General features: G+C 32.6%; 10 protein-coding genes, 3 long non-coding RNA genes and 2 pseudogenes across 18 annotated transcripts; 8 read left to right on the top strand and 7 right to left on the bottom strand.

The window, feature by feature from the left end:
• Positions 1-4,573: 4,573 nt before the first annotated feature.
• On the top strand, positions 4,574-7,141 carry LOC105137699 (laccase-13). Its single transcript, XM_011043531.1, has 6 exons — positions 4,574-4,819; positions 4,916-5,067; positions 5,184-5,428; positions 5,516-5,644; positions 5,757-6,710; positions 6,819-7,141. The coding sequence occupies exons 1-6, from the start codon at positions 4,595-4,597 to the stop codon at positions 6,947-6,949; spliced, it is 1,836 nt and encodes a 611-aa protein (XP_011041833.1). The 5' UTR covers positions 4,574-4,594; the 3' UTR covers positions 6,950-7,141.
• A 3,791-nt stretch (positions 7,142-10,932) lies between these two features.
• On the top strand, positions 10,933-12,136 carry LOC105137700 (uncharacterized). The gene is made up of 2 exons (XR_844635.1): positions 10,933-11,196; positions 11,281-12,136. It is a non-coding gene; the product is annotated as an uncharacterized LOC105137700 (long non-coding RNA).
• A 16,577-nt stretch (positions 12,137-28,713) lies between these two features.
• Positions 28,714-29,473, top strand: LOC105137695 (wound-responsive protein GWIN3-like; annotated as a pseudogene).
• Positions 29,474-36,278: 6,805 nt separating this feature from the next.
• Positions 36,279-37,086, top strand: LOC105137696 (wound-responsive protein GWIN3-like). Its single transcript, XM_011043529.1, has one exon. The coding sequence runs from the start codon at positions 36,347-36,349 to the stop codon at positions 36,956-36,958; it is 612 nt and encodes a 203-aa protein (XP_011041831.1). The 5' UTR covers positions 36,279-36,346; the 3' UTR covers positions 36,959-37,086.
• Positions 37,087-40,512: 3,426 nt separating this feature from the next.
• On the top strand, positions 40,513-41,386 carry LOC105137697 (wound-responsive protein GWIN3-like). The gene has a single exon (XM_011043530.1). It carries the CDS (start codon positions 40,588-40,590, stop codon positions 41,209-41,211), a length of 624 nt encoding a protein of 207 aa, XP_011041832.1. The 5' UTR covers positions 40,513-40,587; the 3' UTR covers positions 41,212-41,386.
• A 4,243-nt stretch (positions 41,387-45,629) lies between these two features.
• LOC105137719 (60S ribosomal protein L8 pseudogene) lies at positions 45,630-46,107 on the top strand (annotated as a pseudogene).
• Positions 46,108-55,065: 8,958 nt separating this feature from the next.
• On the top strand, positions 55,066-57,763 carry LOC105137694 (xyloglucan endotransglucosylase/hydrolase protein 9-like). Its single transcript, XM_011043528.1, has 4 exons — positions 55,066-55,313; positions 55,619-55,719; positions 56,193-56,386; positions 57,117-57,763. Exons 1-4 carry the CDS (start codon positions 55,148-55,150, stop codon positions 57,544-57,546), a joined length of 891 nt encoding a protein of 296 aa, XP_011041830.1. The 5' UTR covers positions 55,066-55,147; the 3' UTR covers positions 57,547-57,763.
• A 14,961-nt stretch (positions 57,764-72,724) lies between these two features.
• Positions 72,725-74,914, bottom strand: LOC105137693 (uncharacterized). Its single transcript, XM_011043527.1, has 2 exons — positions 74,042-74,914; positions 72,725-73,263 (listed from the first exon to the last, which is right to left on the bottom strand). Exon 1 carries the CDS (start codon positions 74,744-74,746, stop codon positions 74,051-74,053), a length of 696 nt encoding a protein of 231 aa, XP_011041829.1. The 5' UTR covers positions 74,747-74,914; the 3' UTR covers positions 72,725-73,263; positions 74,042-74,050.
• An 848-nt stretch (positions 74,915-75,762) lies between these two features.
• On the bottom strand, positions 75,763-78,295 carry LOC105137692 (uncharacterized). Its single transcript, XR_844633.1, has 2 exons — positions 78,064-78,295; positions 75,763-76,306 (listed from the first exon to the last, which is right to left on the bottom strand). It is a non-coding gene; the product is annotated as an uncharacterized LOC105137692 (long non-coding RNA).
• A 291-nt stretch (positions 78,296-78,586) lies between these two features.
• LOC105137691 (uncharacterized) lies at positions 78,587-103,316 on the top strand. Its single transcript, XR_844632.1, has 3 exons — positions 78,587-79,019; positions 95,145-95,153; positions 103,306-103,316. It is a non-coding gene; the product is annotated as an uncharacterized LOC105137691 (long non-coding RNA).
• Positions 84,383-85,660, bottom strand: LOC105137690 (short-chain dehydrogenase reductase 2a-like). The gene is made up of 2 exons (XM_011043526.1): positions 85,515-85,660; positions 84,383-85,322 (listed from the first exon to the last, which is right to left on the bottom strand). Exons 1-2 carry the CDS (start codon positions 85,607-85,609, stop codon positions 84,488-84,490), a joined length of 930 nt encoding a protein of 309 aa, XP_011041828.1. The 5' UTR covers positions 85,610-85,660; the 3' UTR covers positions 84,383-84,487.
• Positions 103,317-110,596: 7,280 nt separating the features above from the next.
• Positions 110,597-122,282, bottom strand: LOC105137689 (HEAT/U-box domain-containing protein). 2 transcript variants are annotated; one of them, XM_011043524.1, is made up of 16 exons: positions 122,088-122,282; positions 121,877-121,982; positions 121,438-121,500; positions 121,235-121,312; positions 121,040-121,131; positions 120,691-120,793; positions 119,301-119,456; positions 118,093-118,751; positions 117,456-117,948; positions 116,717-117,246; positions 115,677-116,415; positions 114,150-114,855; positions 112,573-113,603; positions 111,851-112,309; positions 111,513-111,743; positions 110,597-111,189 (listed from the first exon to the last, which is right to left on the bottom strand). In XM_011043524.1, the coding sequence occupies exons 1-16, from the start codon at positions 122,147-122,149 to the stop codon at positions 110,962-110,964; spliced, it is 5,736 nt and encodes a 1,911-aa protein (XP_011041826.1). In that variant the 5' UTR covers positions 122,150-122,282; the 3' UTR covers positions 110,597-110,961. The 2 variants fall into 2 exon arrangements, with proteins under 2 accessions (XP_011041826.1, XP_011041827.1); XM_011043525.1 differs by lacking the exons at positions 119,301-119,456; positions 120,691-120,793; positions 121,040-121,131; ... (2 more) ...; positions 121,877-121,982; positions 122,088-122,282 and having other exon boundaries at positions 118,093-118,462; positions 118,546-118,637.
• A 1,154-nt stretch (positions 122,283-123,436) lies between these two features.
• LOC105137688 (LURP-one-like protein (DUF567)) lies at positions 123,437-126,131 on the bottom strand. Of its 2 annotated transcripts, none has more exons than XM_011043523.1 (3): positions 125,648-126,131; positions 124,356-124,505; positions 123,437-123,682 (listed from the first exon to the last, which is right to left on the bottom strand). In XM_011043523.1, exons 1-3 carry the CDS (start codon positions 125,864-125,866, stop codon positions 123,554-123,556), a joined length of 498 nt encoding a protein of 165 aa, XP_011041825.1. In that variant the 5' UTR covers positions 125,867-126,131; the 3' UTR covers positions 123,437-123,553. The 2 variants fall into 2 exon arrangements, with proteins under 2 accessions (XP_011041825.1, XP_011041824.1); XM_011043522.1 differs by having other exon boundaries at positions 124,293-124,505; positions 125,648-126,123.
• Positions 126,132-127,377: 1,246 nt separating this feature from the next.
• LOC105137687 (taxadien-5-alpha-ol O-acetyltransferase-like) lies at positions 127,378-129,008 on the bottom strand. Its single transcript, XM_011043521.1, has one exon. The coding sequence runs from the start codon at positions 128,970-128,972 to the stop codon at positions 127,521-127,523; it is 1,452 nt and encodes a 483-aa protein (XP_011041823.1). The 5' UTR covers positions 128,973-129,008; the 3' UTR covers positions 127,378-127,520.
• A 5,139-nt stretch (positions 129,009-134,147) lies between these two features.
• Positions 134,148-139,279, bottom strand: RDM4 (RNA-directed DNA methylation 4). 4 transcript variants are annotated; one of them, XM_011043517.1, is made up of 10 exons: positions 139,105-139,279; positions 138,926-139,012; positions 136,586-136,677; positions 136,381-136,434; positions 136,240-136,281; positions 135,443-135,591; positions 135,211-135,356; positions 135,006-135,090; positions 134,853-134,926; positions 134,148-134,759 (listed from the first exon to the last, which is right to left on the bottom strand). In XM_011043517.1, exons 1-10 carry the CDS (start codon positions 139,205-139,207, stop codon positions 134,524-134,526), a joined length of 1,068 nt encoding a protein of 355 aa, XP_011041819.1. In that variant the 5' UTR covers positions 139,208-139,279; the 3' UTR covers positions 134,148-134,523. The 4 variants fall into 4 exon arrangements, with proteins under 4 accessions (XP_011041819.1, XP_011041820.1, XP_011041821.1 ...); XM_011043518.1 differs by having other exon boundaries at positions 135,006-135,084; XM_011043519.1 differs by having other exon boundaries at positions 135,238-135,356.
• Positions 139,280-143,990: the final 4,711 nt, after the last annotated feature.

Genomic DNA, 143,990 nt, shown 5'->3' with positions numbered 1-143,990 from the left:
GCTTGAATTGCTTATCTGAATCAAACGACTTGTCATTCAATGTAGCGGATCATGGGTCTTCGGCCCAGGGATGAATTTTGGGTTTTGAACTTTTGAACAATACAAAGCCCAGGCTAGCCTGGTTTAGAGTCATCATAATCCCAGTTTAACCTATTCCCAATCCCATTCCCGCTCTCGTACCCAAACACTCCAATTCTTCTCCAACCCAAACAGTAACCAATTCTCCTCCACCCAAAACAGTACCCAAGAAGCCAGCCACTTCCATGGAGAAGAGGGACCGAAACTTTTGTTTTTGTATTTTAAAAAGAATTTTTTTAAAATAAATATTTTTTTTATATTTTCATATTATTTTAATATATTGATATTAAAAATTTTATTTTAATATATTTTTAAATAAAAAATATATTAAAAAACAATAATAACCACTCTCCTAGATATTATAAAAGAGAGGAGGGAGGGGGGAGAGAGATATTTCAAGATATGTTTTCATTCATGTCTTCAATTTTTTTAGTATTTTTTATTATTTTTACATGATAATACAAAAAAAATTAAAAATAATAAAAAATTATTTTAATATATTTCTAAATGAATTAAAAAAAAAACAAACTCAATATTATTTTAATACACTTTCAAGTAAAATATTCTCTAAATTGTTTTTTTATCATACTTAAATTTGTTCACATTATAATATTAATTACTTTTTTAAATATTTTTAGTTTTTAGATATATGAAAATAACATTTATGGAGATTTTGATTTTTGCAAATTGGATATGTATTTTGATTCTTGTATATCAACTACATCAGCGTTTGTGAAAAAATTACAAGCAGACACCAGTAATGAATTATTAGGTGCCCTTACCTGGCAATTCTTGAAACTGAGAGGAGGAAGAGTTTACATTGAAAGGGCAATGGTGATGATATTGTGGAGTCTCTAATGCAATATTTTCTCAAGTATGTTACTGTCTTTTTTTCCCCTGATTTTTTTTTTAATAATTTTGGATATTTGGATTAACTTACATGTATCTTAATTAATTTTTTAAAATTTTAAAATTAACAATCACATAAACTTCAAGTAGCTTTAAAGAATGTGATATTTAAACTAATAAATTTTAAAAAATAAATTTAAAATTTAACTAATTAAGCTATATGAAGTTCCTCTTAGAGTGTGTTTGGTGTTATAGTAGATGTTGTGGTTGTGATTTTGAAAAAAATTATTTTATAAAAAGTATTTTTAGTTAAGGTTAGTTTGAAAAAATAGGTGTTTGGTAAAAACTGTGGTTGAAATTGAGGTTGAAGAAAAAGTAGTTTAATGTGTTTAATTAAGAATGTTTTTGAAATTGAAGTTATAAAATAATTTTTAAAAATATATATTAATATTGATGATTTTAAATTTAACTATTGTAGAATTAATTACTCCTATTATATCATGAAATAAATAATACTTTATATAAAATATTTTTTTATTTCATTAAATTATTTATAATTCCATTACGTACAAAATTCAAGTGTAATTTATTTATAGAATTATAGTTTTTATAATTTTTTGAGCATGTAATAAAATTAGATAAAATATTATCAGGTATAAAATTAATATTACAGTGTGAGTGAATTTTATTTACTCTATACTAGTTTTTCAAGAAAAAAATATTGTTCACATCACAATACAATTAAATTTAATTTACTCTAAACTAGTTTTTTTAAAATATTAATAAAATTAACACTTAAAAAAATATTAATAAAATTAAATTAACGCTTAAAAAAACCTGTATGAACAGTGCAAGTGAATTGCACTATTCACATGCAAGTGAATTGCACTATTCACATGAACAATATATCAATATACATTGTTAATGTTAATTACATTGTTCATTGCACCATGGAAGTAACATGAACAGTGCATGAAAAGCAATATTTATTTGCTTTTTATTAATTGTATTTCAACCATAAAATTTACATGGAATCTATATGCAGTAAATTAATTTTTTTCTTTATCAAATGTTTATAAACTATATTTTAATTAAAACGTAGCCATAACTGTTTAAACAAACACCCTCTTAATTTTTATTAAACTAGCAATTAAGTGTTATTTGGGCACAATGTCAGTAAACATCCAAAAGATTTTTGTTTCTGCGTTTGGTGAATAATGGATATGGATTTGTGACTAGATGAGCTATTTTTTTTCCCTCGCAACTATTAGTCAGTAATTTGTATGCTCTAAAGAAATTCCCAGTTCTTACAAAATGGATCACATACTCCTTTATGTTCGTGGGTTTTTGTTATAAGAATTATAGGCAAAATCATGGGATGTGTTGGTGAAGCTTTTTGTTTAAAAAACAAAAAATCCATTAACGAACGTTTGGTCAGTTAGCAAGCATCACTTCGGCTGTTGATGCATTTCCGCAAGTCTTGACTCCAGAAAAGAAGACGCAATTTCTGGCAAATTTAATGAAATTTTGGACTCGCTGCTGCAAAAAATTACATTATTTTATATTTAATTTTTATTAAATAAAATTAAAATAATAAAATTTAAACTTTTAATTATATAATTAATAGAACTATAATAGTATATTAACAAATCATATTAACTTAAAAGTTTAAACTAAAACTTAGACTCTAAACTTGAGTTGAATTAGTACTTTGACACGATATTAGAATTTTATTTAATCATTTCACAAATGATCATGAGTTTAAATTTTACTATTTTTATTTTATTTAATAGAAATTAATTACAAGATTATATAAACTCATGTAAATTTCAAGTTTAAAGAGTTTTTACTTTAAAGAACATGTTAGAGAGTAATAAAAAATTATTTTTACGATCTTATTTAATAACTTAAATTTCGAGGTTGATATATTTTTTTTATGTAATATAAATAATTTTTTTTAAAAAAATTATTTTTAACATTAGTATATTAAAAATATTTAAAAGTAATTTTAAATAAAAAATTAAAAATTTAACCAATTTCTATTTAGACCGTAACTCTAAATAAACCCTAAAACTTGATTGAGTGTTACTTGAATTTAGAAAAATTTTGAAATATGTTTTGTTGTTTTTTTTAAGAAAGAAAACCTTGAAGCAATGTTTTGGGGTCTTAATAACTTTGATCGAGTTGAATAGTCTCACTCTCATCCATGAATTAAACGCAAAATCTCAAGAAATCCATTCTTATCATCATTCATATTGTTTGACCATCTTTCCTCTTCTCTTGTCTACATTGTGTTTAGGATGTAAAATATAATGAGTCAAAAGACCTCCATTGAAGATGATGGAGCTCACGAGTCGTGACTCAAGACTCAACGTTGTCTTCTTCCTTGAATTATAATTAACATTGACAAGCCCATGGACTGTGGAGTGATAACAGAAAACACACATCATTACTTCTCCTCGTTCAACCAAACCCTAACCAAAATCCAACCTCACCCTAACTGTCATTAGGTCCTCTAAATTTCAAAATCTAATCAACAAATATCAACACTAGACGTTGAACTTGAGAGTGAAAAATTTGATCTTCTATTTCACTTACTTGCAGGAAAAATGATCAGTCAACTTGGGGTGATAATGGTTGAGCTAACAATTCATCTTCTCTAATCACTCTAATCATGAATAAACTAAAATGTATATGTTATTTTAATTTACTATTGTTTGATCTTAAAGTAAATTAAAAAAATTTACATGAATTAATCTACTTAACCTGTAATTTAAATTTTACATCAAGTTAAATTTTAGATGAAATTTAATAATTATAATTACTAATCTAATTTTTTAATTATTTATCTACTTGGATGTGTTTGTTTACACGGTTATACCACATTTTTTTAAATAAATTTATTTTGCTTTAAATTAGTTTGTTTTAGTATTTTTAAATTGTTTTAATATGTTAGTATCAAAAATAAATTTTAATTATAAAAATATTATTTTAATATATTTTTAAATAAAAAATAATTATTATCATGATATAAAATATGATAATATCCTGTCTATAATCGATGCACAGGGTTCTTACAAAAATAATTCTAGGAATAAGACTCATAAAATTAGCATTACTTTTTCCAGTAATTGAAAGCAGAGAAGAGAGGCAATTTTATCATTTCTTCATAGAGAGGACTTGGATTTAAGCTTTATTCATATTGCATCAAGAAACAAATCAAGTAAAAAATCAATAATCGATGAAAGAACAATGTGATCACACTATCTTTGACCAATCAACGAGTTAAAACTAATCTTAATACGCGTAAATTAATTCAAAAGTATCATATAATCACTAATAAAAACAAGAAAAAGAAGGATTCAAATTCTAATCATTTGCATAATATATATATATATATATATATAGTGAAACAAGTTAATCCACCACTAAGCTAAAAAATAATCAAGATATTGAGGATTTAAGAGAGGTCTCCAAAATACCATGGAATAAGAGGTGCACCTGCCCAGCAGCAAGATCATATGATTGGTGCCTCAGTCCTTTCAGTGCAGACTCTTCATTTGGTTAATCAAAAGATTGACGGGGCAAGTGGGTGCACCAAATCTCCTTTATGGTTAGACTAAACTGCCCTAAAACTTCTGAGAAAGAACGAAAGAAAGAGAGGTCCATGTCTTGTCCTTTCCCGCTTTATCCTACTAGTATAAATAGATGGTCTTCCTGGGCTATATCAAACACATTCAAGATTTCTTACACAACCAAGGCTAAGAAAGCAATGGAGACTCATAACTTGACTGTAAAGCAATTATATTGTTGCCTCCTCCTTGGGATTTTTGTAATCACCAGTTTCCAAGCATCTTTCTCTGAAGCAGAAACTCACTACCATGAGTTTGTTGTACGTGTTGTCTTCATTACTATCTTCGTTCTGTTGTGTGTGTGAGAATGAAGCATAGAAGTAACTTCTTTTTCTTTTTTGTGTGGATTGAATCAGATTCAAGCTAAGCCAGTGAGGAGGCTGTGCAGAACTCATAATACAATTACAGTTAATGGACTATTTCCAGGGCCAACACTGGAAGTGCGGGACGGTGATACTCTTGTGATCAAGGCAATAAATAATGCCAGATACAATGTTACCCTCCACTGGTAATTATCAAACATGTTGTATGAGCGTAAAATAATCAAGAAGAGAAAAGAGAGAATTGCATGCACATACATGCATGTTTCAACTCATGTTCAATTGTTGTGTCTGAATTTATCAGGCATGGAGTCCGACAGCTGCGAAATCCATGGGCAGATGGACCTGATCGCGTGACACAATGCCCTATCCAACCAGGAAGGAGTTATACCTACCGGTTCACAATCGAAAATCAAGAGGGGACTTTGTGGTGGCATGCTCATAGCAGCTGGCTTAGAGCCACTGTTTATGGTGCTCTAATCATTCATCCTAAATTGGGTTCCCCATATTCATTCCCAATGCCCAGGAGAGAAATTCCCATTCTTCTTGGTGACCAATTTCTCATTTTCAATTCAAAGTCTTCCAACCATTAGATGGTTGCGTAACTGACAAACTGATTATGTTGTTGAGTAACAGGGGAGTGGTGGGACAGGAACCCCATGGATGTCTTGAGGCTGGCAGATTTCACAGGTGCAGCACCAAATGTGTCTGATGCTTATACCATCAATGGCCAACCCGGCGACCTCTACAGATGCTCCAAGCAAGGTTTGCCAGTTATTCTTGTTTTTGCTTTAGCACTTATTCAGCTCAATGGCAAACTAAACTTTCACAAACCGTTGACCATGATATCACACCTGTTGTGGTTTTGACATTGTAGAAACTGTGAGATTTCCTGTGGATCCTGGCGAGACAATCCTCCTAAGGGTCATAAATTCTGGCCTGAACCAAGAACTCTTCTTTGCAGTGGCCAACCATATATTGACAGTAGTTGCTGTTGATGCTGACTGCACCAAGCCTTTCGCAACCTCATTCATCATGATAGCTCCTGGTCAGACAACCGATGTCCTTCTCACTGCTGATCAAACACCAGGTCACTATTACATGGCAGCTCATGCCTATAACTCAGCCAATGCACCTTTTGACAATACAACTACAACTGCAATCCTTGAATACAAATCTGCTCCTTGCAATGCCAACAAAGGGAAGTCCTCAACACCTATCTTCCCACAACTGCCAGGCTTTAATGACACAAGCAGTGCAATTGCCTTCACTTCCAGTCTAAGGAGCCCTTCCAAGGTTAATGTCCCTCTTCAGATTGATGAAAACCTGTTTTTCACAGTGGGGTTAGGACTCATCAACTGCACCAATCCTAATAGCCCCCGCTGCCAAGGTCCAAATGGAACTCGTTTCGCCGCTAGCATAAATAATGTGTCTTTTGTACTCCCAACAAGAAACTCCTTAATGCAGGCCTACTACCAAGGCCAACCTGGAGTCTTTACGACAGATTTTCCACCAGTTCCCCCTGTAAAATTCGATTACACTGGCAACGTCAGCCGAGGACTATGGCAGCCTGTTAAAGCAACTAAACTTTACAAATTGAAATTTGGTGCAAAGGTACAAATAGTCTTCCAGGATACCAGTATAGTCACGGTTGAGGACCACCCAATGCATCTCCATGGACACCATTTCGCGGTTGTAGGGTCAGGCTTTGGTAACTTCAACCCTCAAACAGATCCAGCAAAGTTCAATCTCATTGACCCACCATATAGGAATACCATTGGAAACCCTCCTGGTGGATGGGTAGCCATCCGGCTTGTGGCTGATAATCCAGGTAATACAAGGACATCATGCATAAACATTTAATATATTTAGTTTGGTTTCAATATAGAACAGATTCACAGATATGATACCTCAGATTGACTCACCTGGTCTGAAACAGGGATTTGGTTGCTGCACTGTCACCTAGATTCACATCTCAATTGGGGTCTGGCTATGGCTTTCTTGGTTGAGAATGGAGGTGGCGAGTTGCAGTCAGTACAGCCCCCCCCACTTGACCTGCCTCAGTGCTAAAGATCACCAACATCGGCTCAACACCAATGGAATCTAGTCTTCTCAGTTGATGATGTATTTACAGTTTCCCGCGTCAATCATTAGATATAAATGTCTTTGTTCGCCCGAATCCAGAGATTCATGGATTCTGTAAGATTTTAGAGAAGAAATTAGAAAAGAATAAGGGAAAAGAGCCTTTACAAGAACTAATTATTTTCTCCTCTGTTACGTTCTTGTTAAATTACAGAGCATCGTATCATTCATATACAGATCAATATTACAAATTATTTTGTTCTATTCCCAACAAAAGGCATTCAACTAAGTAAGGGAAAAAAGAACAAAGCAATAATAATAAATAATTCATTCTGTTGTATTTACAAATTATTCCGTTAAAGGTTTTTGCTGCTAGCTAAATGACATGTTGCTGACGTGATGTCTAATAAATTCAAGCTTGCTAACTACATAGAATCTTAAAAAAGATTAAATAATCGAGGCAGGTAAAAGCATGTCATATACACAGCAAACATCTCCACACCTTCAATTTGTCAAAGGACATCTCTTGAATTTTGAAAATATGCAAAGCAGCGAACCAGAGGCTGATCTAACGGACGGTAAAAAGGACTTGTCTTCTTCTATTGTATTTGGATTCGAGTTTTAGTGTACATGTCTATCATTTCCGCGGTGTTTTACATGTCTATTGAGTTTGCAGGGTATTTAGTGGACCGTGGGGATTAGTCATGGTACGCGCAAGCTGACTGAACACCCTACATAAATAAATAAATAAAAAAAGAAAAAGCAAAACAAGGCATATAAATGGCAGACGCAGCAAGTCGTTTTCAAAACAGGAAAAAAAGAGAGGAATGGAATGAGTGAGAGTCTAATACCACCATCGTCATCATCAAGGGAAGCCTCATCATCAACAACAACTTCTACTGTTTCCATCCCTGTATAATCATTCTCCAACGCTTCAAGTCTAGTAATTGCTGCCTTTAAAAAATCAGAACTATCTTCTTGAAATCAACCAAAAAATAAAAAGCTTCAATTTTTCCAATAATAATAATAATAATAAAAAAGAAACAAAGCCCATCTACTTTTGTAGTTCTGAATCAATCAAACATTAATAATGTTGTTAACCATTTTTAAGTTCCCCACAAAAAATAAATTCGGAAGGAATAAAAAAAATAGGAGTGAGAAAAGGATGTTGAAACTCTCATAAAATGGCTAAAAATTGGTTGAGGAGGTTTAAAAATACAAGAATTGAAATCTGATATTATAAGAGCCTTGTTGACAAAGAAAATTCAAGTTGAGAAAAAAAAATCTAAAATCAAATGTTTATAAACTCAATTAAATTTTATCTAAGATTTAATTGAATTTTTAGAGGGTTTGATTGCAAGGAAAATAGATTTTTATGTCAATTTAGGCTTTTATTGAATGAAATTAAAGTTCTGGGATCCAATTATAATTTTAAAGAATTGATTTGGTCAAATCAGGGGCTTAATTGCATAGTTATTAAAGTTTGATGGCCAATTAAAGACTTAATTAAAACAATCTGAAACCAAAATATCCAATTACAACTTTTACGGTGGGGGCTTGATTACAAAATAGTAAAAACATCCGAGGACCATCATTTTGAAATTGAAACGGCGCCGTTGCATTAAGAATTACTGCACATTGCTCATTGTCTTCAAGCAACTGTTTTTGCAGTAAAAAGGGAATCGGTGGAGCTGCAATCAAGGGCATGTCTCGCGGCTTATTTCCTCAACACCATAATGCACGCCGACCGTTACCATATGCTTGCCATAACGCATGCATCCTCTGGCTATAAAAGCCAGAGGAGGGACCAAGCAGAGGAAGGGGGAGAGAGAGAACGATAGAAGGAAAAGAGAGAACAAAGGGAGAAAGGAGAGGGAAAACCAGAGGGGATTGACAGAGGAGAAAAAAGGAGGGGAGAGAGTCGCACCAGCATTGCCAACGCCATCTTCAGCTCATCATCTTCTTCGTCCAGCAGCCACTGCCATTCTCCATCACAACCGCACTAGCACTGCACAACGAAAAGGAGGAGAGGAGAGAAAAAACAACGAGACAGTGAGGGGACGACAGAGAGAGGAGAGCAGAACAGAGGAGGAAAGACGAGAGCAGAACAGAGGAAAAAAAGAAAGAGGAAAGGGGAGAAGAAGGCAGTCTAAAACAAGAAAATACAAAAGAAATAGCACACCACGTATTATCGTCATCATTTTTTCACTGTCTCTAAACAGCATCAACAGAAGGAAGCAATATATATATATAAACAGAGACCAAACCAGTGAGCCAAAGTTTTAGCACTCTTATTTTCGTTGGTCTCAGTTACAAGGTAAGCTTCTCTCACTTTGCATTTTGATTACAGCATGCAGTTTTGTTTTTATTGTTATTGTTTACTGTTCAAGTGGATTATAATGCACTTGAACAGTAATTGTTGCTGTTTACTGTTCAAGTGAATTATAATTAATTCACTTTGGACAGCAAAAAGGAGATTGCATGCGTGATTTCTTGCCAAGCCGGGTCACTGGTTTGGGCCAGTGACCCGGTCAGGCTTGCTAGGTCCAGCCCCACAACATGGGCCGGGCTGGGCCTAACCTGAAAAAAATTATTAAAAAAAATAAAAAATCATATTGTATTTTTATATAACAAAGAAAAATTTAAAAATATGTATCAACATGTATTATGACTTTAATAACCAGTTTATTAAAGTGACGAGAACTAGGTAAATATTTCAAAAATTCTAAAACAAATTATGTTTTCTTTTAATATCTGAGGTTACGACCTTATATGTAAGACGTATTCCGGATATTAAATTATTTTATTGACGTCAAAATTACCCGAATAGATAAGGATTTCCTTACTAATGAGGACTTTTCTTAAACCATAAACGGACTAACAACTAGAAAACACGACAAAACCTTATATTTTACCAAATAATAAAACAATACAGCTTACTTTAGGTAGGATGTATTTGAGGTGCTAATACTTTCCATTTACACAACTAGTCTCCGTATCCGATCTCTGAGACCAGTTAAGGTTCCTAGTGATTAAAATAGTAGGTGGCGACTCCTATTCCATTTTCACACTAATAAAAAACAAGAATTCTTTGTCTCTTCACATTTGTTACATTTATGATTTTGAGGGTGAATATTTTTGTCATGACGCCACACACGTGCGACAAATAAAAAAGTGGTTTAATAAAAAATATTGTAGTTGTTTCTATGGTTATGGTTTTAAAAAAAGGAATGGAATGAGTGAGAGTTTAAATTGTTTGGTATTGTGGCTGTTTTTGTAATTGTGGCTTAAAAAAAGAGTTTAATAAAAAGTATTTTTTATAAGGTTCATTTTAAAATTTGATATGTTTAGTTAAAATTATAGTTAAAATTATAATTAAAAAATAATTTATTGTGTTTGGTTAACATAGTTTAATGGTAAAAATAACTAAAAAAAATGTACATCTATATTTATATACAGAGCCTTGTACTATCCGGGCTTTACTTGCCTGCATTTCTTTTTTGGCATGGCTCCTACAGCTTCGATGCACCTACTTCCCTACCATAACAAGTCTTCATCTCCACCATCTTAGTGCATAATTATATAATTGCTAGCTAGTGAAGGTGAATTAAAAATGCTTTTTAATTAATGGATTAATAGAAAGTTTTCAAATTTTTTGTTGTGTTAATTTTTAGATTCTGGAAATGAAAAATTAGGTAGCAGCACTTTCCAAGAGACACAAGAATGTAGAGGAACTAGCCTTTTTTTCTCGTAGTTGTCAAACTTGATTTGGAGACTAATTTCAAAAGTCAAATTTCAACTGATCTTGTTCTTGCACATCTTCAATACTTCACCATAATCACGTACTACTCTCTATTGAAAAGATTAAAACAAATAAAAGCGACAGAAAATGAAGAAATTATATTCTCTGTATACTTAATGTTTTACAGTGTGTGTGTGTGCGTGTGTGTGTATGCGCGCGCGCATTCAATCTTAAAAATAAGATAAGTGCAATTATTTGAATTTTACACTATAATAAATTATCTTTATTCATCTTCTTCTGATCTTCCTCTGATCTTTCTCCTATGCTTGATTCTATTCCTGATTTTGTTGAGGTTATTATGTTATTCAATACTTTAACACCCTCCCTCAAATTATGAGGAAAAAGACAGACACACAGTTTGTCTCTGAGAAAGTTAAATTGATTTGCAGCATGGCTTTTTGTAAAGACATCGGTAATTTAGTCTTGTATGGAGGTATGCTGACTTTGAATATCATGATTAACCATCTTCTCTTTGACAAAATAGTCAATTTCAATGTGTTTCGTGCGTGAATAAAAGACAGGATTAGAAGCTAATATAATAACACTGACATTGTCACACCATAACCTTGAAGTAGTAGACAATGTGATATGTAATTCTTGAAGAAGCATGCGAAGCTAGTACAATTCAGCAATTGTATAAGCCATGTTTCTATATTCAGCTTCTGTGCTAGATCGAGAGACAACATTCTGCTTTTTGCTGCACCAAGAGATAAGATTAGAGCCAAGAAACACACCATAACCAGTGGTGCTCCGCCTAACATCAGGATTGCCTGCCCATTTAGAGTCACAGTAAGCATGCATTGCCATTATTCCTAGAGTGTAAAGAAGACCAAATTCGACAGTACCTTTGAGATAGCGTAAGACACGTTTAACAGCTATCCAGTGAAGTTCACGCGGAGAGTGCATAAACTGACATAATTGGTTTACTGAGTAGGAAATATCTGGTCTTATGATTGTGCAGTATTAAGGAGCCCCCACTACTCGTCGATATTCAGTTGGATTCTCTAACAGGTCACCAACAGTATATGAGAGTTTGGAGCTAGAAGATGATGGACAATGAAGAGGCTTTGCACCAAGCATATAGGTACTGTTGAGCAAGTCAGTGATATACTTTGTTTGTCGCAAATGTAAACCAACTGGGTTCCTAATTACTGCAACACCGAGAAAGAAGTTTAATTCACCCAAGTCTTTAATTGGAAACACATTCTATAGTTGATCAATAAAATAATAAACTGCTTGATTATTGGAACCTGTGATTATTATATCATCAACGTAGACTAACACAAAAACACGTAAAGTGTCAGAATTGTGTATAAACAATGAATAGTCCATTTTGGATTCTAAAAAACCAAAGTCAATCAACTGTTGTGAGAGACATTTGAACCAAGCTTGAGTAGCTTGTTTGAGGCCATGAATAGACTTGTGTAGATAACATATATGATCAGGAAAGGTGTGATCTTTATAACCTTTTGGTTGTTTCATGTATATGACTTCATTGAGAATACCATGTAGAAAGGCATTGGAAACATCCAATTGTCGAATATTTCATTTTAAACAAGACTGCAAGAGAGAGAATTAATCTGATGGTAGTAGGCTTTACTACTGGTGAAAAAGTATCAAAGTAATTAATACCAGGAATTTGTTCAAACCCCTTACCTACAAGTCTTGCTTTGTAGCGATCAATGCTGCTATCAGGATTTTTCTTTAGATTATACACCCATTTATTCTTGACAACATGTGTATGTGAAGGTCTAGGACAGAGAGACCATGTGTTATTTGCCAGTAACGCATCAAATTCACATATCATTGCTGCTTTCCAATATGGATTGGATACTGTTTTTGTGAAACATGTAGTTTCAAATTCAATGACTATAATGGATAAGACTCGTAGAGGATGTCAGGTAGAATAAAAGGTTTTAAAACCAGGGAACTCTTTAGGCTTAAGACTTCATGTTTGGGATATGGTAACCATCTGTCTAGGCAATACAGGGGACATTGCAGGAGAGGAACCAGGATCGGTTAACGACCCATGATTTAGGGAAGAAGGCAGTACTGGGGATATGGCAAAACAGAAACTAGTATCAGATAATGACTCATGATTTGTGGAAGAAGGTATAGGAATTGAAGTTGCAATTGCAGAAGGTTGCAAGGGTGGACTTTCAGTGTAAAGAGGATTATCGATAGTAGAAGAGTTTGTAATTATAACAGGTGGAGTAAAATTGAAATGTTGTGTATGAGAAATTAAAGGAACTATATTGGAAGAAAGAGTAGTGCCTGAAGACTGGTTGCTCGCAGGAGTGGTAGAAGAGTGACTTTTATCCAAGTAAGGGAAAGCGTCTTCATTAAAAGCAACATGCCTGGAAATAAACACCCTACCTATAGCAAAATCTAAACACCAAGAACCTTTTTGTTGACTTGAATTCCTTAAGAAAATACATTGCTTGCTTCTAAAAGCTAACTTATGGTTTTCATATGGTCTGAGATAAGGATAGCATGCACAACCAAATATACGCAGGTCAGAGTAGCGAGGCATAGTTTTGTGGAGTACAAAGTAAGGTGTTATATTATTAAGGACTTTGGTTGGTAAACGATTGATCAGGTATACTGAAGTGAAGAAGGCATCTACCCAATAACAGTTTGGAAGGCAGGCTTGTGCTTATACGGTCAATCCCATTTCTTGAATATGTCGATGTTTACATTCAACAATCCCATTTTGTGGGGATGTATAGGGACATGTCAAGCGATGAAATATTCCATGTTCAGCTAAAAACATTTAAAACTCTGTTGACAAGTATTCTCTACCGTTATCATATTGTAGTTATTGAATTGTACAGAAGAATAGATTTTCAAGAACTTTATATTGTTGAAATATGGAAAAGACATTACTTTTGAAACGCATAGAATACATCTATGTAAAATGACTAAAATCATCAATCAGTAAAATGTAATATCGACATCCCCCTACTGAAATAACAGGAGATATCCAGACATCAGTGTGAATCAAGGCTAAAGGTCTAGCCGATTGTCTTTGAGAATCACTAAAAGGTAGCTTTTTAGCTTTCCCTAACTGGCAGGAAGAGCAAACACTTGGTTTGCTAGGTGAATCTTTTATTGGGAGGAAAGAAGATAAATAATTTAGAGTGGAGTTGGAAGGATGACCTGGGCATTTATGCCATTGATCCCTAGTGGTTTTTGTCCTTAATTTAGAAGTAAAATAATGAAATTGCTTGTTGCCATTCTTATTCCTATTGATTGGATAAAGGCCATTCTCAACCAGCCCTTGGAGCAGCAGTCGTCTAGTTTTGTTTTCTTTGACAAAAAAAGTAGTTCCAGTAAGTATGAAGTAACAATTATTGTCTAGGCAGAATTGATTAATAGACAATAGATTTGATACAGCTTGAGGACAATATAAGAAATTATTCAAACAAAAGGAATTAAGTGATGTATTTAACAAGGAGGAACTAGTGTTGTGAATCATCAAACCTGAACCATTCCCGACTTGAACAGTATCCATACCATTATAAGGTTGTAGAGTTGTTAAATATGCTGCATTAGCAGTAATGTGAGCGTTAGCCCCACTATCAACATACCAAGTATGTTGCTCAAAAGTATTATTGGCTTCAGCAGCCATTGTTGCCAATTCAGAAGGAGGTCGTCTGCCTTGAAAAGAAAAATTAAACCGCTGAAAACAATCCAATGCAGCATGACCATATTTATCACAGATTTGACATTGTGGTCTGTCATATGAAGGAACACAATTACTATGAGGTTGAATTTTGGAAGTGCCTCAAGATTGTGGTAATGCAAGATTTGACTGGAATTTGGCAGGAATAATTGCAGGTTTTCTTTTTGGATAATGAGATGTTTTTGCAGCAAAGGCAAAACTATGAGTTTAGATTGTAGTGGAAGCTTCAAGTAATGTTTCAAAACTCAGAAGTTCAGATTGAAAATCATCCGAAAACAGATCCTTATCTCTACAAGTAAAATTATAGGACATGATAAAGGGTGTAAAGTTGGGATGAAGTCCTCCAATTAAGAATATAATGAAGTCTTGATCATCTACAGGTTTGCTAGTAGCAACAAGTTGGTCAGCCAACTGTTTAGCATCTTCAAGAAATGCAGAACATAGTTGATTGTCTTAAATAAGAGTCTGAAGTTGTCTCTTAAAAAGAGTAATGCGGGATGCGGGATCTTGAGGTAGATGATAAGAGAGCCCCAAACTTGTTTGGAAGTCTTTAAATTAAAGACAGTAGAAACAACCTTCTTAGAAGTGGAAGCTAGTAGCCAGCTGAGAACACAATTATCCTTTTTGAACGAAATTGCGTAGGCTAGATTAGAAGAATTATTTGGAAGAGTTCTGGTTGGTGGCTCTTCAAAACCATCAATCATACCATTGAGATCATGACTACGAAGAAAAACTTGAAATTGAACACTTCATGGCAGGTAATTATGTCCTTCAAATCTTTGGCTGACTGGTTGTGAATTGGATTGAATCTTTTGGGGTGAAGAGAACAGGGGAAGGGTTGTGGAATCAGATGAAGTCATGGTTGAGAATAGAGAAAGAGTGGATTTTGTGTTTAATGTGCGGAAGCAGGTGTTAACCTATTTTTACTCTGATACTATGAAAAGATTAAAACAAGTAAAAGCTGACAGAAGATGAAGAAATTATATTCGCTGCATACTTAATGTTTTACAGTGTGTGTGTATGCATACAATCTTGAAAATAAGATAAGTGCAAGTATTTGAATTTTAAACTATAACAGATTATCTTTATTCATTTTCTTCTGATCTTCCACTGATCTTTCTCCCGTGCTTCATTCTGTTCCTGATTTTGTTGAGGTTGTTATGCTATTCAATACTCTAACATCCATGTCTTAAAAACTCTCCCTTTAATCTCTCCTGATGAAACCCCAAAAAACCTGCTTCAATGGAAACCAAAACACTTCTTTTGCCTCGCTGACAGTGCTCTTTCTCATCTCTTTCTACATCTCTTTTACTCCTACGGACAACTGCCTTATCAATTGTGGTTCAAACACCAACACCTCTTTTATTCCTACAGATAGCAGAATTTTTGGAGCTGATTCCACTTCACAAGGTTCAATCTTTTCCTCGAAAGGCCAGTCCATTTCACCCAAGAAGCGCTTGAACGCAGCTTGTGCTAGGATGGCTTTATGGATTATACTTTAATCAAACAGAGGAAGGGAACAGAGCTGTTAGCTGTTTTTGTTTACAAGAAAAAAATGTCGGTGAGAGAAGAGCATGGAGTGAAAAGCAGGTGTGAATAACTTTTCACAAACTGAGATCCAACCTCAGTTTTGAGTGAGTTCCATGTCCAATAGAAATGTGATTTAAGATTATCAAATAACTCAGTCTTGCTTTTATTATCAATTGCAGCTACCGCCACAGCCACAGTGCCAAACCGGCAACACCATCGTCGTCATCAAGAGAAGCCTCATCATCAACAACAGCTTCTATTGTTTCCATCCCTGTATAATCATTCTCCAACGCTTCAAGTCTAGTAATTGCTGCCTTCAAAAAATTAGAACTATCTTCTTGGAATCAACCGAACAATAAAAAGCTTCAATTTTTCCAATAATAATAATAAAAAAAAAAACAAAGCCCCATCTACTTTTGTAGTTCTGAATCAACCAAACATTAATAATGCTATTACCTTGGATTCCCAAAAAAAATACAAAAATACAAAAATATACATATCAAAAAAATAAATTTGAAAAGAATAAAAAAATAGGAGTGAGAAAAGGATGTTGAAACTCCCATAAAATGACTAGAAATTGATTGAGGAAGTTTAGAAATACAATAATTAAAATTTGATATTATAAGAGCCCTGATGATAAAGAAAATTCAAGTTGAGAAAAAAAGTCTAAAATCAGATATTTATGAACTCAATTAAATTTTATCTAAGGTTTAATTGAATTTATGAAGAGTTTGATTGCAAGAAAAATAGATTTTTATGTCAATTTAGGCTTTTATTGAATAAAATTAAAGTTCTAGAATCCAATTATAATTTAAAAGAATTGATTTGGCCAAATCAAGGACTTAACTGTATAATTATTAAAGTTTGATGACAATTAAAAACTTAATTGAAAAAACTATCTTGAAACTTTTAACAAATTTCTTTTAAATTTAGGCATAAGCTTTTGACAAATTTCTTTTTTAGTTCAGATAGTTTTACAATTATATAGATTAGTCTAAAATGTTATTTTATTCTCATTCAATTCCTAACTTTAAGGAGAAAAAAGAGAAACTAGCCATATTATAGCAAATGAAAGAGGAAGTGGACGGACAACAGGTTTTTGGCTATGAAACTCGTTGATCTTCGTATTATTCAGTTTATTCTATAAGAAAAAATTCATTAAAATATTTAGATTTTTATTTTGTTTAAAAATAAATCAGAGTTGAAATTATTATTTTTTCTAGCTAAATTTTTTAGATCATTTTAAGGATTTTTGAGTTAATTAATATGTTGTAAGAGATTCTAGAAATGTTTATTGAATGTTTATAAATTAAAATGAATTAAAAATATATTTTATAGACAAAAAAAGTATCCCTAGATTTTTTTTTCTTTCTTTTTTTAACTGTGTCCACCCATCTTGAAACTTTTTCATGAGTTGAGCTTTGTTTTTGTTTTATTATTAATTTTTTAAATTTATTTAAAATATATTTAGGCTATTATTTTTTTAGAAATACTTTAAAAATTTTAGTTAGTTTTTGAATAAGATTAATGTTGTCCTTTTTTTTATCAAATTTTTTTATAGCTTTTTATATTTAATTTTAAAAAGACTATTTAATGCATTTTTATGAGTGTTTATTTTTATGACATGATATTAAATAAAAATAATTTAAAAAATAAAATGATTGAACCATGTCAAACTTATCTAATATATTATTATTTTAATATTTTAAAAAATTAAACTGATTTTAGTTTTTTTAAAAAAACTTTTTCTCATTGCTCAAAGATATCTTAATAGCACATGTATATTTTTTTTCCGATCTACATTCAATTATTGTTTCCATAATTAAAATCTATCGGTGGTATCTTCTACCAACCACATCTTTTGTTATTGGATAGGCCTCTCATCGCAACATTGCCACATGAACTAGAAGACAAATTTCGTGACTTCGAAATTCAAGAGGGAGATGAGACAATTTAGAGTAGGATATATGCAGCTAAATTAACAAGTATATTTTCGGATTATATTAATTATTTATATCGACTTGAAAAGGTTACCATAATTATTTTAAAAGATGAGAAGTATTTTTGCAATGAGTTTAGCCATAACCTTTCATAATAAGCTTCAATGGTTTTATTATTATTAGTTTTAATTAAGATTATTTATGGAGTCGGCATGGAAAAACTATTAGCTTCAAAAACTTCATGTTTTAATTAAGTTTTTGAGGATTTAGAATGGGAAAGAGCTCGGGAGGCTTTCTCATTGCCCTTTGTATTTGTGTCCGAATATAAGGTAAACAGGGGGTGGAAGCCTTCCAGGTCTTGGATTATTAGTGGTATAATTGAGTATTGTTGAAGAGCGGGGTTATATTATTTTTTAAAGTATTTTTTATTAAGAAATATATTAAAATTAATTCAAAATATATTAATTTAAAGTAAAAAATAATTTTTTAAAAATATTTGCAAACCATAAAAATAAATAGCGACTTCAAAAATTTAGCCAAGAGCATGTGGGCGGAGGTCTCTTCTGTTGAGCCACGTCGTTTTAGAATCATAAAGAGGCTGAGGCTATTAAAGAAAAACTTTAAAAGCATCTCTAACGAAACTGCTAAATGAAAAGCTAAAAATAAAAATAAAAATATTTTAATTTTTTATTTGTTTTTCATATTTAAGAGGAAATTCAAAAAAAATACTAAAATATTTTTTTTAATTATAAATTTTATTTTTATATATTTCTTAAAAGAGTTAAAACTAACAAAAAAATAAACTAATTAAATATAGCTATGTAGAAAAAAAATTATATTAAAATTATTAAAAAAAATAGAAGATTTATTTATTTCACTCTAATAGAATTAGATTTTTAAATAGCTTTTATCTATTAAAATATATAGGATAAAAAATATATTTATATTATTTAAAATATTATTTTATTAATTTAATTTTTTAAAATGGCATCTCTCATTCGAGGTGCTCTGAGGATTGGATTCGTACTTTTGGATAAGCAACTGACAGAGGCAAAATTGCTTATTAATGATGTGGACCACGTGGCTGAAACAAGAGCAGTTTCAGATATGGCTGCCCCAGATGCGGATCAATTCATATTTTTTAGTCGGTCGATATCAAGTTAATTTTCTTTTTGTTTTTATTAAAATTCAGTCTAATCTAAGCGTCTGAGTTACTGAAATCACTAGTCTGCATATTAGCAGGTTTTAAATCAATAGTTTCAGAATGATAATTAGTAGCTCTGGAATTATAATTATAATATAATGATCGACTATATTTTAAATTTAAAAATCTTTTTATTATTAAAAGGTTTGTTTCACAATACCATATTATGTGAAATGATAATGATGATAAAGATGTAAAATTTAGAATGAAGGGGGCCAGGACATTAAACCAATCTCTTACATCATGTGAAACGAGGATAAAGACTTCGGCTCTAAAAAAGATTTAAAATTAAGGATGAAGAATAGTTAAGAACAAGACTACATTTTTCCTGGATACCACATCTTGTCTTGGTTGCGTGAACGAGACTATTTTTATTTATTTATTTATATTAGGTAGCGTACAACTTTAGACTACCTATGCAACCTATTTTGAAGAGCCACCCATGCGTTTAATTGATCGGATATTGTAACTTATTAAGCACGAGCGGAACACTCAAGCGGAATGAATCGAGCAAGCGGTCCGAGAGACCGGAGCTCCAATCCTCAAAGTAAGGATAAGTAAAAAAATTAAAAAGTTAATTAAATTAAAAAAATAAAAAATAATAACTGAAAAAACTAAATCATAAAAAAAAACTAATTAAACATATTAAAATTTAAAAAACTAACCGATTCAGTTCAATTTCAGTTTTATAAATCTAAAACTAAAAAACTAAGTCTAACCGAACAAAAACTGAATCAAACCATCACAAGGTTTAATAAACTAAAGGTCGAGTGCTTGTGGCTTTATGCGATGACAGACCCATGAGTTGGGCTTTGTTTTTGTTAGGCTATACGTGCCGGGTTTTTACAGCTTTTATTAATTTTTTAAATTAATTTAAAATACATTTAGGCTATTTTTTTTAGAAATAATATGAGATTTATGTTGTTTTTTTTATCAAAATTTTTTTACAGTTTTTTATATTTGATGGATTTTTTATTATAAATATCTATTTTTATTACATGATACTAAATAAAAGATAATTTTAAAAAGTAAAATGGTTGAAATAGACTGTATTTATCTAATATATTATTATTTTAATATTTTAAAAAATTAAATTGAGTTTATTTTTGAAAAAAGAAATCTTTCTCATTGCTCAAAAATATATTAATAGCACATGCATCTTGTTTTCTTCGTACCTTCATTCAATTATTGTTTCCATAACTAAAATCTATCGGTGGTGTCTTCTACCGACCACATCTTTTGGTATTGGATAGGTCTCTCATCACAGCATTGACACATGGACTAGAAGACAAATTTCCTGACTTGAAATCCAAGAGGGAGATGATAACAAGTATATTTTCCTAATATATTAATTATTAATATCGACTTGAAAAGGTTACAATAATTATTTTAAAAGATGAGAAGTATTTTTACAATGAGTTTAGCCATAACCTTTCATAATAAGCTTCAATGGTTTTATTATTATTAGTTTTAATTAAGATTATTTATGAAAAAACTATTTGTGTGGATTTTGTTCAGTTCAGTCTGTGCATGATATATCTCGAGCAGTCAAGATTGTCAGATACACGATTTAAATAAACAAAACACGTGACGAACATATAGCCACCCACACTATAGGACAAAACAAGTGGTCCATGCATGGGACAATAATTTATAGTTTTTGTCTAACAGGTTGTCCATGTAATTATTTATACAGGACAAACTCATTGAAAAATTAATTCACATCATGTTTAGAAATACAGTTTAATTTTTAATTTAAAATTATTTTTTATTTTTATATTATTTTGATATATTAATATTAAAAAATATTTGTTTAATATATTTTTAAATAAAAAATACTTTAAACCATACATACATATATATATATACCTTAATTAAGAACATCACAACTATGAAAATATGAAACAAATTGAAGGATACAATGAATAAGAAAGACAAAACGAGAACAACAGGATAACACCAATTTTTAAGAACAAAAATTAGATTGCCCACAAAAGTAAACCTACAACCAGCCAAACCTATTTGTGGGAACCCGTGAAATATATTTATTTTCAAATATGAATCCATTTTAAGAACAAAAATCACAATTTATGTAAAAAATCATGCTGTTTTATTCCTAAAACATATGGAAAAAATTGTAAATCCCATTAATCATCTATATGTTTAAGGGTCGGATTTCATAACCTAATATAAGCATGAGAAAAACACTTTTATGGGATAAATCAAGTAAGCATGTGGTCTAAGAGAAAAGAGTGTAAAGATATCAATGATCAGAATCATGCCACATGACAAATGATTATAGGTTGAGGTAGTATACTGTTAAACAATTAAAGTTGTTAATACTGTTAAGTAGTTAGAGATAATTAGAAAAGTTGTTAAACATTAAAAAAAGAAGATGGTTTATGTCTGTAGCATCTATTATACATCTTTAATAGTATAAAATGTGTTAATGAAAAACAGTGAATATATTCATCTTTTTCCTTCAACTCAACTGCTTTCTCTACCTTCTTCATTTCTCTCCTTAAATCTCTAGAATTCTTTCATTCAATTCTGTTATCTTTATATGGTATTAGAGCAGTATTCCTAATCCCCTGCTTATGCACATCATGCTCTGCCTCTGTTTCTTCTCTCATCAATAAACAACTCTTTCCAGTTATTTCTTTGTTTCTACATTCCAAAAACAAAAATGGTGACATCTTTCAAACTTCAGATTGTCCAATCTCTTATAACTTCTTTACTTTCTATAGTTGCTATTGTTGTGAGAATTAAGCTTGATGATACCAATTACCTCACATAGCACTTTCAGATGAAAAAGCTTCTTGAAAGTCATGGTATTTTAGGTTTTGTTGATGGTTAAAGGCAGTGTCCTAGCCGATTTAATGCAGACTCTGACCTTCAAGGAACTGAAACTAATGACTATCAAGTGTGGAAAATGCATAATCGAGCATTAATGTAGTTGCTCATTGCCACTCTTTCCTTTACTGCAATTTCTTATATTATTGGATGTGTCAATGCTCATAATATGTGGATTCAGCTGAAGGATCAATTCTCTACAGTCACCAAAGCATGTATTTTTCATATAAAAAGTGAGCTTCAGAATACTAAGAAGGGATCAGAACTAGTTTCTCATTATCTGTAAAAAATTAAAGATGCAAGAGATCATTTTTCTGCAGCAGGAGTTTCTTTTGAGGATGATGACATTATGATCTTGGCTCTCAATGGTCTACCTTCTAATTACAACACTTTTAGATGTATGATTAAAGGCAGAGATAATACATTGTCTCTTAAAGATTTTCGATCTCGGTTACTTGTTGAAGAAGCCACTCTTGAGCACACTCAGTCTATATCTCCCTTTGTTTCTGCAATGTTGGCTCAGAATTAGACATTTCAAGGCAAGGCTCTTGTTCTTGATGAAGGATCTTCTCCTTCTCATTCTCATCTTCAATCTTAGAGATACTCTTCAAACTCGAAGACTTTCCCATCTTCTCACCTTTCATCTGGATTTATTCGAGGTTTTAATAGTCATTATGGGGGTTTTCATGGTTCAACAGGTGGTTTTAATGGTCCTAATGCCATGTTTACCAACAGTGGCCTCTCAAACAATAAAATATCTTATTTTAAAAGATGTGGAAGAAGTCGTGGCCATTATGAATCTGGTCCACGCCCTTATCAAGTTTCTTCTTCTAGCCCTGGTATTTTTGGTCTTGGTATTGACATTCCCATCTGTCAAATTTGTAGAAAGAAAGGCCATGTAGTTGCTGATTGCTATCAACAATATAATCAATCACCTTTTTCTACCTCTTCAGTCCAATGTCAGATTTGTTGGAAATGTGGTCATTCTACTATCCAGTGCTATTACAAAGGCAATTTTTCCTATCAAGGTAGACCACTTTTCACTAATTTCAGTGAAATGCATGCAAATTTTCCTTCTTCTGCTTCTACTGAGTAATTTTGGATTGCTGATACTGGAGCAACCACTCATATCACTTCTAATTTAGCTGAACTCAACCTAGCCACTCCTTTCTAAGGATCAGATACTATTGCTACTGTAGATGGTTCAGGTTCAAGCATTTCTAATGTTGGTTCTTTTATTCTGGATGTTCCACAATGCTCATTCAAATTACCACAAGTTCTGCATTTGTCTAGGCTATTACAACACTTGCTATCAATTCATAAGTTATGTAAAGATAACAATTGCAGATTTATTTATGATGCTTTGGGTTTTTGCATTCAGGACAAGCTTGCAGGGAGGGTTCTTCTCTAGGGACTGTGTAGAGATGGTTTATATCCTATTTCTTTGTCCATCCTACACTCTTAACTATCACAATCCTTCTCCCTTTCAAAGAATCAATTTTGCTATCTTGGTCACCAAGTAAAAACAAGTCTCTAGCACAAGTGTTTCAGCTATCCTTAACAATCCTTCTCCCTTTCAAAGAATCAATTTTGCTATCTTGGTCACCAAGTAAAAACAAGTCTCTAGCACAAGTGTTTCAGCTATCCTTATAATAAAATCACTTTAGCCCTTTTACATCAATCTAAGATTTCTTTTACTTCAAACCATTCCAAATTCGTCTGTACTGCTTATTTAGAAGATAAATTTGCAAAGTTTCATTTCCCTTATCTTGCAATCAAGTCTGCAACACCTTTAAAAGTCATTCATAGTGATGTGTGGGGTCCTTCTCATACTATTTCTATTGATGGTTTTCGATATTATGTTAGCTTCATAGATGAATGCACTCGGTTCACTTGGATTTTTCCTATGAGAAATAAATGAGAGGTTTATTCCATCTTTGTTTTGTTTCATGCTTTCTTGGTCACTCAGTTTTCTGTCAATCTACATATTTTTCAAAATGATGGTAATTGTGAGTATCTCAATCATTCCTTCTAACAGTATCTCCTTACTAAAGGTATTATTCATCACATATCTTGTCCATACACCCCTGAACAAAATGGTCTTGCTGAGAGGAAGCATCGCGACATTCTAGAAATAGCAATCACTTTATTACAAACTGCCTATCTACCTGTTAAATTTTGGTTTCATACTTGTGCTATTTTCATCTATTTAATTAATTGGATGTCTTGTCTAATTTTTCAGCTCAAATCTCCTTATCTTTTACTATATGGTTCTATACATGTCCTCACTCATTTAAAGATCTTTGATTGTGCATATTTTCCTCTAATTAAGCCTTACAACACTTACAAACTTCTACCTGTATTTTTTTGGAATATACAGGTCAATACAATGAATACATCTATCATCAACACTTCGCCATAATCATGACCTGCTCTCCATGTCTTAAAAGCTCTCCCTTTAATCTCTCCTGATAAAACCCCAAAAAACCTGCTTCAATGGAAACCAAAACACTTCTTTTGCTCTTCCTGATAGTGCTCTCTCTCGTCTTTTTCTCCATCTCTTTTACTCCTACGAGCAACTACGTTATCAATTGTGGTTTAAACACCAACACCTCTTTTATTCCTACAAATAGCAGAATTTTTGGAGCTGATTCCACTTCACAAGGTTCAATCTTTTCCTCGAAAGGCCACTCCATTTCACCCAAGAAGATCTTGAACGCAGCTAGATTAAAATTAAAATGAATTAAAAATATAATTTATAGACAAAAAAAGAATCCCTAGATTTTTTCTTTCTTTTTTTTTTTTTTTAATTGTGTCCGACATCTTGAAACTTTTTAAAACAAAAGCCAAGTGTTTGGGGTTTTATGTGATGACAGGTCCATGAGTTGGGCTTTGTTTTTTGTTGGGCTATGTGTGCCAAGATTTTAAGGCTATTATTAATTTTTTAAATTAATTTAGAATATATTTAGGCTATTATTTGTTTAGAAATATCGTAAAAATTTTAGTTAGTTTTTAAATAAGATTAATGTTGTCCTTTCTTAATCAAAATTTTTTACAGCCTTTCATATTTGATTTTAAAAAAATTATTAAATGAGTTTTTTTATGAGTGTCTATTTTTATTACATGATACTAAATAAAAGATAATTTTAAAAAATAAAATGATTGAACCATGTCGGATTTACCTAATATGTTATTATTTTAATATTTTAAAAAATTAAGCTGAATTTTTTTTAAATCTTTCTCATTGCTCAAAGATATATTAATAGCACATGTATATATTTTTTCCGACCTACATTCAATTATTGTTTCCATAATTAAAATCTATCGGTGGTATATCTTTCGGCACTGGATAAGCCTCTCATCGCAACGTTGCCACATGGACTAGAAGACAGATTTCCTGACTTGAAATCCAAGAGGGAGATGAGACAATTTAGAGGAGGATATATGCAGCTAAATTAACAAGTATATTTTCCGATTATATTAATTATTAATATCGACTTACACTAATTATTTTAAAAGATGAGAAGTGTTTTTACAATGAGTTTAGCCATAACCTTTCATAATAAGCTTCAATGGTTTTATTATTATTAGTTTTAATTAAGATTATTTGTGTGGATTTTGTTCATTTCAGTCTGTGCATGATTTGTCTCTCGAGCAGCCAAGATTGTCAAATGCACGATTTAAATCAATAAGTTTAAAAGACACGTGACGAACATGTAGCCACCCATGCTTTAATCACTACACTATAGGACAAAACAAGTGGTCCTTGCATAGGAGAATAATTTATAGTTTTGTCTAACCGGTTGTACATGGAATTATTTATATAGGACAAACTCATTGAAAGATTAATTCACATCATGTTTAGAAATGTAGTTAAAATTATTTTTTAATTTAAAATTATTTTTATATTGTTTTGATATCTTGATTTTAAAATAATGTTTTAAAAATAAAAATATTATTTTAATATATTTTAAAATAAAAAACACAAAATTACATGGATCTCATTAATAAATATCGCAACTATAGAAATATGAAACGAATTGGCGGCATTCAATGAATAAGGAAGGCAAAACAAGAAGTACAGGACAACGCAAATTTCTAAAAACAAAAATTAGCATGCCAACAAAAGTATACCTGCAACAAGCCAAACCTATATTTGTGGTAACCATTCCTGCAGCATTTATCTGAAGCTGGTCTGGAATAAGGATTCCTTGGTGCTTCTGGCGGCACCACTCTTGCTGTCATCATTTGCGTTCTGCTACCACTTAGTCCTTTTGTAAAGTTGGACATGAGAGGTAGAGAAGTTGGTGGAAACTTCCTTTGTGTGCTTCTGTTTTTGTAGGCAAATTAAGGGCTTCTGTGAAGGAATAGATAGTGTGCATTGAAATTCATTCTTGTATATTTAAGTGCAATCCTCCAATGAATCTAGCGAGACTTGTTGTGCGTCTGTTTCCAATAAATTATTATAAAAAAATAATATGTGGAATTCCTTAACATATGCTTGAATTGTTTGGCCTTGTCTGCAATCCTGGTACTGCTTAAATAGTATATGCTCATAATTTGGTGGCAAATACATGTAATGTAATAATCATCTCATCTTTGACCAAGTATGAATCATCCTTTTTCTTTATCTTTTTTTTAGATTAACGTGGGTGTCCGGGCCAGCTTGCACGCACTACGACTAATCCCACATGCCTTGAAGTTAACGATCATGTAAGGCTCCAGTAGCCATCATAGGAGCAACCAAGGACTCGAACCTGAGACCACAGAGGGAGCAAACCCCATAGTCCCAAGTCGTTACCACTTGGCCACCACCTAGATGGTTCCTTTTTCTTTATCTTATTTGTATGAGTTGTAATTATTCCCACCAAACAGAGGCTTCTTCCATTAATCTATAGACAACTAGCTTCACTTTTTTATCTTCAGGGATTTACATGTAGTCAAAGAACCTATCCATTACTACTAATCAATTAAGAAACCTCTTAATCTAAAGTTGACCATTAAAGCTAGGTAGATTCATCTTTATTCAAAACGCTTGAGGTTCTTGCTCTCTCATATTGTGATTGCCCTATCAATTAAATTTTAACATGCGTTCAACATATTTTTCATCATCATTTGATTCTTCCTTGTAGGCTAGCTGCCTACGTGGAATTGATTGTGTTTATGAGCAGGGTCAATCATTTCCCTGTAATTCTCTCGATCCCTCACATCTTCATGCCCCTGATTATTTCCAATTGTTAATCTGGCAAGAGTTGCTTGTATTGCTTGCAAGGTTTGCTGGGTCTCATGCTGGAAAGTTCTAAATTCTACTTATGTGATCATTTTTTTTCATGGATTCCACTATTAAAGGCTTCTTTTTTATTTAGTGTGTTGGCTATCTGAACAATGATTAGACCTGTTTTGATACCAACTGACATAGCTGATAACTAACAAAAATAAAAAAAAAGATCACCATCTTTTTTTTATATGATTTTACTTGAATGCACGAGAAAAAATAACCATTCAAATCTACAAGTAACAAAGTAACATTTCTGAACAAAAATTCTTATTCAAAATCAAAGTATCCTTATCGATGGATGGTTGCTTGTATTTATAAAGCTGCCAACTAATCCTACTCAAGTAAGTACTTATGTAAGTAAATAGGAAAATAAAGGGGTAACAAGAAAATCCCTATAAAACAAGACTTGTTTCCTTAAATCACTTCCTAAACTAAAACAAAAATAATAAAGGCACACAAGGGCTCTAAATAAGAATTTATGTAAAAATAAGGAAAGTGCAGCTGGCTATCTTGCATTATTTGGTTGCAGCAAGCTATCCTGTATCACTATCTCGAGATAAAGATAAACTATTTCAATTCAATAACTTAAACTATTAGGTGAAGTTTTAAAATATGATTTATATTATTTTTTAAAATATCCTCTTAAGTAAAAGTTATTTGGGCTTAAAATTTAGACATATTCACACTATCCTGCACTTAATTTTTATCAAATAAATAGGGATGGTGAGAATCAAACTCGTAACTATTTAGTCATCAAGACTCTGATACCATATCAAAGAATAAATTCAATCCAATAACTTAAGTATAAATTCAACCCAATAACTTAAGTTGTTAAGTGAGATAACATGATATGATTTATATTATTCTCCAACACATCTTCTCAAGTAAAAGCTTTTTAGATTTAAAATTTACATATATCCACATTATTTTATACTATTAGTTGGAATAAGAGATACATGCTCTCTATATACTTTTTATTTTGAAATTACATAAATTTAGTTTAAAATAATCTCAGAAAAATTTTTATTTTTTATATTTTTATTTTTATCCCTCTAACCAGACATATTTCTCTCCAGGCTATCTTTATTAATTTCATCTTTCTTAAAAAACGTAACTAAACACTATCCTGTTTTTTTTTACTGTAATATATAGTAACTAACCCATGCCTTAGAAAACTAGAAATTAGGGACTAGATTTTTTTATGGAAAAAATTGTAAATCCCATCACTAATCATCTATACGTTTAAGGGGTCGGATTTGATAACCTAATATAAGCACGAGAAAAGTACTTATGTGGGATAAATCAAGTAAGCAAGTGGTCCAGGAGGCAAGAGCTCCAAAGTCCAAACCCGCACAAGTCTCTGTCAATAATTTGTAGTTTCGTCGAGCAAGTGGCACACGTTTAATTAATTGTAACAAATAATCCAAATCCTTTCTCCCTATAAATTCATGGTCTCTATTCAATCTTCGAACACATCAACAAGAAGACTCAATATTGGGATATAGCTATTACTTATCAGATTCAACAATGAAGATCAATAACTTTATAGTGCTCTCCTTTCTTCTCTTTGCCTTCACGGCAACTTCAATATTTCATCGTGCCGTTCATGCTGAAGCAGTGATCGATGTCTTCGGTGACGAGGTTAGTACTGGTGATCGTTATATCATCAGAGCCGCTTCGAATGACTTTGAGGTCACTGCGACTAGCCCTATCATATGCAATTCAGATGTGGTGTTTTCTCCAATGAGCCATGGACTCCCAGTAATATTTTCACCGGTTGTAGAATCCATCTGAATGTGGACTTTTTTGCACCTTCATGTAGGATGGCAGGCGTGTCAACCATGTGGAAGATTGAATTGAGACTAACAGCGCGAGGATTCGTTGTGACCACAGGAGGTGTTGCTGGACTGAATCGGTTTAAGATCACCAAGTATGAAGGTGGTAATAATTTGTATCAGCTTTCTTACTGTCCAATTTCCGAACCCATATGTGAATGCTCATGCGTCCCACTAGGCCAAGTTGTCAATCGCTTGGCTCCCAGTACCGTCCCTTTTCCTGTTGTGTTTGTACCATCCGATAGAGCTTCTAAAATCGAGTATAAAATGATATAAGAATGATATATATCAGTACTGCAATCCTGAATGAGGGAACTCAATTGCCTGATATGATCATGTGTTGGGCATCAATAACTCTTGAATAAATACGAAGCTCTTTCGCTTTGGCTTTTGCTTGGTTTTCACTAGAAAATCATTTGGTTGCTACAATCATGGTGTGATATCATCGATCTAAATGTTTTAATGGGTTTTTAGGCAATTGGGAGGTACGTGTAATATTCAAGAGCGGAACTAATAATAATAATTATTATAATTATGAAAAATAAAATTTACAACATGAATACTGTTTTTTTTTTTTAAAAAAAAGTAATACTTCTATCTTTTAACTAGACTATTTAATACGCATAGCACCATGACATTCAATCATTGAAGATTCCATTTCTTGCATTTTTTATTTGCTAGCTTGACGTTCAATCTTTCATAAAATAGCATCATGTCTACAATCCTCAGTTTCTAACTTCACTGTATCGAAAGGATCACGCCAAAGAATCTGTTGTCCTTTACCCTACGTGAGCAGCATGCTGTTGAATCCTCAGAATACCGCTTCTTTATAGCATAGGTTTCCCCAAGTTGATGCGACAAATTGCATTAGCAAGATCTGTAATGGGAACATCAGAACCTGGACTATCAATTTGTTGTTGATTTTGTGACAGGGGTGACCACTGAAGGTGCTTGAGGATTGTTGGTGGTATATCGAGAATTGTTGGAGAGTGGGGTTGTATTGTTTTTTAAAGTATTTTTTATTAAAATATATATTAAAATAATATTTTTTTTATTTTTAAAAATTTATTTTTGATATTAATATATTAAAATTATTTAAAAACACTAAAAATATATTAATTTAAAATAAAAAAATTAAAATTTTTAAAATATTTTTAAAACATAAAAGTAAATGGTGACTTTGAAAGGATCACGCCAAAGAATCTGTTGTCCTTTACACAACGTAAGCAGCATGCGGTTGAATCCTCAGATTAAAGAGGCTGAGGCTACTAAAGAAAAACTCCAGGAATGGATCCACATAGCATAGGTTTCCCCAAGTTGATCCGACAAATTGCATTAGCAAGATCTGTAATGGGAACATCAGAACCTGGACTATCAATTTGTTGTTGATTTTGTGACAGGGGTGACCACTGAAGGTGCTTGAGGATTGTTGGTGGTATATCGAGAATTGTTGGAGAGTGGGGTTGATCTAAGCGTCGAGTTACTGAAATCACTAGTCAGCGTATTAGCAGGTTTTAAATCAATAGTTTCAGAATAATAATTAGTAGCTCTGAAATTATAATTATAATGTAATGATACGGCTATATTTTAAATTTAAAAAACTTTTTATTATTAAAAGGTTTGTTTCAAGAATACAATACCATGTGAAATGATAATGATGACGAGGATGTAAAATTAAGAATGAAGGGAGCCAGAGCATCGAACCAATCTCTTACATCATGTGAAACGAGGATAAAGACTTTGGTTCTAAAAAAGATTTAAAATTAAGGTTGAAGTATGGTTAAGAACAAGACTACATTTTTCTTGGATACTACATCTTGTCTTGGTTACATGAACGAGACTATTTTTTTTTCTTTATTTATGTTAGGTAGCGTACAACTTTGGACTTCCTATGCAACCTATTTTGAAGAGCCACTTCTGCGTTTAATTGATCGGATATTATAACTTATTAAGCACGAGCGGAACACTTATGTGGAATGAATCGAGCAAGGGGTCCGAGAGGCCGGAGTTCCAAAACCGTGAGTAAAAAACTGATTAAATTAAAAAAATTAAAAAAATAAATGAAAAAAACTAACTCATAAAAAAATCAATAAAACAGATCAAAATTAAAAAATTATTAATTCACTTTTATTTTAATTTTATAAATTTTAAAATAAAAAATTAAACCAGACCAGATAAAAACCAAACCTAACTAAACTGACAAAAGTTTAATAAACCAAGGCCGAGTGCTATAGCTTTATGCGATGACAGACCTGTGACTTGGGATACAGCTATTATTAATTTTTTAAACTAATTTAGAAAACATTTAGGCCATTATTTTTTTAGAAATATCGTAAAAATTTTAGTTAGTTTTTGAATAAGATTAATGTCGTCTTTTTTTATCAAATTTTTTTACAACTTTTTATATTTGATTTTAAAAAAACTATTCAATAGATTTTTTATTATAAATATCTATTTTTATTATATGATATTAAATAAAAGATTTAAAAAACAAAATGATTAAACCACGTCGGATTAATTTAATATATTATTATTTTAATATTTTAAAAAATTAAATTAAGTTTATTTTTGAAAAAAAAAAACTTTCTCACTGCTCAAAATTATATGAATAGCACATGCATATTTTTTTTCCTACATACATTCAATTGTTGTTTCCATAATGAAAATCTATCGGTGGTATCTTCTACCAACGATATCTTTTGGTATTGGATAGGCATCCCATCACAGCATTGACACATGGACTAGAGGACAAATTTCGTGACTTGAAATCCAAGAGGGAGACGAGACAATTTAGAGTAGGATATATGCAGCTAAATCAACAAGTATATTTTCCTATTATATTAATTATTAATATCGACTTGAAAAGGTAACAGTAATTATTTTAAAAGATGAGAAGTATTTTTTACAATGAGTTTAGCCATAACCTTTCATAATAAGCTTCAATGGTTTTATTATTATTAGTTTTAATTAAGACTATTTATGGAGGCTGCATGGAAAAACTGTTTGTGTGGATTTTGTTCACTTCAGTCTGTGCATGATATGTGTTTATCAGAGCAGATTGTCAAATACACGATTTAAATCAATAAGTTTAAAAGACACGTGACGAACATGTAGCCACCCATGCTTTAATTACTACACTATAGGACAAAACAAGTGGTCCTTGCATAGGAGAATAATTTATAGTTTTGTCTAACCGGTTGTACATGGAATTATTTATATAGGACAAACTCATTGAAAGATCAATTCACGTCAGGTTTAGAAAAGTAATTAAAATTGTTTTTTTTTTTAATTTAGTTTTTTTAAATTATATTTTTTAAATTTTTTTAAATTTTTATATTGTTTTGGTAAGTTGATATTAAAAAAATTTTAAAAATAAAAATATTATTTTAATATATTTTTAAATAAAAATACTTTAAACCATGTACATGTAATTCAATCATGAACGCCGTAATTATAAAAATATAAAACAAATTAGAGGATTAAATGAAAAAGAATGAATAAGAAAAAGAAAACGAAAAGTACAGGACAACATAAATTTCTAGGAACAAAAATTAGCATGCCCGTGAAAGTAAACCTGCAATCAGCCAAACCTATATTTACCTGTAAAATACACTTGTTTTCAAATATTAATCTATTTTAAGAACACAAATTATAATTTTTGTAAATAATCATTCTGTTTTATCCCAAAAACATATGCTTTTTATCATAATCTTTTTACTACTTATCATTTAAACGGAATAAAATCATTAAAAGTGCAAGCTTAAAATGGAAAATAAATCATTATTTGTGAGTAATCAAAACCTTATTGTAATTATAAATGGATTGAAATAAAAAAATTATGTATGTGATGCATACTTTTTAGTAGCGTTTGGCTACTATTTAAGATAAAGATATTAAATAATTATATCAACTCAATAATATAAATTATTAGATGAGAGTTTAAAATATAACTTATATTATTTTTTAATATATCTCCTCAAGTGAAAGTTATTTGAACTTAAAACTTGAACAGACTTATATTATCATGCATTTAATTTTTATCAAATAAATACAAATAGTAAGATTTCAACTCATTATTGCTTAGTCATTAGAGCTCTGATATCATATCAAAGAATTAACTCAACCCAATAACTTAAGTTATTACGTAAAGTCTCAGGATATAATTTATATTATTCTCTAATATATCCCTTTAAGTGAAAATTTTTTAAATTTAAAATTTACAAAGATACAAATAACCTTTAAAATTTACAAAGATACAGATAACCTTATACTATTAGCTAGAATAAGAAGGAAATATTCTTTATATACCTTTTATTTTGAAATTACATAAATTTAGTTGAAAATATTTTAGAGAAAATTTTATTTTTTATATTTTTAAAACCAATATGTTTCTCTCCGCACTATCTATATTAATTTCTTCTTTCTTAAAAAAAGTAACCAAAAACTATTTTGTTTGTTTTTACTGTAATAGTAACTAAACCATGCCTTAAAAAACTAGAAATTAGAGACTAAATTTTTATGGAAAAATTATAAATGCCATCACTAATCATCTATGCGTTTAAGGGGTCGGATTTGATAACCTAATATGCACGAGAAAAGCACTTTTGTGGGATAAATCAAGCAAGCACGTGGTCCGAGAGGCGAGAGCTCCAAAGTCCAAACCTACACAAGTCTCTGCCATAGGAGAATAATTTGTAGTTTCGTCGAGCAAGTGGCACACGTTTAATTAATTGTAACAAATAATCCAAATTATTTTTATATAATATATTAAAATGACTTAAAACTATTAAAAATATATTAATTTAAAATAAAAAATAAAATTTTTAAAATATTTTTAAAACATAAAAATAATTAGTGACTTTAAAAACTTAGCCAAGAGCATGTCGTTTTAGAATCATAAAGAGGTCGAGGCTACTAAAATAAAAACTCCACGTCGAGTTACTGAAATTATTGATCAGCATATTAGCAAGTTTTAAATCAATAGTTTCAGAATAATAATAAGTAGCTCTGAAATTGTAATTATAATATAATAATACAACTATATTTTAAATTTAAAAAACATTTTATTATTAAAAGGTTTGTTTCAGATACAATAGCATGTGAAATTAAGAACGAAGGGAGCCAGAGGATCGAACCAATCTCTTACATCATGTGAAATGAGGATAAAGACTTTGGCTCTAAAAAATATTTAAAATTAAGGATGAAGAATAGTCAAGAACAAGACTCCATTTTTTTGAATAAAAAAAAGTAACCGTAGCCATATTTCAAATATACTCATCTTGTCTTAGTTACATGAACGAGACTATTTTTTTATTTTTTTATTTATGGTAGGTAGCGTTCAACTTTAGACTTCCGACGCAACCTATTTTTGAAGAGCCACCCCTGTGTTTAATTGATCGGATATCATAACTTATTAAGCACGAGCTGAACACTTCCGTGGAATGAATCGAGCAAGTGGTCCGAGAGCCCTGAACTGCAAATATGATAGAGTAAAAAAATTTAAAAACTGATTAAATTATAAAAGTTAAATTATAAAAAAACTCGTTAAATAAATTAAAATTTTAAAAAAATTATCTATTTAGATCAATATAAATTTTATAAGCTTAAAATTAAAAACATCAAACCAAATTAAAATTAAAAAAACCAAGTTAAATCAGATAAAAACCAAGCTAAATTAAAAAAAAAAAACCAAACCACCATAAGATTTAATAAATTAAGGTCAAGTGATTGGAGCTTTATATGATAGGCTCATGAGTTACATAATACTAAATAAAAAATAATTTTAAAAAATAAAATAATTGAAACAATTCGGTTTCATCTAATATCTAATATGTTGTTATTATTTTAATATTTTAAAAAATTAAATTAAGTTTATTTTTTTAAAAAAAATCTATCATTGCTCAAAATTATATTAATAGCACATGTATATTTTTTTTCCGACCTACATTCAATTATTTTTTCCATAATTAAGATTTATCAATGGTATCTTCTACCAACCACATTTTTGAGTACTGGATAGGCCTCTCATCAACATTGCCACATGAACTAGAGGACAAATTTCCTTTCTTGAAATCCAAGAGGGAGACGAGACAATTTAGAGTAGGATATATGCAACTAAATTAACAAGTATATTTATTATATTAATTATTAATATCGACTTGAAAAGGTTACAATAATTATTTTAAAAAATGAGAAGTATTTTGGCAGTGAGTTTAGCAATAACCTTTTTATAATAAGCTTTAATAGTTTTATTATTATTAATTTAAATTAAGATTATTTATGGAGTCGGCATGAAAAAAATATTTAGTAGTGTTTGGCTACTATCTTAAGATAAAAATATCAAATAATTATTTCAACTTAATAACTTAAATTATTAGATAAAATTTTAAGATACAATTTATATTTTTCTCTAACATATCTTCTTAAGTAAAAGCTATTTGAACTTAAAATTAGGATAGACTTACATTATCATGCACTTAATTTTTATCAAATAAATATAGATAGTAAGATTTCAACTCGTGATTGCTTGGTCATTAAGACTCTGATATGATATCAAAGAATCAATTCAATCCAATAATTTAAGTTGTTATATGAGATTCAATGATATGATTTATATTATTCTCTATACATCCCTTCAAGTGAAAGCTTTTTAGATTTAAAATTTATAAAGATCTAAATAACTTTGTACAATTTAATGGGATAGCAACGACATATTTTTTATATACCTTTTATTTTGAAATTACATAAATTTAGTTGAAAATAATCTAAAAAAAATTTTATTTTTTATTTTTTTGTTTTTATTTCTAAAACCAAAACGTTTCTCTCCACACTATCTTTATTAATTTCTTCTTTCTTAAAAAAGTAACCAAACACTATTCTGTTTTTTTTACTGTAATAGTAACTAGAAATTAGAGACTAAATTTTTATGGAAAAAATTGTAAATCCCATCACTAATCATCTATGCATTTAAGGGGTCGGATTTGATAACCTAATATAAGCACGAGAAAAACACTTTTGTGGGATAAATCAAGCAAGCACGTGGTCCGAGAGGCAAGAGCTCCAAAGTCCAAGCCTCCACAAGTTTCTGTCATTGGAGAATAATTTGTAGTTTCGTCGAGCAACTGGCACTCGCTTAATTAATTGTAACAAATAATCCAAATTCTCTCTCCCTATAAATTCATGGTCTCTATTCAATCTTCAAACACATCAACAACAAGACTCAATATTGGGATATAACTATTACCCACCAGATTCAACAATGAAGATCACTAACTTTCTAGTGCTCTCCTTTCTTCTCTTTGCCTTCACGGCAACTTCAATATTTCATCGTGCCGTTCATGCTGAAGCAGTGATCGATGTCTTCGGTGACGAGGTTAGTACTGGTGATCGTTATATCATCAGAGCCGCTTCGAATGACTTTGAGGTCACTGCGACTAGCCCTATCATATGCAATTCAGATGTGGTGTTTTCTCCAATGAGCAATGGACTCCCAGTAATATTTTCACCCGTTGTAGAATCCAACGACAGTGTCATCCATGAAGACAGTTATCTGAATGTGAACTTTGATGCAGCCACATGTAGGATGGCGGGCGTGTCAACCATGTGGAAGATTGAATTGAGACTAACAGCGCGAGGATTCGTTGTGACCACAGGAGGTGTTGCTGGACTGAATCGGTTTAAGATCACCAAGTATGAAGGTGGTAATAATTTGTATCAGCTTTCTTACTGTCCAATTTCCGAACCCATATGTGAATGCTCATGCGTCCCACTAGGCCAAGTTGTCAATCGCTTGGCTCCCAGTACCGTCCCTTTTCCTGTTGTGTTTGTACCATCCGATAGAGCTTCTAAAATCGAGTATAAAATGATGTAAGAATGATGTAGATCAGTGCTGCAATCCTGAATGAGGGAGCTCGATTGCCTGCTATGATCATGTGCTGGGCATCAATAACTCTAGAATAAATACGAAGCTCTATCGCTTCGGCTTTTGCTTGCTTTTCACTAGAAAACCATTTGGTTGCCACAATAATGGTGTGATATCATCGATCTAAATGTTTTAATAGGTTTTTAGGTAATGGGATGGAACGTGTAATATACAAGAGCGAGCGAATAATAATAATAATAAAAATAATTAATTTCAATTTAAAATCCTCAAAACCTTTTGATAGGAGAGGGGTCCAGGCTTTGAAAAAAAATTAAAAAAAATTGGAGTGGCTGCCGTTAATTTTTTTTTTCCTTAGATATGATAGATCAAATAATCAATTTATATCAATGTATCTACACAGGATTTAGGGTTCTGAAAGAACAATCATCTATAATCATGTGACTTGAATTATTGTATTTGTTAACTCTTAAAGTTATCTTGCTTATTAAACTCATATTGTGCTATTATCATGAATTTACTTTAATCCTTCAGCATGATTGATATGATCCTGTAATTATCCTTCATAGTGGGAAATCTTCATGGCCTCTCGGATTCCATCATTAAATTGGTTTTAGACACTAATTAATAATAAATTTATTTAGATTACATATATCTTGCATATCGAATTTTTGAATTGTCATCTTTCAAGCCCTCTCTATTCCATCATCGTATTTAGATTGAAATACAAGAATGTTAATTCCTTAACTTCATCTTTTCAAGAATTACATCATACATCAACATCAAATTTAAATTTTGATGATAAATTAAAATATGTATTAAGTTTTCTTTTAGCTTTATCACTTCTTTTTTCTCCTTTTCCTTTTCCCTATTCTTTCCCCCTCTTTCTCCTTTCCCTTCGCTCTCTTCTCTCTCCCTGAACATCTCCTGTACTCTCTTTAATTTCTTGTTCATAACAATTATCCCTTCTCTCTTCTTCTCTCTTTTTAAAATTAGATCTCTTGATTATGTAAAACATTTTATGTCTCATAGTCGGGACATTGCTGGAATTGAGGATTCCCTTTCAAAATCCTGTCATGAGAAGAAAAGGCCCGGGTGGTTGTGCCAAAAAGACGAAAATAAACTGGACCAAATTTAGGAAATTTAGGAAGCGTGGTTACTAGATCTATGGTTGGTCGCATGCCATAGTTATGGTTAGAACCTGTAGGAAATTCTTTAAGGTCAGCATGCCTAAACTGAGCTCCCTGATAGCCTTCAATGCACTCTTTTTTTTACCATTTTCCTATACGAGTTTACTTGGTGTTCTTATCTTGTCTGCAATCCTCAGTTTCTAACTTCACTATATCGAAAGGATCACGCCAAAGGATCTGTTGTCCTTTACACAACGTGAGCAGCATGCGGTTGAATCCTCAGAATACGGCTTCTTTATAGCATAGGTTTCCCCAAGTTGATGCGACAAATTGCATTGCCAAGATCAGTAATGGGAACATCAGAACCTGGACTATCAATTGGTTGTTGATTTAATGAAATTGCTTGAGGATTTAGAGTGGGAAAGCACTCGGAAGGCTTTCTCATTGCCCTTTGTATTTGGGTCCGAATATAATGTAAACTGGGGGTGGAAGCCTTTGAGGTCATTGGATTGCTGGTGGTATCATGCAGGGTTTAGAGAATATTTGGAGTGATATTGTGGTTTTTTATTGAGAAATATATTTAAAAAAAATTATTTTTTAAAATTATTTTTAATATTAGTGTATTAAAATAATTTAAAAATACTACAAATATATTAATTTAAAATAAAAATAAAAAATAAAAATTTTTAAATATAAAAACAATCATATGACATTAATAGCTTCTATTGAGCCACATCGTTTTAGAATCATAAAGAGGCTGAGGTTACTAAAGAAAAACTTAAGAATTGGATTCGTACTTTTGTATAAGCAGTTGACGGAGGCAAAAATTGCTCATAAGTGATATGGACCACGTGGCTGAAACAAGAGCAGTTTCAGATATGGCTGCCCAAGATGCGGATCAATTCATATTTTTTAGTTGGTTCATATCGAGTTAATTTTTTTTTGTTTTTATTAAAATTTAATCTAATCTAAGTGTCGAGTTACTGAAACCATTTGTCCCATATTAGCAGGTTTTAAATCAATAATTTTATAATAATAATTAGCAGCTTTGAAATCTTATCCAACAAAGCTCTGGAATTATAATTCTAATGTAATGATACGACTACATTTTAAATTTAAAAAACTTCATATTATTAGAAGGTTTGTTTCATAATACGATACCATGTGAAATGATAATAATGATAAAGATGTAAAATTAAGAATGAAGGGAGCCAGCGTATCGAACCAATCCCTTACATCATGTGAAATAAGGATGAAGACTTTAGCTCTAAAAAAGATTTAAAATTAAGGATGAAGAATTGTTAAGAACAAGGATACATTTTACTTGAGATGGTGTATTTGGTAATGTGTTTTAAAAATATTTTAAAAAAATTTAATTTTTTTAAATTAGTATATTTTTAAAAGAATTTAATTTTTTTGATATTTTTAAATTATTTTAATATATTTATCTGAAAAATAATTTTAAAAAAATAATTATAAGCATGCTCTAAACATACTCATCTAGTCATTTACACGAACGAGACTATTTTTTTTATTTATTTATGTTGGGTAGCCTCCAACTGTAGACTTCCTCCGCAACCTCTTTTGAAGAGCCAACCCCGCGTTTAATTGACCGGATATTATAACTTATTAAGCACGAGCGGAACACTTCTGTGGAATGAATCGAGCAAGTGGTCCGGAAGGCCGGAGCTCCAAACCTCCAAGACAACTCTTTGCCGTAGGCTGTCATTTGTCGTCTTGTAATTAGCAGCTCTTCCGACGCATCAGCTAGAAGACATAATAATATTGGGAAAACTAAGACACTGATCTCAGCAATGAAATCAATAAAAAAATTAGTGCAAGAAAAGAGGGATAGAGTTAAGACTCATTTTGTTTTATCCCAAAGCCATATGATATGCTTTTTTATCATATAAATCTAATGCAGAAATATTATCCATTAGCAGAGAGTGTTTTTACATTTATTTATCAATTAAATTAAATTAAATAATTAAAAGTGCAAGATTAAAATGAGAAAAAATATCATTATTTATGAATAATCAAAGCCTTATTTTAATTATAAATGGATTCAAATTGAAATAAAATGATTATTCATGCGATACACACTGGCTAATCGAGTTTTTATGGAAAAATTTATAATTTCCATCACTAATTAATCATCTCTGCGTTTAATTGATCGGATCTTGTAACCCAATAAGCAAGAGCAGAACACTTTGGTGGAATGAATCAAGAAAGCAAGTGGGACAAGTGGCTAATCGAGTTCTGCGCGCAAGAGGCGGCTTCAAACGTCCTAGACGACAACTTAATCAATACGAGTGGACCACTATAATTTATATTTTCGTGGAGCCTGAGGCACATTTTTTTAATTAATTGTAAAAAAATAATCGGAATGCCTTCACCCTATAAATCTATGCTCTCTGTTCATACTTTCAGCACATCAACAACGATAAACAATACTGAGATAATTAACTAATACTCGATCATATTTCAACAATGAAGATCACCAAGTTTCTAGTGCTCTCCTTTCTTCTCTTTGCCTTCACAGCAACTTCAATATTTCCTCATGCCGTTCATGCCGGAGATCCTGCAGCAGTGATCGATGTCTACGGTAATGAGGTGACAGCTGATGCTAGTTATTTCATCGGAGCCGCTTCGGATGATAATACAACCACCCTTGCGGTATCTGCGACTAGCCGGATCATATGCAATTCAGATGTTGTACTTTCCTCAATGAGCAATGGGCTCCCAGTAACATTTTCATCACCAGTTGGAGAATCCAACGACGGTGTCATCCGCGAAGACAGTTATCTGAATGTGAACTTTGATGCAGCCACATGTAGGGTGGCGGGCGTGTCAACCATGTGGAAGATGGAATTGAGGCCAACAATGCGAGGATTCGTTGTGACCACAGGAGGTGTTGATGGATTGAATCGGGTTAAGAGCACCAAGTATGAAGGGGGTACTAATTTGTATCAGCTTTCTTACTGTCCAATTTCCGATCCCATGTGCGAATGCTCATGCGCATGCGTCCCACTTGGCAACGTTGTCGATCGCTTGGCTCCCAGCACCATCCCTTTTCCTGTTGTGTTTGAACCAGTTGCAGATAAAAGCTCCTAAAATCGAGTATAAAATGATGCAAGAATGATATCGATCACTACTGCCATCCTGAATGAGGAAGCTCACTGTCATGAATTGGGCATAAATAAATTTTAAATAAATACGAAGCTTTTTAGCTTTAGCTTTCCCTTAATGTACTTGTTGTCTCCATTAATATAATACGTTTTTTTCTTTATCTTGTCACTTGAAAATCATCTGATTACTAGTTTACTACGATCATAGTTTGATATCATCTAAATGTTCAACCAAATGTTAATTAGGCTGTTTTTATTTATTTATTTTCATATTTTTAATGAATTTTTAGATATAATTAAGTATTAGTTAACCATATATTTAATATACAAGATCAGGAGTTGATAATAATAATAATAATAATAATGAAAAGAATTTTTTTTTTTATCAGGGTTTAAGTTTTATTATATATACTTGTTACCTCATGATGTTTTATATATTTATTAGGCTTATAAGATGTTTAATAGATCTGAAGATTAGTTGTGATGCATAAACCGATCTGAACATCTAATTTAAAATAATAATAATAATAAAAAAAAATATAAAATTTTTGCAAGCTTGTCAAAACCTGCCCGAGTATACAATGAAAGTGGTTTTGAAATAAAAAATAGGAGTTGGTACCCATCTTTTATTTCTTTTAGATGTGATTGGTAAATTGATTAATTTATATATTTTTTAAAAAATAATTAATTTATATTAATTTTAATAAATATCTGAGACTTATTAAAATTAACATATTTTGATCTCCACAAACCAAACTTTGGGGTTCGGGAATTTACTTTTGTTCGAGAAAGGTATTCGGTAAAAAAAAATGATGAACTATATTGTATTATTGTATTTGTCAACTCTTTATGTTGCTTCATAAACATTATCAAAAAATTAAAATAAAAAAATATATATGTCAGCAATTTTATCGATATGGTTTATTTATGAAAATTTCATAGTGATTTTAAAAGAATTAAAACCTGATCAATTCCTCTTCTTTCCCGATCATTTCTTCTTCTTCTTCTTTTCTTTACAATCACAACCACCCTCTCCCTCCCAAGCCCAACAGTCACCCTCCCCTACTCATAAATCTGGCATCAAGAGCACCTCTTCTCTAGTCATCGATCTCAGGTTTGATTCCTTCTTCTTCTTCATTTATATAAACTTTCCACATACAATGACAGATTGTCTTGCTGTGTTTTTATGGCCATGGAGTTACAATGAGAGCCTGTAAGTTGTTAATAAATGTTATTGTGTAGGGTCGTTGTGAATTATTTGCTATAAATAATTGAATTTGTATTTAATATCATCTTTTAATTTTTAAATTGTATTCATTGTACTTCTTTCTGTGCCGTATATTCAAGAAAAAAATAAATTATAGTTCAAGTCAAACAAAAACACCACCACTTTATTGGTATTGTACTTTTTTCAGTGCCATTAGCGGCGGTGATCATATCATAGTAGATAATTATGAAAAAGCACCTCATATATTAAATTCCTCGGGAACTATTGATAAGATCGTATGACCATCTTTCATCTTGAGAATTTTTCGAATTGGTCATCTTAAAGGACCCGTCGAATTCCATCATTAAATTGGTTTTAGACATTAATTATTAACTTAGTTACGATTTTTTTAGGTTCTTCATCACATTTAAAGGGGTAAATATCTCTTACCTCAAGAATCTTTTCCTGCTAATAACTATCATGTGATGGGCAAAAATAAATTATCCTAAAGAAATATCATCCTTGTGAAAAGATTATTTGCAGACGATTACAGGAACAGAACATACGGACTGCCCATATATCACAAGGTTAAAATCCATCAGGGTGGAGGGTGTAGGCCGATGAAAAGCATTGCGGGATAGTAATTACAGGATAGTAACTCGCGTGACAATAATAAAAATCAATAAAATATGTGTGCGGTAGCACGCAACAGTTAGCACAGCAGTGAGCTTGAACGAGGATTGTCCAAGACTTGACGAAACAGTACTGGAATGACACAATGGGGAATTCGACAGCAATGATGAGTTTGGCAGCATCAACAAATTCGGCAGCGTCGACAAAATTGACATCAGGGGCTGACGAAAACTTGGACAGCGGACATTCCAAGGCATGTGAGGCAATTACGTTGACAGCATGTGTGTTGGCAATGAACAGTTGGCTTGTAAGAGAACATGTCAATGCAGTTGCGGCAATTTTGAAAGTAGCTATTGACAGTTGTGGCAATTTCTTATGTGGGGAAGAAAGTGGTCAGAACATGGGATAATAGGTACTCCAGCTATGTAGGAAGTTAGAGGCAGTTTATACTTGTAACTTCCATTATCTTGTAATTAGATAAGCTGTAAAATATGTAGCATTTAGAATGTGAATGGACATAACACACAAGAAGGACTTTGTGTAATCTTTTAATTGAGTTAATGAAAAGGTTGAGACTTGTTAATAAAAAGATTGGGATTTGTTGCTGTAATCTGCTGTGTTGTACATTCTGTTCATATTTCTTTGTATTATTCCGCTTGCTTGTGATATTGAAAGAGTGTAGGGATTTTTTGAGTTTGTGGAATAAACTAGTCTTAGATAAAAAAACAAGTGAATATGTGAGGGAAAGATTGAGTCTAGCAGGATTAAACTGCTGCACGAGGTCTTTCTTTGAGAATAAAAAATTGAGCCCGTGACACAATATGTACACCTTGCTTGGCCATTGAACTAGGGAAGGAGTTTGCTAAATGGAAAATGACTTGATCAAATATTATAGGAATAGTTTGCAAGAAAATTACTAAAAACATACAAACTCGGTAACCTGTCAGGCTAAGACTCAGCTGCGCAACAGAAGCAATAAAAAGGAGACTAAGAAAAATCATCGAGCAGGTAAATAGTTTCAAACAAAATATGGCAATTAAAATGATGTTCTTTACCAAAAAATATGTCATTTAATGCTGGAAAAACTATGTTGAAATTGCGAATTGGATAGTGCCAATGCTCTCTAAGCACTCTGCTTTTTAGCCATGAGAGCAGCTGTTCCTTTGCTACGGCCAGTTTGCCTTAGCAGCAATTTGCCCAACCTTTTGGCCTGAAACCTTGTGACGACAAATAGTACTGGCATGCCCAATATTCTGGTGATTACCACCACCGTGAGGATGTTCAACAGTATTCATGGCAACACCACGAACCCTAGGCCAGTAGTTCCTCTTGATCTATATTTGTTATACGCATCTCCTGCCTTTATCAATGGCTTCCCAGCCCTGCCTCCACCTGCAACTTGACCAATCATTACTCGGCACTCCCTTGGCACAACCTTCCTAAACTCCAGAAGGTAGCTTGATCCTAGAAAGAACACCGTCAACTCATAATAATTGTCATAAAGCACTAGTGAAAAATCTATACAGTAAACGAATCCTCCAAGCAATCTAGAATTTATCGTTTTGCTTGCATACAAAAGAATTTAAACTTTAAATTAGATGTATAAGGTGATTTAATAAACTTTTTTATTGGGTGAAACTGAATTTATGCATGTGTGTAGAGACATAAACATAAATCATGTGTGTAATTATTAGATTCTCATTATAGTATTTTTAAATGTATTATAGTTAGTTTCATTTTGGAACCCGCGTTTCTGAAATCCTAGGAGGATCCGATTGTGTTCTTGTATACTTTGAGGATTCCGGTGGCCAAAATGTCCCGGAAATTGCATCCTAAATGGTTTGCGAACTACTAGTATTTGAAACTCTGTCTCAACGAAGCTCATAAATGCAAATCCTTGAGTCCAGCTCTAAAGCAGATGGACAAGATTTTCTGACCACCCCCGCAAGTGCTAACAAAAGCCATGTTATCACTGACTAGCTTTGGTGGGGATGGCATGGTTAGGGCCATATACTGGGCTTGGTAATACCTAAACAAAACAATAGGTTCAGGTGTATTGAATCTCTAGCCCGGAGTAATTGAGCCAGGCTTCTGATGGACAATCAGAGTTGGTTGATTCATGGTCTCTCTCTCTTTATTTTTTCCATTCGAATTTTAAATTCAATATCTAAGAAGAATAATTGATATACAAGTAATTCTGATATATCTTTGCCGACTCTGAACTGGGAAAAAAAGAGAAAATAAAATGATGTCGAAAAAAGAAAAACTATGTAGACGAAATAGGTTATGTTGCGAAGCCCAAACTAGGTTTGATGAGGATGCCCAACCCCAACTCCAATTGCTTAAAGGTGTTCTTGACAAGGAAGGCCTACTCTAGTTCAAGGCCAAGCCATTGCCCAATTATAGTTCCCTGGCCTCCAAGCAAAGTCAACCGAGTCTTTTACGTTGAGATCCTTCGCCTGCCGAACAATCATAAAACGTTTTCAAGGTTCTCTATGGCTAAAATCGTAATATCAATTCAATACCCTTGCTCCTCCTCCGGAAAAAGCCTAACAACCACTCCAATGGGTCGCGTCATCAGAGCTCAACGCAACGGTGCAGCCGGCTCTGTCTTCAAGGCCCATACTCACCACCGCAAAGGCCCTGCTCGCTTCCGCTTCCTCGATTTTGGTGAGCGAAACGGCTACCTTAGAGGAGTGGTAACTGACATAGTCCATGATCCCGGACGTTGTGCCCCTCTTGCAAGGGTCACGTTTAGACACCCTTCACGGTATACGCTTCAAAAGGAGCTATTTGTGGCTGCTGAAGGCATGTACTCAGGCCAGTATGTTTACTGTGGAAAGAAAGTAAATCTGATGGTTGGTAATGTCTTGCCTTTAAGATCAATACCTGAAGGAGCTGTTGTGTACAATGTGGAACATAAGAGGAGTGTTAGCTTGAGCTTCTGGTGATTATTGTGTTGTTATTGGCCATAATCCCGATGAGGGGAACTACAAGGTAAATATTTCTCTCTTTTCGTTGTCCCTTACAATGTTTTTATGAATATTAACTTTCTAAGAGCACAATACACGCACACATCCAGTAACGAGTTTATACTTTAATCCGTACCGCCCCAAGAAATATTTCAAGTTTTAGGCTGATACCAGAATTCCCTTGTCCTAGTATAAATTTTTTTAAAAAAAAAACTTAGTTAAATTTTTTTTTTTGTCAATGAAACATTAGGAGATGACAGCTAGAGGCCTAAATCCAATAAAAAATAAGCCATAAATGATCCATCTGTCAAGGCTCGGCTCACAAATTCAACAAGAACACCAAAACATAGACCCAAAGAGAAACACAAAACAAAAGGGTCCCACGGTTGGTGGTCTCTGAAGACTGAACTGCCAAGAAATCCAGGATTTCTGAAACTTTGACTGCTTTCACATTGAACACTTTGATTATAAAGGATCATAACAACATTAATTCTTGTCTTCAAAATCTCAAAATCAGACCAATAACCAGGTAACCACCTTTTACCTCCCTACAACTTCATTGTTTTTGTGTTAACAATCACGCTGATTATGTTTTTAGCTGGGCTTGGCTTATTTATCATGTTAAAAGAACTCATTGAATAATTTAGCAAAGAAAGCTACACAAACAATGGTGTTTGGTGTGATGCTCGGCATGATTATCGGATGCTTAAAGTTTCAAACTTGGTGCAAATTTATCATACATGTTTGGTCTAATATGTGCGTGATCTTGTTATACTGATGTGAATAAATTCTTTTTGATGAATGTGAAGAAAATGGAATGAATCCAACTTTCAATTAAGCTGAAAGCGGAGAATTTGAGGTTCATTTAGTTTCTTTGGCAGTAAATTTCATTTTTTTAGTACATGCAATAGGAAAGAAATCAAATTTATAATGTACAATGATGGCAGATGGGAAAGCTAGCTGTAGATAAACATGTCAAATACATTGTATCAGTTGAAAAGGAGAGTTTTTTTCCATTGAACATGAAGTACCTTTGTGTTTCCTTACTCGGTCTTTTGTCGACATTTTAACCGTGTGATTCGAGTTATTGAACCTGGCTCTTATGATTTTTTGGTTGACTGTGTAACTAAAGAGAAAGGATAGTTTTGAATCTGTGGCGTCGGAGCATCTACGGATGTTATTCCGCCAAATTAACTTTATCGCAGCAACCTTTCTTCTAGAGTTACGTTCCTATCTTAAATAGTTTTTTTAACAAATAACAGTTACTTTGTTTCTTTCCTTTAACTCTGATCATTAGAACTTGCATCAATATGTTTATGCAAACAAACTTTCTATTTTTCCCGAGATGCCATTCGTCGACCACTAATTGTGAGTTGAGACATCAGTTTGTATGAAATTTTAACTTGAAAAGATTGTTTGTAAACCATTTTCACTATGAGTTAGGATAGCATTTACTGTGGTCAGCTCATTCGTGCTCTTTGATTTCTATTAATGGTTAGGGTTTTGTTCATCTCAGGGAAATCGCATGCTAACTTGTGAATTTTTCTTCCTCTGTTGTTGTTGCAGGACTTTCACTTCTTGAATACCCGGGTTTGAAAGCCATCGACCCAGCTTATGCTTTGCCTGTTGATGTTGTACATAGGATTTTCTTTGGCAGATGATGAGTTGGCTGATTAAGCAACATAGCCAAAACACAGTCCAAGTTAAGACACTCGTTTATTCCTTTCACAGATTGAACACCATTGAAGATCCAAACAATTTGGCATGTTTGGAACTTCAATGGAAATTGTTTATCGTGCAATATTTTTGCAGGCTATACCTAACCAACACGGTAAGAAAATGTCAGGATTTTGTCTTGTATCCCTGATCAATTTATTGGAGCCATTGGAGCATGAATGATGAACAATATCGATTATATAAAGTGGGGCTGCTGGTTCTTGGAAGATGGTTTTGGTACAAGTTGCTGTCATTTGTTCTTTTGTTCCTCAAAACCCTTTTTTTTTTTTTTTGACAAAGTAATTAAGAGGTTGTTTGATATAGTTTCTGATTTTGTTTTGGTACAACTTTAAATTTTTCTGAAAGAACTTAAATGAAGCCAAGAGTGGAGTTCTAACTTAAATCTATCAGTCGAGTCAGGTTTATAACTATGTGGTTTAAGTGTTTGATCGAGAGTGTTATGATTACTTGGAGTTTTTCTTGAATAACATGGCCGTAAACCATTGGAATCTGCTACTCCTTGAGTTCTGTCATCCACGACAACAATTGGCTTCAAAATTTACGAGGAATAATAATTTAGAGGTCCAATGGAACTATTTTTGTCTTCTGTTTCAAAGATCAAAATTTTAAAATAGAAACGTAGATTTTGATAGATTTTAATGAGGTTGTCTCCAAAAAGGTAAAACCAACAATAGGTTTTCAAAAATCATAAATGATATAAATTAACAAAATTAAAGATGAAAATTATATAATATTTAAATTGTAATACTTACGGTATAAAAAACAGGAGAAAATCACTTTCAGCTAACAATAAAAATATATCTGTATTCCTTGGAAATTATTTTTTTAACTCTCTTGTTGTTGAATATATCTCTCATATAATTATAAATAATTACAAACTTGAGCACAGTAAAATCTTTCATTGACTACGCCATCATGTTATAGTTCTCTATCTAACTCTCAGCATATAAAAAAAAAAAAAGACTTGAAATCGTCAGATGAAAAGTAAAAGGAGCAAGAGCTTGAATAATTGATCGAATTGATATTGCTTTCAGAGATTAGGACAAGTGAGAGCCCAGTAAATGATCCTAAGCATCTTTATTAGCTAGTGAAACACATGCAGATGATAAGTGCCAGTTATATATATCAGCCCGTTCTTGATGAAAAAATCAGCAAAAATAATCCGAAAGCATAAACAGCAGAGCATCAATCTGAATCTGAGTAAAAGGCAACGAGAAATGCCAAATCCATAAATTGTTTCCAGGTTGTATCAGTACCCAATAAGAAAAAACAGGGTCGCAGTTACTTTGTCCGCAGGTAAGTGACCCTTGTAAGAGAAAGATATAAATGGTCATCAAATTCCACAGCTTGGAAACTGCAAAGGAGCTCACGTGTGTCTCATCAAAGCCATCACCTACTCCCACCACCATATTTTAAAAACAATTAATCATATGCCCAGCAGTTCACTTTGCCACGCAGCCATCAGATCACTGAGCTGTAGTGGAGATCCCCACTCAACCAGTGAATAGAAAAGGTGGTGATTTAAGTTAAATAAGACTTCGAGAACAATTCTTTCCACAAAATCAATGGCAAAATACATTCATCGATGGAATTATTTATTTACAGACAGGGGAAGTCCCCGATTGTGAAGCTTGAGAGAGAATATCAGAGGGGGGAGATGCCTGTGGTGGACAGGGCACGTATTCGTCAACAAGCGTGCACTCTACTACGTGCTGTCCGTAGTTATGCCTATGTAAGATTTCTGACACATTATTATTATTATTACTACTATAGATTAGCTAAGCCTATGGAACTAGATCCATTATTGTTTTTGGGATGCGATTGATCTTTTCTCTGTTTAGCTGGCTTTTACCGTCACTGGGAGGCCCCGTCTAGCCTCTACTAGAGGCCCCTGTTTTATTACCATCTTCGACAGGTAGCTTTCTCAAGCCATATCTTTGGATCCCCCCTGTTGATGGTGTGCTTTGAAGGGGCGATTGAAATAATATTTTAAAAAAAAATTAAAATTTTATTTATTTAAAATAAAAATTTTTATATTTTTTAATTATTTTAATGTATTAATATTAAAAATAATTTTTAAAAAATTTAAAAAATTATTTTAATATATTTCTAAAAAAAATTACTTTAAACTACCATAACTACCATAATTTTAAATAATAATCACATTGTCACCAAACTAACGACCGCGAAACACCCTTGAAATTTTATTGGGTGTACAAATTTCAGTTGTAGTTTTTTTTTAATGTTTTTTATTTAAAAATATTTTTTTATTTTTTAAAAATATTTTTAATATCAGTATATTAAAATAATAGTTTTAAGTTAAAAAAATTATTTTTAAAACTTTAAAACAATCAGACTTTTAGCTGTTGATAGTTATTATTTTCTCATAATTTTGATCTGTTTAATACATGGAGATTCGTTCGTGGTAAAACAAATTAATAGATCTCATTATTAAATCATACTGAGATTATAAGATTATATTTTATAGTCTTGGTTTTATAAAATATCGGTCGGTTGTTATAACTTGATGGGATTTTTTATGCTCGAATAAGGTATGGAGGTTAATGTTTTGAAATTTTCTTTATTTATTTAATATAAATTTTATTAGTCAAGTCAGTTTAGTTATTCTTGTAAAATAACTTTGTATATTATTAGCATTAAATTATTGATATTTGAAGTTATTAAATCAGAATTTTTTTCCCTTAGTTTAGTATTATCTAAAAGTTTATAAGACATTTTAAACGATATATCAATTTAAAAAAACATGTATATTTTCCATATAATAATAATAATAATAATAATAATGTGAGGGCAAATCCATTCATCGATCCATTGAAATATCGTTGTGAATATGATTAACTTGGTTGAACATAAAATCCGGTGCACTAAATATGAATAACTGCCAACAAAATAGTTAGCGGATCCTTAGAATTACTTGTAAAGGAAATTTGTGTCCAGCCTATGGTGGACCTATATTTTTTTAGAATCTAAAAAAACTTCTAGGTTATAGAACTTTTTAAAATTTTTTCAATAAATTTGATATGATTATTTAAATTTAAAAATTATTACTTGATTATTTGATTAAATATGTAATGACAGAAATTATAGTTGGATTAATTTTTTATTTTATTTTATAGTGCAAAATACAAAAACTTATTTAATATTAATTTAATATTGAATGATAAAATATAATTGAAAATTTTATATTAAATAATAATATTGAAAAAAATATAAACAAAAAAAATCAAAAATCCCCATCTAAATTTTTTATTTATATTTAGTTTATTTGTCTAATTTATAAATGGGATCATGAACTTTATTAAATAAATTTTATTTTATTATTTTATTTTATGATAAAAAATACATAAAAATTAATTTATCATCAATATAATAACAAAAAATAAAATTAAAAAAACTCAAAAAACAAATCTAATTTACTAGTTATTTAAACAATTACATTCGACTCTTAATTTATTTTTATTTTTTTGTTTTTAGTATAATATGATAAGATCGTCCCCAATCATGAACTTAAAGTAGATGATGAAATTTTTCCTTGGGGATGGATAAATAATTATATAAATAATTATGACAGTATTGTCGTGAAATATTATTTTTTTAGATTTTAATTTTTTAACATATTTAGATTATTTTGATAGATTAGTGTTAAAAATAAATTTCAAAAAATAAAAAAATTATTATTTTAATATATTTTTAAACAAAAATATTTTAAAATACAATTTCCATCACATTTTCAAAAAAAAAACTTAAAAAAAAAATTCAAAACCACACTAGTTTTTGATAAGTTCATAAATTCACCCGCTTGATTGCCAAGTTTAACCTAATCAATTTATATATTTTTTTTATTTTTATTTTTTGAAAACCAAGTAGGGCCAGGTCCTGGATGATCCCTTTTTATTTTCTCTTCATCAAGTCCTTGATCCATTGCAACAACAACCATTAATTCAAGAGACTTTTTGTATTTTAAGATATTTATTTATTTATTTTAAATTATTTTTTATAATCTTAAATTATTTTAATATACTAGTGAAAAAAATAGATTTTAAAAAAATAAAAAGATATTATTTTAATATTTTAAAAAGCAAATAGGAAACGTAATCCAAGCATCTCTGTTACAACAATGAACAGCTCCTCCTTCCTCGTCATATCTGCACAGGAGCTGTAGAAAATTCACAGGTTTAAACGTCACATAGTTATTAATTCACCTGCAAGGAACCTCCCACCTTCTCCTGTGCAATTTACAGCAGAAAAATTTAACAATGGCCCATGTCAATCAAGCACAGCACCAGTATGGTGCCCTAAAGCTGGCTATCTAGCTGCCATGTTGTAGCCCACAGGAATTTGAAAATGATAAGACTGTACTGCTCTTTGATATTTCAAAAGCAAAAAATATCCCATGCCATCTGGAAGAGTTTAATTGGGTTGTCAGGAAAGATGCTAACTCAGCAGAGTGACATGATTTTCCGGGTTAGTGGGGAAAATCATGACACTTGGATATTTCATTTCTATCCAGATTGGAAAAATAGATTTTGTTTCCATGTATGAAAGATTATCTAAAAATACTCTAATTTGTCTGATATATATATATATATATAGGTAACTTTTGTGTTAGAAATTAAGAAACGCAATGTCACTAAAAGGAAAGAAGCTTGTCAAGATTTAAGATATATCAATGGAGGATTTTTTAAAAATTAACATGGATATTCAAATTAGTTTATAGTAATTAAATTTATAAATTTTAAAATTAATAATTATATAAATTTTTAATTGTTTTAAAATTTATAAAACTTGAATTGATAATTTTTAAAAAATAAATTTAAAATTTAATTAGTTAAACTATATTTATTAAGATTAATGATAAAAATAAAAATAAACCATGATATTACACTCCACATTGAACCTTATTATATAGCATGAAAATTCTAAAAATATATATGGTAAGTATGATTAACATATTATTCCCATCTTAATCTTTGATTCAAGGTGACACAAGAAGACTACAATAATAAAAAAAAAAAAAAAATTGCGAAAAAAGTTGGTTATTGCAACATCTTACTCCCCTAAATTGCCCACCACCAAATTGCTGGACCCTCGCTTGCCCATTTATTGACACCAGCGTACATTTTTTACTTGCTCACGCCATTCACCCTCTGGAACTTTATTATAAAATAAAATAAATTCTCCTTGATCTGGCACACATCTCTATGAGCATAGGAAACTAGCATTTTTCTTTGGAGTTAAATTCCCACCCAAAACTTTAATTAAAACAATATATGGCATGGTATAATGGGCTTGTACTGTCCAGCTGGCTACAGCATATCACCAAAGCAAAACAAAAAACAAAGAAGATAAAGTGACATACTCCCCCATTCCCTCCTCACTCTCCCACCCTGCAAATTCAAGGAAATATCTCAATCAATTACTATGGTTTAATATGACTATCCAAATTAATGTGCATATATATGGAGAAATTGAATTATTAAAGTATTTAATTTATAAATATACTAGATAACGATTTCTTTTGTTGAATTAGATTCACCCTTTATTTATTACACTTAATTCTTGATATTGGAATGTACATTTGTTTATTTTAATTCTTATTAAAAATGCTACAAACAAGTAAAATGTATTTGGTTGTTGTTCTATAGTATTTTTTTAATCATTAAGCATGTTATAAAATAAGCACAATTCTCGCAACTATTCAATTAAATCTATGTCAGGCCAAACATATACTTGAAATGTATTTATTCAAAAAAAATTTATTTTATTTTTTAAAATGAATAAGTTTATATTAACTAATTTATATTTAAACAAGATTTACATTACTGATTTAATTATCAAAACTGTCGAAAAACATATTATCTAAACTATCCTTCAAACTATATTTTGATTGATAATATAAGAAGTGTAGCCATTTATTACTTAGACCGATCCTCGAAATTATATACATGAAAAATATCACATGTCATTTTTGCGAGACGAAATAGGATTATACTAAATACAATTTTCAAATTACGAAAAGCCAAGTTTCTAACCTAGTGATGACGTGTCACTCCGAGAAGGCGCGTAGGGTTTACTAACACGACCATGAGAGTGTTCTCACTTCTTGTCTGAAAGAACAGTCATCAAACGCAACGAGAGTAAAAGAGGGAACTTTTTATAACTCATTCCGGCAGTGACAACTGCAGAGGACAGTGAAACAGCTGTTCTGTGCCACGTTTCATGATTCCACTGGCTGATATCTGCAACTAATCCTTTTGCACAGCAGGCTTCCTCCATCACACAGTGCCCAGCTTTTATCCAGCTAAGCAAAGCAACCCCTGAACGGCTACATTTTAAACTTTTCAGATTTTTTGTGGGAATTTTTGTCACATTCTGCATCCGACGTGGCAAATGACATGGCTGGGTTGCCATTTGGTTCGGCCCGGTGAGCATCCGTCCCGACTAATTTAAAAAACCCAAGTTAAAACCACTACCTTGAACGTGCATGGTGCATTGTTAAATTATTCACTCTTATCGAATAATACTCATAAATATATATTAAAAAGATAATAATGTCTAAGATGATTACAAGGGCAGTTTTACTCAAAACTTAATCAAATTATTTTATATTGTGTTTGAGATTGCAAAGTAAATTATTTTTTAAATTAGTTTTGATTTAAAATTATATTTTGAGTTTTTTTATTTACATTAATGTATAATCCTTACTCAAAATATAAATAACAATTAATTAATTTTGGATGTGCTATTAAATTATTAAATATATTGAATAATATTAATGATAATTTATTTTTTTTAAAAAACTAATTCTAAATTAATTAATTTATTATTCAATTCAAGAAGATAAAAATTAAAATTAAACAAAATCAATTCAATTTGTTATTATTCTGGTGACATAAAATTTATTTAGTTAAAATAAAATATACTATTTTTTTTTAAATTATTATGAAATTTAAGAAAATTTAAAGTCAACTAAACTAAACTCATCTTAAATAAATAAAAATTATTTTTTTATTTACATTATTAAATTAATAAATTTTATTACACAATACACATAAAAATATATTAAAATCCTGAAACCGATTATAATATGATATCAAATAAATTACATCGCTTTTGGAGGAATAGAATTTGCGGACGTGGGATAATATTCTCTGACGTGGAAAATGGTATAGTAAAATTAAATGACTCATAGAAAAAATTAAATTAAGAGGGGTCTTAAAGAGGTAGCCAATAGAGAGTGTGTGGGGCTATAAAAAGGCTGTGTGTTGTGGTGATGAAGCATTGCAGAGTAGAAAGCTTCACTCTTCACTCTCTCTCTCTCTCTCTCTCTAGAGCTTTTTCCTCTCATTTCAATGGCTGTTTCAGTCTTTAAGATGTTGGGTTTCTTTGTTGGGTTTTTTCTAATTGTGGGTTTGGTCAGTTCAGCTAAGTTTGACGAGCTCTTTCAACCAAGCTGGGCTCTTGATCACTTTGCTTATGAAGGAGAGCTTCTCAGGCTCAAGCTTGATAATTATTCTGGTAAATAAACGTTTTTTTCCTCGCAAAGATTGAAACTTTATAGTTTCTATGCACAGAGTTTGAAACTTTAATATCCAGCAAGCTCCAATGCTGCGCCATCTTTGTGGTCTTCGTAAGGCCATTTCTTTATAAAGAAGGGAATGATTCTGGTCTAGAATGTCCCATTGGTTCTGTTACTGTACATTAGTTTTCTTCCAATGCTATCATGTCAATGAACACAATTTAGCCACAAATGTGTACGTGTGTTTGGTTTCTTTGAGTGATTGTCTTCTCGGCATTCACAGACTAATGGAATTCCTTTTCAGGCGCTGGATTTCAATCCAAAAGCAAGTATATGTTTGGAAAAGTAACAGTACACATCAAGCTTGTAGAGGGTGATTCTGCTGGAACTGTTACTGCTTTCTATGTGAGTATATTCAAGCAATTGTTACCCTTTATTTTATCCTCTTGAGATAGAATTAATTGTTGCGTAGCTGGATTACCCCATGACCATGACCGTGACCGTTGTTTTTCCCATTCAATACACTCAAGAAAATCTGAAATGCAGACAATTTAATCTAGGATTCATTTGCCTTCATTAGATGCACGTACCGAGTCCCTAGCAGAAGACCCGTTAATTTTATGTCTCCTGAATTTCCTGTTAGTCTACATTATCTTGCTTTTATTAGCTTAGTACCACCCCACCACCCCAGCGCACCCCCCGAAACAATAACTAATTACTCTCACTGGTTGAACTTTTACCTTAGTAAAAGTCAGAAGGTTTTAATTTTGGATGTTGATTGTAGTGCTTGTCAAACTGTAGTGTGCATTAGTTTTATTTAATTGTGTATTATAGTGTTGACATTGACATTGACAAGTTTTGATCTTTCGATGAAACAGATGTCATCTGAGGGTCCATATCACAACGAGTTTGATTTTGAGTTTCTTGGCAACACCACAGGAGAACCTTACTTGGTTCAAACCAATGTATATGTCAATGGTGTAGGTAACAAAGAACAGAGACTGAACCTTTGGTTTGACCCTACCAAGGATTTCCATTCTTACTCCTTCCTTTGGAACCAGCGCCATGTTGTGTAAGCCCCATCACTTTCTCACAAAAGATTGTTTCTTTTAGTCTGTGTACTATAATATATTTGTTTACTCCTCCCAGACATGCATAACTTGCCAAGATCTGCATAATTGCATGCATTACATGAACATTGGGATCTGTGAGTATTTGGGGCATGTTGCATATAATTTCACTGAAGAGTGGCATGCTAGGCAAAGACTGCTACCTTGTCACATAAAAAGTAGTATGAACAGTTCTGTAGCATCACGGTACTGTTCCTTGTTTCTCTTCAAGGGATACGGAAGGCCTCATCGTTGTTCTGTTCCATATGTCTGAGGTCATGCCCTTTGGCGCTTGAAAGTTATGCGTGGCTAGTGGATGTTACTGGTGTTTTCACACGACAAAATAGCACATAAAACCTAACCCCTAAAAGGGGGACCGAATCTTGGAATATATGTGCCAAAGGGTCAAATGGCGTTTTAATGGTTCTTGGCATGTAGTGGGTACCGTACATACAATACAATTGGTGCTCTTCTGTGATTTGAAGTTTAGCTCTTGTATGTTTCCTGATGGTGCTCATCTTGGCTTTATTGAAAATAAATCTGAGTTCATGGTTAACAAACCAATATTGTATAAGCAAACCTTAATTGGGAAAAAAAATTGGATTAATTATTTGTTAATCTAGCATTTGGACGATAACAAGTTACTGTGTTGACTATAAGCTAATTTTGTCCCTCGTATTGGTTTGTTTACAGGTTTCTAGTGGACGAGATCCCAATTAGATTGCATACCAATATGGAAAACAAAGGAATTCCTTTTCCAAAGGACCAAGCCATGGGTGTATACAGCTCAATATGGAATGCAGATGATTGGGCTACACAAGGTGGCCGTGTCAAGACTGATTGGAGTCATGCACCCTTTGTTGCTTCCTATAAAGGATTTGAAATCGATGCATGTGAGTGTCCAGTATCAGTAGCTGCAGCTGATAATGCTAAGAAATGTAGCAGCAGTGGTGAGAAAAGGTACTGGTGGGATGAACCTACGTTGTCTGAGCTCAATGCGCACCAGAGCCATCAGCTTTTGTGGGTTAAGGCTAACCACATGGTCTACGACTACTGCAGCGACACTGCTAGGTTCCCAGTCACTCCTCTAGAGTGCCTGCACCACAGCCACCGCCACCACTAGGACTGAAACAAGGGTTTATAGTCATGGAGGAAGGAGGGCTTGGGGTTTTTTTGGTACTGTTGTAAAAAGAAGGGGAAAACAAAGTCAGATAAACATGTCTTCCATGTTTGATATCTTGTTCATGTTGTCCTCTTTCAGGTTTTGTTTTGTAAGATAGTATTATTGAGTAATATGTGATTTGTTCTTTCTTTATTTCTATGGGAGCACCTTTTCCAAATGTGTTATAATGTGTTCGCAGAACCAGTCGCCATGCTGATGTAATTCGAATGGGGTCCTACTGGGAGACTCTTAACAATAGGGTGGGTACATTTATGCACTGGATGTCCCGCCATTGGAGCCATGGAAGTGAAAACTATGACTGGTGGATGTGGAAAAGAAAGACAAGTTTATGCAAGCAATGGGACTGAAGAGCCAGCTTGCGTACTGGTTTGAAAATAAACACGAGTAGAGATAGGCATTGGGGACCCTAAACCTCTATAGGGTCTAGGTTTTAAGTCAACGGATTCACTCGCCGGGCTAGGCCGAGTATTACAGCTAAGAAACAACCACCACCATCATAGTTTCAAAGAAGAGGGGAAAACTATGGGTTTGGAGGGGGGAGAGAGGGTGGGGGGTTCCATAGGGCTTTTGCGCAGACAAAAAGCACGAAAGTTTCAATTTCTGAATCAAATGTACTGATTGATGCTGTAAGTAAGAAATTAAGGAATAGCAAAAAACCAAAAAAGAGCACAGATGATGGGATGCTATCACACTGTACAACAGGTGAAATGGAAAGTATAGTATATTGTCTATTGTCAAAGGCACTTGATTTAGGCTAATTCATGCAAAAACACCTCATGAATTGGAGGTGGTTTTGACTAAGATTTTCTCATTTATTTATTTGTTATTTCAACTCTTTAAGTTATAAATGTTTTGATTGACTCCGTTTTCATCACTTTCTATCTATATTCTTTGTTAAATAACATGCAACTTATGTATGATTTCTTATAAAATTGGTCAAGAAAATAAAAATATTAAACATTATTTATAACAAGTTAAAAATTATCATCTAGAAAATCAACCCTTAATGGTTTTATAGCTTTTTATAATCTTTAATGTTTTTAATGCAAAACATGTGATTATGATGTTTAATGGTTAAACATGATAAAATTAAACAAAAAAATATTATATTTATTTAACAACACCACACCCTATGATTCAACAATTAAAATCATAATTATTGATCAATGTCATTATCACAAAATTAGATTAGTTTAACGAGTTAATTCAAGATATAATATGATCTAAGATTTATAAAATAAAATAGAAAAAAACTGACCTATGATTCAATTAAAAACTAGAGCTCATCTAACTTATCAGTTTATTTATTTTTTAATTTCTTTTCAGAACTAGGTGCTTGTTCAGTTTAGCGTACTGTTCTGCTACGAGGGAGACGCGCCATTGCCACCAAGAATTCTGATTCCAAATGAAATGTGAAAACCATGGTGTAATTGTTTAATTGCATTATTACAATCATGATGATCGGAGATGGATAAATACAATTTACCCATAAATTTCTTGGACCATATAAAGTTTTTTGGGGACACAATTCCTTGGAGTTTTGAGTTTTCCCTTCCACCATGGGATGGCCGACTGCTTTAAAAACTGTGCCTTTTCTCATGCCAGGGAATTTAAGGCACCAAGAGAGATGGGAATCGACTCCATAGAGTGCATCCAGGCCATCTTAAATGATGGTCGGCAAAAATAATAGTGTTCGGGAGAGCGGTCAATTTTAGGAATCAAATGATTCCACTCGAGGGGCCCTTCGGCATCCAAAGTAAGAAAGAGGTCAGAGAGAGAGAGAGTTTATTCTGGAGTAGATTAACCAGTGGCAAACACATCCAAGCAACAGGCTGTTCCATGGTACCACAAGTCCAGTCATTCACACAGAGGTCGTCTGCATCACATCGAAGCGTGCATGGCCATTGATGTATCTAAAGGAGTGAAGGACACTCATTATTCAGTATCATGCTGGGATAGTTCAGTGTATGGGGCTCATATTCAGGACTTGTACTCATCCTCTTCTTGTTTTCCACATATTTTTGGCTTTGGATAAATGAAGCTAGAACTTCGTGTAGAGATTGAGATGGATAATAATTAAGGTTTATCATGATTTGTTTTGCACAGAAGAAAGTTCTCAAGTTAATTCGAATTTAACGTTAAAGGTTTATAATTAGGTGATCAAAGTAAGAGAATAAAAACCACATATAGTAAGTTGAGGTAAGATATTAAGATAATATGTAAGATTAGACTTGTCAGACTTTGTTAAGCGTTAATGTTAATCATAAATTATTGAATAAAATGAATTTATATTGTTTTGGATATAAAAGTTTTAGAAATTCTCTTAAAATGATCGATTTATATCAATTTTTGAGTAGATAAATTACCAGGCATGAACAAGTTAAATAATTTTAATTTAAAAACTTCATTATTGATAAATTATAAATCTCCATGGATCTTAAACATTGACATCGATCATCTGGTACAGTTAGTCCTAAACAAAATCACTTCAATTTACTAGTTATTGGGTCTCAAACATTAATTATAGCATGGCTATCATATGAAAAGAATCAAGACACAACGATACAACCATAACTTTTTCGCACCTAATTATAGAATAAAGTCCAAAGTAAACAAGTGAAACATCAACATCTAGATAAGACGTTGGTAATTTATGTAATGAAGTCGAGCTAGCATGAAGTGAAGGAACTGGCCTAGATTGAAGGAATAAAGGCAAGGGACATGCACAATTTGGAGCCCACAGAGCAAACTAGCTAGAAGAGGATGTGAAACCCTTTGAAATGAGATATCAATTTGTGGAAAAATTTGTGGTGAGAGCTTTTGATGGGGTGCGTCTGTTTTGTACTCGCTTTTATGTCTGCGGTGTAAATAATATAACAAGGTACTTAGTGATTATAAAAACTATGTTTTATATAGTGAGATTTATTAAAAATTAAGTTTAAATACATTTTTTTGTAAAGGATTTTTGCATATTTTTTTAAATAAGTTTTGTAAAACACCATTTGTTTTTGGATTTAAATATTTTAAAAAAAAATTCATAATTTTTATTTTTTTAATTTCAAATTAATATATTTTTTAGTGTTTTAGATCATTTTAATATGTTGATATCAAAAATAATTTTTTAAAAATAAAAATATATTATTTTAATGTATTTTCAAGTAAAAATCATTTTGAAAAATAATTATAACCACATAACTATCAAACATTTTATACATGTTTTTTGCTGTATATAAACCTTAACTATAATTTTTACTAAATATATATTTAAATCCAACTAATTATATTTTTTAAAAATTTATTTTTAAAAAAATTATAACCACAAAAATTATCTAAAAAACAAACACACTCAAAGTTATTACTTCGTTTATAATGAAAGACAATCAAAACAAATGCTTTTAGCATAGTTTGTTTTGTCCCTAAAAATTGAAATCCCAAAATGTTATATATATTTGATGATATACATAAATGCAAATTAACATGTTTTTGAAGGTGCTTAGATGGATCTTTGAGTAGATTACTCCCTAAATCTATTTTGAAGAGAAATAGAAGATGATGAAAAAAAAATTAATTATAAAATTTACCAAACATGATAAAAATATTTTCATTTATACTGAATTTTTTTTTTATTTCTCTCTCTTATGTCTCTTTTCTTCTTGTATCATGTCTCCTCAAAGATTAAATATAAATAGTTACTTCTAACATACCATAAGATTTCTCAAGCATAGTCTACATGGCTTGAATGGTTTATTTTGCCTCTTTTTTTTCTCTTTTTTCTTTTTATTATTATAGAATTCCAACCTACTCAAAAACTTAATCTATCACATTTCCATACTTGTAAATATATATAATTATTGAATTTTGCGTAAGCTATTTACCTTTCCTTTGCATATTTGGAATGACTTAATTATTGACAAAGCTTATTAATCATGTAATCAAGGATCCATGGGGCTTCGACCCACTCCATGGTGCCTGTGGCAAATTGTAACACCTCGACAGCAAACTAATCAAAGCCCAACATAATCTTAGAACCTGGAATAGTTTCTTACACAACCCAGATGTAAGTCCAATTGTACTATGTTGTATATTACATACAAATGAAGGCCCGAAAGGGTAGTTCCTTGTTGGGTATATTTTTGAGCAAAGAGAGGTACACAAGATTGTATTTGATAATACTTTACATGAGAAGAGACAATACAGAAATCTGGGAATTTGTCTGGTCGAGAGAGTAATTATGATCTAGTTCATTGCTTATTAAAAATCGAAGGTGCTCTGGTGGGATCGTCAAAAGCAGAAAGAATTGCAATCAATTTGATATTAATTGATTGACAATGTTTCTTTGATTCCAATCAAGAGTCATTTAGGTTTAGTTTGTTTAGTGAAAAGTGTTTCTTCTAAAATATTTTTTAAATTTTTTTATGTTACTATTAAAAAACCTGATTAATTAAAAAATATTTTTTAGTAAAAAAATTGATTTAGTTTAGAAAAATATTTTTATTTTTATTTTGAACAGAATATACTTTTTATAAATTTTAAAAAATTCAAATTTTTTTATAAATTATTTATTATATCAAATTTAATCTTAAATTTTTTGATTACTATAGATTTTATTTTCAATTATTTTTTATATTTGTTCTCAGTGTTATTACTTAAAATTTAATTTAATTTAATTTTTATATTAATTTTGATCTCCATTCTCTTAATTGTTATTTTTTATCCTTTTTTTAATTGAGTTTTTTTATATATTAGATTTGGTTTCTAATATTTTTATTTTTTTATTTTATTTAAAATAATTTATTATATTAGATTTTTTTTCAATCTTATTATCTTTCATCTTTTTTATTTGTTAGATTTGGTTTTTTCATTCGTATTTATTTAATTTAAAATAATTTATGAAATTAAAAATTTCTAATTTCATTCACCTCTAGCTTTTTATTCTATCAGATTTAATCCTTATTAATTATTTTAATAAAAAATTAAAATATTAATAAATTATTTTACAATTCTTTTTTCATAACATAACTAATACGGAAAAATATTTTTCAACTTATTTTTTATAAAATTATCAAATATAAAAAAGTAATCTATTTTTCAAAAAAATCACTTTTTATAAAAACAACTTTTGAAAATAAAACTACTTATTGAGTAAATACCTTACATATACATGCAAAAAAAGTTCTCATCACTTCAGTCTCTTTTACCAAACTCCATTTACATCATATTCAAGAACCATCATTAACTACATAACTACATAGTGATTTTCTTTCTCTGGGTCTTAAAATCTGATTGAGGTAACGATAGCAATTCCGAGCACCTCAAGCATTATTTGGAAGAAGAAGCAATGATTCAGTGAAAATGCATTGCGACTAATAAGTCTCCCCCAAGGGAAAAGTATTGGGCTATATATCAACCCAGCTCCAACGATAATATTTTCCTCAAGAATCACTAACAAGAAGAAGCAACCATCGTACTATATGCGAATCAAATACCTAAAAAAGAAGCAAGCAAAAAGAAAACAAGATCAGGCCAATCACTAGGACACAGGACCCCAACGTACCGATGGGCAAACAACATCACATTACATGGTCTTGTTCTCACGTTTTTTTCACAACACATGATGTTGTTTTAACCACCAGCAACACCAAAGGAGCCACCAGGTTCTGTAGCTTCCTATAGTTCTCGTATGATTCTCTTACATGCAAGTAGAAGCTAACATAGGACAGGAGATTAAAGCATTTGTTGCCACTGGGGCACTGTTTGCCCAACAACATTGCTAACCAGAAACATGTGGAGCACCATGCTGAGGCAGGGAGCAGCCATGGCCCTAATTGATACAATTTCACCATACACATTGCTCACAGCTAGCCAATTAGAATACCATAAACCGCTGACTCGGGTGCTAAATGGGATTGCTCTGCATGTTCTAAAAATTAATAAAAAAAGACATAAAAATAAAATAAATTCATCCCTAAGAAATATTATCCATGCTGAAGCGCAGAAGGCATTCATGTGTAACCAGTCAATGGTTCCACCGACATTCAAAATCCCCAGGTGCTTGCAAGCTAGCTAGATCTTCCAGCTTTTGACACGATTTCACCTGCCGACCCATACACTAACTACTTTCGCTACTTCAACCAATGGAAAACTTGTGGAAAGTCAATCTTGTGCTTCTGGACAAGATCATGCAGGCAGGTCCATTAAGAAAGCAGAAGAAATCTCTAGATACTGCTTTCGGGTTCTTAAATTCTCCTGCTCAGAAGGGAGTTATGTTTGAATGTGTCAAACTTACATGATAACGTTTATGGGTGAGTCGTGAATATCACGACTTTACAAATAAATAACAATTTTTTTTGTTTAAAAGTATTAGAAAAAAAAATTACTTCTTAAACCACTAAACTAGATATTACCATGACACACACATTTTTATTTTATTTTATTTATTTATTCTTTTTCAAAAGATGATTTTCATTGAATTTAGCTAAAATTATAACATTTTCACTCACATAAACACATATTTCTTAGCACTTAAAATTTACTAACACTTACTATTTATTTTGATTCATCAAACTAGTCTTGGATTTCATCATAAGTTGGGGAGAGCCTTTTTTTCTCCTTTCATTTACCCATTTTATTTATATTATACCTTCAAGAGGTTAACCTAGAAGGAATGTTCTATTTATTAATTTATAAATACAAATTTTGAGGTAAAATGTTTTTGAAAATCTGTTAATTTTCTTAAAATGAACCAACCTAAAGTAAGTGACAGAATATTAAATTTATAAGTTTTCAAAATTAACATATTTTTAAAATAATTGATGCTAAGATTTATTTTAAAATACCTCAGGTCAAATTGAATCACTAATTGGTTTAATAAAATAAAAGAAAAGTTGAAGCTAAAGAAATTAAAACATAGATCACTAATTGGTTTAATAAAATAAAAGAAAAGTTGAAGCTAAAGAAATTAAAACATTGGATAATTTCTTGAAATAGCATATTATTTTCACTTCAATTATCTTGATGCTCACTTCTTTGGAACCCTAACACTTATTTTCGAGAGTGAAATCTAAATCTCTGACAATCCAAATAAAAACATGTGGAGATATAAGACTATTTTCAGGGTATGGGAATCTCTTTTCATCTCACTCTCTTGTAAATTGATTATATATTAAGCTATTTCATTTAATTTTAAAATCTATTTTCTTCTTGCCCAATACGTTTTCTTTTCTATCAATTATTTATGCATATTCTTCACTTCTTATCCCCATATATTTCCTTCCTTTCTTTCTTTTAGTGGCCAGGATTCAAGATCTTTTGAACAGTCCATGTGAGGCCTACCTTCACATGAAGCTCTTAAGCCATGACCACAAAGATACCATATAAATGGATATGGCCATCAAATTTCAGTTAGGCTATGCTTATCATTTTGTCAATTATTTATAAGGTCGTGATCACATGCTGTCCGGCATCTCGTATACAACCACCAAACGTCGGCAATTCCAGTTCACAATCCAAGATATGTCAGCACACAATTTCGATAATGAAAACCCAATTATCTACAAGAACTATAGGGATTCGTGTGTTTGCTTGCCCGTTGCCTACCACCTAGCTTTGTCCTTGGGGTAATTCTGCATGCACTGAGAGTCGTCCCTTGCATATAATAATGAATTATGAGTTCATTTTATTACATATATATTTTTTAATCAAATAAAGTTTGGTCTGCATTCCCAAATTCTCCCTAAAACTATATTGACCTAAAAATTAAAAAGAAAAAAGAAAAAAAGAGAGGAACGAATTGTGAGTCATATGATTAAGTAGATCCCTCGAAAGGTCAAATGTGGGTGTGACAATAAATGTTACGGCTCCAAATTCGTGAGTGTGTTAAGAATGGAGTCAACTGGCTATGTTATCTTGAGCTTTTTGACTAGAGGGCCACTTCGGTGGGCGGTTGTCCTGCCAAATTGCAACACTAACTTATCACCGACTATCTAATAGTTTGGTTGTATTTGATATAATTTATGCATTTGTTTTAATGTTTTTTAAATAATTTTAGTTTGAAAAAATATTAAATTAATATTTTTTTTAGTGTTTTAATATTAAGAATTTTTTATATATATAATAAAATGGGCAATTTGTTTATGATGGGATAGCATTTATGTCTTCAATGATAGCATCAATCAATCTAAATTAATCTTTGTGGTTAAATGGGTTTGCCTTTTGATTTAAGGTAGAGTTTTAGAAAATGTTGTAAGAAGTATTTTTCATGGATATATATTAATTTAGTGGAAATATACTTTATTAATTAATTTTAAATGAATTTTGAAAGATAAAAATATATTTTTTTAAAGTATAGGTTTAATTTAATGGCGGTGTTATTCCTATTCCTTTCAATTATTAACCCCACTCTATTGTTTTACGGCGACTAAACAAACCTTTATTTAAAAAAAAAAATTCATCAAATTACGCTTAAATACAATACAAATAGTATTAATAATATTGTTAAAGTTAGTGGTTATATTAGAATGTTTCGTGATATTGTGAATTGTGAAATATGAATTTGTATTTTATAAGATATGATTTTATCAAATTATGTATAATTATTTTGTTTATAAGTACAAAAATATAAAAGCAGATTTTGATCATAATAATTAAAAATTAAAAAAAAAACAAATTGCACAGAAGAGCCTTCTTCGTTTGAAGGGCAATAAATCCCTGTGGTCTGTGTCGAAAACCTAACAATGTCTCCATGAGAGAGCTCCCCAACATAACTGCTTTTCCAGTTGGGGAATGCCTACTGTGGGCTTTCAATTCTCTAACTAACGGGAAATATTAATTAGGAAAGAGTAGCTATCGATTATTTGTTTATTTATTTATTTTTATTATTTTTAAAATTATGCATCAAACTAGTGAGTATAGCCACTTTAACTTCAAAGATTTTAAAATTTTATCCAAAACAATATTATTTAAAATTTTATATTATTTTTTATTCAAATCATATCATTTCTTAATTTAAAAAACCTTAAAATAAAAATAATATTGTTTTAATAATATATATTTTAGATCAGTTCGGAATTCAAACTAGATCTTGTAATTATAATTAAAACATATATTCTAATTATAATTAAAACATATATTTAGAGTTGAAACAAAGACGATAGAAGAAGATTTTTTTTTTTTAAAAAAAAGTATGAATCAATTCTCTAATAAACATGCTCAGAAAGAAAACATTAATAGCCAACCAAGTAGTTGCCTTTGTTATAAATCAAGAGCATTTTAGCACCACCATTTTCATGTTCATGTTAAAATCTTAATTTCTTACCAATGAAGTATTGAGCTAATAATTAAAATATTACTATATCTTTGTAAAAATAAGATTACAAGTTTGATTTTTAAAAAGTACATTCATTAAAAGGGACTAGTTTATCTATTCGAATCATTTTGTTTTTGCTAGTAAATCAAACATAATTACTTACATGTATAATATATATGTGAATGCAATATTTCTGAAAATAATAATAATAATAATTAGATAAATTTTAAAAATGTAGCTTATCTAATTACAAGACATAGCAAGTTCTCCGATATGGTTCAATGTAAAAACAAAAATTATTTTAAATTGTATGGTAAAACTTCATGCCATATGTATATAATATGTATTAAAGAAAACACATTATCTCACATGCTATATATGGAGCTCAAGACCCGTTGAACCTTCCACTAAATTAAAAAAAGATGAAATACGCATATGATTTTTATTGATAGGTATTAAAGATTTAGTTTGGAGTAAAATCATAACATATTTTAAAAAAAGTTAAATTAGGACATAATTATCATTTAAAATTAAGAAAACTATACCCTTTTTTCTTACAATGAAAACTATTCTTTCATTATCTTTCAAACAAATTTGTTTCCCTAATTACTATTTATGTTCATTAGAAGAATAATTTGTAATAAAACTCCTCATTACACCACTCCAATTTAATGCTTGTGGCTCATTTAAAACTTCATATAGAAATTTTTGATTGATCCATGAAATTTGAGCAGAGATTAAAACACAAAAAGAAAATTAAAAAAAAATTCTATCATCGACCATTCTTAATCTCCACAACATCTAAACTAAAATTGATTTTTCAATACTATATCTTTTTTATTCGTTTTTTGTTAAAAACAAGGAGGCTCCCGGGTTCTAAGACTATATATATATATATAAAACTTCTCTTGCTTTCACAAGGTCCGCAACCCCACAAAGCTAGACCTCCTTAGCTGTTCCAAGCCCCACACACGCACAGTACCAGACAAAAATCTCCCCATATATAAAGGCCACGATTCTTGCTCAGTTGCTCATTATTATCCATGTGCCCCAAGTTACTCATGTTTTGAGCCCTGAACACATCAACCCAGTTCTCGTCCTTGTCTTGCCAGCTCTAGTCTCTAGCTAGCTAAATATATCATTTTTTTGGGCGGTGAAGTATGGCTAGGTTTGGTTTCTTTTTCTTGATTTTTGTTGGGATATTGGTACTTCAAGCCATGGCTGATGATAAATCTGAATTTCAAAATGGAGTGAGGCCGAAAGGAGTTGAAGAAGGAGGGAAGCCCGCATCAAGTCCTACGCAGGCTGAGACAGAGTCAGGAGAAGCTGAAGCTCCTGGGATTAGAAGGCTAGGAAAACATCATTCATCTGATAAGTCTGTTGCTGGTGGTGGTGTTATCCTCGGTGGTCTCGTTACTGCCATTTTTGCTGCTGTTTTTTGCTACATTAGAGTTACTAGAAGAAGACACGGTCATCAAAGTGGCCATTGATGTAATGGGCTTCAAAGTTTGGTGATTCTTGTGGGGTTTTGTGGGATTTTGGGTTCAAATTGTTAAGTATAGAATAGTAAAGGAGTGTCTTGATACAAAAACATTATGTAAGAATTAGTATATATATTCGTTTAGTATTAATATACAGTATAAAGTACATGGTGAATATAGATTGAAGTTTTTCTACGCATTTTTTGCATCTCTTTTCTTTTTGGGAGTTTCAACTTTCAATTGTTGTGTTTTGGACTGGATTTTGCTAATAAATAAGCTAGGAATTAGTTGTTAATTATTAGACAAATTTGAAGACTTTGAGAAACCCTAGAATTTGCTTAAAATAGAAGAAGAAAAAACACAACTCCATAGTAAAATTCTTTGGCGAACCTCAAATAAGTCCCTCAACTATAGAGAAAACTCTCAAATAAGGATGGAAAACTCACGTTTTCTTGAGAATTTTGGACTTGGTTGAGATTTGGATATTGTTTGGTGACTAATTTGATCTCGCCCATTTTACTCTTCACTCTTATTTATTTGCTGTGAATGCTAAATATGAAGATCTAAGACCCCATTTTCAGTTACGCTGCAAGCTTCCTCTTGTCATTTATTTTTCTGTCACGAAATTTAAAATACCGCATGTCTTTGTATTATAAAATGCAGTCATTGCAGTGTTATTATAATATTGTTTTTGCCTTATGGATTGATTTGGAGCTCAATATATGACTGAGGTTGAGTTAAAATAAAAAATGGATGGAAATTAATCTAATTAAATTTAAATAACTTTGCAGTCAATTTATAAACCGTTAAAATTTCATTGAAATTCTTTTTTAAAAACCTAATATCTTTTACCTATTTTTCAAAATCTTAAAATCAAAATCAAAATTTAAATTAACGCGTACAAACCCCTCAAACTTAAAAATTTATCCTCGGAAGAATTCATGTGGCTGGCAGTATTTAATAAATTTGGTCAGTGCTGCACTTTTTGACTGGTTAAAAAACTACATACCAGTTGATAAAGATTAGTAAATATAGTTTAAAGTATTTTTTATTTAGAAATATATTAAAATAATATTTTTTTGTTTTTAAAAAATTATTTTTAATATCAGTATATTAAAACAACTTAAAAATAAAAAAAATTTAAAATTTAAAGAAATGCAAATATGCTCATAGGTAATGTTTCAAGGTGGACTATTTTGGTGCTTTTCCCGTTTAAAAAGTATTCCAAATGTGTGGGAACATAGCAATTGTTGAGAATTTCATGGAACTCCATGTTCAGCTAGAATGGTGTTGATGTCGTTTTGGCAAATCCAATTTGTACTTCAAGAAATGAACTTGCTAGCTCCTTTTTGGTTAAAACAAAGACAAGAAAGATATCCACCTTCTTTTCTAGTTTAGGAGATTGATAGTTGTTATTATTATTATTATTATTATTATTATTATAAATAGATAGGTAATGTTGATTTTTCTATAATATAAAAAATTAATGCTTACGAGTGTGTTTTATAATATAAAAAAATAACCAGAATAAATAATTCAAAATTTAAAAGAAAAGGTAACAACAATAACCTAAAAAAATAGTATTGGTAAAAAAAAAACCCACAAAATTAAGTTTCAAGATAACTTAATATCAAAAAACAAAATAAAAAGACAAAATTAAATAATAACAAAATAAATATCATGTCAACCCAATCTAATATATCAAACTAGTAACTTACATGATGAGGCTAAACCAACCTCATAAAAAAATAATTGAAAAATATAATAATAGTCAAATTTTAATAATTTAAATATATAAAACTAAAATAATAAAAAAAAACCTAAAAAAATGAAACACTTGCGATAAGGATGATGCAAGTGGTTAACCTCCTATGGCTATAAATTAGCCTGTTCCATTCTTTTATCTTAACAATCTTTTTCCTTATATATATATATATATATATAGAAAAAAGTGGTGAGGTATGATGATATATAATAGATGTAATTAAATTAGTATGGAGAAATTTGATTGAGTATACACATAAAAAATACATCGAATTATTAAAAATAATAAGAAGAATATATTTATTTTTAGAGTAAATACCACCAATTATTTTTAAAATAATATAAAGTTTCTCATGGGACCGATGTTGAAAATGGCAAAACTACCCAAGTAAATTAATGCCAAGAGTAGTTTTAGGACAGAGTATCAAATGCAGTAAAGCTAGAACCACCAGCAAAGCAAGTCCTCAGCTATCCCTACCTGTTCATGTCACTATCAAGACCTACTCTCATTAATACAGATTTCGAGAGCTACCATTGACTCCTACTGGATCTGATGCACCAACTTGGACTCACATTCAAATTTCATGCCAGCACACATAAGGCTGTGATCCTCGAGAATCTAATTGCCAGTGGAGGTTGTATGTTTAGATTTTGTGATTGTGATTTGAAAAAATAAATTATAGTTCATAGTTTTTTTTACTAAGTTCTTTGTATCCTAATGTCTCACCCTTCTGGTTTGGACAAAAGATTGAAATAAAAGGAAAAGAGAAAAAAAAAAAGAAAAAAAAAGAGAGCTTTGAAAATATAATTTCATTTTAGATCTTACATATGTGAAAAGAACTCGAAAAAGAGTGAAACCAAATGTAACTTGCGAGCCCTCGAAATCAAATGGTGTTCAGAGCACGTTTACAGTCCCAAGAACTGGTAACAAACGCATCTTTAATCAACTTTGAAAGTGTCCACATCCCCTCCCATAAAGTCCTTCAATCTTCGCTCCGGTTGCACCACTCGCTCTCACACACATAGAACTATACAAGAATCAAGAACGTCACTGCAAATCAATGGCTTCTTGCTCCCATTGGTGGCATGCACCTGTCTACTTTGTTGCCTCAGTAGTCTTGGCGTTCATAGCAATCTCCTCAGCATTGAATTCACCATCCAGCAATGCAACAAGACCAACCAGACCAATAAGCAATTACCTCTCATTGAATGCGTCAAGAACTCTAAGGGAATCTGAGTTGAATATCATGGCTACCCTTCTCTTGCTTTCCCCTGAAATTTTCTTTTTATCTCCCAGCATAACCATCTTTGCCATTAAAGACTCTTCCCCTTCTAGTACCACCCTCCCTCGGTTCTTGAAAAAAATCCTTCAATACCACCTCTCCTTCGGAACTATCCACGGAGGATGTCTTTAAGAAACCTCAAGGCAGTTGCTTCCCAGCACTTGCCGATCAAAAGAAACTTGCTGTAACTAGGATTGATGAGAAAGAAAGACTGCTTGAGATCAATCATGTAATGGTATCACAGCCTGACATGGTTCTTGAAAGACATTGCAACTCATGGTGTTCTTGCACCACTTTCATCACTGAGGTCTAAAGATGTTTCTCTGGATGGTAGCCTATTCAAGCTCCAACCTGTGATGCAATTTCCAATTTAGTTTCAGATGCTAATGACCCCAAGAACATTGTTGAATGGACAAGGATTATCCATTTGCTTAGCTCCCACAGAATTGTGTTATTTGCAATTGGATTGAATTCTGTTATTAACAGGATTCTTGCGGATCACAAAAGCTTAGGGTTCTGTAACAATCTTTGCTTCTTCAGAATTTGAGCTTGTGGCATCTTCATCTCCGATGCTTGAGAAGATTGTGAGGTTTCACATACTGCTTCTAAGAATTACATACATTGAACTTGCTGCATTACCACATAAACAACGGCTGATGACATTGCTCCCTTGTGAAGATCTTGAGATTATTAATGGTGCAAATGTGATACAGGGTTTGTCTATTAATGGAGTAGAGATTGCAGCACCAGAAATCTTCCCATCAAGGAAGCTCATAGCTCATGAGATTCCTCAAGCTTTCAAGATGGCTAAATTTCCTAATACATCAAGATAGTGGTTATCATTAGACCTGTTGATAAGCGTTCTGTTCATCCATGCTTTTGATGCACGGTCCAGAAAGAATAGTTCCATTGTTGCTCCACCCCCTGGATGTAGCAAATACCTTTGGGCGGTTTTTCTAATATGAATGAGTACTAGTGTGTTGAACTGGGATATAAAGACTTGATTGTTTCTGTAGTTATTAATTCAACCATGCTATTTAAGTGCTAATGGGTTTTACCCAAATATATATTTTTGCTGGTTGTCTGCTTGAGACCTTGCAGACAACTTAACCAATAGATCTTCATTTTCAGAAATGAATGGCTGGTTTACTGCTAATGAAAAACTTGGCTCAATCAAAGGTTTAAAAGGTGTAAGAGCCTTGGTGGATGGAGAAGCAAGGATCGTGAAGATGGAGTTCTAACAGAACATAATACAGAAACAAAGAAAAAGGATGAACACATGGATGTAAATAATAAGTTGGGCTAAAAATACCCTTATTGATTCAATTCAGTATGAGACTAGAAAGAAACCATCTCGATCTACAATTACTTGCATGAAGTTTACTTTGCTGTTCAATGCCACTACTGAATCTTGAAAATGGTATGGCCAGAAAAAAAAGGATATGCAAGCAAAAACTAAATGCCTGTCTTGTATGTACTTCGGGAAAAGACAACTGGAACTAATATTCGAGGGCAAAAATATAAGTAGTCTGCATGAAAATCTTACTGAATTGTTCATGAACACTTCAACTTAATGCGGTGTCATAAATCAGACACTAACAAGCCATTTATTTATCTCTGAAGAATCATGTGTCCCATGGCAAATTGCAACTTCCTCCTTGATGACAAACTCCATTTGCTAAAGCAGCAAAATAGTTGAGCTTCACTCAAAACATATTGCTGATCATCAAAGGAGATATTACATGTACCAGCACTGAATTTGCATTTTTTCTTTGACATCCATCGATTATGCCTCTTGAAGCCCTTCATTGATTGGTACAGAAAACTACAGAAAAACAATTTTGACAAGCCAAAGTCATTTACCAACTAAGGAAATGGATTCTACATAAAAAAGTATAGTAATCTAATTCAAAAGGCAATACTTATTTACTGTGCCAACAAAATCATACAAATTCAATTTTACAATGTTATGATTAAATCTAAATTTATTTATACTAGTTATAACCATCCAATCACTAAGGTTCATAATTATTAGTTTCGTTTCATATACATACAAAACCAAGACGAAAGTTGCTAGATAAAGCAAATGGCACAATAGAATCACAGTGCTGTTACTGAAGAGAGAAAAGAACCAGCAAGTCAGTCTGCCGATTCTCAACTTTCTAAGGAATAAAGACATAAACTAGACTACCAAAATACAATTCGTGTATAAAGAAACTCTCTACTTAGATTCAGAACTAATACCAACAGAGACACTGCAAGAGATGTGAAGAAACATGAAAAATACAAAATCTAATTCCTCCAATCTTAAATTTTAAGAAAAAGCCTGAGCTTATTCAGATTGTAGGAGCTTTCAATCATCCAATGGTCAAACAATGTTGCTCTTTTTTCTTCCCAGCTGAATTTTCCACTTCCAATGCCATTTGCCAAAGATTATTAAGATTCAGTTTTGGATTAATATCAACAAAGACTAATAATTTTCATTACCAAAAGCAAACTACAGTAACTGTCAAAAATCATCAACGGAATTACAAACAGAAATTAACAGCAACCCCAAAACTGATACAATAAAATCAAATCTAGGAAAAAGGACACATAATTACCGATGGAAATCATGAAGAAGAAGAAACACCAACTCTCATAATAATCCTGGTCATCCTCATCCCAATCAATGTAACATTCTCGGCCCCAACAAACATAGACTTCCTAAACAATCCAACAATTGCATCCACCTCCACTCCACCACATTCCTCTACAACAACCACACAAACCCCACCATTCCTCACAGTCCTCTCCATCTCCCCAGCAAACCTCAAAGGAAACAAAGCCTCTTCCAAATGAGCACTAAAAGCCAAATCAAAAACCCCATCAAAAAAGGGCAAGTTATTGGGGTCAGCCCTTTTAACTAATGGCAAAGAATCCACTATCTCAACACCAGTAACATCACTAACACCCATGTTATTCAGCGCCATCACTTCATGTCCAGCACCTGCTGAAACACAGAGTACTTTGGTTTCATTGTTCAAAAGATTCAGACTTTGGAAGAAAGTTGTGAAAGAAGAGACTTGTGAAAGCCAAGATTTTGAAGACCAAAGTTTCAATCTTTTCTTGGTAGGATCCATGTAAGGGTGGTTTAGAGAATGGTCGCATGTAGAAGAAGGGAATTTGAGGTGGGGTTTTGTAGGGGGTGTGTTTGGTGGGATACAAGTTTGTGGGGTTTGAAGGGAAAGGTAGATAAGGGTGATTGTGGCTATGGCTATGAAAACCAATGAGACTTTGTTTAAGAAATTCTCAACGTGTTTCTCCATTGGGTTTTTGGGTTTGGTTTTGTTAGTGGAGGATAGGAAATGGAGAGTTTTGATTTCGATGCATTGTTGATGATGATGATGGGGAAGAAGAAAGAGGGATCAAGCTGAGAGAGTTTGGACATGACAATGGAGTTTTTGTTTGCTTTGGTACGATGTCGTTTCGTGTGACAAAAGTTTGTTTTGAAGTGTGTTTGATAATGGGCTTGTTTCATACTAGATGTCAGAAAGGCTTAGACTACGGTCACCCTTGTAAAGCTTTCAACATCAAAAAGATTTTGAAGGGTGTTGTACTTTCGCGTGTTTTAAAAATATTTTTTTAAAAAAAATTAATTAATTAATTAATTTTATTTTTTTAATTATTCTGATATTCTAATATTATTTTATTTCAATATATATTTTTATAAATTTTTAAATAAAAAATATTTTATAAAATAATTATTATCAAACTACCAAACACTTCTCTTAATAATGATATATTCTATTATTTTTCCAAAAATTTTTTAACTCAGATTAAATTTTATTTTATAATAATAAAACTTGCTCAACTTGAGATTAAAGTTATTGATTAATTATATTAATTAAAATTTGATTATAATTAATTAAAATAATATTACTTTAATTATTTTAATTAGTTATTTTAAAGTAAATTTTAATTTTAATTTCATTTTAATTTTCAAAGTTAAAATAACTTGATTTGATTTTTTTTTAATTAGCTTACTTTATATATATATATATATATATATATATATATATATATATATATATATATATATATATATATATATATTAAATCTGACTTGTATCAAGTTTATTTGGCTGGATTTAATAACTGAATTTCTATTTGTACTTGAATTAGCGCATCCACAACTTCCTTTTAGTGCATAATTCAAAATGATACCATCGTCGAAGGAATAGCATGCTACCACTTATTACCTCAAACGGCCGCCTAATGTCATCTAAGATCATAAATTGAAGATAATGCATGCTAATGGAATAGCTCTTGCTGTGAGAAACAAGGAAGCTAAAACAAAAATATTGAGGCCGTGTTAATTAAATGCCATGAATTGAATGGAATAATTTTACAATTATGTTTCTGAAATCTCTGTTGTTGAAAAGTAATTTTGTTTCACACCTTGCCACCATTATGGGCAAGCTGGTCCATCCATGGAAAGCTCAACATCAACTCTTTTGGTACTGTGTACAAAAGCGAAACAGAGCTGTACAAGCTTCGATGGGGATGAAGACCATAACAGAAGATCACTATGCTAAGAGGCACCCATTTTAGCTAAGATATCTGCACAAGTTCATATGCATCACACAGCACATCTTCCCTGCAAAATTTCTTTAATGGCTTCAAGCAACAATACGGAACAAGGGTGATAGACGAGTTCATCTGAGCAGGCTTGCAACAGTACTGTTGGGAATCTGATTCAAGAATAACATTTTTTGTTGCCCAATTCCAAGCTTATTGTTGCCACCATATTGGTTATGGTCCATGTAAGCATAAAGGAACCTGCGATGCGAATATCAACCAACCATGTCCATTCCTAATTAAACAACCTGCAACCAAAGGGCCGAGATTTTACTAAATGAGCTCCCATCTGCATTTACATCAACCTGTTTTGAAGGAAGAAAGCTCCAGCGGACAGACCGCTAGCGGCGAGGAGCAATGCAGCATGTAATAATAAAGTTTAAAAGGTTAATCTCTGATTCGACATTAATATGCTGTAATTTGCGATAAAACCTTTACCCTTAATATCTTACATCCTTAAAACTTATTTTAATATTTTTTTTACTCCAATATTTTACCTTACTCCAAGACTTTTCACCTCAAAGGAACCCTTACATTAAAACTAAAAAAGCTATCAAATAAAGACATCATAGACACACAAGGAAGCTTTATAAGAAAAAAAAATCCAGCGCAAGAGGTGAGAAAGAATCCGATGGTTTAAAATCAATGAGTTCTTGCAAGTGCGCAAGAATCCTGCGTTAAAGTTACTTTAACAGTAAAAAAGGGTAGAAACCTTTTATAAAATTATGTGTTCACTATTTTTCATGGGCATAGCGTTGAATATCTCTACAAATTTCTATTTTGTCTCCTCTCAACTCCAATTAATCTTGGCAGATTGGCATTTTCGGAGACAAATTCTTGACAAATTAAATATCCTGGCTCCTCAGTTCAAAATAAGCCCTATACGATATTACAAAACTAATTGACACAATCAAACAAAAGGGTATTTAATGAGCTTGCATTAAATCTCACATCTCTTTCACAAAGAGCTTACTGTACGATTTTTAAATTAAAGGGAATTAAGGTTAATGCTACAAGTTGTTGCAAGGAAAAAAAATAAAATAACGAGCTTAAAGTCATGACACATTAGCACTAATTCAAGCGTTTCTGCACCTATAACCTAACTGTTAGCATATTGGAAACAAGAAGTTACTACAATGTCACCACAGCACATCTACTGCTGCTGCTGTATTCACTTTAGCCCACACAAAATCACAAATCATTAATGTTATTCTCTCATTCAGCACATCTTTCTCAAAGCAAGTAGGGATCTGCTCATTATAAGTAGATTCAAGAAAAAAAGGGTAGATGTGCATGGAACTGAATGGAATATAGATTAAATTAAAGAAAAGGTCCAATATTACAAGCAGTTTCAAAGACAAAAACAAAGAGGCTTATCATACATTCAAAGCACTGGTTGCGCCGTGTAACATAACCCTATTAGCATACTGGAAACAAGTAGTATTACAACACTATATGTTGTAGCAGCCTGAAAAATCAATAAAAATTATAGTTTGTCAAATACATAAGACAGTACATATACCTAAAGAATCAAGCAAACATATCTGTAGATTTTGTTGAGGGGATCTGAAGCATTCATCCGATGTGGCACCGCTTCGCTTCCAAAAGCTTTTAAGATTTAGCTGGTAAATCTATCTTTGCAAAGTCATTGATTATAGTAATTATAGGAAAAATAATAAATAACTTTGCAAAGAAGGATTACTAGCTTAATCATAAGAGCAATTATATATAATTACATAAAGTACTTTATCCGAAATTCATTGCTAAACAGTATCCATCCATCTATTAAAGCGATGTTACCAATAATTATAGGTAAAAAATCTTATATTCCATTTGATTGCACAAATAGAATATATATTCGTAATGTTTCATTCTCACAATGGATGACTATGTATGATGAAATTCATGAACAAAAGAGAGAGCAAAAACATGTTTCCCTCAAATCTTCCACTAATTGTGATAATAGAAAAATCAAAATATAAAATAGATTACAGTTACCCCATACCAGGAGAGTAATGGTTGAAGAGACGGATGAATTAGAGGATGGGAACTTTGGAGATGACAGCCGCCTGCTTACGTTGCTTATCACGTCCTTTTATAGGGACACAAGAGAGTTGGGCAGGGTTTCAGTTTGTTTATGTGGAGTTTTTGGTAATTTCATATGAATTAAACTATAAATAGTAAATACCTTTTAGACGTGAAATCAGCAGATTCGTCTTTTTTAATTTAGTTATAACTAAGATCAATGGCGTGAAGTATCTCGGCAGACTTAACATTCTGGCTCCTCTGAGTCCAAATAATAATTAATATCATGATCTTAAGGATTTTTTCCTTGTGTTCCAAGGCTTAAAAGGATCTGCTTTTCTTTTCTTGCTCTAATTTCTCCTTAGATCTGCTCGTATTCTTCTTTTTTTTTGTAACTGTTTCAACATGATCTTCATGATCCGTTCCTCAAAGTAACCACACACTTCTTCATCATTAAGAATTTTCTGGGCAATGGTGCTTTTGCCTAAGCCCCCCATCCTCACAAAACTAACTCTGTGGAGTACCTTGTCTGCATAAATAATCCACCCTTTTATCTCTTTTGCAACCTTTTCCAATCCGATCCTGTTTGACGTGTCAAAATTCTGACAGGTTAATCCTGTCATTTGGTGTACATTTTCTTCGATGCTCAATTGTTGCGGTGTCAAACAGCCCCCAAGCAATTCTCCATCTGCTCCATTTGCAAACTGATCTTCTTCAACTTTCTTGCCAGTCCGTTAAAAGAATAATGATTTCTCAGGCGAGAAATCGAAGCAGTGGTCATCTTTCTGATATTGTTTCTCTAATTCGGCAATCTGTCAGCCAGTCATCAGCTTCATAAATCAAGTCTTTGATCCTAATCATTTTCAACTTCAGAGCTTTCTTCTTATTTTTGAGGGTCTTGTGTCATTGATGAAGGCCCTCATAAACTCAAGTTGTGTCTTTTACAATAATGTTTTATGTGTTTAATGAGTGAAATGCAGAACTCTTACAAGTACTTGTTAAGTGTGTAATTTAACTATGAACAAAGACAACGGAGAGCCCTTCAGAAATTTTACCGTTGATGCTCTTCATCTTAGCATCACCTCTCCAATGCCAGGACATGATGGCTAGCATAATACAGTACAAGATGTTTTCTGCTTCCATTACAAGCAAAACGAAGATTCTTTATTCTTCACCCTTCCTCCATACAAACTTGTTGGGATGGGGAAAATTTCGGAAATTAATACAACTCCTGACCTCTGCATTGCGTAACAAAGGCATATCCTCTTCCAGGTTCTTCCAGTCTAGCTTTAAGCTCTGCAATTTCTTGAAACATAGACCTTCAACATTCCAAGTAAAGAATTTCCCATTCAATGATTGAGGACTGGTTTCGAAGAAGTTGATGTCTGAATCCTGAATACTGATGTACTGTAAATTAGAAAGTTTTTCAGGATTAATCCATGCAGGAACTGTTTCACAGTGATAACCCCCAATATACAGCTCCTGAAGGCTAGGAGGAGGATAAAGGTCATCGAGCATCATTAAAGTATTGTGGTCTTTACAATATTGGGCATTCAGCTCTAGAACGTTAAGTTTCTTGAGATTTGATAAAACCTCCGTTTCATTTTCTGCAATTTCACTGTGAGCATTTAAGTACATTCGAAGTACTCTAAGTTGGGATAGATCCTGAAGCTCAAGAAGTTGACAACAATGTTCGTTAGATAAACGCCCCATCACAAATCCAGACAATTCTTGAAGCTGGGAGAGCATTCCAATACCCCTGGGTAGGTAAATGAGAGGGCAAGACCTGAAGTCTAAGACCACCATAATTTTCAGTTAAGTTATAAATGGATGTAGCATGAATAAATCAGCGCAACCGTATAAAACAAACACCTGGAGGTTACGAAGTTTTTTAATTGAATATGGTAATTCTCCGATGCCTCTAACTCCACTAAGTTTCAAATATGCCAGGTGGTTTAACGAAACAATCCATTTCAGGAGATCCTGCACAGCGGTGGTTTCCAATTCAAAGTAAGATAGATCCAACACTCTGAGGGAACCAAGACTCTCCATGTCATCACAAACGAGTCCTTGAATGCTTGACATCATTAACAAGGCCCTGAGCTTGGGACAGTGTTTCAATGATTTAGTGCTTATTTCACTTGTGAAACCTAACCGCCTAGACTCTGATGTCAACTTCTGCCTGCCTTCTTCAAAGCTGCAAAATGACTCATCTTTTGCAATCACAACAGTCATATCATGAACCAGATCGTGCATTCTATAACTGTAGATTTTTCCATCGTAGCCTCTTTGGTCCACTACTTCAACCAGACATCTTTGGAATAACTCTGTGAGATATACGTACCCCCAATTGTTTTGTACTCCTTGCCCCGAATGAAACCCTCTCCAATCCATCAAAGCACTAACTGTCCAACTGGACTATCAAAATCTTCAGGATAAATAGAGAAGCACAGAAAGAGTTGCTTTAGATGCAGTGGGAGTGCATTGTAGCTCAGTTGCCGGCTAGCAAATACTGAGCTAACCTGTCCTCTAGTTGTCAATTCATGGAAACCTCTATAAATATTTTTCCACTCAACAAAGGAGTGCCGTTTCTGTGATAGCAAAGCTGGTGGGGATTCTGGACAGGTGGAGTACTGATATTTATTAATAAGAGGTTAAGCAAACTGATATAATATTTAATATAATTTAACAAATTATTTATATTCACAAGAAAATCAATATTATTAAAGATAAAAAATAGATACAAAACAAATATATAAAAAAGAAGCATTGAATCCACTCTAACTTAATTTCCAGCTCATACACACTGCTACATACGGCAGCAGCAGCTTTCTCTTCTTTTCTTTACATCATTCTCTACACACTATCCCTCTCTCTCTTTGTTCTTAACTTTTTGGGTGTCTATTTATAGACAAAAATAGTGCTGCTCCAGCTCATTTTTATTAATAGTGGTCACCTAACTTTTGCCTACTCTATAACTTCTGGTTACTGCACTAATAATTCTTTTTCACAATGGAAGCTATCTTCTTTAAAAAGATAATTGCAATTCCCAACAAAAGCTGCTATTGTTTTGATTGCTAGTGGAAGTCCGCCACATTTCTGAACAATATCTCTGCCTACGTTTTCAAACTGCTGATCATCGCATATCCCCTTGCTCGCATAAAATGCGTACTTGCAAAACAATGACCAGCTTTCATGATCGTCTGCAATTTCCAATCTAATAGTTTCCTTGTCAAGTAGATCAATTGATAAATCCATAGGAATTATTGTAACATGCTCGCTATTTTTCTTTATTTTATCTTTGTTGCAACAGATATATTGAAAAGAGTTAACTAAATTGAGCATGCTTTCATGGTGGATTAATGCAAACACTTGACTGCGGAGAAAAAACTAGTCCAAGAACACCTAACCTAAGTGCAAAAATGCTAGGCTAAGAAATCCTAACCATTGGAACCGGAGAAACTGACATGAATCCTTATATCCTTCCTAATTTATTATCCTTTAGCTGCGAAGCTCCCAGAAGACTGCAGAATTTATGTGAAAAGGGTGAAAAATCTAACACTAGAGGTTTTAGTTGACGTTTATAAGAAGCAAGACTTGCTGGATATCACAGAACAACTACAAGGATTATAGGATTTTAACTCCTTCTCATTGAATTGGTTCCTAAGATAACAATGACAGGATTTGAACCAGAGTCCAGCCCCTCCTACTTAGTCATTGTGTGGTGGGGGGATCTTGATGTTTCACTGAATATATTTTCTTGATTCGAAGGGCATATGGGGCTTTGGCTGTGTAGACATCTTTCAAGCATGGAGGTGGTTTGTAGAGACTGATTTTCCATGTTGAAATTAACTAATAGGAAGCCATCTTACATCCTTTTTTGAAAGAGAAGGATTATTTCTTGATTGAAATGATTTAACCAGTAAGAAGATAGCCCTTCCCATTTGAACTCACTCAGGGCCTTTGATGTGGTTGACTAAATTAAATTAGCTTTCCATGGTAACGTGGCGCATGTCATGACACCTTAGCTGTTGCAGCTCGCGACTCTGTATCGACTGTGAGGATTTTTCATTTCTTGTGTCTAGTTATCTTCTGTAAAAACAATAATCCTAAATCTCTCACAAAACAAAATCTAAGTGAACTAATCTGCTTCGGCTGGGTGTGAAGTTAGGGGGGAAATCTAAGTGAACTAATCTGCTTCGGCTGTGTGTGAAGTTAGGGGGGTCCTTATTTAGGAAGAAAATGATTCAAGAACAGCAAGCAAAAATGACGTGAACAGCAATCCGCCCCATCTAATTTTCAACTTCTCGCAGCTCCTTTCCATCTACCGATCTCATGGACTAGACTTCTAGGATGTAGTTGTCATCCCAGCATCTCACTCAACTGGACTTGCTCGGTGCGTCTCTTTCTGCGATCGAGATTTACAATGGCCCTGGAATAGAGTCCAATTTCGTTCCCTCCTCGAGGTCAAGTTGCCCGCAAAGTGGTGGAGACCATGTTACGAAACCATTTGATTCAACTACAACAAGTTTCTATACAAAATATTTTATGAATTTGATGATCAAAAAGGTCTCTTCCATTCTGCTCAGCACCTATACCGGTTTAATTTAGAATCCGAACATAAAATCGTGATAATTTATAAACTTGTTATTTATATCCTAAAATAAATAAAAAACAATTATAAAACTTATTTCTTAATTAATTTAATACTAAAAAAGTATAAAAAATAAAAAATAATTTGAATCAATATGATTAACTTGAAAACTCATAGGGTTATGAATTTATGATAAATTTATAAAAAAATCAAAATAAATTATGAAATTCAATACTTAATAAACCCAATATTAAAAAATTAAATTTAAAAAAAAAACAAAGCTTAAAAAAAAATCCTCAATATTTTGAAGACTAAAATAAAAAGAGCCTTCATATTTCATTGTTCTTTGCTAAACAATGGAATTCCAAATCTTTTAGTATATTTTAATTCTTAAATAAAGAGATTTTAATTCCAATGAGTTTTTCGTTTAAAAAACATCCTTTTTTTTTTTTTACGTTGAATCTTGGCTTAACATCCAATACTTCTTTTTAATTTTTTATTTATTAATAAACTAGGTAAGTGGACCCTATCATTAGATAAAACTTAATTTCAATATACATAAAATATTTTGATTAAAGATTACCCTTACTAGTCTAAGTCAAAAAAGATAAAAGAGATTCGCTTTTTTTTTTTTCTTTTTTTTTTATTTAGCAAGGAATCTCAATCCACCATCCTTTGCAAGATTTTTTTAAACCATTAGCGACCAGTCCCACGACAGAAATAAATGCTTGATTAGAAAGAGAGCAGACAGGGGATGCGCTAGCTTAATAGCCAACCTTTTTTCTTTTTTCAATATAGAAAAATAAGGCTAAGAAGACGTAAGCATTAAAAAGATAAAAAAAAATTAGATTATTTATTTAATTATATTTAATAAATTTGATTGATTTAAATAATATAAATAAAAGATATAATAATAATAAATTAATTAACAACATAAAAAAAATTAAAAAGTTAGACTTGAGTATGTCAAAATTAACATGCTAAATTTACGATTTAGTCGTAATATATACAAGATAATACTATTAAAAACATATTAAATAAAATTATAAAATTTAATTATTAAATAATTTAAATATTAAAAAAAATAAAGCTAAAACAAATTAAAAAAACATAAGTTAATCTGTTAACTTTATGACTATAAATATAAAATTGAAATAACTATATTGAAAAATTAAAATTAATTTTTAAAAAATTAAATATTAACCAAACAAATTTTAAATTAAAATCCTAAAGAATGATATTGAAAAAATAAAAAAATAAATAATAATTAAAATAATAAAAAATAAATTTTATATAAAAATAATGAATAATTAGGAAAAAAAACCTCTCAAGGTTTGATCGCGCGTTTGCTCTCCCGCTATGCATCACTTACCACAGAGATAAATAAATGAAAAGTTTCCAGTTCATCGGTGCACAGCAGTATCCTGACTTTCTTGGCTGTCTTGTAGTGTCATCTGTTGGTTCTCCTCATGAGAGAAGGAATCTATCACATATATTCATGTTTATGGAGCCATGAGATTAACATTAATTATAGGGTATTAGCAAGCAAGTGGGATGCTTTGTGTTCTGTGCTTAATTAGCACCCTCCATCAACAGCTTGCTTCCCTAGCTATCTAGTCGGTCCACGCAGTCTCAGTTGACACTAATTGTCTCGGGAAATAATTAATTAATAAAAAAATAGAAAACAATTTTAATTACTAACAAATTAACATTATAATATAAAGATTCCATTCTCCTTCCTCAATTCTTCTTTTTCTTCTGCATTGACTTTCAACAAAATATAGACTCGCAAATAATCTGGAAACCATGGCTACAGCCCTACACCATTGTTGAAGGTAGTAAAACCACCATCTACAACAAGATTGTGACCACTTACATATTTGGATTCATCACTAGCAAGATAAAGAGCAGCCTCGGCAATATCCTTAGCTTTTAGTGTTGTTCCCTTTAGATTTCCAAGCCCTCTCACAAGTTCCTCTATCTTCTCCATTTCTTCCTCGCTTGGAGCACCAAAATCCATGCATTTCTCATCATCATCTCCATCTTCCTCGCAACCCCTCCATGCATTAACAAGCATGGAAGTAGCCACCCCAAAAGGAGATATACAATTAACCCTAATCCCATATCTGCCTAATTCACAAGCTGTGTTCTTCGTTAACCCTACAATAGCATGTTTTGAAGCTGTATATGCATGAGGTCCAAGCCCTCCAATTATACCAGCTACACTAGCTGTGGAAATGACGCAGCCACTTCGTCGAGGCACCATGACTCTTGCTGCATGTTTCATGCCAAGGGCAGCTCCTCTAACATTGATTCTCATGATATTATCAAACTCATCAGCATCAAAGTTGATAATGCTTTTGTGCTTTGATTGATTGCCAAGAACTCCAGCATTGTTGAAAAGAATGTCCAGCCGGCCGTATTGAGAAATTGTTAGGTTGATTAGACTTTCTATTTCTTCTTCTAAACACACATCACAACGTACATAAACTGCTGAAGGAGATAAGGATTCAGCTAAAGCAATACCATTAGCATCCTCAATATCAGCAATCACTACCTTGGCTCCATGCCTCACAAAGAGTTTCACAGTGGCCTCTCCAATCCCTCTTGCACCGCCTGTTATAATCGCAACTTTTCCCTCCAACCTGTTTACGCAGAAGTAAAATTTAGAAATCAAGATAACATTGAAGTATAAAGAGTTTGAAAGACATGCTATGCATATGAGGTATTGCTTTGATAACTTCTTACATTTCTGGCATTGGCATATCATACGCTAGCATGTGTAATAAAGCCACAAAAAAGAAAGAGGGAGAGAGTAAAAACGGAGTGATGATCACCTTTTATATGAGAGAGATGAGGAGTTATCCTTGCCTATGACATGATCAATCCCTTGAACTTGAAGGGTTTTCTCTGGTATCACTTGAGCTAGCATGGTTGAAGGGGGAAAGGGGGAGATCAGGGATCAGGGAGGGGAAGGGGGGGTGATAGAATGAATATTGTGGTGAAAAAAAAAGGAAGGGCTTTTATAGGAATCCATGAAGGTATAGTGGCAGCCTGGGGTTGGCTTTTGTTGTCTAGTGGAAGGAACTTTCTTCGTAGGGTCTCAAAGGCCACAAACGTCGCTTGTCCCTCGAGGACTCTGTTTTTTCAGAAGTATATTAAAAACAGCATGACAGAAAACAGTACAAGAGTTCCCTCAGGCAGCCCATGTTACCAAAACTTTTACACCTAGTTATTCTCTGGCACAAAGTTTTATTTATCTCAGGATCTTAGATGAACAAGAACAAGGGATAATGTATTCAATGACTTAAGGGTAACTAACGATTTCATTATTGTCTCGGAGCAAGCATAGGAGACAAAGATTAAAATAATAAATTTTATTGTATTTTCTGTTTTAAAAGTACCTCAATTTATTATAAAACTATAAAAAATATATTTATTTTATGTTTCTATTTTTTAAATCAAATATGTTTGTTTTTTTCTTTTTATTTGTCCTTTATGTCATGTGACATCAACCAAAGATAATCTAAATTAATTTTCATTAATTTTTTTCCACTAAATAGTTGCCGCCACCGCTAATAATCTTTAGCATTTGAATCTTTACGGTCCATTCAGTTCACTGCATTTTTGTTGCAAATACTACTTGGCTCAAGCTTATGAATTTCATGAACAGGGAAGAAGTTAAGGTTGGTTATATATATATAAAAAAAAGGAGAGAAAATGAAAAAAGTGCAATAAGAGATTGTTGCCAAATTTGAAGGAATTGATGACTTTTTCAAGCCTAGAACTACGCTTTGTAGATTGCTCTTTTCTGTGCTTTTGCATGCTGACAAGATTGTTGTCTCCATCAGCATACAAGAGGAGTAGCTACAGAACATCTATTGGCTGACCAAGAAGATTTATTGGAGATAAAATGCAAAGCACCGTTAGGCATGGTTCCGGCTTTTATATATATATATATATATATATATATATGCTTAAAGAAAGATTTTGAAAGTATGATAATGGTTATATTTTAAAGTATTTTTTATTTAAAAATATATTATAATAATATTATTTTATTTTTTTAAAATTATTTTTGATATTAATACTTTTATATATATATATATTATATGCTTAAGAAAGATTCTTGAAAATATGCTAATAGTTATATTTTAAAGTATTTTTTATTTAAAAATATATTATAATAATATTATTTTATTTTTTAAAAATTATTTTTGATATCAATACCTTAAAATAATTTAAAAACATAAAAAACAAAAAAAAAATTAACTTTTTTAGAATATCTTTTAAACTTAAAAACAAATAGGTTCGGAATGAAACAATAAAAACCCAACTCCTTGTTATTAAATAGGGCAGGCATGGAGAGGAACAACAAGAAATTTGTTTGTTACTTATTGGCAGTTGCTTCCATATCCAATGATTTCAAGATTTTGGGAATATAACCATCTAGGTGATGGCCAAATGGTAAAAACTTAGGACTAAGAGGTTTGTTCCCTCTATAGTTTCAGGTTTGAGTCCTTAGTTGCTTATATGATGGCCACTGGAGGCTTACATGATCGTTAACTTCAGGGCCCGTGGGATTAGTCGTGGTGCGCGCAAGCTGGCCCGAACACCCACGTTAATCTAAAAAAAAAAAAAATTTTGGGAACATTTAGTGATCAGATAAGCTCAATAAAACTTGACTTCTATAAGACGCAAGATGTGTTTTATAAGTTAAATCGTAGCTTTTAGGCTAAATGTCCAGGGATTTCAATGGTAATATTTTGGTAGTTATACTGATATAATATTTAATATGATTTAATAAATTATTTATATTTTTTAAAAAATAATATTGTTAAAGATAAATAAAAAAAATTACAATATAAATATACAAAAAAAAATTACTTCACTCTAATTCAATTCTCATTACTCTCACAGATTATTGCAAGGGTTATTAACCTTAATAATTCCTTTTTATCTCTCACTTTACTCTCTAGATTATATTTTTATTTATAAACATGAATAACAACATAAATTAATAATAAATTATGATATTAATAATGACATAAGAAAGGTTGTATTATTTTATTAATTATTGTTACAACTTATTTAATATTATTTGATAATTACTCATCTATTATTATAATATTTTGATGAGTAAACTATAAATGATATTGCTTATAAATAACAACATCCCAATATATATATATCTGTGTGTGTGTGTTTCGATGGACACATAGGTTTAACATGATAATAATTAATTAAAAAAACCACATCACACATAACATATTGAATGACACTTGTCACTCAATTACCACATAACTTAAAGGGATTTGCACAAACTAATCTTATTAAACAATGGTTGGTGGTAGAAGTGATTGCTCCATTTTCCAATGAATGTGAATCAAAGTGTCTTACAAATATAAATAAAATTAACTAGAGCGAGCGAGCAAGCCAGCCACGTTCTTTTATGATGGAACAATAACGATAGTCAAGATTGGTCACTATGAGTCATGATGTGATGTGAGGTTTGAATATTATATTTAAGATTTGGGTTTAAAAATTCTTCAAAATTTGTATTGATTTCAACTATATAATAAAAATAAATTTCAGCTCGTGAACATAGACACAACTGAATTTCGTAAAATCATTATATTGTTTGTTTATTTATTTATTGTGATATTTAATCTCTAGCTAGCTTTAACTTCCATCCTTGACAAATATCCATAGTAATTTGACGTGAGCTGTGTGTGCTAGCAATGATCATAAAATTGCTTTTATCAACATCGATCCCTTTTGAAGGAAAAGAAAGATTGAGCTATCATGATTTGATGAGAACCTCTACTTGACCTAAAAGAATTCACGAAAGTGAATGAAGCTGTTCGTGCTGCTTAATTAAAGATCAGCGAACAAAGAAAATTGCAGATTGTTGAGACTTAACAATCATTAATACAAACTCTTAATTTTTTTTAGATTAATATAGGTATTCAGGTCAGATTCACACCGTTGATGTGTTTACATGGTATTATTATTATTAATATTATTATTATTATTGTAAGAACCATTTAGCTGGACCGTCATGTCACTAATGAATGCGATACCCACCAAATTAAAGTACGAACCCTAGATACTGCATGCTTATTTAATTTAACAGAGGGTTTTTTTTTTCTTTTTTCGGATTCTAAACGCTAATGTATATCTGGGCCCTGAATTCTTAAGGTTATCTTGAAATCAAATCTTAATTAAATATTTTTGGCCGGCGCCATGCATGGATTAATTATCATTAACTGTTTAATATTGGTGTTACGACTTATGACCTAATTTTGTTCATCCAAACTCCAACAATGCCGGTGCCCATACAGAACCATAAATGGATTAAACAAGGAGAAGGGATTTCCTGCTTCCTCCTACTGGACTGGTCACTGTTCAGATTGCAGCCAATAACATTTAACGAAGAATTCCTAGCTACTATGTAAATACATGTCATCAGTTCATATATCGACTATGTAAATGCCCATCGTCCGTTGTTTCTTTCTTCTGATTGAATTGTCCAATGAATAACGTGTTTAGAAATAAAAATAACGTGATAATAATTGTTTTTTAAAGTATTTTTATTTAAAAATTTATTGAAATAATATTTTTTATTTTTTAAAATTTATTTTTGACTTTAGCACATCAAAATAATTTCTAATTAAAAAAAAAGCAATTCTAAAATGCAAAATAAAAAGACTCGGCGTACTTGAATCAGAATGACGTGGGCAAGCCTACATTCAGAAGGTATTAGCTTGGATAACACTACAGAATTTCAAAAACACCTTTATAGTTGTTGATAAAATCATATTATAATTTCAGTTCAAATCTAATTAAAGAAATTCAGAAAATGATTAATTGTGCTCATGAATGTACTAATTAATTCATCAGATGTTTTGGATATGGATATAATAGTTTATATGAAATATTTTTTTGTCCCTCATAAAAAGAAGTTCATGCGAGGGTACGAAGTCCATTGAATTGAGCATACTAAATGCACAGAATAACAATCACATTTCTCACAATTTTCTGAGTGGAAAGTAAGAAGGGGAATGAGCATAAGAAAAAGACAAGGCATACACCACATTTGATGTGGAAAACTAATATGCATAGTGGGAGGGACCAGTTTGTGTCGGTCCAACGCATAAGTTGGATGAAAATATATTACCAAAAGCATATATATATATTGATGGGGATCTTAATTAATATCGGGCAGTGCTCACTATTAAAGGTAGACGGACCCAATTGGAAATGCTTCGAAGCAAGAATTGTGATCCCATATCACACAATCAAAACGTGATTGATATTAACAAAATAAAATAAAAAACTAATTGCAAAGGCAACTTTATTGTTTCAACCACAATGCCACCACACTTATTGACACCGTGAATTCACAAGAGTACCATTTTTTATTTATTTGATTTATTCATAATTGTTTTTTTTTATGGTTTGTTTCTAAGAGCTCGATATCAATTTCACTTGTCATTTTTTATCGAGCTGGATTATGCAAAAGATTGATTGGTTTTTCGTCTTGTAAGAAATAAAAAAAATCAAGGGACAATAATTGAATATTAATAAGAAATCATTCCTTAAAGGAAACAAATAAATTTCAAAATAAAATAAGAGAGAGAACAAAACATTTATCGATGTTGATGTAGGGAGAAAAAAGCGACCCACACCACCTATAATAAAATAAAATTTGAGAATAAAATGGGTTTTCCCACACACTAGCGCATGTTCAACATATATCCCTTCAACTAGTTTAGTCTCTGATTGTATAGAAACTCTTAACTTAAGTCTAAAATTACTATTTTTTAATTTAATTCCTAATTATTTAATAGCTCTTTAATTTAAACTTGTATTCAATTTGATCCAAGCGTAGTGCAAGGCCATTCGAGAAGAAAATAAAGATAAAGAGAAGGAAAAACGACAAACAACCACCCGCGTCAATGTATTTTGATTGTGTTTATTATCCAAGTTGACTATGAGGTGATTTGTTTACTCTTTTTCAAAATAAAATATATATACCATATTTTTTTTTAAAGAAAAAGTTGATCTATATATTTTTATTTGTCATCTAAATTACCTTTAACCTTATAAATTGACTTAGTCATATTGAATTAACTTCTACACAGTCAAATCAAAGCTTAACTAATAAAAATAATTAGATAAATAGATTTTAAAGTTGATATTAGATTAATGACACTAGATAAGAGTTCCCTATGGCCTACTTATTTTTTCAAGTTTAAGAAGATGTGGCTTAAGATTTTCAGCTATTAGATTTGTTTTTACTAATATCAGGTTTTTTCTGGATTTTTTGAGATTGCAGCTAATGTTTACTAAAGAAACTTGCAAAAAGGTTATTTTTTTATTTATATATGATTATTATAATTATACTATTAATAATTAAAACTAGTACATTCACTATATATAAAGCCTTCTATGATGGATTGAGATTCTAGACGATAACATGGGAATAAACTCACTTTCAGAGATTTGCGAAGATCGAAACTTAGAATACTTTCGAAAATGGATTCATATCATCGATGCTCAATGGAAAGATGGGGGGAAATTGAATGAATATTCAAACTTGAAGAAGCTGATTGAGATAAAACAAAGTTTTGGGGCTGAACCAGAAAAAATAAAAAAACAAGGGCTGATTTAGGCATGCGAGTTCAGTTCATGAAAATGATGTCCATGCCTGAGTTCCCTTATCATGCTTTAGACTTGCTGGTATCTGCTGAGGGATTAGTTAATTGGACCAGTCACAGAAAAGCTAGAATAAACATTATGTTGTCCATGCCTGCCATTGAAGAGCTAAATGGAATCTGGATGGTTCAGCCGTTGGAAAACCTGGTAAAGCTGTCATTGGTGGGGTACTGAGGGATCAGAAAGGTGTGGTGTCGTGTCTTTTCTTAGATTTTGGTGGAATCAAGGAGTCAAATGGGATTGAATTACTTGCAGTTTTGAAAACTTTGGAATTAGCAGCTTCAAGAGAAGAGTTATTTGGAAAAAGATTTATCATTGAATTAGATTCAGCAAACATGGTTAACTGGATGAGGGATAAGTCGAAACGTCCATGGAAATCTCATGATATATTCATGAGAGCTGCTAGATTTATGGCAGTGTTGAAACTGGTGCATTATGCTCATGTTTTGAGAGAAGGTAACCATATGGCTGATTCCTTGGCAAAGCAGGGCACTAACAAAGGCAGTGACCTTGTAGCATGGCTCTAACAAATATTTTAATCTATTTTCTTTCTTTCTCAGTAATGAATTGGGTGATTGGTGATCTTGTTTTTTCTGGCTCCATTGGATCGGAACTTGAACGAATGCATAGAGAACTCACGGGTTCTGAGTTGAATCGTCTTTGATTATGTTTTATTAAAGATTGGGATTTTTTTTTATCGATTCTTGTAATTTTTCTTTTTGTTAGGTTATAAATAGTCCAAGGGTGTTGAACATTTATCAAGCAATAAAAATAAAACATCAAACTCCTTTCTAAAACCTTAGAAGATGGCTTTTGGCGCCATTATATCAACAGGGCCTATGTTGAATAGAAAGTAAGACAGTGCGAGCAAGACAGGATTCCCGGACTGGTAAGGCTAATTGATTTTGCCAAAGGTTGTCAGGCGAAATTCTGGAAGAAATAACTGATCTTTTACTCTTAACGGCATTGAACGTGTCTAGAAATACTTTGACTAGAGTAATCCCTCGAAAGATTGGTCACTTGAAACAACTGGAGTCCCTAGATTTAACAATAAATCGGTTATCAGGTGCAATTCTATGTCCATGGCTGATCATGGTTCTTTGAGTCACTTGGATCTCTCCTACAATAACTTGTCAGGAAAATCTCCATCAAGCAATCAACTTTTTTCCTGTAATCTAGCATCGTGCGGCTCCGCCTATCACAGAGACATGCCCTGGAGAGGATATGCCTAAAAGTCCACCAACCTATAATGATAGCCAAGAAACGAAGAAAATGTTGATGAAGTCAAGTAATGGTTTTACACTGGTTTTGAGACTAGATTTGGTGCATGCTTTGGGGTGTGGTGTGGGTGCATTGTAGCTAAAGACTTCTTGGAGACCTTCCTTTTTCCGTTTCTTGGATGAATCAAGGGAATGACTCTATGCGACGAGCTTTTTGCAAGAGCGAAGTACACCAAAAGCGTAAGAGCTAGCTTTCACAAATGGCCAGCATGGTAACATTTATTTCTTCTTTATTTCTTTCATATGAAACAATGATTAAACAATATATTATGTTAGCATTACAGCAGTGAACTTAAGGTGTAAGCGTGAATCTCTTCTTTTCAAATATCTGGGTCGTTTAGCCATGTGGAAACCTGTCATTGACAAAATTAGCTCGAGATTATCTTCTTCGAAAGGAAGACATCTTTCTATTGGAGGCCGTGTCTGTCTTGTAAAATCAGTCCTCAATAATCTGCCAGTTTACTTCTTATCCATGTTTCCTATTCCAAAGAAGATCGCAAAAAAAAATAGAGAGGCAAATCAGATCTTTCTTGTGGTCTGGGGAAGAGGAGGGAAGGAAGATTTGCAATGTAAAATGGGCATCAGTTATTCTTCCCAAGAGCCAAGGTGGTCTAGGAATAGGATCAATCTTAGCCAAAAACAAGGCTTTGCTTTTTAAATGGCTATGGAGATAAGACAAATCTGATACTGGTTTATGGAGGGATTTGGTTATTAGTATCCATAAGAAGAAGTCACCCTTCAACATACCTCTCCAAGTGACTAAAGCAAGAGGTAGTACCTGGAATAATATTGTCAATGCATGTGCCACGGAGGAGATCATTCAAAACATAGTGAAAAAGGAGATTTGTGCCATGGTCGGCAATGGAATGGATACCAGCTTTTGGAATGATAGATGGATTGGGGATACAAGCTTGGCAGAACAATTTCCAAGGCTTTTCAATCTTTCTTATGACAGAATCTTCTATTGCTAATATGGGAGTTTGGGATGTGGCTATAATTGGATATGGAACTTTAAGTGGAAAAGGCCACTACAAGCAAGGGAGACCAGCTCATTCAATTATCTTCTTGGTTCTCTCTCAAAAGTCCTTCTATCCAAGCGTACAAGCAAGGGAGACCAGCTCATTCAATTCTCTTGCTTCTCTCTCAAAATTCCTTCTATCCAAGCAGGAAAATGATAGATTAATTTGGATGCCAAATTCAAATGGGAGGTACTCGGTAAAGTCTATTTGTGGCTTCCTTAATCCTCCAACTGAATCTGTAAACTTCATGGGCACATGGAAAGGCTTGGTCCCTCCTAAGATAAAGTATTGTAGTTTTCGACAGTATAGAGACTGAAGAACAGAGAAAAACCAGCAATATAGTATTGTTATAATTGTAACTGCAAGATACATTCTTTTATTGATTGAATTACTTTTTTATATAAGAGTTCATAACAAATTTCAGAAAAATAATGAGCAGATTTTAATAAAAAAGAAGCTGTTCTATAGCAGCTTTATTTGCAACTAACTTCCTAACTTATTGGAGATAATCTTGACTCAGTCTTCTCAGCATTGAAGAACACTTCTTCAGCAGCAAATGAGGCAACCATCAACAAGTATTCTGCTAGCTTGCCATTTTGGGCAGGATCAACACTAGAGGGATATTGTCTAGAAGAGGAATATTGAGAGCTGAGGATGCCTTCTGTCCTGTTTGTTCTTTGGAAACAGAATCGGTCGATCATATTCTAATTCACTGTCAAAAGCACTGGATAATCTGGTCAAAATTCTGTTATAGGCGGGGTATCTCATGGTGTTGTCCATGTAATCTATCAAAACTCTTTCAGCAATGGGAAGTTCTTGTTAAAGGTAATTTTCAAAGAAAAGTATGGTTTTTGCTATTTTTTGCCATCATTTGGTCACTTTGGCTGGTAAGGAATGATTTGATCTTCAATAATAAAGATCCTGATTATGAAACCATGTTCCTCCTTGTTTTAACAAGGCTGTGTGCACGGATTAAAACCATTCACTCTGACTTCCCATATTGTGCTCTTGATCTGCTATTATCTGCTGATGTTTTGTAAAAAATGGTCAAATGTAAAGAAAACTGGTCCAGTTGTTGGGTGGTCTCCCCCAAGAGAACAGATTCTGAAATGGAATGTCGATGGATCTGCTATTGGTAAGCCTGGAGAGGCAGGGATCGGAGGTGTACTTGGAGATCATCAAGGGATTATGTCAGGAATGTTTTCAATTCCTGTGGGAACTAAAGAATCAAATGAAGCCGAATTGATTGCTGTTGTTAAAGCCCTGGAGTTAGCATCATAACACAGACAGGACTTTGCTGGAAAGGAATTTTTCATTGAGTCAAATTCTGCAAACGTGGTTCAATGGATGAATGGACCAAGTATCAGACCTTGGAGGTATAAGGATCTTTTCAGTCTAGCTGAGAGATTTTCATCTCAAATATCCTTTGCTCATATACTAAGAGAAGGTAATCATTGTGCTAATGTCCTTCCCGAACAAGGTTTTGCTGCCCTCCTTGTTATGAGAGAACAGATTCTGAAATGGAATGTCGATGGATCTGCTATTGGTAAGCCTGGAGAGGCAGGGATTGGAGGTGTACTTGGAGATCATCAAGGGATTATGTCAGGAATGTTTTCAATTCCTGTGGGAACTAAAGAATCAAATGAAGCCGAATTGATTGCTGTTGTTAAAGCCCTGGAGTTAGCATCATAACACAGACAGGACTTTGCTGGAAAGGAATTTGTCATTGAGTCAGACCTTGGAGGTATAAGGATCTTTTCAGTCTAGCTGAGAGATTTTCATCTCAAATATCCTTTGCTCATATACTAAGAGAAGGTAATCATTGTGCTAATGTCCTTCCCGAACAAGGTTTTGCTGCCCTCCTTGTTATGCATTGAAACTCAGTTCCTTAAAGAACCGACGATGCTAACAGAAAGTTTCAAGTTCACCTACTTTTTCTTTTCTCTTTAACATGGAGTAACATGGTTTGTTGTTTGGTTGCCAAGAAAAATAAGCAAAGCTTGAGAAACTGAAACCCTCAAGAAATCTTAAGTTCCATACTGGCCCACCTCCTTTTTTTTTGATATTTTTCATGATTTTAATAACTAAAATAATTAAACTTAATATTCAAAAATTCCATATAAAGAAAGTAGTTAGATATAGATACATGGTGATGATTTTATTTTTTTTATCTTGCATGAAAAAACAGATGGGGCTCAAGATAAAATTTTTTCTTTACCAATTTTTAAGTTTTTTAAATTGATAAGTTAGTTTATTAAGGTTTTTAGAATATTTCTTAATTAGAGTTTTTATATCAAAATATGTTAAGAAATAAAATTTTGAACCAAAAAAAAACTTCACCTAATTTTCCCACCCACCTCTAGGTGGTTAAAATCTAGGATTGTAAATAACACATCATCAGTATTATTTTTTTGATTTAAAAATAAAAATATACAGACAACTACCTATTATTATAGAAAATAACATAAGTGCATTCCAGTGCTTGGCTTAGCGGTGGAAGGGGTTTGTCTCCTTTCATTGCACCTGGGTTCGAGCCCTGGTGTGCACGCCTGTCACCCCCGCGATGTCTTACATGCCTACTGGGTTTGCAGGGTATTCAATGGGCTGTGGGGATTAGTCGTGGTGCGCGCAAGCGGGCTCGGACACCCCATATAAATAATAAAAAAAAAAAAACAAAGACATGAAATAAATTTATTTCCGAAACAATATTGAAGCAAAATTATTTGTATTCAAAATAAGAGATACAAAGAGGTATTGTGTGTAAGGATTAAGATTTTATTCTCTGATTTTCCTTATTGTGCTCTTAATTTGTTAATTTTTGCTATGGTTTGGTTTCAATTGTCAAATAACAAGAGTGCTAGAGGTTCTACTTCATGGTCTCCCCTTGAATCTCATATGTTAAAACAGAATGTTAATGGTTCTTCTATTATCAAACCTGTCAAACCTAGACTGTCTGGTGTTTGAAGGGCTCTTATCAATCATAAAAGCTTGGCGCTGAGTTTTTTCTCAGCTCTTATTGGGATTAAATATTCAAATGATGCTGAGTTTCTAGCCGTGATTAAAGCTCTTGAACTATCCTCTTTGCAAGAGGATTTTATTGGAGTAAAATTCATTTTTTAATCTAATTATGCTGTTGTGGTCAACTAGATAATTAAGTCATCCAATAAACCATGAAGATTTTGTGAACTTTTATTCGTGCGTCTAGATTTTCTTCACATTTAGGTTCAGTGTATTTCTCTCATGTTCTGCACAAAGCTAACCATATGACCGATGCTTTTGTCAAATAAGGTGCATTGACTAGAAGTCGTGACTTTGTAGCCTGGTTTTGGTCTTCCGGCTACTGTAGTCTTTGTCATCTCATATTATCTTTTGACTCTTTGTTTTTTGCAAATTCACTGTTTCTTTTTTTTTAATCTTTTGATGCAATCTCTTACTTATTAAAAAAAAATCATTATCTTGTTTAAATTTGATTAAAATATACAACAACAATTTGACATACATGATCATGATTTTCCAATCTTATTCTATCAAATAATCACATTAAATCAATAGTTGTTAGATGAGATTTCCGGTTATGATTTATATTATTCTTTAATACACCCCTTTAAATAAAAGTTATTTATATTTGAAATTTGTACAGGTTTACATTACTTTATATTTATTTTTTATTAAATAAATAGTGATAATGAGATTCAAACTCGTGACTGTTTAATTATTAAGGCTTTGATATCATACCTTTATACTTAATTTTTATTAAATAAATAGTGATAGTGATATTCAAACTGTGACTGTTTAATTATTAAGGCTTTGATATCATACAAAAAATTATCTCAACTCAATAATTTAAATTATTAACTAGGTAAAATTTAAAAATCTAATTTATATTATTTTCTAACATGTTTTTTTTTTATTACCCAAAATTACCCAAATCCCCTGAATAATTCCTTAAAACAACTATTAAAATTGCTCGTGTGCTATGCGCAAAGTCTCACACAAAGTAGATTATAAAGTGATATTACAACACTTCTAACCACATCAAGATATACAAACCACATTGTGACATACCATGAACATTGATTAGTACTTAATTTATTAATTAAGATATACTGATTGATTTAGAATGACAAAGTCCATGACCATTTTCATAAGCTAATTCATTACAGTGCCAAAACTAGACCAGGCACAGACTTATTATCAGAGACCTTGCTTTGCCAAACGCTTTGGCAATTAGTTCTAGGCTGAGAAGTAATAGCCGGTGATGCTATTGCTGCTCCATCTCGAAAACGGGTGACAGTGACAGAAGTATTGAAGTATTCTTTAACTTGAGTGATAATCCCATTTGTGACAGTCCATGCATGAACCCATGAAACACTCCAATCTTTATTAAACCCTTCAACAAGCACCATTGATCCAAAGGCAACAATATTGGAGATAGGGTGAAAAATGAAGGATTTGCTTGGTCTTGTTGATGAAGATGAAGATGGTGGTATTGTTGATTGGTTTGTGAGTAAGCTTATCAAATGTTGTTGGTGGATTGGTGGACCATGGAACCACCATTCTAGGTCATGTGCTAGCAAGCGATGTGCTGTTTTGATGTCTTTGTTAGCAAGGGCTTCATATAGGGCTATTACCACCCTCTTGTTATGTTCTTCCTCTATCTCCTCCAGGCTTGCTTGATTGGTCGCCAGTTTAAGCTGCAAAGAAATGTAGTCTTAGAGGAAGAAAAGAGAGGTGATTTGTGTTTTGCTTTTGTTGGTTTTGGATTTGAGATTTGATGGGAGATATGGGGATGGCTTTATAAGGAATGTAAAGAGGATGTGGACGGTTTGAGCTGCGTGGGTGGTGATGAGTCAAGCACCTACTAAATCAAGCTTTAGTTGACATTATTTTGAGGCCAATATTAAATTATTTGCATGTTAAGTGAGAAACTTTTATATGTCTAATGATCGCTAAATTAAAAGTTTCATTGTTTTAATATTATATATCATTTTAGCTTTTAAATCAGAGAAATTATTAGGCATATCAATAATTATTTTCTTCTTTTTTTTTCAATGTAAATATGAAAATATTCAACATAAAATTATATATGGATTATTACAGAAATCTAAATCTTAAAGCATTGAATAATTTCTTGATAAATGGAAAGTTTTGCTTTGATACATATACTTCTTTTTGGACTCATACACAATACATAGCAATTCTTAATTTTATAAAACTCCGTGATGATCCAATTTATTTATATTCTTTAAGTTTGAAATTGTTTTCAGGAGTATATAACACAAAAATATTTTTTTTTATTTCATAACACAGTGCATCCACCTTTTTTTTTTAATGTTTAATGGGTCTCCACATGCTTAAAATATTGCTCTATGTTAATTAACATAATGTGATCATGTCCCTTAAAATATTATAAAACCAACCATAATCATGGATGGCATGAGTACTGTTGAAATCGAAGCCATGTGAACATATTTGTTTTTATAGTGTCCCTCGTGTTGAAAGCATGATATTACATACAAATCCTGAACTAAATCAATTTTGTCTAGTTCATGATGAACCCTAAACTCAGAGAATATACCTTTTGTCTACGAATAAATTAAGTCTTGCGCAAGTAACTTAATTTTACATTGCCTCCCTTTAATTAGGTATAGCAGCACTCAATGTTGTTATGCATCTGGAGAAGAGAAGTGTTTGTTTGTTGCATGTACAATTCAGAGGATATATGTGTTGTGTGCCTAAATTAAAGTTCTAATGGGATTTTGGATAATTGATAGTGGCCTCTGAAATTTTCCTTAAAAAAAAAAAAAAACTGAAAGAAAGTGCTGCTCCATGTCTAAGCAATTGCGATACAAAGACAACATAGGAGATCTGTTCAGGCAACTCTTAGCTAGCTAGCATATTAGGTAGACTCGAATGAGATGATCGATGCCATAATGTTCCAAGCTAAGGTTTCCTATATTGGACACTGACATAGACCTTAAACAAACATATTTTCAAAAGGCTCCTCGCATGCCATAACTTCGTAACTTGCTATGCATTTCAAACCAAGATTTAATTAGCCACAAAAGTAATCTGTCCGAGAGGCTCAACCAATAGGGCCAGCATCTCTTCCTTTGACAGTGGACCAGGTGTCAAGCTTTTGCTTGTGTGCCTAATACTGACAGAAATGTGACAATGACATGCATGACCTATAATTAAATTTTCTGTGTGCCCACCAACTTTACAAGCTTTTCAATTATGTGCGATTTGGGCTTGAAAAAAATTTTCATTGGAGTTCTCGACACTAATCTTTTTATAAGTTTCTCATAAAGGTTGAGAGAGATTAGGTCGCCTTTCGGCGTAGAACAGTATAGAGGAGGAAGATAAGAATACAAGATATAATATAATTACAGAGAAATCAGGAATTGCGGTTATCATTAAAGTATCCTCCCGCCATATTGCTTCCTTATTCTTAATTGATATTGTAATATCAGGATTTATTTACTTTTCTAGTTATAGTATTTGCTTTTTTTATTCTAGTTATTTTTTGCTTGAATTTTTTCTTAAAGAATTATAGTACTAGTCAAATTAAAATTTGCAACCTTTATATCTTTTCATTGTAAGGCACTTTTGAATTTAATAAAAAAAATTTTCTCTGAGAACTTTAATTTCCAACCTGTTGGATTTGATATTAAGTTTTCGTTAGAGAATTTAAAAGATTTTTTTTCTAGAAACAAGCAGTGTCTTATTTCCTCCTAAGCTTTTGCTATATCAGTTAGTATCAGAACATGCTTAATCTTGTCAAATAGCAAACCCACGAAACAAAAACAAAACCCTTAACGGCGGTGACCGCGAGGATAATTTGGTTACAGAGGTTGAATTCAGAATTTTCCAGCATAAGACATAACAAACCTTACGTGATATCCAAGCAGCCCTTGCTAGGCTGACAATAGGAAATAATCAGGGGAACATCAATTCTCTAGGTCATCAACATCACAGAAATAGGGTTGAAGCTTGTGAACGCCCTTCAGGAATCCTACTAAGGCAGCCGGTCTATGAGGACAAACTAAATGAGGATGAAGAAGAAGTTGAAGCTATACTTCAAGGAAACCAGAGGGGATACCAAAGGGAACCAAACCGATAGATGTTTCGAATGAAGATGGACCTGCCCAGTTTTAATGGACAACTTCAGATTGAAGGGTTCCTTAATTGGTTGGTATTAGTCAAGAGGTTCTTCGATTATATGGACATTCCTGAAGATAAGAATGTTAAATTAGTCATATATAGACTACTGGGGGGAGCTTCTGCCTGGTGGGAGCAACTATAAAGTAACCAGTTGCAACAAGAAAACTCGATGGTTCAGACATGGAATAAAATAAAATGACTATTACGATCTCATTATCTACCCCTAAATTACGAGCAAATTTTGTTTAAACAGTATCAGGAATGTAGATAAGGAATTAGAATCGTTGAGATTTTTCTTGGAAGAATTTCACAGGCTATCATCATGAAATAATCTGCTAGAAACAGAGGCACAACAAGTTGCCAGGTTTGTTGGAGATCTGCGTTGGACTATATTGGATCGTGTGGCGATGCAAACAGTTTACACCCTAACTGAAGCCATTGCATTGGCTATTAAGGCAGAGACCCAATTAGATAGATCAAAGGCAATGGTTGGGGCCAGGAATCCATTTGATAATAATCAAGCGACAATCAACAAAGGAAAGACCCCGATGACTTCAATAACCCAACCCTCTTTCTCTAACACCATACGGGGAACAAGCAACAGTGGAGCACCAATAAAGCCTGCCAATACCATTCCACCTGAGCTGATGCCCAGAAATCCTTATGCTTGTCCAAGATCAGATAAATGTTATAGATGTAGATTTCAACTAGTGTCCAAAGTGTACCCTGAACTTAAGAGAACCAGAAGAAGAGTGCATCTTCGACATAGAGAAAGATGATAACAAAGCAGCCTATACATATGAAGAAGAAGAAGTACATGAGGCGACGAATGAGAACTATTATTGCGGTTCAGGAGGCGACTAAGGAGAACTATTATTGTTGTCTCTTGTAGTTCAGCGGTTACTATTGGTACCAAAACAAGAAGAACCCTCTCAGCGGTATAATATATTTAGAACCAGATGCACCGTGAATAAAAGGGCCTGTGATATTATCATTGACAGTGGTAATAGCAAAAATATAGTATCAAAAGCAATGGTTACTAAATTGGGATTGCAAACTAGAAAGTATCCTGCACCGTATAAAATTGGTTGGATCGAATGTGGCACTGAAGTAAAGGTAACTGAAGTCTGCCACATTAAATTCTTAATTAGAAAGAACTATACAGAAGAGGTTACATATGACGTGGTGGAAATGGATGCTTGCCACATAATTTTGGGACACCATTAACAATATGATGTTGATGCCACTTACAGAGGTCGTGACAATGTTTATGTCTTCATAAAGGAGGGCTTGAAGGTTGTTTTAGGTCCTATAAAAGAAGAGTTTGCAAGTATTAAACCGAAGCCACAGGGAAAACCAGTATTGCTAGTGGACTGGGGCAAATTCATGGAAGAAACTAAGAAAGCTAGAGAGATTTTGATCATAGTAGTAAGAGGAGAAGTTAGCAGGGATTCTATTGACATCCCACCCACACTGCTGCCATTACTAGAGGAATTTCATGAGGTTATACTGTCAGAACTACCTAATGGGTTACCTCCTGTACAAGACATAAAACATTAAATCAATTTCATGCCAAAAGCTAGTTTTCCAAATCACCCCCATTACCGGATGAACCCAAAGGAAAGTCAGGTTATGCAAGCATATGGAGAAGAACTGATTGAGAAAGGATTGGTATAGGAGGGCATGATCCCTTATGTAGTACCAGCCTTGTTAGTGCTAAAGAAAGATGAAAGTTGACGCATGTGCATCGATAACTAGGTAATTAACAAGATCATTGTTAAATATAGGTTCTCTATCCCTCGATTAGAAGATGTGCTGGACATGTTATTCGGATCCAAATTCTTTTTAAAACTTGATTTACGAAGTAGGTACCATTAAATTTGGATTAGGCTAGCAGACAAATGCAAGATTGCTTTTAAAACAAAGGAGGGCTTGTATGAGTGGTTAGTAATGCTATTTGGATTAACCAATACGCCTAGTATTTTCATGCGATTTATGAACTAGGTATTGAAACCTATTAATGGAAAATTTATAGTGGTATACTTCAATGATATATTAATACATAGCTAGACCCAATCCATCCATATTGCACAATTGAAGGAAGTACTTAAATTTCTACAGCAAAATAAGTTGTACGTTAATTTAAAGAAGTGCAACTTTATGGCAAAATAAGTTGTACGTTAATTTAAAAAAGTGCAACTTTATAACCAGTAGCTTGTTATTCCTAGGATTCGTAATAAGTGATGAGGGAATTAAGGTAGATGAAGAAAAGATTTGCTCCATTTGAGATTGGCTAACTCAGTGAATAGTAAGCAAGGTTCATAGTTTTCATGGACTAGCAACATTTTACAGACCATTTGTTAGAAATTTTAGCTGAATAGTCGCACCTGTTACTGAATGTATGAAGAAAGGGAAATTCATTGGGGAGAAGAAGCAGAATAGAGCTTCAAACTGATCAAAGAAAAAAAATCATCTGCCCTAGTTTTGGCACTGCCAGAATTTGACAAATTATTTCAAGTAGTGTATGATGCCTTTATTTTAGGTATTGGTGCTGTACTGTCTCAAGAAGGCAAACCAATTGCATTCTATAGTGAAAAACTCAGTGAAGCTCGTCAGAAGTGGTCTCCCATTGAGTGAGAGTTGTATGCCATCTTTCACGCCTTGAAAGTCTGGAACACTATCTAGTACCCCAAAACTTCATTTTATTCAGCGACCATTACGCACTAAGATTTATCAATAGCCAGAATAGTGTCAACAAAATGCACACTACTGGATTTCATTTATACAATGTTTCACCTTCATACTGCAACATAAGGTCGGGCAACTAAACCGAGCAGCTGATGCTCTCAACTGGAGGACATTACTGTTGGTCACGTTACAAACCGAAGTCATTGGGTTTGATTCCCTAAAAAAGTTGTACGTTGGCGATGAAGATTTTTAAGATAGCTGGACAAAATGCTAAGTAGGGCTTCCTATAGAAAGCTTGCATATCCAAAAAGGCTATCTATTTAATGGTAATCAATTATGCATACTCAGGAGCTCACTATGAGCTCAAATAATTCATAACATACACAGTGGAGGCTTGGGTAGACATTTGGGGCATGACAAAACAATAGCCTTTGCTGAGTAGAGGTATTATTGCCCTAGTTAAAAAGAGACATTAGCAACTATGTTAAACGGTGCCTCATATGTCAGGCTGCTAAGAGACAATCCTAAAATACCAGTTTGTATATGCCCTTACCTATCCCAATAGCGCCTTAAGAAGATCTTTCCATAGATTTTATCTTAAGCCTACCACGAATCCAACGCGGATTTGATTCAGTTTTCATAGTGGTCGACCAATATTCTAAAATAGTTGATTTTATTGCTTATAAGAAGATTGCATATGCGATGCACGTAGCAAATTTATTTTTCAATGAGGTAGTGCGTCTGCATGGGGTTCCATAGTCTGTCATGTTTGACAAAGACACCAAATTCTTGAGTTATTTTTGGCAAACTTTATAGCGGTAGTTTAACACATCCTTGAATTTCAGCGGCACCAGTCATCCTCAGTCTAATGACCAAACGGAGGTGGTAAACCGCACTCTTGGGAATTTGATTCGCTGCCTTTCTTGGACAAAACCAAAATAGTGGGATGTTAATCCTTGGACAAAACCAAAATAGTGGGATGTTACTCTGGCACAAGCTGAGTTTGCTTATAACAATATGCTCAACCGATTCATTGGGAAGACACCATTTCAGATTGTTTATTATTATCCACAGTGTCATGCGTTAGACTTAGTTCCTCTGTCAAAACTACTAGGTTTAAGTATTGCAGCAGAAAATATGGCAAATCACATAAAGGCCATTCAAAAAGAAGTATGACAAAATTTAAAGGCTTCTAATGCCAAATATAAAATTGTAGTTGATAAAAAGAGGAGGGTCCAAACATTTCAAGAAGGGGACCTTGTGATGGTTTCTTTGCGCAAAGGAAGACTGCTTGTAAGAGCATATAACAAGTTGAAAGACAAGAAATATGGACCTGTCTAGATCCTATAGAAAATTAATGACAATGCATATGTTGTAAAGCTTCCTGTAGATATGCTCATTTCTTCTACTTTCTATGTTGCATCCTGTAGATATGCTCATTTCTTCTACTTTTTATGTTGCAGATTTGTATGAGCATCATCCTCCTGATATAATATCTTCTCACTTAACTTCTTCAAAGTCGGAGTTCTTTTCACGCAGGGAAGATTGATGTAGAACAGTCTACATAGGAAGAGCAGATTGCAGGATATAATATAACTGCAGAGAAATTAGGAATTGCAGTTACTATTGAAGTACCTTTTTGTCATATTGCTTCCGTATTTAAGATTCTTAATTGATATTGTAATATCAAGATTTATTTATTTTTTCAGCTGTAGTATTTGCTTTTCTTATTCTAGTTATTTCTTTCCTAAACAGTTATAGTATTAGTTAAATTAGGATTTGTAGCCTATATAAAGGTTGCTTCTTTTCATTAATTCAATAAAGAATTTTTTCTTTAAGAACTTTAATATGTAAACTCATGGATTTAAGTGTAATTTTTTGTTCGAGAATTCAAACGATTTTTTCTAAAAATAGGTTGCGTCTTATTTCTTCAGAAGCTTTCGCTACATCATTTTAATAAAAAGTCATTGATTATGATTGTTAGGTTATGACCCTAGTCCTAGAATCTTTTTATAGTAATATATTGAAAGTTAGTTTATTATAATCCCTACTAGATATATTTTGGATGCCGCTATAATTTAAAATTAATTGCATGTAGCTTACTAAAATTACTGGGCTACAAATTAATTAACATATATTAGAAGTCATATGCAATATGCAAAGATGTACATATGCAATGCATTGATTGGAGGATTCAGACAAACAGCTAATTGCCTACATATCGTTTAGTAATTTTCGCATTGGTATCCTTGACATGATTGTGTTATCATTCTTGGACGAGCACCAACAATGAGAAGGCATTAGCTAGCTACGAGTCTAAAGGCGCACAATGAATCCATATATATATATATATGTACAATTACATAAATTAGGATGAGCACTTACATTCATTATTAGCTGGTCTTGATTTACCTTTTCTCTTGATATTTACAAGTGGAGTTTACAAGTGGTGAGCACTTACGAGTATATATATATATATATATATAATGTGTGTGCGTGTGAGAGAGAGAGTTAGAAATTCGTAGGCTATATATCAACTCTACGACTCGAAACTTTCAAGGCTTAATCACTTGCATTTTTCTTGTGGGGTTAGTGTATCTCTACTTTACGGTAATTAGTTGTTTGATTATAAATCAATCTCTTGATTAACCTTGAAACTTCCAATTGTAAAATGGTATAATTCATTTGCTTTCGGTAAAACACCCACTTGATTAAATAAGATAATGTTTTATATACTTTAAGAGGGTTACTTATTAAGAGGTTTGTCATATTGTGTAGTTCAAACAAACTTTTTTAAAACGATAAAAATATTTTTTTATAATTTAATTGTGTAGTTCAAACAAACTTTTTTAAAATGATAAAAATAATTTTTTATAATTTAAAAAAAAAATTATGATTTAAAAAATTATTTTATAGGAAACTCGAACTTGTATTATGGTCAGGTTACCATGCATATATATATATATATATCTTTTAAAAAAATAAAAAAAATAAAAGACAAACTAAGTTTATGTCCATTAAACTTTAAATTTTATCTATGTAAATTATGAGGTCGTTTAATTATAATTTGAAATTATAATTTATTTATTTTATTAATCAACATGAACCCATCAAGATTTTACAATTGTTATTTCAATTTTAGAATTGCCATACTTTATACCAAAACAAACTGCAAAACTAATCAAAGCATATTTTTCTTTGTTAATTTTCTTGTATGTAATTCTAATTTATTGATGACTATTTCTTATTTCTATGGTTTGAACATCAAATCAAAACATTCATAATATTTTTTAGATTAACAAGAGCATATATTAAAATAAAAAAAAATGTAAAAAGGAAGGGATTAAGATAGAGATAGAAAGAGTGTATATTTAGAGAGAGAGGGAGGTGGTGTTGAAAGATAATATATATATATATATATATATAGCATTATTCTTATATGATATGGACTATAACTTCATAATTTGAAGAGAAATCTTATGGTACTCGAGGAATAACTAGTAATAATTGTAAAAGAGAGATGGATACAAGGAGGAGGAGAAAAATATAAGTGAGAATATTTTAATTATTTTTTTAAAATTCCATATTTAATTTCTTTTTAATCATCTATTTATATATCTTTTAAAATGGGGCTAACATATAATAAATTAATAGAAGGATGAACACCATAAAAAATTTCATAATTTCACTAGTTCCATATTTAGTATCATAAAAATCTAGATAAAGAGTTAATTTGAAATGGCCAAGAAATTAATAACGATGAACTCGAAATTAAAATTCCATGAACTATATATCAAATTATGTATCCAATTTAACCTTTAAAAAAAGGTTATTAATAATTTGGGCTTGAACTCAATGCCATTACCTGTTAGAGAAGCACACAATACACTTCACAGCCCAACAAATAACAACTTTGAGATCCATTCCATGCCTAAATTTGGGCTCTCGAGACCAATAACAAAAGGCCCAACCTTCCTCCTTGTGAATGACCAAAAACACCCCAATACTTTTCCATAATTCAAACACACCCTTTCTTCTTGGAAACCTCAAAGATCCAAAACCTCGTCAAGACAAAACCACAAGGCACGAACAAATCATCAAAAATCATAAAAACTTAGAAATGTTAAGGCTTCTTGGAAGATCCTCACTGAAGAATCCTCAATTGAATCCGAAACCCATCATCCCAATATCTTAACCACCTCTTCACAATTACTTTTTCTGCAAAATCAGGCTAATCATAAGCTTATAAAGGTAACAACGAAACCAACAATCAAAAGGCAAATAAGAACCTAAAGAAATCTGGTCTTGATGAATAAGAAACTGCTTTATCTAACACCACGGAGACTACTGATGAATCAATTTAAAACACTGACCTCACCTTCTCCTTTATTCATATAATGTTTCAGGCATGTGTTCATCCCAAACCGGTGAGTCAATTCTTGCATTGGAGGTCTTAAAGGGTGTGTTACCTGTTGGTCTTCCATTGTTGAAAGGAAATGAAACTTTGGATACCATCTTATTCTTTTTAGCCATTGCAAGATTAGGCTCCTCCTGGCATCTTGTTTGGTCAAATGTTTGTATCAATGTTGCAGACTTCAATATCTTCAATGAAGGTCTGATATCATCTCTAAGGCCACTAATGAAGCTTGAAATGTAGTATGAATCCATAAGTGAACGGTTCGAAGTTCTCATGCATTAAGTACTTGAGTTCCTCAAACCTTTCAACATACTCTTCCATTCCTTTTTCATGTGTCAACTTGTTGAATTCTTCCACCACATCTTACTTGCTACAAAATCGCATATACATGGCTCATAAAAATTCTTCCTAATTAGTTAAATAATGATCACCAGTCCCTCTGTATCACACTTCTGCTTTTCCTTCCAAATAAAAGGGAAGCAATGTCAGTCTATTGGTGAACTTGGATGAAATGTAACTTGAAAAACTTTCTACATTTTCTGATCCAACCCTGAGGATTATCACCATGAAATGCTGACAGTTCCACCTTATGAAGAGTTTCATTGTAAATATTCATGTGCCCTATGTTAAAGCCTGCTGGTTCTTCTTGATTATGATGTTGCTGCCTACGGATCATACCTCCATGATCGGACTGATTCCTTGCTTCTTTCTCTATATCTTGTCCCCCCCTGAATGTTTTGATTGTAGCTATCAGATTTTCCATTTGCACATTAACTGCTCGTTCCATTTAGTCTGCTCCCACCATTGTCTCTTTTTTTTCTTCCTTGGATTCCAGTAATTCTTGTTGGAGAACCTGTATCTGCTCGTCCACTTGTTTGCCATGTTCCTCCAAGGCTTTAACTTTGTTATTTTCCACCATCTTTGGTTATCTAAGAGCAAAAAATGCTACCTTCATTTTCTCTTGGGAAGTGTCTATGATACCAAATTTTCAAGAGCTGCTCTTAACAATACAAGAAGTGGTAATAAAGATAGAAGAAAGTAGAAAGGAAGAGAGAATTCCTGCAAATACAGAAAGACTTCAGTGTTATTACTTACCCATACTCAATACAAGACTTGCTATTTATACAAAGATCCTTTTCTAACAACTAATTTATTCTTCTACTATCATGATTCTCTTTTCTACAAATGATACTTCTGAATGTGTGGATGTGTCCGTTATCGACTTCTTGGTCGTTTACTTCCTTGTTTTTCCTGATATATATGCACATTGTTCTTACAAAGAGTTTGTATTTTCCATATTGGTTATCTCTGCAGGATTTTGTGAAATACAATGAATCTCACTCGAAGTAATTGTCATGCCATATATTCGATCCTGTTCTACTTGGAGACGGTGCTGGAATTGGATTTTTCAAAAGGAGTTGATTCGATGCCAGTGCCCGAAAACTCGACTTTGTATGACCTGGTTCAAATAGGAATCAAACACACTCATGCAGCTGTTGGAGTAGGGAGTCGCTTGAGGAAAGAGTAGTCATTTGTGAAGGATATTCCTGTTCTCTTTGCAATTGATCAAGTGAGGCAGATTCTGGAATCAAATTCCCAAATCATGTCATTAAGTGCCTTAATTGTGCTAATTTTATAGTCATTCCTGAGTTACTGATGTATCTATCTTTCTTATTTGTTGCTATTACTTCTACTCCAGTATTACAAATGGTTTACATTCAGCAAGTATGAGGAACCAGTAACTCTGCGTTCATGTCGACCAGTACATTGCTAGAGAACTTGCAGTGGTCAGTATCAAATGCCCATCTTTGTCAAGTCTTTGATTCAATGTTCTGTTTAGCATTTTGTGGCAAATTTTACTGCTCACATTGTTCCAGCGACGTCTGAGATTTATGGCGTAGTATCATTCCACTGTTTTTAGTTGAAATGAGCATGTGTATATGTTGCAGATGTACCTTGTAGAGACCTCACATTATTATTCTATTGATCATCCTTCTACATGCCTCGAGGATTGGCCCTTGAGATTTTCTTCCACCATGGACATAATTTGGTCCTAGATAATCAATTTATCGAGCTCTGGACTGCTGGTTGGAGCCCAGTGAATGTGCACTTCATAACGGTCCAATTCAACAGCAGTTGTAAAGTTGCGCAAGGACTTGCCTCATGTTCCTCTAGATGCTCGTGTTAATTTACCTCGATATATTTTAGATGAATCAGATGCTGTTTGCCATTACCGTCACAGGTATGTAAAGGAATGCACATGCTTAAAAAGCAGACTACATAAACAATGTAGCACACTTGCTTTCCCCTTCAACAAGGCTGGATTCTTTCGACAATGCAGAACTAGCCAAATGCTTCCTCCCTTGTTATTTTCAAATGGCTTTTTGACCATTGTCAAAATGAAGGGATTCTTGGTTTTGCACATCTTGTTCACTTAAACAACGTTTGGTTATGACAGAGTTCCTGTTTTGGTTTGGAAATGGCTTTTTGACCATTGTCAAAATGAAAGGATTCTTGGTTTTGGACATCTTGTTCACTTAAACAATGTTTGGTTATGACAGAGTTCCTGTTTTTGTTTGAAAGTATATGAATTCAATGTCTCCATCTTTTATCTCTTGAACCAAACACGGGCAAAAAACTAAATGAGTAAACATTGAAATGTATATAAACAGTCGTCTGAACTAGTGGCAAAATTCTTGGGAAAATTTGATACATAGACTAACTGTATACACTGCTTATAGTTGATGGTGTCTGAGTATTTCACATTAATGTACATTAATCAAGTAGCCATGATTTTTCTAGTAGCATTGCTCCAAAAATGAAGAAAAACAAAAATAGTAAGAGAACTTGATAGTTCTTGCCAACGAAGCCTGCATTTGAAAAGGGATAACAAATTTTGCCCCGTGCATGCATGGATTCCTAACTTATTGATAAGAGTAGTCAATGTCAGAAAGGGAATTTCCACAAGATCTATGACTCAAAATTGATGTCGAGGTCAGAATGGAGACTGGCACAGTGGACATGATGATTTGTGTGAGGTTGAGAACCACTTGTAGAGGCAAGCCGAATGGAACTTGTGCTTGCAAGTTCTGCAGGCAAGCCGAGGAAGGCTGTGGTTGGTCGTATGAATGACACTATAACATATTGGGCACTCCTCGACACCTTCAAATTCCTTGTCGAAATTGCTTTTCCATGTCTGTATAGCTTCTGCTAAGGCTCCATTCTGCATCACAAATAAGAAGCATCTTGATCAGCTAAAATGTCTTTAAATTAATGATATCACCATTTATTGAAAACCAACAATTATTACCTTTTCCCATTTCGTTGTTACTTTCCTCTTTTTAAGACCATAAATGGATATGGTTCATAATTAAGATTGTAATATATGCCTAGGATTTCTAAGATTTAAACTTAGCTTTAAGAACTTGAGTTTCTGGTCTATAAAGGAAATACCCAGCTTTCTAAACCACACATAAGCTGCACCATAGCAGCGTAAGTATCTCTGTGACAATAACAGGAAATAAAAATAACACCCTTTGCATTTACCTGATTGCGAACAAACAACATCATTGACATCAACCATTTCCTCTGCTTCACTTCACTGATTCCCAGACTTCGCATACATTCAACATCCACAGGGCGTAATGGATAAGATGGAGGAAGACGAATAACTAGATCCATTCCTGTTTCATCCTTCATATATGTAGCAACGACTTCATTTGCTGATTTGCTCACACTGACTGAAAAATTCTCATCAGCAAAATTGGCTTTCTTTATCTGCATCAAAAGAAATTATATTAGATCTAAGCGATAATAAATTAGCATAGATTGCCAGACCTTTTGAAATTATATAAAATGAACCTTCCAAGAATTCAAACTATCACCTGAGACAGTTCGTTCACAATAAGAGGAGGACTACACCATGTTCTTGTAAATGATTCAATAAGAGATGATGCAGTGCGGTCACGCAAGTCAGTAAACCATCCCCGAACATAAGCAGGAAGAATGCAAAGCATCAGTCCAAACAAAGCCCCAGCAAGCGAAGTCATTTTCTTGGGTTCAATAGGCCACAGCGTTTCAATGGAAAACAATAGTGACCCTGTTGTGATGGCAGTTTTTACTGCACTAGCAGCCTCCGAAATGTCTACAGGAAGCTCCATGTCTTTCTTCTTAAGATTATGTGCCTGACACAATTCCAGAGGAATATGCTGGAAAAGGCAATCTAATATCAATGAATTAGCAGAATCTTGCACATACTGGACTAATTGCTCCCTTGCAGATGATGATGATGATAATGACCACAAATGTGATAGCAATAAAGACCAAGCAAGGAACACATTTACCTGCAAATTTGATGATATTAGCTAGTGGAAAACCAAGCAAACCTTCTCAGATTATTATTTGATTATATGCTTCCATTTGATCATTTTAAGTTTTTTGGTAGTTAATAGGGAATAGAAATTAGGAATTTCTCAATCCTCTACCAGTAGCAAGAAGCTAAACTAAAAGGGAATTTAGTTATTTTTCCTGTCCTCATCATTAGCTACTGCAGACATTTAAATTCAAACAAGAAAACAAACAAAATATAGCAATCAAGAAACTTTACCCGTTCTTGAGATATTAAATCAACTTCAAAAATTTCATCAGGTAGCTTTTCAATCATAAGAGATAATTCCTCCTTCAAACGTATGTTTCTTTCTGATGACATTTCAAGAGCACCTGAATTCCGGTCACCACTAGTCTCGCCATCCAAGGAACATGCAGTGTCTTCTTCAAGAATAGCCAACTGTGAAATAGGTGCAGTTGAGAGAATAACATAAGTAGCAAACTGCAATGGCGGAAATGGAGTAGAGGAGAACAGGATAGCATACAAAGAGCTAATCGGCCCTTTGCTTAAACCCCAAAATTCAACTGATTTCACTGCTCTGTCTCTAGCATGTTGCGATGATTTAACCACGATTGAGGCCACCAACTCCCAGAAGTGAGGATTATTAAACCGAGTTGCTGCTACAATGGATGTAGCTTCAACACTGTAGGAACTTGCTATGGACTCCGCAATGCCTGTGCAAAAGAACAACCGAAGAATGCCTTCTAGGATTCTATCTCTGGTAGAATCCCATCTTTCTGCTCTCAGGTGGTTATCCTCAGCAGGTTGTTGGAGTTCCGAAATAGCGCAAAATAAAGAAAAGGATGCCAAGGCATTAATAGCAACAGTTATAGGATAAGGGTCCGGGATCAAAACAATCTTCTCAAGGTTCTTAAAAACATCAAAATTTTCAGAAGTAGAGCTGTTGGTGATAAGATCATTCACATTTTCCGTGACTTCCTCCATGATCACAACTGCCGACTGAATCCAGGACCTCAAATTTGAGAAGAAAAACTCCCAGTCTTCTTCAGTAAATTCAGTCCAGCAATAACCAACAGAAAGAACCGTTAACTTTGATAGCAACATCCGGAACAGTGGTAGTTGATTTGAAGCTACTAATGCACTAACACCATGTCTCTGCTTTCTGAATACATCAAGTATGAGTATTCTCTCCTCAGGACTTATTTCCCTCACCAGCTTCAATGATTTTGTATCATCCATTGCACTAAGAGGATAGCAAGCAATAACCAGTTGGAACCATTCTTCCATATCTAAGATTGATAAAGAAGTTAGTTGTGTAAATTTCATTTTAATTCAAGGAAATATTTAATAAATGGATCCACTTGAATTTAAAATATAATGGCTAGACCGTACAAACCCCTTATAGCACAGGCCTACAATCTTATTTGATTCTAAGCCCTGAGGTATGGATGGGGTATAACCATAACCAGAATATCCTAATATCACTGAGGTCAAATTCAAACATTTTAATATTGACAAGGTGTCGATCAATGAACTATATTGCAGGGAGTGTTTCTGCATTTTAGCCACAATAATGGTTCATCAACATTCAATGCTCCTGGATATGTCAAGTGTTTGGCAAATTAAGTTTTCCTCAATCTCACTGAGTGGCATCTACACCAACCAAAAGAAAAGGAGAGAACGACCAACAGTAGCAAGGGTGAGTGTTGGTTCCCTATCATAGTGACACATAATCCTAATTCAGTTCTAACAATGGAACATTTCCTAAGCCAAGAAAATGATACCAGACTATAACATGAACAAAACCTTGTATTTTTAAATAAGCATGTGTTTACCTTGTCCTGCCTGCCATGTAACTAAAGGTGGGAAGGATAAAAGCCTTCGTAGCCAGTCTTTAACAGTATCCTGCATCCGTTTTTCACCCAAAGAAGCAACTTGAGAATCACTGTTAGATTCCTCTGATTCGATGCTTCTCTGACATAATGGATGGACAAGAACACTAACAATCACAGGCAGAATCTTCAAACAATTTTGGTTTACTGCTTCACCGATAAAAAGCTTATGTATGAGTAGGTCAAACAGTCTTATAGCTTTGTCTCCTTTCCATATATTTTCTTTGAACAGATTGACTAATAAAGATAAAAGAGCTCTCAAGAATGGTTCTTCAACCTTTTCCAATTCATCACCAAAAGCAGGCCATAGATTAAATGAACTTTGTGTACCACTTTCTCCATGAACAAGAGCACCATCAAGTAAGATGTCGAAGATGGAATCTAAAAGGCTTTCCTGGAAAGGATAATTTCCACTCCGGCAACCTGCACTCAGAAGAGGCAAGAAAGAAGCTACAGCACTACCTCCTGGCCATTTCCACGTGCATAATATTTCAGCAGCAAGCCAGGCTCGAGAAGTAATCTCTTCTTCAGCTGTCTCCTTCAGGGGGTTTGAAAAAGTGTTTTCAACACAGCCTGTTATAACTCTATTGAGCCCAATTTTCAAGATGAGCTTGTCAACTAAAGAAACAAATTTGAGATTCCCAGTGGCCTGCACTCAGCATTTGATTGTACTTCATTAATTGTAATGATTTATATGAGTTAAAATGGTAAGACAATGTAACAAATCATTTATTGAAGATCTGCCTGAAAGATTGTACATAAATCTTTCAGACAAAAAGATACTTGATTTCCAGAATCAACCAAAACAGCATTCACACATATAAATAATTACTCTCAAATTATGTAAATGATGAGCCATTTTTTATTATATAAAACTATAACCACTTAAAAGGGCTTTCCATACAGGGCCTAAAGACCATCTAAAAATTTAAACCAGTTTTGAAAAAATTGGAAGAAGAAAAAAAGTTATGAAAATATAAGACAAAAAGCATACTAACTACAGGCTACCAAGCAATGAAGATAAGATAACTTTGAAAAATGCAGACTGTTAAACATGATAGAAATGCAGTTAAGCATGTTGGGGTGGAAGATAATAAACCAGCCAAATGCAAACTGCTTACACAACCAAGAAAGAAAAAAGTTAAACAATGAAGAAGCAATGAAGAAGCAAATATGGTATTATGACATATTTGGATTAAAGGACCAAGTTAAAAGGAACCTCTGACAAAAACCAATCAATAGAACCAAGGGCCCCCCCATAGGCTTTCAAATGAGACAGAGAAAAAGATCTTAAATTCTTAAACCCAATAGGCATGTCTCATTTAAGTGTATTAAAGAACTGGAAACAAAAAGGAAAATGAGATATATAAGAACAAATCAAACAAAGAACAAAAATGATCACAAAAAAGTAACAAACAACAATCCTTACTGCTACAAGTGAGCAAGAATAATGATCAAAATGCAACTCACATAGATATCAACAGAGACTGCTCCAGCATTTAAGTTAACCAATCCTTTTGGAGCACTAAAATCTGGAATGATCCAAAACGGCCAAGTATCATTCTTGCTAAGAAGCTGGTCTAACAGATTTTGTTCCTCATCATGGTCATGGCAGAGACATTCAAGAATTTCAAGAACCCAAAAAAAGCACAGAGTGGTTATCTTATCCGCACCAAGTTTATCTTCCTTGAATATGACAGACCTAATAAAGTGAACCAAATTACTTCCCAATCTCTTTCTATTGTCAATGCCGAGGCTTTTCCAAAATTCATTATTCATCTTGGAACAGAAACCATTCAAAGATTCACCAAATCTCAACCTACCCCTGATTTTTTCCTTTGATTCATCATTAAGGACATCTTCTTCCAATGTATCCAAGCTATTCTCCCAGCCCATGATAAATACCAAAGTCAAAATACCTGAAACCAGCTCAATTTCATTGCTGACTGTCTTTAGGCAAAAGAAGCTGCCACAGAGTACTTTCAGAGCAAACTGAGCTGTCTCAGTTTTGTTTATGGAACTTTCATTTTCCACTGCAAAATTGGTCGATCCAGCAACTAATAAAGCACATGAATCTCTCACAACACTGAAAGAGGACTCAAGACCGAAAGCAACCAACTTTTTGAAAACTATTGTAAATATCAGAACCATTGCATTTTTGGAGGCGAAAGATACACAATTGTCTTTGCTTGAGCCACCAAGGACCGCACTGCAGATAAGACATATAAGAGAAGTCATGGAATGGAGTTAGCAGAATTAAAGACTCGGATTTATCAACTTATGCTCCTCTGGTACTGAAAATGCAGATTCATATTTAGGGAACACATTCAATGTATGTCTATCTTTGCAGCTCAGAAATGCAGAAGCATAAATAAACCAATTAATTAGAACATAATGTTTAATAACCTATACAGAGTAAATATGATCAGTGATTTTTACTACCATGGTAATCATTGTTTTACATTCAGCTATACAGAATAATGTATTATAATAAGATTCGGTTCACTTACCACAAAAAGCGAGCAGAAGAAGTCATATGGGGAGAAGGTGAACACGCAACCGCAACTGCAGCTGATTCCAGAAGCTCATGCTGCCACTTGTCTGGTGTGAACCAGAACTGGTGAATGAAATCATTATTCATCTTCGTCCTTGCAATTTCAGTTCTCACTTTTTCTAAAAGCATTGCCAACAGATCTAAGTAATGAACTTCCTGTGGCCCAGGCTCAGATTCAGATTTTTCTTGATTAATTGCATATGAAAGGATCATCTGCCATTGCTCGGAGAAATATTCATCATTGAGCAATGCAAGCAATAGATCAAGTCGAGCACTGGGGGAGGAATTATATTCAAGCAAACACCAAGGAACAAATGTTCCTTCGAAAACTTGCATGAAAAGCTGAGGTCCCAATTCTCTGTCTTTGTGGGCAGGTACATGATAGGATGAATTTGCTTCATTGTAGATGCAAAGTTCTTGGACTATCTTCTGCGGGCCAAATAATGAAACTGCAACTGATAAAAGTCTCACACCATATGGTGTGTCCTGAGATCAAGAGAAAATTTAAGAGTAAATATGTGAGTAAGAATGTGATATTAAACAACAATATGAAAGAAAGAGAAAGTTGTCAACTTAAAAACAAAATACGAGCTCTCTTCGAGGATTTGGAAACAAAATTGTAAAAAATCATAAAATTCTACAAATACAATCCTTGCTAAGCATTTTATGAGTTAAGTTGAGCAACATTAACTTACATGAGATCTTATCAACGGGAAAGACTTCGCCAACATTGGTCCCACTACATAAACCAAGGGCCAACTTTCACCTTTTCGCACAGAATGTTTTTCCAGCAGTGACAAGAACTTAATGACCTGTTCTACATTCTCAGTAGTACTTTCTGTGTTTTCCATTGGCTGAAACATCCGGAGGCAGTTTTCCTTAAATACCACAGAGAAAGTAGAAAGCAGATCATGCTCCAGTAAATAAATACCAGATAGAATTTCCACAATACATTTTCCCAACTCTTGAAAATAACTCCTAGAATACTTGATCTTCAGTGGTTCTACTGATTTATGGTGAAAAGGTAAGTTTCCATGCTCCAAAGAATTCCCAGGTGCTCCAGAGGTTACTCCATCCTGATTCTTCAATCTGACAGAAAATAGGTATTCTTGCCACAGAAGTTTCACAAGAATATTGTCCACAAGACTGACTTGAAAATGATGTGTGGAATCTGAATCATCACAAATCCTGACATCAAAAGAGTTAGAATACCATAAAACTAAAACAAATACCCAAAAATACTAAACGAGATCACCAAATCCATCATTGGACACAAGCAATTGTATGAAACTGAAGATAGAATGTCATGAGAACAGCTAAGCAAAATCGCACCTAGATGCATTACATAGCCCCCATAGAAAACATTCTTTAAGTGCACAAAAAAATGCTAGACGATCCGGATTTGTCGCATTGGATGAGTTCCTTCCATCCCATAGGTTTTGGAAAAAATCAATAAAAAACTTTTCTCCAGAGATTGCTTTTGGAGGCAGAATGTCTAGCAATATAACGAGAGCAGGATAAGAGGCCTGCTGAGATCCAAAGCACCCATTTCTAAGAAAATTCCACAACCAGTTCATTGCAGTTTTCTGAACATTGAACAAAGTCCAGCTGTCAGGAAATCTTTTTGAAAATAATAATAGTGCATCCCACATTGATGAATGACAAGTAGGATCCTTTTCCTGAAAAGCACCAAGTATTGCAGCTGCAAGAGTTTTCATATTTCCTTCATTAAAAGCATCAGGAATATTTTTAATGAAACTCTTTAATGCAGAATATGTCGCTGACCGGATTGCAGGGGTTTTGGACTTCAGAAAGTCAAGAAAATAGTTCTGAGTAGAAAACAACTTTTCACCAAAGGAAATAGCAGTTTCCCTAGCCTTTGAAGCATGTTTTGGTTCTGAGGTTATGTTCTCAAAACCAGGTCTCTCAGATTGCATACAGACCAAAACATCAAGAAGAGTGGCCAATGCCAGTAATGATGAAGATATCACCTAAAATCACAAAAAAAAAATACCAACAAATTCATTAGTGAGAAAACAGCAAAACACCAAAGGGGCTACGTAAAGCAGACCCAGTAGCAACAATTGAGGTAAGATTTTGAGAACAGAAACATCAGGTTTTAGAAAACACACCAGCTTTTAGAAGGAAAAAAAAAAACCATGATTTTGACTATTATCAGTCTTTCATTTCAAAGATAACATAAAAATAAAATTTTTGAAATTTAATTAGTCAAAACTCAAATTTCAATTCTAAACAAATTTTATATATTTTCATGGATTATCCAAGAATATTTTGATCAAGATACACATTTTTTACATCACATGAACTGATTTGCTTTGAACTTAATGTTTACTGTCATTGGAGTAAAACCTTTAAAATTTTTCCTTTTTGTCATTTTATGTTCATTTTCTCCATCATCCAAGCTGCAGATGGTACGTTTTAATAGCACATTGAAAAACAAAAGATAGAGAACAAATAAGTGGTAAAAAAAATAGTTAATCAATCAAAGAAAGGGATAGAAACAAAGAATCATAGCATACCTGCTGGTACATCTCTTCTAATTCATCCAAAGCAGTTACTTTATCTGATGACATGGTTTGTGGTGTGTGCTTCAGGTTTTCTTCCAAATACATAAATATCTCAGATGTGCATAGAATTAAGGCATCTAATCTCTTTTCCTGAGCTGGGAAGGCTGCCTGTTGCACACAATATACAGTAAGACCATAACAAATTCATTAGTAACAAAAACTTGAACATTAGTTGCTTACTAAAAGCTCACATGAGGTTATCATGCATTAATGGACTGTGCCCCGGAAATAAATGGAAGCAAAAGTTCATGAAGAAGCCAGTAACACTTTGCAAATACCAATTAAACAAACATTCTTTTCTGAAAGGAATAAAACTAAAATATTTGTACCAGAGCAATCAAAGTCAAAAACCAATATATATAAATATCAGTCAATTTATTTTCTGCTAACCATGAGTATCCTTAGACAGAATGCAAAATGTTAATCAGATATTCACACTTTGTATGTATAATCAGGTATTCACAATGCAAAATGACATAGAACAATTGTCCCGGGAGTTTATAGACCAGATTGACAAGGTCAAGCCCGAAAAGAAGTCCTTGACAAAACCAAGAAGCATCTCATATGAAACTTAAAGTTACTGTTTTTCTATTTTAATTATTTTGCTGGTTAATTTTGGATTTTAATTTTTTGTTTCCCACTTAGCTTAGGACTTTTAATTTAATTAGTATTTTACTATTAAGAAATCTTAATGCTAGATGAATTCTATTAATTAGGTAAATTTTACTTAGGAATCCTTTCCTTTAAAGGATTTTATTAATAATATAAATAGGGATGTCTAGTTTATTTTATGGAGATCAAGACTACTATTCAGATTTAATAAAAATATCAGACAATTTTCCCTAGATTTCTCAACAATTTGGTTTGTAACCTTAGGTCTTGAGAACCCTAGTTTTATCTTTGTTGTATGTTGCATCATGAAATTTCAAAAAAGAATATATTCCTACTCTTTGTATAATCAGATATTCACGATGCAAAATTTCAGAAAAGAATATCAGAAATTCTAAGGAGTAATTTCCAGACAAATATAACCTAAGTTGTGTTAGAATGGACCAGAATGCAGGCCCACATTATAAAACAGGTCTACCCCATCAATCTTCCAGAATACTGACTGGAGTGCCACCCACTTGATTTTCATTTAACTCTATTTGAACAGGCTTAATCAAATAAATTATCAGTGTGTTTCTTCCCCTCTTATAGATCATGAAAATTTCGACATTCACAACAGCAAACTGCTTTTTCAGCATCTGTCTGCTATTTTATTGGCAGTTTCCCTTATCTGCCACTTCGAGCAAAAGAAACAATGGCAACCTTCTAAAGCTTGAATGAAATGATAGCAAACCTCCAATGATCTTTTGGCAGCTAAAGAAACTTCAGGAACTGTATCAAATTGAGAAAACCACCACGGTCCCATCAAAGACTTCAGATACGGGGCTAAATCTCTTCTGAAAAAAAATAAGATCCACAGCAAGTTATTAGCATGGACTAAGAATCATGCACCCTTAAACAATCATATTAAAAAGAAGCTAAAACATTCTAACAATCTGACAACATGATGGCATAAGAAAAGGTAGAATACAAAGGATGTACAGAATTCCATCCATTTACTAATATTTCCAAATAGTTCTTATTTCACAGCAGGGAAAATCAAAAGTCACCAGTAAGAATTATGAAGGAGAAATGTCCTTTACCCAACCGCTGTAACAAGATTTGTCATGGTCTCATTTGTGGCTCGTCGAACTTCTCTATTATAGTCCAACAACAGCTTCTTGTATTCATAACCCTGAATGCAAAATAACATTCAAAAAATGTGAACTGAATAAATTTCTTCAAATAAGAGTGAGACAGAGGAAATAGAAAATCAAAAAGAAGAAAAGAAACTATACCCATTGTGGAATAATCAGAACTATTTCCTTTCCAGACTTTTCCTTGAACAAAGCAGATAGAGTTTGCAAAGCTTTAAGCTGTCCAAAACATTAAAAACACCACAATAAGCTTCTTCTACTACTACTATGCAGTAATTCACAAAGCACGATCAAATGTTCCCTTTTCTTTTGTTCATCTTAACAAAAAGTGGGATATATCTTACCTTTGTAGTAGGATCCTTCCTTCCTAATCGCTTTACATGTTGTGCCACTTCGCCATCTATATCCTACAAACAAACAAACAAAAATTATTTTTTTTAAAAAAAAAGAAAAATCCAAGAAACCATCATAGCAACAAGCTTCCATTTTTACACCTTCAGCATACAAATAATCACTATCAGCTTTACTAATTGCATGAATCACCAACAAAACCAATCCATATCACAAAACCTGCATTTAAAAGCGCTTTTTCAGAAGCACAAAATTGGTCTTTTCAGGGCGAAAGCACTTTACGTCCCTAAAGCAACAAACTTTCTTAAACTTCTGTTCGGAAATCCCTAAATTAATATCATTTAGGCACAAATAATCGCAAATTACAAGAATGAACTAACAAAACCAATGCCAACTTAATTTAACTTCAGCAGAAGCATAAAGCACGCATACCAAAAAGGCGGCAGTATCATCTGTGTCAAAACGAGAGCTACCAATATAACCACCGAACCCCACCGTTACCGCCGCCGGACCCGACGGCACTAGAGACGCCGCAAGACTGCAAAATCATATCAGAAAATCACAAAACTATCATTTAATTAAAAAAAATTAATTTCTCTTTAAGATTTAATATAAAAAAATAACTAACTAATTAATTAACTACCTGCTACTGGAAGCGCGAGACTTGCTTCTGTTAGCTGCTGCTTCTCCTTTCTGTCTGCCCATTTTATTCGCCCTCTATTTGTTCTTCAACGAAGCGTCTCCGGAGAAGGATGATTTTCGGAGGTTTTAGAGAGAGAGAGAGAGATTTTCTGTGTGTTTTCCTGGATTTGAAGCTGGAGATACCTTTCTAGCACGGAAGGAGAAAGGAGGGCTAAGTGTTTGAACGACATGTCATTTTTCATGGAACCCATTGGATGATGAGTCGTCTAGTCTGATTTGGGGAGCCTGGGTATGTATGTTTTTTTCTGAAGATTTTTTTATAAATACAATGAAAAGATTATTTTAGAACTTTTTTCATGATAAGTTTCTTTTCTTATAATATTTTATTATATTTAAAAATGAGACTGTGTGAAATTAAATATTATTTTTCTTCAAAGCATATTAATTCAATAGTTTGTTATTCATCCTTTAAAAAAAAATAAAGAATCATTAGTCTTTTTCAAAGATTGTGAATTGTACATGCCAATTTAATTATTAATTAGATTTATATGGATTAAAATTGTTTGATTATTAATGTTTTTAATTATAGTATAGTTATTGATTGGACATACTTGATTGGCTTAATGTATATTGAACATATAAATATAATAATGATATTTTTTATTTTAAAAATATAAAAATTGCTCAAGTGTTATTATACTCCATTTGGTGATTATATCAAGCAATAAATAACAGGAAATTAGGGCAAACAATTCCCCTGATCCAAGCTCAAATAAATTAGGTTTAATATCACAATGACATTTTCTTTCAGCTAGCTAGGTAACCAAAAGACCCTGAACTCATTGCTTCATTATTTGTTGCTTCACAGCTCAGGACGTAAGCAAAACTTCAGTAATGTAGGATTTTCTGAAATAACAAGACTTCACATCACCATGAAATAGAAATTACATGGATTTTGAATATCCTCATGAAACTGGATGACCAAGCGAGTTGACCATAACTCGAGTAACACGACAAATTAACCTGCAACTTAAATAACCTAGCTAAACTACTTGAATGAAACTTGGTCAAGTCAGCTATAATGAATTTTTTAAGAAAAATGGAATGAGTACTTTTAAACAAATGATTAACCCAGGTCGTGGTGATTCACGGATAACTTGGAAACCTAATGACAGAGGCCCTGAATGGAGTCAGATCCCATGCTAGGTTAGACAACTATCGCCAAGATCATTGCTTCGCATGTCCAATGTGGGATCATGAAGCACAAGATTGCCAGTTTTGTAGACCGAATTCTTAGAAGCTGTATTTCTAGCCAGTACAAGAGAAGATTTGAGAGGGAGAGTTGTACAGATACAAATCGGAAAAATGCTCTAAATTATTTTCTGTTCTTTCAAAGAAATAATATATGCATTCTCGTGTGGGCACGGAGCAATTGATGTACAAATGTAAACGCTCACAGTCCAATTGTTATTGTCCATATAAGAAAATTACAATCAAAGATGCAATCAAGGAATGATCTACAGATCCAGGAAATATGGTTAGTCGAAATTTACTCCGCCGGGCATGAATCTGGTGAAGCTTGTACATGAGACTAGTCTGCATCAAACCAAATGTGATATTAGAATCTGTATTTGATATCACAAAACAGTGATCATAACTAGAACTTCCCAGATCATGAACAGCAGGAACTTCCAATGCAAGAGATTAAGCAGAATCCATGGCTTGTGAGCGATATATAGACCATAAACAGAAGGAAACCATTTTAACAGGACTGAACAACAATGGCTTTAATGAATAGTTCGAGAAAAGCATCCATTAAGATTGGAATGAAGAAGAAAATCCATCACAATGGAATAATATCTGCACATGAATAGCACAAAGCACCCTGATGACTAGAGTGATTGACATCGAACATTATAGATACTGCTGTGATTATCTACCTAAATATGGGGTAGATAATTCAAATGCAGAGGCAAGTACAGAAAATGAGTTTAAAGCAATCATTCAAAGTAGATGAGATAGTCCATAATTAAGCTAGCTTGCGAAAGTTGAAGCAGCTTATCAGGATCTTTTGAAGAGAAAAAGGAAATATTAAAACAAAACGATTTTTATTCTTCCAGCTAAATATAATAATTGTTGATAATGTTCATTTCACCTCAACAGGCAATATTCTAAGCCTGTCTCAATTGCAACTTCTTAATAATACCTGGGCTACAATGGAATCGCTTCTATAGATTGTGCATGATCTTTGGAAGGGGAAACCTTTCACCTTAAAGTCAGGTGTTGACTCTCTCGAAATTTCTCCAACAAGAAAGACCTCAAGCTCAGTTCTTGTAAGCTTTTTCACAGTCCTTTTCACTCTGAAGATCAAGTCCTTCTCCCTATTATCACCACCCTTAAACCCTTGCCAAGAACCTTTCTGCAACCAAGAAATAAATCAAGAAGCTTCTCTCAGTCCCATGGAAGGATAATCATACAGAATCTGCAACCAATGAAATGAAGCAATAACCTAATTAACTAATTAGGCATCATCCTTTATCAAAGAAAGAAAAAGTCCATTGGAAAGATTTGGTTCTTAAATAAGGGATGCAAAACCATTACAATGATGTCCGTGATGTCCCAGTGTTAACAAGTATGGGCATACAAGTTCAAATCACATATAGAAGAAACTTTCATAATAAGATAAAGACTTGCGTTTGATTAGTATCCTAGAACAGAAGGGACAGATGCATAAGAAACAAAAATGTGTTTGGTTACAGGGTCGAACATTAAAAAGAAATGTGTTGGAGTGAATTTTTATGCTTTCAAAATAGGAGATACAAGGGAACATGTCTTCTTTATTTCCACTATCTTTGTCTCTTTTGTCTTTAAATAATAACTACACGATACCTATGCTACCCAATTCTCATTGCACATCATATAAGATATTGATGCAGAGAATTCAACTACCTTGAAAACAACTGTCTAGTAACAACCAGTAGCAGATATTGAATACATTTCAGATTCTAACAATGCATACACCAATTAAAGCACACTAACATGAAGCATTAACCGCTAAAAATCAACCCATTCTTGCCAATTGAAAAATGCTTACTCCTTCAATATATTTTATGATTTTCTATCAAATATCCTTCAAAAAAATCAAATCTTTTCTAATGACCAAATGTGCAATAAATGGTAATAAACTTGAAAATCCACAAGTAAAATCAGAAGAAAAAAAATTGAATTAATCCTCACATCAATTTTTTTCCAGCTAAATCATCAATTCTTCAAAGTTTGAAATAGCCATGAACTCAAGATTACATAAGCCGTGTGGGGAGCCCAGCAAGTGGGTTGTTGTTTTTCCGTCTTTTGAAGACTCAACAAGAGCTTGAACACACACTACCACAGAATTCTCTAACATGTAACAATCATGCAATTCAATGCTATAATAATCAACTTGGTTGGCTTAGATAATTACAATAATCAAACATAGCTAATTTACAAGCATCGATTTGTTGTCAAAGTTAGAAACTTTAGTCAACAAAACATAAATCTTAATATCCATAGAAATGAACTCACACCATCACGAAACACGGTGATCAAAGGATTTCCTGATGCATCGAGAAGGACCCCTTTGAAGGATGACTTTGAAGACTTATCAAAATTGACCTTGAAAACAATATTTCCTAGAGAATCTGCAAAACCCAAGTCACCATTAAGACCAGGATGTTTCTTGGAGACAAAAAGATCAACTGGGATAGGCACAGCAGCTGGATACACAGGATCCCAAGAAGCCATAGAAAAGAAGAAAAGTCACCACTTTATGGTTTTCAATTCATTTGGAAACAAAAGTTATGGGCTTTGGGGAAGAGAAAGAGAAGAGAGTAAAGCGAGGAATGGAATTGGATTGGTGTTGATAAAAGAAGAGAATCAGAAATAAAGAAAAGCGACAGACAACTTTGTTTTAAGACAACAAGATTCGGTGGGAAGGAGACTTGAAACTCTGAAGGTAAATGACCAAACGGTTGGAAAACTCGCCCCCTTACGAAAGTTATTAACTCGACTGAGTCAGGCTCACGAGTGGACCGGTTTGATGAGGGCATGTTTTTCTAATCTACTATTTCTAGTTTTAGATGTTTTTAAAACTACTATGAACTTAAAAAAATATATATATTATATTAAATTTATTTTTTTAATATTTTATTATAATTTTACATAAATTTATTTAAATGTATTTTTAAGTAAAACCTATCTTAAAAAAAAAAATTTACACCACAATCTTAAACACATCTAGATTAATCAAAAAAATATTCTATTAAAAATTTTTAAAAATTAAATTGAGTTTTAGCTAAATCAAGCCATTAATGAATTAATCCATAAAAATAAAATGGATTATACCAAGTCAACTTTCATCTAATTTTTTTGAAACTCAACTTAAATTAAAATTTAAATAGACTTGCTAAATCAACTCAAATTTATTAACAATAACAGGAATGGTTTACAAGGATACCCAGGAATATTTTTTTCTTTACAACTTTTATTTTAATTAAGAAACTAATTATGGAAGTTGAACTAACAATACAATATTAAATGAATCTTCATAATACTTAATCCAACTTTTTTAGAGGCATATCTTTGAGACATGGATGAGTAATTAAATTTAAGGTAATGTAATATTATTTAATTCTTAATGATATCTTAATTAAGCTACATTGCCTTGAACATGTGGGCAAAATAATTGTTAGGTGTCTCCTTTTGCATGGAAATGGATTGGCATCCCAATGAAAAAGTTGTTAAGCCTTTCTCCTTCTATTTTCGCATGGAAATGGATTGGTATCCCAATGAGCCATATATTGTAGTGGTCACTAATTAGCATTAGGGGGAGATCTTCAACGCAATTACAAAGGCATTAAAGTTATGATATTTAAATAATATTTTTTTTATTTTTAAAAAATTATTGTTTATATTAGTATGTTCAAATGATCTGAAAATATTAAAAATATTAATTTAAAATAAAAATATATTTTTTTTACTTTCAAAAACATTTTGACAAAGCAAAAACAAAGATAATAGTTTGTGGAGAATTTCTTGTATCCCATAGCCTTAAAAGGATTCACAAGCAATCCATCAAAGTTTGTGTGCAAGATATCATGTCAAAGCTTATCCAAGAATTTCTTGCATGTTATAGGCTTGTTTTCATATTTAAGGATTATACAAATTTACTTTAAAACTGTCTTGAATTACTTATTACTTCAATAAAAAAAGGTTTCTAAATCTTGTAATAGAAAGTTGATTTAAGCACTGAATCGAAGTAAGAAAAAATATCATCCAGATTTTTACATTCCCCTCGTTTAGAGGCATGAAGATGATACATTACTTGGGCATGCATGATAATCAAAGTAAAATTACAAGTAGCATAATTTAGATATACATACATTATGTTGTGGTCAAATCAAATTAATATGGCAGGTTCAAGCATTGGAACTATATCATCATCATCACCAAGCTGAGAGAGAGCATGCATCTCTTCCTTGAACTTGGGCATGACAGCTCTTGGGAGAGACACAAGCACTCTAACCCCACCTTTTGTTGAAGGATCCAAATTGCAAGGAGGCAAGAAAATACACAAATAGACAAAACCAAACATCTTCAATGGCACTGGTATCATGTTCGCTAAACCTTTCCATCCAAAATCTACTTCCTCGAGTAGACCTAATTGTCTCCAATCAGTCAAAACCATTGATGCGCCGTTATCTGAATCAATCTTGAAGTTGAGCTCCCTGACCTTGTCCAACATGCTTATTTGGCTCCAAATGTAGTGAGCATTGGAAGCATGTTTCTTGCTCTCTTTGATGAGCTTGGCAACCCTAGATAATGGTCCTTCGTTGAGGTCCTTCCCCGTCATGACCAGATTTGAGCCCACAAAAGCATTTCCATAGTATCCACTCGGCAATGGTGGATTCAAAAGGTGCCTTATCCCCATAGCTAGACAGAACAAGGTGTTTCCATCTGGGTTCAATTTGAAGGCTCTGAATCTTGATCTCCAGATATAAGCACCAAGAACTTCGATAGTAGTGAAACTTCCTTTCATCTCTTCATGATCTCCACACTCCTTCATGAGACTCATTTTGAGTCTTTTTATAGTCTCAGCTTTCACAAAAAAACATTCATGCAGAATGTCATTTGTTATCAAATACGGTGAAGATGCCTTCTTGTCCACAGGATATTGGAGAGGTCCCTGAGTAGACTTCGCTACCAGTCTCTCCCTCTCCCACACAGGTTTCACTGAGGGCTCACTTTCACCACTAGCAAGTTCAGCCAAGGCTCTAAACAATTGTGATGCACCAAACCCATCACAAACTGAGTGTGATAAGCCCATTCCTATTGTGAAACCCCCACATGGAAATTTGGTCACCTGAAACATTAGAGGGTGGTAACCAAAGTCACTCTTTGGTGGAAAATCAAAGACAAATTCTTCGGCAGTTTCAACATCAATCCCATCTAGGTATTTAAGAGAAGCAAGCTTGCAATTTGCTGTTGCCTCTAAGAATGGCACACCTTCACCATTGCAGTTGATATAAAGTTTTCCGTCACTACTATCCCTCTTCAGCTTTCCAGCTAGAGGATAGTAATGAACCAAAACTTTAGATATTGCATCTTTAATTACACGAGCAGGGTCTGCCTGGCCATTAAGTTTTGATGCAAGATCATGGTCAGCACTGCCATTATCAGAAGAAACAGAATTTGCTTTGTAAACATAAACACTATGACACACAAATTCAAGGTTGGGATCATTGTCGATAGTAGAGAAAGAAAGGGTCTTTGAAGGAGTTGGTTTTGCTGCTTTAACAAGCACAACATCTTTTCTATCAAGCAAAAGAGGTGCACGATGGTGGGTCTCCATTTTGGAGTCTTGAAGTGCGAATGAACTTCAGCTATGCCATCTTCATTTATATAGCCTTGAACCCTATGTAATCACTGGCCTTATCCATTTTAATTATAATAATATCAGTGGTATTATCATTTCCAGGTCCCCATCCCACAAAGAATTTCAAAGAATGCTGTTGATAGGGTTTGAATTGAGGACCTGGCTTAGAAATCTTGAAGTTGAAATCTTAGCAAACTCATTGCTTTGAACTGTAAGCTGTAACCAACCATCCAAAATATAAATTGTACACAAAGCAACTATTAAGTGCCTACCACAGAAAAATACACAAGGAAAGCATAAGGATTTTTCACTACCTAGTATAGATTATAGTTGTAAAAACTGGAAAGGCTCAGTGGATGGACTTTAAATTAGTCCATGTTAAAGAAGGAATAGGATTAATATTTAGTTAAAAATTTAAGTTGATAGGATAAAATCCAATTAAAAAAACTATTGATTTTTTTAATTTTTTTATTTAAAATAACATTGTTTTAATGATTTTTAAAATAAAATAAAACAAATAGCCTAGACTGACCAAAATTAACCCTAGAGTCAAGTTTCATAACTATTCCGTATATAGATAGAGTGCTTACTATTCCATAGGTCTTGAAGTCCATCATGGAGGCAACGCGTTTTTTTTTTTTTTTTCCGTGGTGGTTTCTTGGTGGAATTTTTTTTAGTTTTTTTTTAATAGAAAATTAAGGAAAGGACATTTATAATCTGAAAATGAGAATTATTTTTTTAGAAATTTGTTTTTAATTCTTCAATTTTTTAGAAAAAAATAAAAAATAGCATTTTTTAAATCCTTTATAATTTTTTAGATACAAGACTTTAAAATTAATTTTATTAAACTCAATTCAATTGAACAAAAGCATATTTGGAAACGTGAAACCCCGTTTCCAAATAATTTAAATTTTTTTTATTAAAATTTAATATATTATGTATATTTTGAATTGTTTTAATATACTAATATTAAAAATAATTTTTAAAAATAAAAAATATATTTTAACATGAAAAATTATTTGAAAAATTCCTATAACCAACCAAACAATTTCTAAATAAACTTTAGCAAGCTCTAAGTAAACTTTGACGATAGATCCACTTAAAACTTTATCTAATTTAAATATTGTATATCAAAACTAGGTGGTACGTAAGATTGGAGATTCTACCTTGGTCTGGAGAGAGAGATAAGAGTGGAAATATCAAAACTAGGTGGTACGTAAGATTGGAAATTCTACCTTGGTCTGAAGAGAGAGATAAGAGGAAGATTTACAACAACAAACAAGAACACTTGATTTGGGTTTCTTGGGGGGGTTTTTGTCTAAAGAATTTAGAAGCTTTTGGATTTGTTCTTGGATTGATAATAATAACACTGATGCTTTGTTTATTTTTAAATAAAGACAGTATGATTTTAAGATTAATTATACAAAAAGGATATATAGTTTAGGTATTAATTAATCGTAAAACTATCATATTCCTTTATAATTAATCAATTGACAGTCAAGGAAGCATTGAATAATTTTTCATAGTTAGCAGGACTAATTAATTTTTTTAACTAAACAAGAGGAAAAATAATTTTTAATCTTTTTTTTAATTATGTCAAAAAAGTCCCTTATTTTTTTATTTTCAAGAACTGATGACCGAGTTTCTTTAATTTTCAATAAAAAATATTCTTAGAACGAAAAAAAAATCTGAAAGCAAGCATATTTCCATGCTTTTTTAATGGCTGACAGCAATAAAGGCATACAAGAGAATGTGTGTAGTGGAGATAGATGACTATAGAAACAATCCTGCCCACCTACAATATCATGTCGAGTTGAATTCTTGCACTAAATCATTAGATACTCTATAGAGACATCTTACCTCTTCGACACGAGAAGTGTCATTCATTTTATGCATCATTAGAGAAAGATTTCATTCTCCAAAAGACGGCATCCCTTTTCTTCATCAGCTGTTCCCGATCGATCTCATTATCTACATTATTTTTTCTGCACAACTACTACGCAGCATACCTAACCTAATTCTAGCTTTGTTTAGGAGCTGATAGACGAAGCATGATGCAAGCATGACCTTCAGTACCCTCTGAGCTTGAGAATGAAAGCTTCTGCATCACAGGAAGAGAAACCAGAGGGACCATCCCTTTGAATGGATATTGTGATACCCGCAAGCAGATAAAGCACTATAGATTTCTCACATGCAGCAGTGCCCTTAGCATGAAGCAGATGGTGTGATTATACCGAAGTGGGAGCATGATTGATCGATATTGCACTAGGCTGAAGTGGCAACAATGCACGACACAAAACCGCGTCCCCATGTGCACGCATGTGTTCATACATGAAATCGATGCAGCAATTTAGGTTTTTGTACATTATTACGAGACTGGAAGTGATGATTTATAGACTCGAAAACTTCGCTCACGAACATGGAGAAACCATACTACATATATATGCACACCATGTTGAAGTATCGCGATTAAATATAGTTCTAGGCTCACTTATTTGTTGTATTATCGGTACTATATATCTGTTGCATTAAGATTCATAATACAACGGTCAATGGAGTGAGTGCGCCAAAACAGTGGATTGGAACGTAATATTTGGCTTGATTTTTATCATTTATCTTGTTTGATAAAGATTGGCTAGCTTGATTTTTCATACACAGGAATTGATATTATTTACAGTGTTGAAGGCATTTATCTCTGGATATAAACATAGATAAGAAACGCGTAGAGAATGAAGCTTAAATTATAATGTTACTAATGTACTGTAATTAAACTTGTTTTTCTTTTTTATTTATGTTTTTTTTAAAAAAAAAACTATTGTGTTTCTTGCAGTATTTTCTGAAGGGTTGTTTTATTAATAAATCAACTGATTATTATATATATATATATGGAAAATTAATTGTTTACATGTATATATTTATTATTGCAGAGAAATATAACAAAAATTATAAATTATAAGATATTATAGCTCACGACAATTTCTTTCCTTTTCTTCCCCACTCTATTGTGGTATCAAAGCCTATTGCGGCTACTTCAGAAAATCAATCCCCTTCATATATATTTTTTACATTACAACCCATAACAATCCCCATAATCAAGCATAATGCTCAGTTATCTGTTATATTATTAGTTATGTATTTATTACATTACGATCCATAATACAAAGTTCAATAAGGCTAGTAGTGTTAATTGTCTACATACACTAGACATGGTGTCTATCCTTGCCACAAGGGTGATATTATTATTATTATTATTATTATTCTTGCAAAAATGATGTTAAGGTGGTGAAATGGAGTGAAAAATAATTTAAAAAATTAATTATGATGAACTTGCATTACCGGTAATCAAGTTCGAATCAACTTAAGATAATTCATCAAACTGGTGATCTAAATCATAAAATTTAAATAATTTTAAAAAATAAAAAGGATTACAAAGTCCTTAATTTAAAAAAAAATTATGACATGAGTTATTAAACTTGAAATACCCAATCTAGAAAAATCATTAAGTTCAATTATCAATCAATTAAATGTTGACTGATGAAATTAAAAAAAAAAATTATGCAAAAGGATTTAGAAAACATAGCAATTAAATGAATAAAAATTAAAATATAAAATAAATGTTATATTTAATTAAAGGGTGAAATTAAAAAAAAATTAATGTAGTAAAAGGATAAAAAAAAAAGTAATGAGAATTAAAATTGAGATAAAAACAATATTGTAATTAAAAGTGGAATTGAAAGAATAATAACTTTTACAAAAAAAAATCATAAAAAAATAAAAAATAAAGATCAAATTGAAAAAATAGTATCATCAATTTGAATTGAATGATTAAATTGAAAAATACTAAAACTATTACAAAAGATAAATTTAGAAATATAAAGAATAAAGATCACATTGAAGAATATGATACTTGATAAATTAGGATTGAAAAATAAAATTAAAAATAAATAAAATTTCAACCAAAAAACTAAGATTGAAAATTAAAAATCAAACAAACAAGAACCAAAATCGAAATGTCCATAAATAAAAAGGTCAAGCTGTAATATTTAGAAGAGAAGACAAAAAAGGGAGAAAAGGCCCATCAATACAGAACTTAATCACCAACTTAGACAAGCACCGTTACAACAGGAAGAGAAGACAACAATGCTTCCAATGACATAAAAGAATAGCATTTTAAAATGTCAAGAGAGGGGCACTGCACGCGCGCTCATCCTTTCGGCTTTTATAGCTAAATATAAATTTGCCCATGAGATGATTATTCTAATTACTAAAAAGCAATGGTGAAAAACTCAAAACACTTCTTGGCCCTCAGGCTTAATTTTTTTTTTTTTTCAAGGGTATTGTCATAGTTTCATTTTTCATTTGCATTGTTTATTATTTTTGACATTTTTGCAAATACTTGAGTGCCCATCAGCGTTACTAATAATAGCAAAAAACCATTGTAAAAATACAAAAATACTTGTTAATACCCTTCTTTTTGCTTTCAAAATTATTCTAATCATTTTACTGTGAAATCAAGATGGAAAAATATATATTTATCCCTAATCAATTTTTTTAAAAAAAAGAGACTAAAAAAAAATCTCAATACCCTCGGAAGCCAGCACGAACCAACCATCATCACTACACTGATACACTGATCTAGTGAACAGTGTATATGAGTGTAGAGCTAAACTTTGGGTTTTTGTTTTTGTTAACATATAAAGAGAGCATAACAAATTTTATAGCTGATAATAATTCCTGCCCCTTCTCTCAAATTCTCTTCCTTGTTCTATCACACCACCTCTCAAATTCATAAGCTAGACAGCTTTATATATATGATGCAAAGTCTAAAATAAAAGCGTGTGTGCATTACTTTCCAATTCATAGAAACATATTAATTAAAGAATTATTAGCCATTCATAGAAATATATTTGGCAAAGCATTACTCGTAACCATTCAAAGAATTCATGAAGTTGATGGCAATGCGAAGGATGCAGTCGTGATGACGCTAAGCGTCGACATCAGAAGAAAATTCGTTAATCATTCTTCTACAGGCAAGCTATGCTTTGCAGAGGACACGACGCTGTCCATCGCAACGTCATTCACACAAGCAAGAATACTTTATGGCTAATTCAGTACGCAATCGCATATATTTTGAATGCTGCAAGCAAGGGATTCAGAAAAGAAATATATTACCTTAGCGAAGCACAGGTAGAGGGTGTAAACAATCTTAGCAATAAACCTTAGGGAATCTGTAAGCAGTAAAACCCCAAGTCAAGGTTCTCCAACACGGATCAAAATATGAGCATCAGAAGGTGCTCAAGGTTACCCAAGAAAACTAGTAGAGCAATCTTTTCTCACTAATCAGAACAAAGAAATTTGATATATCTCCAAAGTTCTGTGGCCATAGCGTCCTACATTCTAAGAGCATGTCCCCCTACATTTTACCTTCACCAGTTTGCGTTGAGCATGTATGCATTTTCTTTCCACTGCAAGCACAAGATCAAAGAGACAATGACGGGGATCTCAAAATTTTATTTCACTGAACAAATCACCTCCAATCTTCATCATCACTGCCATATTCACATTCAGGATAATCAAAGTAACTCCCGTGATCATCAAAATTGTCAGCGTCATCAGATTCCGAATGCTTAATGCTGGGAGCATCACTTTCCTCCTCCTCCTCTTCCTCCTCTCTTTCAGATTCATCAAGAGATGCTTCACTTTCTGATTCATGGTCATCTAAAGATGCTTCATCAGGATAATCATTTCGTGGATGATCTTCAGCTGAGAACCACAAATAGGAAAGGGAAAGGAAGTAAAAGAAGAAGAAAGAAGAACACTTTGAACTTAAAAAAATGACAGTAGTAGAAACGATACCATTTGAATCATCAGTGTCATATTCCGACTCATCATCTGGGCCATCATAGAAATCCTCTTCCTCAACTTTTACCCTGAACCAAAAATATACAGGTTTACACGAGAAAACAGGCTACTAGTCTCTATATCAAACACAAAATATTCAACACTTACAGAGGAAACGGGCTAGCAGTCTCTATATCATCTATGTCCATGTCATCCTTCACAGTGTAATAGTCATACACATAATCATCTACATCTTATTCATAAGAACAAGACCACATCAAACAATGCTGAAGAACATGAACAATCATAACCAATCCTAATTTTAGAGACGGGTTTAAAACTCAAGAAATAAGGAAATGAATCAGCAAAAGACCTAATGGGATTGCATCGAAAGCAGAACCTTGATTGGACAAGTAAGCATGGATATCAGATTCGACTTCTGCAACAGCACTTGGAAGAAACTCTCTTAGTAGAGGAAGATAGCTGGATAGAATCTTCTGATCCTCCAAAGATGCAACTCTGTATTACGAACATTGAAATGAATTACTTGCAACTGAGGTTCGGACATTGAAAAGATTGATGAATTCCATGGTGACATAACTTACTCAAGCTCTTGCACCTCACTGAAACTTTCCTCAACACGAACAACATCATAAAAACGACACATATCATGCAGTGCTTTATCTTCTGATGCCCCTTTGTCTCCCCTTCGACTTCTCAAAATTTGCTCAAAACGAGCATTCGATGCCAATACCTACCAGAAAGTGGAGTTGGGGTATGTTAAATGACCACGTATGTCAGAGAAACAGAAAAGAAGTTTGCAAATATAGTAAAAAAAAAAGTGGTATACTGTACATTTTTCAGGTATCAAGAGGCAGACATGCACAATCCAGCCAAATTTTTGGGAAAAAACCAGACTCGGGTAAAATGGTAACTTCTTTGGCTGATTTTCAGGTTTATTAAAATGACATTAAATCTCAGTTAAAAAATCTTGTCAAAGAAGTCTCAGGTTGTGCTGATCAAGAGAAAAGCAGAGATTATGTCAGAGGAGTGACATGCATTTCCCAGTCTGTCATCACACATATTTCTCTATTACTATTTTATGAACATGATGTACACGGATCTCATATACCGGAAGCATTAGTAGTATAGAAGAAATTAAAGGATACAATTCATCAATTTGCAGATGTTCAGAGTGAAGCACATGTATTGCAATTTGCAGCTGAACAGTGATCATTGTTAAATACAAAAATGAGACAGAGCAGTTGGATGGAAAACCAATACTGATAACTGAAGTAGTAATGCACATAAATGCATCAATGGAAGATTGATTGCTTATTCTCAGAAAACATATCCAACAGTGTACAAATCAAGAACGAATTTTACATAAGTTGAAGTATACCTCTTGATTTTGTCTGGATCTTGACAAAATCTGCTCTTGTTTCTGCCAAAATTAGATTGGAAACACACAAAGTGTTAGCTAACGTAAATGTCTGAAAACCGGACTAAGAGACAAACTTTAACTGGTAGAAAGAGAACTTACAATGTACTTTTTAATGGTTCGTTTTTGTTCTTCAACTGCATGAGCAGAATTAGACTGCAAAGGAACACCAACACATTTATTAAAACGAGCAGTACAACAAAAACTAGACATTGGCAATGGAAATGAACAACCAAGTAATAAGGGCAGGTTAAAGAAAAACAAAAACAAGCAGCATATTCTAACACACTCATAGTTCTATACTAACTGCAAATGATTGTACTATCTCCATTGTAGTGTCCATGCTAGTAACTGTCTCAACATGCTTCACCAAAACCTTCTTAGCCTTCAATTCCTCCACTATAAAAATCACCACAAAAAGATATATAAGCCAAAAACCAATGGTCAAAATCACACCAATGGATTGTAGTAAATAAATTAAAAAATGATTATTTAACAAAAAAGAAAACGAGAACAAACTATCTGTTAATTTAAATAACTTAGTTTCATAAATTTGCAACTCAAAATCTTGTGCAGAACATCATACATTACAATATAATCTTAGTTCAAAAAATGCAATCACAATCCATCATTCCCCAATTAAAAAATAACAAAAATTACTTCCTTTACAGTCCTTCAACAGTTAACCACTTCAATTCAGCAAGCATGTCACAAAATTACAAGTCCTCAAAGCTTCCTTTTTTTCCATGAATCAGAGTCAAAACTGAAATAATTTCCTTTGTCCCACAGTGTCATTAAAAAAAAAACTAAAGAGTTACCTGCTTTTAAATACTTCTATCAACACTTTAAAATTTTGCACTTTTTTTTTCTATTTACAGAAATGGCAAGAGAGAAACTTATTGTTTTCTTAGTATTTAATATATGGAAATATGATTGCTGAGCACTTAAGTTCCTTGTACGCATAGGCAAGTCCAAGCGCCTACCATAGAACTGCTTGAGTTTGCTTCTATTTTACTACAATATATATTAAGATAAGTTCAAGATAAGATTGCCAAGTTGTTTGCTAATTTGGACAGGAAATTGATCTAGGATGATTTGCTAATATGGATTGACTGCTAGAATCTGATTCGATTTTAATTGAAAAAAAAATCATTTGAAGTTTATTTATCCAAACCAACCAAACTTCATTACAATTTTAAAGTTCGATCACTTAATGAACAAGCTTATATATAGCCTGCACAACAGTGTTTGATAATTAGTTCACTGTGCTGTTTTTTTTTCTGATATTTAAAGCAGCCAAATAGTATTTGGATAAATAATATAGTAGTGCTTTTGTGACAAAAATTCCCAATAAAACTATATTGTACTAAAAGCACTTTAACATAGACATTACATGATTCTTAGCTCAAAGAACCAACAGTAGTATCACCTCTTTGAATGTAAAGTACAGAATTTGGGTTGCCCGTTGAATTTTTTTCATACAGGGTATTTTTCTTATCATATTTCCTGATTAACATGAAAGTTATGAGAAGAAGAAAGCCTTTGTTCGTGTCTATTTCTAACCCTCTCACACTTGTGATGGCAAACATTTTAGGGTCTACACTGCTAGGAGAAAAGAGGCACTTAGGAAGGTATTGATAACTATGTTTATTTATTTTATTTAATTTCCAACAGTGCCTTTAAATTGTTAACTCAATTGTACAGTCCTTGCAAATTGTAGAGGTAAGATTTTGAGTTTTATTTTTTCACAAAAAAAAAAAAAAAAAAAAAACGAGTTCTAGTCATTAGTATCTAGCCACATAAGAAAAAAAAAAGTGTTTTCTTTCACATCCCTTCAAAGCACAGCCTCTTTTCCCCTCCAACCCCACTACAAAGAAAACAGTACCATTTTTTAAGTTTCTTCACTCTCTCCCTCTAAATATAAACCCAAAAATCCCGATACTACTTCCATAAAAGTGATAAAAAAATATTTTTCTCCTTGATCAAATCTCAGTCTCAAGGCTCTCAAATTCAGTTAGTTATCCCATCCAGCTAAATCCCATAACCTAGAGTTATGCAAATAAGTGTTAAATTCATTAGCTCTTAATCCCTCTATCTCCTGATTTCATTAATAAAAATTAGAGATTTTTTTTCCATGTATCAGGTGTAACAGCATTGGGTTTTCTCTCAATGTTGTCTTTCCATCTTTTCAAATTCAAGGGCCTCATCTTTAGGTCTCAAACCTTCAATCCAAGGCCTTTCCTTTAACTAATTAATTAATCATCTAACAAGAATAAAATCTATAATTTAATGCATTCCCTTTTGCCTAAATTATGTATGCATGTGCTATTCTACCGTTCCAATCTAGCAAATGACACTAGCAACTGGTTTGGTGTTATCACCACTTATCACTGTTCCGTTTATAGAAAATTCAATACTAACTTCCTAGATTATGACGGTTCTACACAAGCCTGACCTGAAATAGATAGTCCTAAAAAATTTCTGAAAAAAAAATCTTGTCTAAGCTGTACTTCCTGGAACAAATAACTGAATTCTTTATCTCTAAGAAAAATTATGTACTCTTAATGCTGAGGGCACAAATTATTAAATTTGGAACTTCTCCAAATCCAATCGATGATAACATAAAGCAAGAAGGAAAAAATATTACCTTGAACATCAACAGAGTTATTACTAATTGACAACTTCTCCAAGTCCAACATCGCCTTCTTCGTTGGTTTCTCATTGATTTCAAGCCCTATATGCCTCATATACGCACAAAATCAGTCAGACACAGAGTGATAGTGTGTGAGAGAAAAAGAGAGAGAGAGAGCGTTGTTAGTGACTTACAGAAGGCGTCGAGGCGAGACTGGTGAGCCTTGCGTTTAACCCTAACAACGACGGGCTTCGACTGAGGAGGAGGATCCGTCGAGGTTTCGCCGATTGTCGCCATGGAATTTAGGGTTTTGGTGGTGCTTAGAAGGAGGGAATTTAGGGGTTGCAGCGGTTTCTTACAGCTCGTTCGGCATTGGTGCTCCACTTTAAAAATATATTAAAATAATATTTTTTATTTTTAAAATTTTAATTTTTATATTAATAAATTAATTTCAAAAATTATTTTTAAATAAAAAATTAATATTTTTCAAAAACCCTTTCACCATGAAAATAAACACAAACTGTGACTGTTCTAGACTTCTAGATGTTGATTTATAGGCCTACTAGCAGGTCTATGGAATCGAGCTAATAAAGCCAACAACCCTAAATCATGATGACATGTGTAAATGATGATGTCTCTAAAAATATGTTAAAATATTTATAGGATTTGATTAGATATGAATCATATTTTTTATGCATGTGGATTCCACTGTAAATTGAGATTGAATTTTAGTTTTTAAAAAATAATTTTTATTTAATTTTTAAAATATTTTATTTTACCTTTACTGACAAAAAATTAAAAAAAAAAGAAGAAAACTATTGAGAAAATACCAAAACAACCCACAAATCTAAAAATCTTGCCTATCATTGCTAACCATTTTTTAAGATCCATTATTATCAACTCATTTCTAAATTTTTTCAGCCTTGTTATTCCCCTTCATTCCCCTATCTCATCTTGATGTTCTTCTAACTCGCTTTTTTCTATTTCTTTAAGTTTACCTTGCTGAACTCGTTTAATAAAAAGTAATTTTCAGTGACTAATAAATTCATTAATCAAAGAATAACTTTAGTATTTTTTTTTGTAAATTAAAATATTATATCCTTACACCCACTTCTTCTTTCGTTTTTAAGTCATACTAAATTCAATGTAGATTTTTATATAATGTTTCTAACATTACTGTACTTTTTGGTTTGCATAAATAAATAGCAGATCTGTATTTAAAAACTTAAATGAAAAAAGAGTAAAGCTTGTTATTGTAACAAATACTAACCGTGAGCTTCTTCCTTATATCCATCTAAAAAATTATTTTAATTAATTATAAATTTTAATTTGTGTGATATTTTATTAATTGTCAATAATGTTAATTAACTATAAACTATTGCACTCATATGCAACTTGTTCTTGAAAATAGGTGATTTTTCTTTATAATTCTTTCCTGTTACAATTACTCATATTTTATATAGTTTTGTATGTTTGATTAATTTATTAATATGGGTTTTGTCTATTCTAAAATGAGTTTTCTTTTAATTTTGCTAATAGTTAGATTTAACTATTGCATTTTTATTTTTTTATATATATAACTGAAAGAAAATGTAATATTTTATTTTGTAATGATTGAGGGTTTTGTTCTCATAAAGAAGAGTAAACAATCATCTTGTTGATAACAAACAAAAATCTTGAATTGCAGAATGAGTTTGATTCGTAGAAAGCAATGTTTGTTATAGCTAGGTAAAGTAGTTGAGATTGAAACAAAGAAGTGAAAGTTGCCTTAATTATTTTAAATCTTTTTGTTTAATAAAAAAAGTCTAATACCCCCGTCCTCTCCGAACAAAATCATTTAGTTTATACTATATGACTTTGATGCTAACTCTGTTATATGTCTTTCATGATTTCAGTTTGATATTGAGGGAAACAAGGCACTATAAAAGTCATCCAATACTTAAATAGAACTGAAATTTACTTCTAAAAAATAACAAAACAACTGTTGCTCCAATAATTACCCTAAAAAATAAATAAGGTGATTAGTTTCAAAACTTAAAATCCAATTACTAGAAAGTTACGGCAAAAACAAAGAAATGACACTGTTGATTTTTATAGTAAACAAGCATCTGGTATGTCTATAGACATATTTATAATTACCTCTTAAAGCCTATTGTTTTTTCTTTTATTTTTTTTACAAATTATTAAAACTACATTGCATCAAGACCTCACGCTTTCAATTTTCCTTAAATAAGGGTTATTAAAGTGTGTTTTGTCAAATGCTCAATAAACTAAAGTATTTCACAACATGCATTTTATATGTTTTAGTTTTTCTTATTATTTATAATAAGTATTTTGTGTTAATGTTGATTTTTGTATATAAAAATGATATTATTGCTTGTTTTCTTTAGTTAAATGTTTTAAAAGATATAATAGACGGCCTTGAATCTATGGATAAAACTATTCGGATAAAGAAAATGTTGTATACATTTTGTGACTTATGCACTAAGGCCATCAATATGAGAATGAGATCTAATACTCAATTCGATAAAACATGATGAAATTTTCTTATAATATCATTAAAAGAACAAACTGGTCATACATTCAGTAAAACATAACTAAAAAACAAATGAGATTGATGTAAAAAGGATTGGAGGATATGGACAAAATTGATTTCTAAAACTGATGTGGGTTGGAGTAATAAATTATGAACAATTTCAGCTAATAATGAGTGGTGAAAAGCGAAAATTCAGGTTAATTCCTTATGATCCTAACAATTTTATTTGTTTTTGTAAAATTTCATAAAAATTTTTAATACATGATGTTGCATTAATTATTTTTATTTTTTATGTGGGAAATTAAAATAGTAAAAAAAAATTAGACATGTTGGTATTGAACCATCTTTAAAGTTTAAATTTGACAGAATATATTACAATATTGTTATTACAAGAAAGTATGTGTGGGCTCTATAGTCAATAGTATTTGGTTGCATTGATGTCGATCCTGACACAAGCAATGCCAACATTAATGGTGCTAATTTGAAAGAAGAAAGTGGTGATTGAGAGGAGAATGAAATTCTAAATTTGAAGAATGACATGTCCCGAATGGTTAGTGAGGTGGATATGTCTAGTATTGTAACCCAATTTTGAATTCACTAAGAATTTCTCGAATATTATTTTATTTTATTATTCATAACAAAAAAACTATATAAATAAAAAAAATTTAAAATATATTTTCTAGAGTCAACCGCATCTTTTGATCAAAACTGAGTCTACCGGGTCAATACGGGTTAAACCATGTCAACCGGGATAAAAAATAAGTTTAGGGTCAAACCCATCATTTTCAGTCAAAACCAAGTCCACCGAGTCAATATGGGTCCCACCATGTCGACCGGGATGAAAAATGAGTTTTGGGTCAAAACTGAATCCACCGGGTCAAGATAGGTCCCACCATGTTGACCGAGGTGAAAAATAAGTTTCGGGCCATTTCGGGTTAAAACCGTTATTTTTAGTCAAAAATGAGTTCACCAGGTCAATATGGGTCTCACTATGTTGACCGGGATAAAAAATGAGTTTCAAGCTATTTTTGGTTAAAAAAACCTGGTCCACTGAGTTGATACCCATATAAAGATTTTTTCGGTAATTAAAATTGATTTTTAGCGATTGAAAAACTTTTTCTAATACTGATTTGAGTTTTTAATTTTACCCCTATAAATAAATATTATTATTATATATAATAAAACAAAAAACATAATACAATTTTATCACAGTAAATGGAGGATTTTTGCCGATGGTAGGCAGTGTAGCTGTACTTTGAAAATTTTGCATAACCCGTGATTCCATGTCCCCCTCTTCATTGGCTATAAATAGCCCATGAAACTAAACTAGAGAGGAGAGAAAAGAAAAGAAGAGAAATTTGAATGTGAGAGCTACTATTTGTGTTACTATTTGACAGTCTTTATTTTATTTTCTACTTTTTCTTCGTGTGAGTAAGATATTGATTTTTTAAAAAACAATTTGAAAAATATCAAAAATATCATAACCGTTAGATCTAATAGTGTTTAAATCTAGGTCTTTGATTTTTTAGGATACAATAGGCTTTACCACACCGGATTAGAACTCAAATACATCTCAGCCTTTAAAATAATCTTCCTTTCGATCTTGTTGCACCACGTCATCAGGTGTACTAAACACTCGGTACACCGCGCTATGCCGAAATAAAGCTCAACTCATCCGGACCATCCGATCAACTTGCAGATCAAGTCAATCACAGCCGCACAATAAGATGATTCGTGATCCAACGGTTCACAACCTTAATACGCATCAGTGCTCCATACTCGCGTTCACATTATAGCAAATCTCAGAGTCTCTCTCTACTCTCACCAGTGTTTCTATCTCTCTCACCAGATCTTCTATTTCCGGCCGTTTTAAACCGGAAAAACACCACAGAAAGGTGCATCATCCCCTCTGAAGCAAAACCCCTGCAGTTTTACGCGTTTTCACTGCCGAATCTAATCGGAAAAAGGTTACGACCATCATCGGCCAACTGGAGCTTCAAATTGACGATTCTCCCTCATCAGACATCAATGGAAGACGAGACCACCACCATCAAAATCCTCGCCCTCAGATCTACCAGAATCAACCATTTGTTGGCTGGAAGCTTGCTGGAAAATTTCACTGCCTCCACCAGTAACCTCGCGTGAGGCACACGCGTCGCTAGTGGCATTTTCATAAATTTTCAAGAAATCCGAGGGTATTCCAGTCTTTTACCTATACACTGGCACTCATGTAATTTTTTATGGTATTTTTGATATTTTTATATATAAATACTTGTAAATTTTTTTATATGTAAAAAAAAACAAAAATAAATTTAAAATAAATAACAACGCGAGTCCAACACTCATTTTATCATGTCACTGTTCATGGGTTCAAAACCCGATTCTCAAGTATGGATATACCCATTTCTCAATGATATCAAAATAATTTTTGTTTTATAAAATAAATATTATTTGTCGACACATCTCTTTTATTTACAGAAAAGGACCGATGTCAAAAATTTAAATACCAAATATGGATTATGTTCATTATTATTTCTTTTGGTA

Source organism: Populus euphratica, unplaced genomic scaffold (assembly GCF_000495115.2).
Source record: "Populus euphratica unplaced genomic scaffold, PopEup_1.0 scaffold69.1, whole genome shotgun sequence".
Classification (NCBI taxonomy): domain Eukaryota; kingdom Viridiplantae; phylum Streptophyta; class Magnoliopsida; order Malpighiales; family Salicaceae; genus Populus; species Populus euphratica.
Note: the sequence above shows the minus strand (reverse complement) of the source record. Positions and strands in the feature narration are given on the sequence as shown.

Coding starts and splice junctions, on each gene's coding strand:
- LOC105137699 (XM_011043531.1), top strand. CDS start 4,595: ATGTCTTGTCCTTTCCCGCTTTATCCTACTAGTATAAATAGATGGTCT. Junction 5,429..5,515: donor AGAAATTCCCATTCTTCTTG/GTGACCAATTTC, acceptor GTTGAGTAACAG/GGGAGTGGTGGGACAGGAAC. Junction 5,645..5,756: donor CTACAGATGCTCCAAGCAAG/GTTTGCCAGTTA, acceptor TTGACATTGTAG/AAACTGTGAGATTTCCTGTG.
- LOC105137696 (XM_011043529.1), top strand. CDS start 36,347: ATGAAGATCACTAACTTTCTAGTGCTCTCCTTTCTTCTCTTTGCCTTC.
- LOC105137697 (XM_011043530.1), top strand. CDS start 40,588: ATGAAGATCACCAAGTTTCTAGTGCTCTCCTTTCTTCTCTTTGCCTTC.
- LOC105137694 (XM_011043528.1), top strand. CDS start 55,148: ATGGCTGTTTCAGTCTTTAAGATGTTGGGTTTCTTTGTTGGGTTTTTT. Junction 55,314..55,618: donor CAAGCTTGATAATTATTCTG/GTAAATAAACGT, acceptor ATTCCTTTTCAG/GCGCTGGATTTCAATCCAAA. Junction 56,387..57,116: donor TGGAACCAGCGCCATGTTGT/GTAAGCCCCATC, acceptor GTTTGTTTACAG/GTTTCTAGTGGACGAGATCC.
- LOC105137693 (XM_011043527.1), bottom strand. CDS start 74,746: ATGGAGAAACACGTTGAGAATTTCTTAAACAAAGTCTCATTGGTTTTC.
- LOC105137690 (XM_011043526.1), bottom strand. CDS start 85,609: ATGCTAGCTCAAGTGATACCAGAGAAAACCCTTCAAGTTCAAGGGATT. Junction 85,323..85,514: donor TCATCTCTCTCATATAAAAG/GTGATCATCACT, acceptor CTGCGTAAACAG/GTTGGAGGGAAAAGTTGCGA.
- LOC105137689 (XM_011043524.1), bottom strand. CDS start 122,149: ATGGGCAGACAGAAAGGAGAAGCAGCAGCTAACAGAAGCAAGTCTCGC. Junction 116,416..116,716: donor TCTTCTGCTCGCTTTTTGTG/GTAAGTGAACCG, acceptor TCTTATCTGCAG/TGCGGTCCTTGGTGGCTCAA. Junction 111,744..111,850: donor TTGTGAACGAACTGTCTCAG/GTGATAGTTTGA, acceptor CTTTTGATGCAG/ATAAAGAAAGCCAATTTTGC.
- LOC105137688 (XM_011043522.1), bottom strand. CDS start 125,866: ATGGCTTCTTGGGATCCTGTGTATCCAGCTGCTGTGCCTATCCCAGTT. Junction 124,506..125,647: donor TCACCGTGTTTCGTGATGGT/GTGAGTTCATTT, acceptor TCTTGGTTGCAG/AAAGGTTCTTGGCAAGGGTT. Junction 123,683..124,292: donor GCGATTCCATTGTAGCCCAG/GTATTATTAAGA, acceptor GGTTTGATGCAG/ACTAGTCTCATGTACAAGCT.
- LOC105137687 (XM_011043521.1), bottom strand. CDS start 128,972: ATGGAGACCCACCATCGTGCACCTCTTTTGCTTGATAGAAAAGATGTT.
- RDM4 (XM_011043517.1), bottom strand. CDS start 139,207: ATGGCGACAATCGGCGAAACCTCGACGGATCCTCCTCCTCAGTCGAAG. Junction 135,592..136,239: donor GATCCAGACAAAATCAAGAG/GTATACTTCAAC, acceptor ACTTTCTGGTAG/GTATTGGCATCGAATGCTCG. Junction 135,357..135,442: donor AGTGAGGTGCAAGAGCTTGA/GTAAGTTATGTC, acceptor TTCGTAATACAG/AGTTGCATCTTTGGAGGATC.